The following is a 144,179-nucleotide window of genomic DNA, read 5'->3' on the forward strand; positions in this document are numbered from 1 at the left end:
TTTATTGTGGATAGACCTCTCCCCATCTTAGCTACTGTTGCATCAACAGTTTACAATCCAGGGTTATCCAAGCAGTTTAATCTCTTCAACTTTCTCAATTTCCACATTATTCACTACAAGATGCCCCAAATACAATGCTTTTACTGTAGTTTTGAAAAAATATTTCGGACTCACTTATTTCTTGCTACCCATTCTGAAACTGACTGTAACTCATTGTGTTGCAGTGATTACAATTGCTGTGGTAGCTGACGTGCATAGTGTTGAGTCATCAGCATACATACACACAGGCTTTACTCCTAGCCAGTCTCAGGTCATTAGTAAATATTTTAAAAAGTAAAGGGCCTAAACAGCTGCCCTGCGGAATGCCTGACTCTACCTGGATTATGTTGGAGAGACTCTGAACATAAATGGCAACACCTGCACCAATGGCATTCCTGTCTCTTCTGAAGATGTTGAAACCATATATTGCTACGAATGTATCATCAAAGGTATTATGTAAGGGAGTTTTCAGAGATAGTCAGTATATGAATGTTATCTGTTGCCAGCAAGTTATCGATTTCATGAACCTTGTTTCTTAGGCTACATATGTTCATGTGGGCAATTTTTTGCACTTTTCTGGGAATGTTTTTATTGCTTTACTTGGAGGCTTATCAAAAAGTAGGCATGACAGTGATATTTATGTTTGAGCTCATAGTGCAGGGTGAGCTGCACACAGTGCATTTCCTAATAGGGCAAACCGCCTCAGTGCTAACCATATAACTCAGGTTAGGCACATGATTACTGCATAGAATAGCTGTAGGATTCACAGAGGAGTTAAGAGGGTCATAAATTAAGTTACTTACAGTGCATTCAGAAAGTACTCAGACCCCTTCACTTTTACAGCATTTTGTTACGTTACAGCCTTATTCTAAAATGGATATCATTGTTTTATCCTCATCAATCTACACACAATACCCCATAATGACATCACAATACCCCCATAATGACATCACAATACCCCATAATGACATCACAATACCCCATAATGACAAAGCAAAAACAGATTTTTTGAAATGTTTGTAAATTTATAAAAAAATAAAAACAGAAATACCTTATTTACATAAGTATTCAGACCCTTTTGCAATGAGACCCGAAATTAAAGCTCAAAGTGCATCCTGTTTCTGTTCATCGCCCTTGAGATGTTTCTACAACTTTATTGGAGTCCACCTGTGGTAAATTCAATTGATTGGACATGATTTGTAAAGGCACACACCTGTCTATATAAGGTCCCACAGTTGACAGTGCATGTCAGAGCAAAAACCAAGCCATGAGGTCGAAGGAATTGTCCGTAGAGCTTCGAGGCAGGATTGTGTCAAGGCACAGATCTGGCGAAGGGTACCAAAAAATGTCTGCAGCATTGAAGGTCTCCAAGAGCACAGTGGCCTCCATCATTTTTAAATGGAAGAAGTTTGGAACTGCCAAGACTTTTCCTAGAGCTGTCCGCAAGGCCAAACCGAGCATCGGGGAGAAGGGCTTTGGTCAGGGAGGTGACCAAGAACCTGATGGTCACTCTGACAGAGCTCCACAGTTCCTCTGTGCCGATGGGAGAACCTTCCAGAAGGACAACCATCTCTGCAGCACTCAGGCCTGTATGCTAGAGTGGACAGAACCTTCCAGAAGGACAACCATCTCTGCAGCACTCAGGCCTGTATGCTAGAGTGGACAGAACCTTCCAGAAGGACAACCATGTCTGCAGCACTCAGGCCTGTATGCTAGAGTGGACAGAACCTTCCAGAAGGACAACCATCTCTGCAGCACTCAGGCCTGTATGCTAGAGTGGACAGAACCTTCCAGAAGGACAACCATCTCTGCAGCACTCCACCAATCAGGTCTTTATAGTAGAGTGACCAGATGGAAGTCACTCCTCAGTAAAAGGCACATAGCAGCCTGCTTGGAATTTGCCAAAATATACCTAAAGAATTCTCAGACCATGAAAACAAGATTCTCTTGTCTGATAAATGCCTGAATGCAAAGCGTCATGTCTGCATTAAATCTGCCACCATCCCTACAGTGAAGCATGGTGGTGGCAGCATCATGACGTGGTGATGTTTTTCAGCGGCAAAGACTGGGAGACCAGTTAGGATCGGGGGAAAGATGAACGGAGCAAAGTACAAAGAGTTCCTTGATGAAAACCAGCTCCAGAGCGCTCAGGTCTGGGGCGAAGGTTCATCTTCCAACAGGACAATGACCCGAAGCACACAGCCGAGACAACGCCGGATTGGCTTTAGGACAAGTCTCTGAATGTCCTTGAGTGTCCCAGTCAGAGTTGGGAGCTGGTCCACTGAATCCAATTGAAAACAGCTGTGCAGCAATGATCCCCATCCCACCTGACAGCGCTTGAGAGGATCTGTAGAGACGAATGGGAGAAACGCCCAAAATACAGGTGTATTTTGTATCTAAAAGATGTCAAAGTTATCTATAAAAGTTATGCCAACACAGCTACAGTAGTCTTTTAGCCAGGTGTGTATCGCCAGTAGCTTGCTGAATCTTTCAAAGCTGCGGCACAGTGATGGTACCGGGACTGAAATCATTTGAATCTTTCAGAGCTAGAATCAGTCCTTTAAAATCAATTTTCAGCCCTCCTAATGTTGTTTGACCCCACATGGACTACGACAGCATCAGCCCCGGCAGCTGTTGTAGAACGGCAGGAAGCAGCCGTGTAATATCCTGTACTCGTGCTCCAGGAGAGTACAGGGTTTTTGCCCTGGGAACCAAGATGTTTCTTATTATATAGCTGTCGATGATGACAGCTCGTGAAATGACTTAGGAGGTCCGGACAGTCTTTCGCCTCAAATGGTTTAGAAGACCCCCTCGATGACCGATTGGAGGAGGGGCACGGTGGACCCGAGCCAGCCGTAGAATCCACCGTGGCTGATGAAGGGGCCCGGAGTCTCAGACACCTTTGAGGTCCAATAGGGGCAGCTCTAAAGTACCTGAACCCTAAGTAGAAGCCACCGTAGAGGGAGACAGAACAGAAGGTGAAAGAGCAGCTACAGTGCCTTGCGAAAGTATTCGGCCCCCTTGAGCTTTGTGACCTTTTGACACATTTCAGGCTTCAAACATAAAGATATAAAACTTTATTTTTTTGTGAAGAATCAACAACAAGTGGGACACAATCATGAAGTGGAACGACATTTATTGGATATTTCAAACTTTTTTAACAAATCAAAAACTGAAAAATTGGGCGTGCAAAATTATTCAGCCCCTTTACTTTCAGTGCAGCAAACTCTCTCCAGAAGTTCAGTGAGGATCTCTGAATGATCCAATGTTGACCTAAATGACTAATGATGATAAATACAATCCACCTGTGTGTAATCAAGTCTCTGTATAAATGCACCTGCACTGTGATAGTCTCAGAGGTCCGTTAAAAGCGCAGAGAGCATCATGAAGAACAAGGAACACACCAGGCAGGTCCGAGATACTGTTGTGAAGAAGTTTAAAGCCGGATTTGGATACAAAAAGATTTACCAAGCTTTAAACATCCCAAGGAGCACTGTGCAAGTGATAATATTGAAATGGAAGGAGTATCAGACCACTGCAAATCTACCAAGACCTGGCCGTCCCTCTAAACTTTCAGCTCATACAAGGAGAAGACTGATCAGAGATGCAGCCAAGAGGCCCATGATCACTCTGGATGAACTGCAGAGATCTACAGCTGAGGTGGGAGACTCTGTCCATAGGACAACAATCAGTCGTATATTGCACAAATCTGGCCTTTATGGAAGAGTGGCAAGAAGAAAGCCATTTCTTAAAGATATCCATAAAAGGTGTTGTTTAAAGTTTGCCACAAGCCACCTGGGAGACACACCAAACATGTGGAAGAAGGTGCTCTGGTCAGATGAAACCAAAATTGAACTTTTTGGCAAAAATGCAAAACGTTATGTTTGGCGTAAAAGCAACACAGCTCATCACCCTGAACTCACATCCCCACTGTTAAACATGGTGGTGGCAGCATCATGGTTTGGGCCTACTTTTCTTCAGCAGGGACAGGGAAGATGGTTAAAATTGATGGGAAGATGGATGGAGCCAAATACAGGACCATTCTGGAAGAAAACCTGATTGAGTCTGCAAAAGACCTGAGACTGGAACGGAGATTTGTCTTCCAACAAGACAATGATCCAAAACATAAAGCAAAATCTACAATGGAATGGTTCAAAAATAAACATATCCAGGTGTTAGAATGGCCAAGTCAAAGTCCAGACCTGAATCCAATCGAGAATCTGTGGAAAGAACTGAAAACTGCTGTTCACAAATGCTCTCCATCCAACCTCACTGAGCTCGAGCTGTTTTGCAAGGAGGAATGGGAAAAAATGTCAGTCTCTCGATGTGCAAAACTAATAGAGACATACCCCAAGCGACTTACAGCTGTAATCGCAGCAAAAGGTGGCGCTACAAAGTATTAACTTAAGGGGGCTGAATAATTTTGCACGCCCAAATTTTCAGTTTTTGATTTGTTAAAAAAGTTTGAAATATCCAATAAATGTCGTTCCACTTCATGATTGTGTCCCACTTGTTGTTGATTCTTCACAAAAAAATACAGTTTTATATCTTTATGTTTGAAGCCTGAAATGTGGCAAAAGGTCGCAAAGTTCAAGGGGGCCGAATACTTTCGCAAGGCACTGTACCTCCGGATCCTCTCAACACGGGGAGATCCCAGCAGAGCACTGGCCAGTCAGCTGTGGAGAGATGACACGGTGGCGACACTCCCACCAGGCCAGAGCTGCGTCCAGCTACTGGAGTCAAAGAGAACAAGAAAGTTGCCGGGCGTGCATTCCCCAGTAGCTTGTGTAAATGTGCTCCTTGCTTGCTGAAAGTAGCCACTTCACCTCTGTAGTTGTAGTCACAACAATATTGTGATTGTCAGATCACCAACATATTCAGACCATAATTATACATCTAAATTAACATTATTCCTGTGTTAATATTTCCAAAAAACATATAGATTCTTTAGACACTAAATCCCCTTCATCTGGATTATTTTACTAAATGACAGAAGCCAATCCTTTTATTTGTTTTATTTTTTTTAAGTGCATTTCGTGACTGACTTGCATCATGCCCTGCTCTCAACCTGTGTCAGTACATACATATCATTTCCCCATCAGGATTCCATTGGCACCTGGTGTGTGGTTAAAAGTCACACCAGACTTCTGTGCTACCTAGGCTGCATTTCGACAAGCAGCCCAATTCGGTTTGTTTTTTTTACCTCACTAATTGGTCTTTTGACCAATCAGATCAGCACAGAAAAATATCTCATGTGATTGGTCAAAATAACAATTAGTGGAATACATATCATAATTGGTCCGCCTGTGTGAACGCAGACCTATATATCGAATCTCACCATACCTTCTCTGCTATGCAATCTGGTTTCAGAGCTGGTCATGGGTGCACCTCAGCCACGCTCAAGGTCCTAAACGATATCTTAACCGCCATCGATAAGAAACATTACTGTGCAGCCGTATTCATTGATCTGGCCAAGGCTTTCGACTCTGTCAATCACCATATCCTCATCGGCAGACTCGACACTCTTGGTTTCTCAAATGATTGCCTCGCCTGGTTCACCAACTCCTTCTCTGATAGAGTTCAGTGTGTCAAATCGGAGGGTCTGCTGTCCGGACCTCTGGCAGTCTCTATGGGGGTGCCACAGGGTTCAATTCTTGGACCGACTCTCTTCTCTGTATACATCAATGAGGTCGCTCTTGCTGCTGGTGAGTCCCTGATCCACCTCTACGCAGACGACACCATTCTGTATACTTCCGGCCCTTCTTTGGACACTGTGTTAACAACCCTCCAGGCAAGCTTCAATGCCATACAACTCTCCTTCCGTGGCCTCCAATTGCTCTTAAATACAAGTAAAACTAAATGCATGCTCTTCAACCGATCGCTACCTGCACCTACCCGCCTGTCCAACATCACTACTCTGGACGGCTCTGACTTAGAATACGTGGACAACTACAAATACTTAGGTGTCTGGTTAGACTGTAAACTCTCCTTCCAGACCCATATCAAACATCTCCAATCCAAAGTTAAATCTAGAATTGGCTTCCTATTTCGCAACAAAGCATCCTTCACTCATGCTGCCAAACATACCCTTGTAAAACTGACCATCCTACCGATCCTCGACTTTGGCGATGTCATTTACAAAATAGCCTCCAATACCCTACTCAACAAATTGGATGCAGTCTATCACAGTGCAATCCGTTTTATCACCAAAGCCCCATATACTACCCACCATTGCGACCTGTACGCTCTCGTTGGCTGGCCCTCGCTTCATACTCGTCGCCAAACCCACTGGCTCCATGTCATCTACAAGACCCTGCTAGGTAAAGTCCCCCCTTATCTCAGCTCGCTGGTCACCATAGCATCTCCCACCTGTAGCACGCGCTCCAACAGATATATCTCTCTAGTCACCCCCAAAACCAATTATTTCTTTGGCCGCCTCTCCTTCCAGTTCTCTGCTGCCAATGACTGGAACGAACTACAAAAATCTCTGAAACTGGAAACACTTATCTCCCTCACTAGCTTTAAGCACCAACTGTCAGAGCAGCTCACAGATTACTGCACCTGTACATAGCCCACCTATAATTTAGCCCAAACAACTACCTCTTTCCCAACTGTATTTAATTTTAATTTATTTATTTATTTTGCTCCTTTGCACCCCATTATTTTTATTTCTACTTTGCACATTCTTCCATTGCAAAACTACCATTCCAGTATTTTACTTGATATATTGTATTTACTTTGCCATCATGGCCTTTTTTGCCTTTACCTCCCTTCTCACCTCATTTGCTCACATTGTATATAGACTTGTTTATACTGCATTATTGACTGTATGTTTGTTTTTACTCCATGTGTAACTCTGTGTCGTTTTATCTGTCGAACTGCTTTGCTTTATCTTGGCCAGGTCGCAATTGTAAATGAGAACTTGTTCTCAACTTGCCTACCTGGTTAAATAAAGGTAAAATAAATAAAATAAAATAAATATACATGTGACCAGTGACCCAACAGCGCCCTCTACTGTACAGAACAAGTTAAAACATCCCTAGACAGACAACATACCCAACACATTAAATGACATAGCCAGGCATGCCAAAATGGCTACTACAATGGTAGGCTATAAAATGTGAAAACCATTGCTTGTGGTATATACTACTGGTATAAATAGCTAATATGTAATTTGTAATATATTCAAATCATAAATCCAATCTTTCCCTTTCACAGGACATACTTATTGTCACAACTTCAAAACATTGCTGATTGTAAAAGTGGAGAAGGGATTTATAAGGAACTACTATGACTTATCATTAACGATTAATAAAACACACAAGTGGAAAAAGATTTAATCAGGTTATTTCAACACCGACTCAAAATATTCAATTAATCTCATATCTCGTCATAAGGCCAATGTTTTCATTCATTCCACAGGACTGTACGTAACGGATGTGAAACGGCTAGCTTCTTTCCAGAGGTCAACTACAAGAGTGCGTGACTGCATTTTAGAAACGCAAGTGCAGTGACCATTCTATGACCTAAATGAGCGCGGTGGGGTCTCATGTTGAGCCCCCCTCTGCTAAAAAACATCTCTGCTGAGGAGGCAGGGATTGACAAGACCAACATTGACAATGTGTGTGCCTGTGGGAATCGGTTTTTGTTTTTAGCCCAGAAGATGAGTCCAGCATCTAACTACTGAAAATGAGTGACTTCCTGCTGAATACATTTAAAGGGATTGTCCACTCAAGATGAAAGTTTTGGATTTTCTAGGGCACAAAATAAGTCTACAATCAAGATAAAGTCATGGGAAAAAAGAATATACTTACCCGTTTGTGTCTTCTTCAGATCATTCTTCTGCATTCCCATTGTTGGTAACATTTAGATCAACCCAGCTGAGGCCAAACTGTGGCTCCAGGATGGAAGTACATGCCATGGCCACAAGGTTCCTCTCCCTCACTCTCCTTGGCCATTTTCCTTCTCACAAAAGACTCCTGAGAATCTTTTTAGTAGAGGGGGCACTGACTTCTTGACCCCACCATCTGGAGCAGGTGAGTGTTCAGATCCACCATCTGGAGCAGGTGAGTGTTCAGATCCACCATCTGGAGCAGGTGAGTGTTCAGATCCACCATCTGGAGCAGGTGAGTGTTCAGATCTACCATCTGGAGCAGGTGAGTGTTCAGATCCACCTGAAGCATTTCACTGTAAGTTATACACCTGTTGTATTCTGCGGTGAGAGACATTTCTTCTTCTGTAAGCTCCATTGCCACAGATAACGGTGCAAGAACTCCACTTAACTCTTTCAGTTTTCAGTTTCATTCACGAGGGGTAAAAAAAAAAAACATTCTCGAAGTCCATGCTGCACATTTCTGTGGTCAAGAGCTGTGAGGGTCTGCAGTTGTTTGAACGTGCTATTCCAGCGAGTGGCATTTACTGCCGGAACCTTGATGTATTGGCGACGACTAACGAAAATACCCATTACTTATGTCATTCCATCACTAGCTGTAGGGAGTGAGCAAAACAGGAGAGTCGCTGTCTGGATCTCAAAAGGTCGATGTTCTCCTCGTCATCCCAGGATACATCCTCCCACAGGTTCCCGTCTTCATAGTGCTCCTCATGCTGTGGCAGCTTCACTGTATTGCATTGTAAATGTATTGCATTAGTTGCAATAAACTGTTAAGTCACGCAATGATGAACACATTACATGAGAAGTCAGAACAGATAGTCGATGCGAGAGGCTCTGGTACCACCACCACTGGTCCAGGTGAAGCCCTCCTCTCTTGGATGCAGGGTTTTAAAACAGTCAGTCAGTCAGTTTAAAATCCCTGCAACAACCTTGCCAATAAAACACGACCTATCTACCTTAAAATCCTCTCCTGCCCTGTACACCAAAATATGCTCCGTTTGCTTTCCACCAAATAGCAAAGATAATGTTTTAAAAACATTGGTGGAAATAACCACTTTTGACAGTAACCACAACGACCAAATTCACCTGGTCATCCTGCCACCAATTGGAAATTATAAATAAAATCAGATTAAGAACTAAGTTGGAAGAATAACCTATCAAATAAGTACACATTCTGTGAAATTTGGAGATAATTGTATTGCCAGAAATTATTACCTTACATAAAATATATGTGGTAACACTGCTGCCACAAATGAACTGGAGTACCCTGTAATGGCCACCTGGTGGGACCAGAGATCCATTTAGTTTCTTAAGGTGTGAAGTCTGGGGGGTTGGGAACGTGGTCAGAACACCTGGGCTTGTATCGTTTATTTCTAGGTTAAATACATTTACTGGTATGAACCATTACGAAAGTAAAGATGACAAAGCACAGTAAAGGGAGGGCTTGTGTATTTAGTGCTCTTTCTCGTGAAACTTACATGCAACTCTGCAGTTTTAGAATAGCCACAGGAGGTCAGTCTAAATCCAGAAGTTGAGAAATCCGAGTTGAACAAATCATGGAAATATTGTTGATGAGACACTTCTATGCTATCCATACAGAACTCCTAAAAGCGATTTACCAGCCAACATTTTGAGGGAATCAGGAAGTGTGATTTTACCCGCCAATTTGAGGGAAACAGCAAGTGTAATTTTACCCGCCAATTTGAGGGAAACAGGAAGTGTGATTTTTAGCATATGACAGCAATCACCAACCTGTTGCAATGATAGTACGAGTGAAATGAAGTGATTGCTTCTCACTTTCTTAACAAGGTCGTTGGTTGATTAAATTAGGCCTAGATGTAGTATTTTACACAAACGAAAACATGGAACCAGGTAATGCAGAGATACAGTCACTACTTTACTGTTTAACGGCTACTATCCCACAACTATGAATAGTCACTACTTCTCCTGTTTAAAGGCTATTAATGCTACCTAATATAATGTTACATACCCTACATTATTCATCTCATATGCATACGTATATACTGTACTCTCTATCATCTACTGCATCCTTATGTAATACATGTATCACTAGCCACTTTAACTATGCCACTTGGTTTACATACTCATCTCATATGTATATACTGTACTCGATATCATCTACTGTATCTTGCCTATGCTGCTCTGTACCATCACTCATTCATATATCCTTATGTACATATTCTTTATCCCCTTACACTGTGTATAAGACAGTAGTTTTGAAATTGTTAGTTAGATTACTTGTTGGTTATTACTGCATTGTCGGAACTAGAAGCACAAGCATTTCGCTACACTCGCATTAACATATGCTAACCATGTGTATGTGACCAATAAAATTTGATTTGATATTATCCTACAACTGTAATACATTACTGCTACACTAGACTACATTTTAACACTAGCCTGTGTTTTTTTCTCTTTTAAAGTCCTTCCACTACAATAAAAATACGTGCCTAGCTGAAGCATACACACTCGTTTTATTGTACACTTACAATTTCTAGTTTTTACAAAGATATTTATACACAATTCTTATTTTACTGAGTAAATGATTACAGTAGTTATGCACACGATACAAACAATTCTTTATACAAGTCTTCACATGGTTATTGGTGTTGCATGTTCAAAGTAATGAATGATTACCTAAATAGACGAGTAAAAGGTTAAATGTCAGGTTTATTAACTAAAAGTAAAGCAGAATTGCAGACAGGCACTGAAGTACACTGGTCTCTTTTGTACTACAGGCACAAAATGAACATGTCTCCTTGGCATCAGAACATAAGGTGTTTTTGGTTGGTTATCTTTGTGTTAGCATTCAAGTTACATACAGAAAAATTGTATCCACTTTTAGCACTCAAGCTTTTACAAAACGAAAAGGCAAAAAATAATTTGCATCTGAACACACATTGAATATCATTGAAAACTAACAGATGAACCTTCGTCCCCTGGCTATGGCCCACAGCAAGCATGAGGAGGACGTGTGTCGTGGAATAGATTAACGTTAGACTAACTAACTAACTGATATCTGAGGGGAACACATGAAGAAAAAACTGTTTTGACTTAAAGCTCTTTTATCTTGTATTTTACAAGATAACCAAATATATTCTATAAGAATATCTAATAAATACGTTTGACATGCTGCATTGATATAAAAATATAATCATCGATGACTCCTGGGTTTCAGCTCTTGCCTGTGTATTGGAAATCAATCAAATGCATACCGTTAGTAGATCATGAATGATTAGATGCAGCGTCTGGAGAACGTAACATGCAGGACAATGACAGTTCAGTGTAACATGTTAAACTGAAACATTTCTGCCTTGATAATACCTTTCTGAATATTGATCATGTTAATTAACTACTGAAGCTTTTGTGAGCCATTCGACAGCAGCTCAACTAGTGTCAATGCTACAAGAGAGGAGGAAGAGAGCAAGAGGAGAAAGAGAGGAGGAAGAAATGAGGGAGAGAGCGAGAGGAGAGAGGGAGAGGAGGGAGAAAGGAGGAAGAGAGCGAGAGGAGAGAGAAAGGAGGAAGAGAGCGAGAGGAGAAAGGAGGGAGAGAGGGAAACAGTCAAGGAGACCAATAAGACCAATGATCAGGTAAAAGATCAAATGGGAAACATGGCCAAGAATCCAATGACTTCCTGGGCTTCCTTCTCACACAGATGGTGAAGCTTATTAAGTCAAGTCAAAGCTGGTAGAACTGAGAGACCACTGAACTCCTCATTTAATAAGTGTTTATTTCTAGAGGGTGTCTAATACAGAGCACGCTTTCCTTCTAGTTCCTTCTGAGGTTCACAGCTCACGTTTTCACAAAGAGCTATGTGAAGCGATACGAACGATTAGATGTTCCCGTTAAAAACGCATTAAATACATGAGCATAAAAATAAAACCACGTGAAATCACTGTTGAGAAAAATATATAGCAAACACTGTACTGCAAAGACAAGGACACATAACATCAGCTGCTTTCCACTGTATGTCTCTGTGGGATTGCTTCAATGAGGAGATTCTATGTACTTCCGTTGGCTCCTCAGTGGTGGTGCTTGGGGCCTGTGAGAGCAGGGCTGCACTTCATTCCATAAAGTGGTTTCCTCCCCTTCGTCCTTGTCGACTCTCCTTTACCGATGAGACAAACAACTGGTCAGGTATAAACCAAAAAGACAGGCAGCCCAATTCTCTTTTTTTTTTTCTCCACTAATTGGTCTTTTGACCAATCACATCAGATCTTCAGTGCTGATTGGATTAGACCAATTAGTGATTTTTTTTAAATCAGAATTGGGCTGCCTGTCTAAGCGCATCCTTAGTCGCTGCCATATAACTTTTTTTTATTTTTTATGATCAGTGAGGTGAACGATGGCAGAAGGAAGGGAACAACTTCCTGGAATGAGACACGGCCCGGCTCAGGTCTCCGTCAGGGCTTTCTGACAGTGGTAGAGGAGGGAGTCAGGCAGCTCAGGGACAGGGGAGCGCAGCCACACGGCCAAAGAGTCAGCGTGGACACGACAGTGAAGCAGACATGGCTGACCCTGACCTGGACCCTGAAGCAGCCGGCACGCCACGATGCCCTCCGACCCTAAAGGAAAAAGGAAAAAAAAGAAGGTAAAAAGTCATAAACTTCCATTACTCATTACTTCATGATGAAGAGACATTAACAACAGTGTATGACAGTAAGATGTACAATAACAGTATTATGATAGGCATGAGATTTTCTAAAATGGTCAGGGCTGGGTTAAAACATTAAGATGAGAGCGTGCCACCTGCTGACCTATGATGTCGACAACGTGGAGGTGTAGTTTGCCCTTCAGCGCGTCCAGTGTGGCCGTCAGAGGTTCTTGGTGTTCTGTTGTTACCAGTCGAAGGTTCTGCTTCAAGTCATGAGAGAAAGACAACCACATTTTCCCATAATCCCCTGTGGACACAGTCAACGGCCTGCATAAACACAAACAGGAAGTAGAATGTCAACAGTGTGCACACACAGGAAGTAGTAGTGGCTAACAGAGGCCCCCTAGGCACTAGGGGTAGATCTGAGATGTAAGCAATCTTGCCCTATGATAGGCCAGATGGAATTGTTGCCATAGTGCCTATGAAGTAGGAGCGGGAGTTGCCCTGTGAAGTAGGGGAAGGAGTTGACCTGTGAAGCAAGAGTTGACCTGTGAAGTAGGGGGAGGAGTTGACCTGTGAAGCAAGAGTTGACCTGTGAAGTAGGGGGAGGAGTTGACCTGTGAAGCAGGGGAACGAGTTGACCTGTGAAGTAGGGGGAGGAGTTGACCTGTGAAGTAGGGGGAGGAGTTGACCTGTGAAGCGAGAGTTGACCTGTGAAGTAGGGGACGAGTTGACCTGTGAAGCAGGGGAACGAGTTGACCTGTGAAGTAGGAGTAGGAGTGGACCTGTGAAGTAGAAGTTGACCTGTGAAGTAGGAGTTGACCAGTTAACCCAGGACTAAAAAGTCTCATGTTATTGGTCAGATGCTCCATTAAGTTCTGGGTCCATACGTGTTAAGAGGAGAGATAGAACTAGGATCGGAACCAGAACAAAGTGCTCCGACCTCTCTCTCTTTACAAGTTACGGACAAGTCTATGGGCCCAACTGTCCCCTCCGCTTCAGAAATTCAAAAGATGCCAACACCCGAGAAATCGTGATTTGTCCAAAGCACCGGAACTAATGCTGCTAGTTCTCACGTATCCCTGTCGTTATATTCGAGTCATTTAGCAGATGCTCTTATCCAGAAGGACTAAGAGTAGTGACTGAGCGCTAAAATGGTTTCCCACTTCGCTGTTGCATTATGACAGCTCTACAGTAGCATTCCTGTGCACATAGTCTGCCCATGAGAGGGCAGGATCCAGGGTAACCTGTAAAACCCTTTGTTGTTGCATTATGAGAGCTCTACAGTAGCATTCCTGTGCACATAGTCTGCCCATGAGAGGGCAGGATCCAGGGTAACCTGTAAAACCCTTTGTTGTTGCATTATGACAGCTCTACAGTAGCATTCCTGTGCACATAGTCTGCCCGTGAGAGGTTAGGATCCAGGGTAACCTGTAAAACCATTTTTGTTGCATTATGACAGCTCTACAGTACCAGGTTAGGATCCAGGGTAACCTGTAAAACCCTTTGTTGTTGCATTATGACAGCTCTACAGTACCAGGTTAGGATCCAGGGTAACCTGTAAAACAGTGCTGATAGTTACAGATAGCAGTAGTTTTACCTGAGGAAGTGTTTCAGAGAGAGGCTCAGTGAGAACTGTGCTGCCTGGGGCTGGCCCAGGGGTCTCTGGTAGGACAGTAACCCAGCCAGCTCCACCTGGACTGAGGCTCTCTTCATGACAACAGTGTGCAGACAAACCGACACACTGTGACCCTTAACCTCCTTTAACGGACTACCTGAGATACAGGAGATCTGAGGGGGAAAACAACATGAGTCATCAGTTTGACATGATTTACGGGCTGCAAAAATTCCTGAAACTTTCACAAAAGATCCGTGGTTTTTCTAAATCCCGGTTAGAGGATACCCTGGTATTTCTGTCTTGATTCCGGGATCTTCCAACCGGGATTTCTGAAAAAAACAAGGGAACTTTGTTGTTAAGGCCAGTCTGAAAAATATATACCTCCAGTTCTTTGCAGGTGAGTTGCAGCACCATCTGGTGGAGCGCTGAGTCATTGTTGTTGGAAATGAAGACCAGCAACACTAAGGCATCCTCTTTATACACTCTACAGGCTGACAGAGCCAGGCTGGAGTCCTGGTCCGAGCAGAGGGGGGTGAACTCAGAGCGGGCCAGCCCAGAGAGCTCTGCTGGCAGGTGGGAGGTGAGAGGGAGGTCCCTGGGTCTCTCTAGGGCTGGAGCTGGGTGTAGATCTTGTTGTGTTTGTGGGTCTGTCTGTGTGTGTGTGGGCGGTACAACAGCCACCATGCCATTTCCCCTGATCAGAGAGAGAGGTCCTCCTGCCTCTACTCTCTGCTCCGTCCCCTCTACATGGGGGTTACCATTGCTAGTGGTATGGTCCAGTGTTCTCTGGGAGGTCTGTTGAGGTGTGGTGGTGGTAGCAGCACCCCCCTCTGAGGCCACAGTGGTCGAGTCCAGTAGGTTGCTATGCAGAAGGTTGTCAACGGCAGCACTGCGAGACGAGTGGGAGGAGTCAGAGGAGCCTTCGCTGGCGCCTGATGATGACTCCCCTCTTGGTTTCCTTCTGAAGTGTCGGGGCGCAGTCTCGGCTCGGCCCATCTGTTGGGGAGAGTACCAGCCGATATTTAACAGCACTCGGCAAACATCCGACAGCACTCAGGCAAACATCCGACAGCACTCAGGCAAACATCCGACAGCACTCAGGCAAACATCCGACAGCACTCAGGCAACCATCCGACAGCACTCAGGCAACCATCCGACAGCACTCAGGCAACAAATAAGAATTTGTTCTTAACTGACTTACCTAGTTAAATAAAGGTTCAATAAAACATTACTCCGGCGTGAGCTGATAGCTAAAGCACCTGTATGTTTCTGCTTTGAAGTCTAGGCCAGGTTACTGTAAAGCACTTTGACAACTATTGATGTAAAAGGGTTTAAATAAAGACTTAACTACATTTGATTGATTGGCTGATTGGCAATTCTTAATGAACAACCAAACAGTAGAAGGTAATCTCACCAGACACACAGAGTTGTGGGACCCCAGGCCAACAAAGAGCGACGAGGCCAGCTGCCGTTTCTCCTGGTCAGGCTCAAGTCCAGAGGAGGGTTTCTGGGAGGGTGGGCTCTGAGGGGACAGCAGGGGACTGGGCAGCTCCACTAGGGGGGTTGGGGTCTCACCTGCACTCTGCTGCTGGGCCAGGTACCCGTCCTTCCCCCACACCCTCTTCACCCCCTCCAACTTCAGAGTGGTAGAGCTGAAATAACATTGGGATACTAACCTGGGTCTTCTACAAGATTATATCAAAGAACATGTCATCAGCATGGTTTAAATTCCTCTGACAACCTACGGTAAATGTCGACATTCCTCAAGGCTCTGTTCTTGGACCAATACTGTTCTCATTATACACTGAGTCTAGGGCTGTTGCGGTGACCATTATGACAATCAGGTCATGGTACTCAGGGCTCTACTGTCCCTCCATCAGGTCATAATGGTCTGGTACTCAGGGCTCTACTGTCCCTTCATCAGATCATAATGGCCTGGTACTCAGGGCTCTACTGTCCCTCCATCAGATCATAATGGCCTGGTACTCAGGGCTCTACTGTCCCTCCATCAGGTCCTAATGGCCTGGTACTCAGGGCTCTACTGTCCCTCCATCAGGTCTTAATGGCCTGGTACTCAGGGCTCTACTGTCCCTCCATCAGGTCCTAATGGCCTGGTACTCAGGGCTCTACTGTCCCTCCATCAGGTCTTAATGGCCTGGTACTCAGGGCTCTACTGTCCCTCCATCAGGTCCTAATGGCCTGGTACTCAGGGCTCTACTGTCCCTCCATCAGGTCCTAATGGCCTGGTACTCAGGCCAAAGCGATGCAGTTGGTTCTTTGATTGTGCAGGGCGGTTTACAGAGTTAGCCTACAAATAAAGTGAATTTCTGTACTTGATGTTGAATAGCCGGGTAAAATGAATTGTTTTTAATAATTCATTTGGGTGACACGTTACCTTTAGCTCCAGAATACCTCACCTCCATGCTTTTCCATTTCCTCCTCTCTCCCCTCCATTCCTTTCTAGAGCGCGCAGACGGTCTTGTCAACAGTTTAGTGAGATAAAACGGTTGAGCTTGTTGCGCCGGCGAGAGCATCCTCTTCATAAAAAGGGGGTTGGGTCGTTGAGTGAAATAAGGGTTTTATTCTATTTATTTCTCAGGCTGTTCATATTAAGCACAAGCTCCTCAGTTTTATTTTAGTGAAATGTGTTTTGTTTTGTGAAAACATGTTCTCGAACAGATTTCACTTGGGTTTCTCAAGTTAAGCACGGGGTAGCTGCAGGAATAAGGTTTGAGAGCCCATGGCATACAGAGTTTGGGGCGAAATATCACCTGTCGCGCCAGCGAGAGCATCCTCTTCATAAAAAGGGGTTGGGTCGTGGAGTGAAATAAGGGTTTTATTGTATTTATTTCTCAGGCTGTTCATATTAAGCACATGCTCCACTATAAAACCAAAGTAGCCTACAAAACGGACTGGTGGGAAAGAGCGAGGCCTCCATTCGACTATTCATGTTCATAAAGACGACATTGCTTTTTCCCCCTGTTCCTGTTCCTGTAAATTTCATCAAATGGGCCATTCTAAAAATCGGAACTAATTTTACATACAAGATTAAATTGAGAATAGTCTGACGGGGGTAAATATGACCACTTGATGAGAGAAGAGGGTGTGCAGCCTGAGGTAAGGAAGCTTTTTTTTTTTACTACTTTAACAAATCATCAATATTCTATAGTCAAGAACTGCAACGCTGCTGGGGTTTTTACACGCTCAACAGTTTTCCGTGTGTATCAAGAATGGGTCACCAACCAGAGGACATCCAACTTAACACAACTGTGGGAAGCACTGGAGTCAACATGGGCCACTATCCCAGTGGCTTTCGACATCTTGTAGAATTAATGACCCCGACAAATCGAGGCTGTTCAGAGAGCAAAAGGTGGTGCAACACTATATTAGGAAGGTGGTGTTCCTAATATTTTGTAGACTCAGTGTATATGCTACTTATTGGTTAAAATAACATGGGGTACTAATATAACCCAAAGCCCCGAAGGTGAGTTACTCCGTCTGAGCTACACACTGACAACCAGAGAGACTTGTGTTTTTTGTTTTTGTTGAAGCCAAATTCAGTTGTCTTATTTCATCATCATTAGTGGACACTGTGAGAGGGATGAGAACATACCCTTCTTGGTGAGATAGCTCAGTGCTGTTTCCAGACAGGCCGGAGCTCATGGAGAGCAGAGTAGGAGACCGTCTGTCTGTGATGCTGCAGGACGACAGACTGACCGGCAGGGACAGACCATAGGGCTCCAGGCTCAGAGCTGAGAAAGAGATGGGAAGACACTTTATGTATCCTCAAGAGAAGTCATTTGTCATACAGCAGCCATTGTTACCAGCAGCCATTGTTACCAGCAGCCATTGTTACCAGCAGCCAATGTCACCAGCAGCCATTGGTACCAGCAGCCATTGGTACCAGCAGCCATTGTTTACCAGCAGCCATTGTTACCAGCAGCCATTGTTACCAGCAGCCAATGTTACCAGCAGCCAATGTTAAAAAACAACAGACAATAACAATGAATATGTAGAGGGTTAAATGGACTGGATTTGATGTGTCTGGGTAGTGAAATGTCTTTTGTGTCAAAAAACGAAACAGCATGAAACTATTGATATACACACACACACTCCATTTAGAAGACACTTTTTCCAAAGCGACTTAGTCAGTCAGTCAGCCAGACAGCCAGTCACAGTCAGCCAGCCAGTCACAGTCAGCCAGCCAGCCACAGCCAGACAGTCACAGTCAGCCAGCCACAGCCAGCCAGTCAGCCAGTCACAGTCAGCCACAGCCAGCCAGTCAGCCAGTCACAGTCAGTCACAGCCAGCCAGTCACAGCCAGCCAGCCAGTCACAGCCAGCCAGTCACAGTCAGCCAGCCAGCCAGTCACAGTCAGCCACAGTCACAGTCAGCCAGTCACAGTCAGCCACAGTCAGAGTCAGCCAGCCAGCCAGCCACAGTCAGCCAGCCAGTCAGAGTCAGCCAGCCAGCCAGTCAGTCACAGTCAGCCAGTCACAGTCAGCCAGTCACAGTCAGCCAGTCACAGTCAGCCAGTCACAGTCAGCCAGTCACAGTCAGCCAGTCACAGTCAGCCAGTCACAGTCAGCCAGTCACAGTCAGTCAGCCAGTCACAGTCAGTCACAGTCAGCCAGCCAGCCAGCCAGCCACAGTCAGCCAGCCAGCCAGCCAGCCAGTCACAGTCAGCCAGTCACAGTCAGCCAGTCACAGTCAGCCAGTCACAGTCAGCCAGTCAGTCAGCCAGTCACAGTCAGCCAGTCACAGTCAGCCAGTCACAGTCAGCCAGTCACAGTCAGCCAGTCACAGTCAGCCAGTCACAGTCAGCCAGTCACAGTCAGTCAGCCAGTCACAGTCAGCCAGCCAGCCAGCCACAGTCAGCCAGTCAGTCACAGCCAGCCAGCCACAGTCAGCCATTCACAGCCAGCCAGTCACAGCCAGCCAGTCACAGCCAGCCAGTCGCAGCCAGCCAGTCATTTTACCAACATGTGATCACAGGAAGTAATTATAAAAATTATAAATAATTACAAAAATGTCATAGTAAAAGAACAAAAGTGGAGGATGTGAACTTGTTACCTTTCTCCTGGACCAGGTCCTCCTGCCTCTGATGAGGAGATTTGTAAGGAGCTGCCCCAGCAGCCAACGCATCTGACACATAGCCATCCAGGAAGGACAGGGACGAGTCTACCTGAGGAATGAAACAACACCACAGCCAACTCAGACAGGAAATGATTAGATCAACTTCAAATATTAAAGTAGTTAAATAAAGTTTAAATAAAGAGGATAAACATTTAGTTTTATAGAGCCAATGACGTTCCGTGGAATAGCAGTGCAAGTTTTGCCAATAGATGGCGGTGTACCTCCGGGCTTTCTAGCCTGCCCTCGGCTGGCAGTACCCTGGCTCGGAGCTTTGTATCCTGGCTAAGGATCATCAGTTCCTGGGCCTTTTGCCGGAGCACCGTATTCAGAGACCCAGAGTACCTGCATTTACATCAAATTACAGAGTGACTTAGTCTGTGCATTCATCTAAAGCAGGTCAAAAACACATATCACATTACAAGAATCTTCTGACATCTTCAGAAGATCCACTACTAGCAAAACCAGCTAGAGAGAAGTGTGAGCGTAGGAAATAAGCCTGAAATTCAACCTGGTTTTGTGCTAACATCCCACTCCTACTCTGTGTCATATAGAGGTGGCAGGTGGCCTAGAAATTAGAGCGTTGGGCCAGTAACCAAAAGGTTGCTGGTTCGAATCCCGGAGACGGCAAGGTAAAAAAAAAAACATGCCGATGTGCCCTTGAGCAAGGCACGTGATCCTAATTGCACCTGTAAGTCGCTCTGGATAAGAGCGTCTGCTTAAATGACTAAAATCTCAAAATGTGACACAGAGTGGAATGTTAGCCCAAACAGACTGTGGGACATAAGGAAGACAAGTACCTCTCACATACATCCCTGGCCAGGGCCACAGACACTGGGCTGGAGCACAGCTTGGTCATGGCCCCCAGTACCCAGCTCCTGGTCTCAGTGGAGGTGTGTCTCTGGTCCAGTAGTCTGGCCAGCAGTCTCATCACGCTGCCTGGGTCTGATTCCTCCTCTCTCAGGTAGGAATACTCACCGAGCACCTACAGTAGGGACCAGGGAAAATCACAGAGGTGATCAGGAAGTTACATTTCTGTGGTTTGGATGTTGATATCAGAAAGTAGGAATTAATTATTCGTCAAGAAAAAATGTAAATAAAATGTCTCTTTAAATGTCATCCATTGAAACTGGCAGTATCCAGGACAGGACAGTGAACTGACCCAGCTGATGACCTGTAGGAAGCGTTGGGGCAGCTTGGCCGTCTCCCCCTGTAGTAAGGACACGTAGGAGTCCACAGCAAATAGCCTCAGCTGCCTGTCCTCCACATTATCAACACCTGGAGCAGCAGAGGCAGGCATTAACACATGGAATCAATTACGGAATGTAAACCATGGATGGGGTCAATTCCATTCAATTAAGGCCATTTGGGAAGTAAACTCACATTTTAATTATAATTTTCCTACATTTTTTATGTGAAAAACGTAAATGTCAGTTTGCTTCCTGAATTGAAATGGACAAGACCTCAACCTGACACAAATGGAATTAATGTCAATCACTAGTACCACCTGAAACCACAACGAACCAGGTTCAGCGTGTCCATTGGTTGATTTACCTTCAGCCAGTAGTCTCAGGAAGTTGTTAGGGATGTCCGGCTGCATCACGTCTCCCCCCAGAGAGAACACAGAGTTCATAGTCTGGATGAACCAGACATTGTCTGGGGAATACGTAGAGTGTTTATAGGAACAACAGACCATTGGGATTGGGGCCATGAATAAAAGAGCAGACAACAGAACAGATACAAACTGGCCTCCCGAGTGGCGCAGTGCTTGAGACGTCACTACAGCCTGCGGTTCAATCCCAGGAGGAGGGGGGGGGGGGGGGGGGGGGGGGGGGCGGTGTTCCCTCTAACAAATTGGGGAGGCTGGCTTCCGGGTTAAGTGAAAGGGTGTTAAGAAGCGCAGCTTGAGGGTTATGTTTTTGGATGACGCATGACTCGACCTTCGCCTCTCCCGTGCCCGGGAGATGAAACAAGATCGTAATTGGATCGCAATTGGATATCATGAAATCGGGGAGAAAAATGGGGTAAAATTACACAAAAAAAAGAACAGATACAAAACTGTCTGTCCCATTATCATCATCATCATAGTCTCAGGTCCAGCAGTTCTGGGTTTCTCCAGATCTCACTGATACACTTGTTAGCCAGGCTTGCAATCAACAGAGAGAAACCCAACAGCAATATCATGAGCGCCTTTGATTGTAGCTACTAGCTAGTTCTAAGTAAACCCATTTCCATAGCATGATGTCTCCACGGTCAGTTCCCATGGTCAAGACTCAATAATGAAAGGATATTTTTCAGCTAGTTCTGCTACTTTCCCTACGAGGTCTATAGTGCTGTAGTCGTCACAGGTCAGCCTGAGGAACTCGAGCATCTTCTCGACGATCACTGTAACGTTCTGGGCATTGGTGATGCGGAAGAGTAACTCTAGTGTCTGTTGGAGAGAGGAGGGGAAGGGAGCGGGGGCATATTGATTGACACGTCAAGAAGGGTTGTTCAATTCTGGAAACGTTACCAAAGTTCCCAGGTTTTTTTCCCCCATAAATTCCGGTAGGAGGATTCCAAGTTCACTCACTACTTATTCCGGGAATCCTCCAACTGAGATCTATTGAAAACCTTGGAACTTCGGCAATAACGTTTAGAATTTTGCAACCCCACCTATGAGTACAGTAAATGCCAAAGCCCTGCCACACCATGGCATCTCCTGCCTCACTCACCTCACGCTTAATGATGATGTCAGAGTGGTCCAGACACTATGATGACGGACCTCGCGTTTAAAGATGATGTCAGAATGGTCCAGACATATGATGACTCACCTTGAGCTTAATGATGTCAGAGTGGTCCAGACACTATGATGACTGATCTTGCACTTAATGACTATGTCAGAGTGGTCCAGAAACCATGATGACTCACCTCGCGCTTAATGATGATGTCAGAGTGGTCCAGAAACCATGATGACTCACCTCGCGCTTAATGATGACGTCAGAGTGGTCCAGAAACCATGATGACTCACCTCGCGCTTAATGATGACGTCAGAGTGGTCCAGACACTCTATGATGGTCATCTGGTGAGGCAGGGCCAGGTTAGCATCCTGCTGCACCACGTACGTCAGAGCCTTCAGACCTGAGATCACAAACACAGACACACATTACTCACCATAGGAGTGTCCAGCAGGCAAGTTCTTTCAATTACGTCAATACAACTGAAGTACAAAACAGTTGTGGTTTGTAAACTGGTTTTAATGGATGTCCTATGATCACTATTAACAGCATGTAAAAAAAGGATTAGGCCCGACTTCTGACCACACTGAACATGGTGGGATCTTACCCAGATATTTGAGGTTGATCTTAGGCGATAGGACAAAGTTCCCGATACATTCTGCTGCTTTCTCCAACAGTTGTGACTTTGGATGAACTGTATAGATGGTCTTCACACACTCAAATAAAATGGCTGAAAAATAACAAGGAAGTTAAACCAAAAGAATGGAGGGGTGGTGGGGGGGGGTGCAACAATGTCTGTGCAGATGTGTTCTGACAACTCTCGTAGAGGACACCTTAAGTAATACCGTACCGTAAGTAATGTTGTGATTCATCTCTGCTCTTCTTAATGACTCCTCCAGTACATCATACATCATCTCACTAGTGCTGTAAAAACCCAGAGGAACATCTTAAGTTAGAAAACGGAGTTTCCCTTCTGAGACTACAACAAACTCTCACCTAAATAGACAAGGATTATAGGGCCAGTCTCCCAGACAACAGCTGAACTAAAAAGCTTCATGGAGAGTTCTACTCAATCAGGTGACACCAGAATGTGAGGGGGTCTGGGGGGGATGGACAGAAACATATCTAGAATGATATGATATATTACTGTACCCCTGGTCTTCCTTCCCCAGGTAGGCCAGTATCCTGAGCAGCTGTATTTGAAGCCAGGGAGCAGGAACACTGTGGTAGTTGAAGTCCAGGGGGAGTTTACCTCCAACCACCTGCCTCAGGATGGTCACCATGCTCCCGGTCAGATCCTTATAACTCTCTGGGTTCTCCTGGAGACGTTGGGGAAACAGCAAGTTGCATATAGTCTTATAGGATACCACATTGGCTAGTGTAGTCTGTACTTACGTGCCACAACTAAAAACAAAATGTTTGTGATTTATGTAACCAATGTGAAAATGAATTGGTGGAAAAATTCCACTGTAGCTGGGTGCTACTGTTAGTCTATTTGATGACCCAAGTTTTTAGTTTTTAAATTTAACTAGGCAAGTCAGTTAATAAGAACATGTAAGAACACATTCTTATTTACAAATGACAGCCTACCCCGGCCAAACCCGCTGGGCCAATTGTGCGCGGCCCTATGGGACTCCCAATCACAGCCAGATGTGATACAGCCTGGATTCAAACCAGGGACTGTAGTGATGACCTCTTGCACTGAGATGCAGTGCCTTAGACCGCTACGCCACTCGGGAGCCTAGTTATCTCAAGTGTTTTTTTCCCCAGTGATATGGATGGAAGAAATAATGCCATTATGACAGGATGTACCTTGATGAGCTGTAGGTAGATGTGTAGAGAGGCTGTCATGACTCCGGGGTCTTTGTCACACAGGGCCTTCCTAAACTTGCTGTGGATGTGTTGCACCTGGTTAGGTGCGATCAGATAGAACTTGTACAGAGCCAGGACTGCTTTCCTCCGGATGATCTCCCTGTGAACAGATAAAAGTTGGTCCTAATTGCTCTTAGCCCTGTGAAACAGCACTTAACCTACCGCCTATTTGATTGTAAATATCCTTTGCTATTTATTTAACATTTTTAGATGTGATATGTTTTATGACTACTGGAAGATGTATTGCCTCTCTGAGGACATTAAGTTTCAGAACCCCCCCCCCAAAAAAAAGGGTTCTGAAAAGGGGTCGGAGCGTTGTCATAACACAAGCAACAGCGATGTTGTGGGTTCAATGCCTACAGAGATTACACACCAAACGAATGACCTGCACTAAGTCACATTTGCCCATAAAGTGAGACTGAGCAAAGTATAAGGATCTGTATGTAATATTCAAGTCCTTACTTTGGATGTGTGAGTTTCTCCTCCACCACCGGTAGAATGGCAGGTATCATATCTTTGGGAAACATCTGACTGACGACAGTTAGAGCCATGCACACCTCGATCAGGTTGGTACTCTGCAGATCCTTTCAAAATAACAACACCACCAAGTCTATAAAACAACAACAACAACGTCTTGCAATATTCATTCAACTACTGTATGTGGAAACCCAAGGACAACAAAATCAGGGTTGAAAATGCACCTTTAGGACTGTGTTCACCAGGAGTAGCAGAAACTCATCGGTTTCATTAAGGAACAAGGATACAGCGAGGTAACCTGGAGAAACAGATTAAATCAACAGAACTATTGGACACATTAGGAAAAAAAAAAATTTTGTTTGAATTTCAATCAAATGTGTTACAGTAAAGCTAGGCTTTCTGAATCGTTACCAAATCAAAATGATCATTCCAGGAGAATATATCATACCGATTATTTATATAAATATCATATGAACACATAACGTCCTATGAATATATACAGTACCAGTAAAAGGTTTGGACACACCTACTCATTCAAGGGGCTTTTCTTTATTTTTTTACTATTTTCTACATTGTAGAATAATAGTGAAGACATTAAAACTATGAAATAACACATTTGGAATCATGTAGTAACCCAAAAAAGTGTTAAACAAATCAAAATATATTTTATATTTGAGATTCTTCAAAGTAGCCACCCTTTGCCTTAAACGACAGATTTGCACACTCTTGGCATTCTCTCAACCAGCTTCATGAGGTAGTCACCTGGAATGCATTTCAATTAACACGTGTGCCATTTCCAAAGTTAATTTGTGAAATTTCTTTCCTTTTTAATGCGTTTGAGCCAATCAGTTGTGTGGTGACAAGGTAGGGGTGGTATGCAGAAGATAGCCCTATTTGGTAAACAACCAAGTCCATATTATGACAAGAACAGTTCAAATAAGCAAAGAGAAACAACAGCAGCCAACACGTGCTCAGCATATGTGGGAACTCCTTCAAGACTGTTGGAAAAGCATTTAAGGTGAAGCTGGTTGAGAGAATGCCAAGAGTGTGCAAAGCAGTCATCAAGGCAAAGGGTGGCTACTTTGAAGAATATTAAATATAAAATATATTTAGATTTGTTTAACATTTTTTTGGTTACTACATGATTCCATATGTGTTATTTCATAGTAATGACATCTTCACTATTATTCTACAATGTAGAAAATAGTAAAAATAAAGAAAAACCCTTGAATAAGTCAGCGTGTCCAAACCTTTGACTGGTACTGTATGTCTATGGAACGTACCCATCCTCTGAATGTGTATGGAACGTACCCATCCTCTGAATGTGTATGGAACGTACCCATCCTCTGAATGTGTATGGAACGTACCCATCCTCTGAATGTGTGTGGAACGTACCCATCCTCTGAATGTGTGTGGAACGTACCCATCCTCTGAATGTGTGTGGAACGTACCCATCCTCTGAATGTCTGTGGAACGTACCCATCCTCTGAATGTGTATGGAATGTACCCATCCTCTGAATGTGTGTGTGTGTATGGAACGTACCCATCCTCTGAATGTGTGTATGGAATGTACCCATCCTCTGAATGTGTATGGAATGTACCCATCCTCTGAATTGTGTATGGAATGTACCCATCCTCTGAATTGTGTATGGAACGTACCCATCCTCTGAATGTGTATGGAACGTACCCATCCTCTGAATGTGTGTGGAACGTACCCATCCTCTGAATGTGTGTGGAACGTACCCATCCTCTGAATGTCTGTGGAACGTACCCATCCTCTGAATGTGTATGGAATGTACCCATCCTCTGAATGTGTGTGTGTGTATGGAACGTACCCATCCTCTGAATGTGTGTATGGAATGTACCCATCCTCTGAATGTGTATGGAATGTACCCATCCTCTGAATTGTGTATGGAATGTACCCATCCTCTGAATTGTGTATGGAATGTACCCATCCTCTGAATTGTGTATGGAATGTACCCATCCTCTGAATTGTGTATGGAATGTACCCATCCTCTGAATTGTGTATGGAATGTACCCATCCTCTGAATTGTGTATGGAATGTACCCATCCTCTGAATTGTGTATGGAATGTACCCATCCTCTGAATTGTGTATGGAATGTACCCATCCTCTGAATGTGTATGGAATGTACCCATCCTCTGAATGTGTATGGAATGTACCCATCCTCTGAATGTGTATGAAATGTACCCATCCTCTGAATGTGTATGGAATGTACCCATCCTCTGAATGTGTATGGAATGTACCCATCCTCTGAATGTGTATGGAATGTACCCATCCTCTGAATGTGTATGGAATGTACCCATCCTCTGAATGTGTATGGAATGTACCCATCCTCTGAATGTGTATGGAATGTACCCATCCTCTGAATGTGTATGGAATGTACCCATCCTCTGAATGTGTATGGAATGTACCCATCCTCTGAATGTGTATGGAATGTACCCATCCTCTGAATGTGTATGGAATGTACCCATCCTCTGAATGTGTATGGAATGTACCCATCCTCTGAATGTGTATGGAATGTACCCATCCTCTGAATGTGTATGGAATGTACCCATCCTCTGAATGTGTATGGAATGTACCCATCCTCTGAATGTGTATGGAATGTACCCATCCTCTGAATGTGTATGGAATGTACCCATCCTCTGAATGTGTATGGAATGTACCCATCCTCTGAATGTGTATGGAATGTACCCATCCTCTGAATGTGTATGGAATGTACCCATCCTCTGAATGTGTATGGAATGTACCCATCCTCTGAATGTGTATGGAATGTACCCATCCTCTGAATGTGTATGGAATGTACCCATCCTCTGAATGTGTATGGAATGTACCCATCCTCTGAATGTGTATGGAATGTACCCATCCTCTGAATGTGTATGGAATGTACCCATCCTCTGAATGTGTATGGAATGTACCCATCCTCTGAATGTGTATGGAATGTACCCATCCTCTGAATGTGTATGGAACGTACCCATCCTCTGAATGTGTATGGAACGTACCCATCCTCTGAATGTGTATGGAACGTACCCATCCTATGAATGTCTATGGAACGTACCCATCCTATGAATGTGTATGGAATGTACCCATCCTGTGAATGTGTGTGTGTATGGAACGTACCCATCCTGTGAATGTGTGTGTGTATGGAACGTACCCATCCTATGAATGTGTGTGTATGGAACGTACCCATCCTATGAATGTGTGTGTGTGTATGGAACATACCCATCCTCTGAATGTCTGTGGAACGTACCCATCCTGTGAATGTCTATGGAACGTACCCATCCTGTGAATGTCTATGGAACGTACCCATCCTGTGAATGTGTGTGTGTATGGAACATACCCATCCTATGAATGTGTGTCTCTATGGAACGTACCCACTCTATGAATGTGTGTGTCTATGGAACGTACCCACTCTCTTCTCCAGGACACTGCCCTGCTGGGCCAGCTTGATGGCGTGAATGTAACTGAAGGACGCCTGGTAACCCAGCATCTCACAGTAGATGGCTCTCACCATTATTTCCTTCATCTGACGCTGAAATTACATTATTATACGTCAACGTCACTTCCCGTGGAAACCATTCGACTGAGAAGAATGTCCAAATATTCAACACAGGTGTTAAAATACCGTGTTTTGGTTCCCCTCTGGTAGAATTATTAAGAAAGCCGTTGCCAAGGTAACACACTCCACATATAATACAAGTAAACACATCTATAAATCTGCCTCAGTGATGACAGATTCATGTCGTTAAAAACAAAGTGAGTGTCAGCGTTTTTACGGACACATTGCATTGCCTCTCTCTCTCTCTCTTTGTGTTGCTCTGTGTGAAGGGAAGACGAAGTGAGACTTACCATGGTGGTGTTGGGAGACGAAGTGAGACTTACCATGGTGGTGTTGGGAGACGAAGTGAGACTTACCATGGTGGTGTTGGGAGACGAAGTGAGACTTACCATGGTGGTGTTGGGAGACGAAGTGAGACTTACCATGGTGGTGTTGGGAGACGAAGTGAGACTTACCATGGTGGTGTTGGGAGACGAAGTGAGACTTACCATGGTGGTGTTGGGAGACGAAGTGAGACTTACCATGGTGGTGTTGGGAGACGAAGTGAGACTTACCATGGTGGTGTTGGGAGACGCTACCTGCTCCTTGATAGACTCCAGTTCCTTTTTAATAAGTGTTTCCTCCTCCTGGAAATAAAGACAAGGGGAATGTTTGTATAGGGTTGAGGGTCAGGTGTAGTGGGGCCTGCATAGGCTCTTGTCTTTGTTTGCTCTTTTCCATATTATCTCTGATAAGCTACACAGGAACAGGGCTGAAAAAAATAGCCCATATTAATATATGCATCCGTGTATATCCTGAAGGGTTATATCCTTCCTGTTTGGCCCTGTCCGGGGGTGTCCTCGGATGGGGCCACAGTGTCTCCTGACCCCTCCTGTCTCACCCTCCAGTATTTATGCTGCAGTAGTTTATGTGTCGGGGGGCTAGGGTCAGTTTGTTATATCTGGAGTACTTCTCCTGTCCTATTCGGTGTCCTGTGTGAATTTAAGTGTGCTCTCTCTAATTCTCTCTTTCTCTCAGAGGACCTGAGCCCTAGGACCATGCCTCAGGACTACCTGACATGATGACTCCTTGCTGTCCCCAGTCCACCTGGCCGTGCTGCTGCTCCAGTTTCAACTGTTCTGCCTTATTATTATTGGACCATGCTGGTCATTTATGAACATTTGAACATCTTGGCCATGTTCTGTTATAATCTCCACCCGGCACAGCCAGAAGAGGACTGGCCACCCCACATAGCCTGGTTCCTCTCTAGGTTTCTTCCTAGGTTTTGGCCTAGGAAGAACTACGTGCTTCTACACCTGCATTGCTTGCAGTTTGGGGTTTTAGGCTGGGTTTCTGTACAGCACTTTGAGATATCAGCTGATGTACAAAGGGCTATATAAATACATTTGATTTGATTTAAGAAACTGACTGTTGGAACTGTTAAGGCTCCATGGATTGATGAGGAATTGAAAAACTGTATGGTTGAAAGAGATGTGGCAAAAGGAGTGGCTAATAAGTCTGGCTGCACATTTGACTGGCTGACTTACTGCAAATTCAGAAATGATGTGACAAAAAAATAAACTTTATTATGAAGCCACGATCAATGATATAAAACGATTGATGGAAAAAGACTTGAGTAATTTAAATGAAATTATGGGCAGAAAGACAAATTCAACTCCATCTTTTGTCAAATCAGATGGCTTACTCATCACAAAACCATTTGATGTTGACATTTATTTTAATTATTACTTCATTGGCAAAGTGGGCAAACTTAGGCAGGAAATGCCAACAATGAACAGTGAGCCATTATATTCATACATAAAAAAATATTATGAAAGAAAAGCAGTGCAAGTTAGAATTTAGTCAAGTTAGTGTGAAGTGGAGGTGGAAAATGTATTGTTATCAATCAATAATGACAAACCTCCTGGCATTGACAATTCAGATGGAAAGTTACTGAGGATGGTAGCTGACTCTATTGCCACTCCTACTGAGGATGGTAGCTGACTCTATAGCCACTCCTACTGAGGATGGTAGCTGACTCTATAGCCACTCCTACTGAGGATGGTAGCTGACTCTATAGCCACTCCTACTGAGGATGGTAGCTGACTCTATAGCCACTCCTACTGAGGATGGTAGCTGACTCTATAGCCACTCCTACTGAGGATGGTAGCTGACTCTATAGCCACTCCTACTGAGGATGGTAGCTGACTCTATAGCCACTCCTACTGAGGATGGTAGCTGACTCTATAGCCACTCCTACTGAGGATGGTAGCTGACTCTATAGCCACTCCTACTGAGGATGGTAGCTGACTCTATAGCCACTCCTACTGAGGATGGTAGCTGACTCTATAGCCACTCCTACTGAGGATGGTAGCTGACTCTATAGCCACTCCTACTGAGGATGGTAGCTGACTCTATAGCCACTCCTACTGAGGATGGTAGCTGACTCTATAGCCACTCCTACTGAGGATGGTAGCTGACTCTATAGCCACTCCTACTGAGGATGGTAGCTGACTCTATAGCCACTCCTACTGAGGATGGTAGCTGACTCTATAGCCACTCCTACTGAGGATGGTAGCTGACTCTATAGCCACTCCTACTGAGGATGGTAGCTGACTCTATAGCCACTCCTACTGAGGATGGTAGCTGACTCTATAGCCATTCCTACTGAGGATGGTAGCTGACTCTATAGCCACTCCTACTGAGGATGGTAGCTGACTCTATAGCCACTCCTACTGAGGATGGTAGCTGACTCTATAGCCACTCCTACTGAGGATGGTAGCTGACTCTATAGCCACTCCTACTGAGGATGGTAGCTGACTCTATAGCCACTCCTACTGAGGATGGTAGCTGACTCTATAGCCACTCCTACTGAGGATGGTAGCTGACTCTATAGCCACTCCTACTGAGGATGGTAGCTGACTCTATAGCCACTCCTATCTGTCATATTTTTAATCTGAGCCCAGAGGAAAGTCTTTGTCCTCAGGCCTGGAGGGAATCTAAAGTCATTCCTTTACCCAAGAGTGGTAAAGCTGCAGACCTATCATCTTGCTGCCAGCTCTTTTAAATTTGTATTTTTTATTTGACCTTTATTTAACCAGGCAAGTCAGTTAAGAACAAATTCTTATTTTCAATGACGGCCTAGGAACAGTGGGTTAACTGCCTTTTCAGGGGCAGAACGACAGATTTGTACCATGTCAGCTCGGGGATTTGAACATGAAACCTTTCGGTTACTAGTCCAATGCTCTAACAACTAGGCTACCCTGCCTCCCCTCTTAGCAAACTGTTGGAAAAAATTGTGTGTTGACCAAATACAATGCTATTTCTGTAAACAAATTAATAGATTTTCAGAGAAGGGCACTCAACATGTACTGCACTGGAACAAATTACTGATGATTGGTTGAAAGAAATTGATAAAAAGATTGTGGGAGCTGTACCGATTTCATTGCAGCCTTTGATATTACTGACCATAACCTGTTGTTGAGAAAATGTATGCGTTATGGCTTTTCAACCTCTGCCATATTGTGAATTCAGAGCTTTCTTTAATGGAAGCTTCTCTAAGGTCAAACATGTAAAGTCTGGTGTACCGCAGGGCAGCTCTCTAGGCGTTCTACTCTTTTCTATTTTTCCATTGGCATTAAACAAAGCATGTGTGTCCATGTATGCTGATGATTCAACCACATACGCATCAGCAACCACAGCTAATGAAGTCACTGAAACCCTTAACAAAGAGTTGCATTCTGTTTTGGAATGGGTGGCCAGTAATAAACTGGTCCTGAACATCTCTAAAACTAAGAGCATTGTATTTAGTACAAATCATTCCTTAAGTACTAGACCTCAGCTGAATCTGGTAATGAACGGTGTGGCTGTTTAACAAGTTGAGGAGACTAAATGACCTTAGATTGTAAACTGTCATGATCAAAACATATAGAGTCAATGGTTGTAGAGACGTGGAGAGGTTTGTCTGTAATAAATAAATTCTCTGCTTTTTTGACACCACACTCCACAAAGCAAGTCCTGCAGGTTCTAGTTTTATCTTCTCTTGATTATTGTCCAGTCATATGGTCAAGTGCTGCAACGACGTGTTTGTGTAACTGACTGACACACAACGTGTTTAATATAAATTGTAAAGTATTTTGTCTGCAATGTCTTTTTCGTTGTGTCAGAGCCAAGTATTAGCGTCAGCTAAAGTGGGGATCCTAATAAATCAACATCAATTAGTCTCGCAGTCTCAAGCATACGGCATAGGCTTGACGTTTAATAGAATTTGGGGGATCAGTGGACACAAGTAAATAATTACAGTTTTGTTTCAGAGTGGTTAATTGTGGCTAGACAGGTAGCTGTGGGCACTAGTTAATACACCACCAATTGTAGCGAAAGTGTACAGATAGCTAGCCACCTAATTTGAGCTATGCTACTGCTGTCAGCATCGATGCTGACCATAATGTGTAAGACAACTGGCCAGAGAGCTGGCTAAGGTACTCACATGTTTGGATGTCAATTCGGTGATTCCTTTGATCAGATTCCCTAATTTGGAGGAGGGAGAAAGTTTCCCAGCTCCTGCCTGCGAGTCTAGCGAAAGGAGGCTCGGGAGAGCAGACAGAGTCTTCTCGACAACATCACTCATGGCAACGCTCAACGTAGGCCGCAAACAGCTAGCTTCTTGCTCGTAAAGTACACCTAGTGAATCATTTGCTCATAACACTGATATCGTATTTAAAAAATAATGCACACCTGTTTATCTACAGTTGAAACAAGCATTCTTTTTTTTTTTACGTAACGTTAGCTAGCTCCAGTCGGCCATTGTTTTGATTCAGCAAGTTCCGTTTGGTGATGTCACTTCCGGTCTTTTCTACCAAATTTGATTGGAGTCGACCGAAACGCCAATTACCGCCTACCTTCAGTAAATGGCAAGTTCGAGTGCATCAGTGTGGTCAAGTTTGTGAACATAGTTGTTCACTGCTTTTCAAATTGTGTTGAATTGTGGTGATACATTTTTTTTCGACTTGCATGTCGACTCCATGAACTTACAAAAATCATGTAATCAAAGGTCATAAAAGGTTTTACTGCAGTCACTGCAAATTTGCAGTTGCTCTTAGGGGTGGCAGGTAGCCTGGCGGGGTATGAGCATTGGGCCAGTAACTGAAAGGTTGCTGGATTGAATCCCATAGCTGACAAGGTAAAACATTGTTCCCTGGGCGTTGATGCCATGGATGTCGATTACAGCGACTGAGAAACAGCTTCTATATCCAGGCCATTAGACTGACAGTAGTCCCCACTAGCCAGCCTCGGCCCAGTACCCTACCCTGCACCTTAGTACCCTACCCTGCACTGCTGCCCTATGTACATAGAGTCATTGAACACTGGACACTTTAATAACTTTTACACATTGTTTCACCCACTTTATACAGTGCATTCGGGAAAGTATTCAGACCCCTTGACTGTTTTCACATTTAGCTTTTCTCTAAAAATGGATTAAATAAAACATGTGTCCTCATCAATCTACACACAACACCCCATAAGGACAAAGCAAAAACATTTTTTTTTTTTTTTTTTGCAAATTTCTTAAAAATAAAATAAACAGGAAATTCCTTATTTACATAAATATTCAGACCGTTTGCTATGAGACTCGAAATTGAGCTCAGGTTGCATCCTGTTTCCATTGATCATCCTTGAGATGTTTCTACAACTTGATCGGAGAACACCTGTGGTAAATTCAATGGATTGGACATGATTTGGAAAGGCACCCAACTGTGTATATAAGGTCCCACAGTTGACAGTTCATGTCAGAGACAAAAGAGCCTTGGAAGTAATGGTGGACGCGTTTTGTGCAATTCTCTCGGTGTGAGGACCGTTGGTGAGAATGAGTGGACGATGGTGAAGAAAAATTTAGTAAAAAAAGGGCTAAGATTGGAAATGAACAGCAGTTTATGGTTGGAGTGCGATTCATAGGCAAGGATGTTTGTTTTTTTGGATGACCCGTTTGCAGTCTCGAAGATGGTGAAGGGCGAATTGGGTAAAGTGGAATTGGTCAGAGTGACCAGGAGAGGTATGATGTTGTGTGTCGAAAGCGCAAAAGGAGAAAGCTCTGTGGCTCTACAAAATGTTGACGTATGATGTGGAAAGCTATGATTTTCAGAGTAGGGCACCGGTTAAATGTGTCATCTCTGGTGTCTTGTTGGTCACAGGCTGTGGTTAAATGTGTCATCTCTGGTGTCTCGTTGGACACATAGGCTGTGGTTAAATGTGTCATCTCTGGTGTCTCGTTGGACACAGGCTGTGGTTAAATGTGTCATCTCTGGTGTCTCGTTGGACACAGGCTGTGGTTAAATGTGTCATCTCTGGTGTCGTTGGTCACAGAGGCTGTGTGGTTAAATGTGTCATCTGTGTGGTTTAGGGATATCGTTCCAGGAAAGGTAAATGGTAAATGCACGTCGCTTGAATTGAATGATGGACGGAAAGAAGGAGTGAAGCCTATCGGTTTTACTGTTTGATGAAGTGGTTCTCCTGTCTTATGTAAAACTTGGGTATGTGAGATATGAGGTGAGACCGTATATGTACAGAAGCCGCTGCAGAGTTACAATTGTAAAAAGTTTGGACACGTCGCAAGTGTTTGTCGAAGGAATAAACATGTGGTAGTTGAAGAGTCGGATGAAGCATGTTGCTGTAATGGTGATGGGAATCACGTTCCCGAGTTCCCGGAGTTCCCTGTAAGGATGAAGGAGGTGTAGTAGCTGGGATCAGGGCTATCCAGCAGATCTCCTATGTGGAACACAGGAGGTTGGTGGCAGCTAAATTGGGTAGAACGGGCTCAAGGTAATGACTGGAGCGTCATTAGTGGAATGGTATTAAATGCATCAAACACATGGTTTCCATGGTTTCCATGTGTTTGATACCATTCCATTTGCTTCGATCCAGACATTATTATGAGCCGTCCTCCCTTCCTGTGATATTAGAGGCAGTGAAAATATCTGAAGGAGTAAGTAGAGGGGATGGTGGTAGATGTCCCACAGTCTGCTGTTCAGCTAGTAGGCTCCTGACACACTGACAGTGAAGACACGTGGACTTCACATTTCAGATCAGGCATCTCAATTCTGTGTTTCCTTGGGCGTCCATTTTTATAAATTTAAGAGGTGTTTACAGCGCAAGGGATAAATTGCACTAGTCAAACTATTTTTTTTTAAATCGAAGAAGCTGGACATCATTGTGAAGGCGGCAAGCGGATTTCTGGATCTTCAGGACTTTACAGACAAAATGTTCTAGGGAGTATTGAATGAAGAGGTTCCCTCCTCCCAGGTTCCTGAGCCTGTGTAGGGATCTGAATATACATTTAAATCTGACAGAAGGAGTACTGGTTTTTGTTTTTGTTTGAAATTCAGGGTAGTAGTGTGAATTTGATTATTGTTTCTGGTAATTAGTATGAATTTGTTCATCCAAAACATATTTTGTTTTTGAGATATTTTTTATCATCCCGTACAGTAGGTGGCAATCTTCAAGTCGTTCCACAGATTTTCAATGGGGTTCAAGTCTGGGCATTGGCTGGGCCACTCAAGGACTTACACATTCTTGTTTTGAAGCCATTCCAGCGTTTCTTTGGCTGTATGCTTAGGGTCATTGTCATGTTGGAAAATAAATCTTCACCCCAGTCTAAGGTCGTTTGCACTCTGAAACAGGTTCTCATCAAGGAATTGCCTGTATTTGGCTCCATTCATTGTTCCCTCTATCCTTACCAGTCTCCCAGTCCCAGCTGCTGAAAAGCATCCCCATAGAATGAGGCTGCCACCACCATGCTTCACAATAGGGATGTTGTTAGACGTGTGATGGGTTGTGCCTGCTTTTATCTAAACATAGCGCTAGGCATTAAAGGCCAAAGAGTTACATTTTGGTCTCATCAGATCACAGAATCTTTTGGCTGATGCACTCAGTCTTTCTGCAAACTCCAGTTGTGCTGTCATGTGCCTTTTTCTCAAGTGTGGCTTCCGTCTGGCTACTCTCCCATTAAGCCCAGATTGGTGAATTGCTGTAGAGACTTGTTTTTCTGGCAGGTTCTCCTATTTCAGCCAAGGAACGCTGAAGTTCTGTTAGAGTGATCATTTGGTTCTTGGTCACCTCCCTGACCAAGATCATTCTTGGCCGGTTGCTCAGTTTGATCGGACGGCCAGCTTTAGGCAGAATCTGGTTAGTTCCATATTTCTTCCATTTCCCAAATGATGGAGACCACTGTGCTCTTGGAGACGTTCAACACTCTAGAAATTCCCCAGATATCTGACTCATCACAATTCTATCTTTGAGATCAACAGACAGTTCCTTGGACTTCATGGTATAGTTTCTGCTCTTGACATGAACTTCTTCTTTGTGAATACTTAAGTAAATTAGATTATGTATTTAATTTTCTATATATTTGCAAAAATGTCTAAACATGTTTTCACTTTTTCATAATGGTGTATTGTGTGTAGATGGATGGTGGGTGGGAAAATCTATGTAATCCATTTTGAATTCAGGCTGTAACACAACAACATGTGGAATAAGTCAAAGGGTATGGACACTTTCTGAAGACACTATATATATTTATATTCCGACCTTCTGATATTTCTTAATTTATTTTCTGGATTATGTGTGTATTACTTTTTTTATTGGTAGGTATTACTGCACTGTCAGCGCTAGAAACAAACATTCTGCCTCAACTGATACCATCTGTGTACGTGACCAATCAACTGATACCATCTGTGTACGTGACCAATCAACTGATACCATCTGTGTACGTGACCAATCAACTGATACCATCTGTGTACATGACCAATCAACTGTGATACCATCTGTGTACGTGACCAATCAACTGATACCATCTGTGTACGTGACCAATCAACTGATACCATCTGTGTACGTGACCAATCAACTGATACCATCTGTGTACGTGACCAATCAACTGATACCATCTGTGTACGTGACCAATCAACTGATACCATCTGTGTACGTGACCAATCAACTGATACCATCTGTGTACGTGACCAATCAACTGATACCATCTGTGTATGTGACCAATCAACTGATACCATCTGTGTACGTGACCAATCAACTGATACCATCTGTGTACGTGACCAATCAACTGATACCATCTGTGTATGTGACCAATCAACTGATACCATCTGTGTACGTGACCAATCAACTGATACCATCTGTGTACGTGACCAATCAACTGATACCATCTGTGTACGTGACCAATCAACTGATACCACCTGTGTACGTGACCAATCAACTGATACCATCTGTGTACGTGACCAATAAACTGTGATACCATCTGTGTACGTGACCAATAAACTGTGATCGCCTGCATTGTGAGGCTCTATTGTTTGACCCAGGTGAATGTGACAAAGACGTGACTGAAACAGGAACCAACCTTTCCGCAATTAGTGTATACAGTGGATATGTACAATTGAATGTGATTTGAGGCATTCTCTCTCTCACTACTTGACTGTACAATGTACACACATACACTGCGTGTACAAAACATTATGAACACCTGCTCTTTCCATGACAGAAGACAGACTGACCAGGTGACTCCAGGTGAAAGCTATGATCCCTTATTGATGTCACTTGTTAAATCCACGTGAATCGGTGTATATAAAGGTGAGGAGACCGGTTAAAGAAGGATTTTGAAGCCTTTTGAGACATGGATTGTGTACTGTATATTGTCATTGTGTGATATGGGGGTTGGAGACATTTTTATTTCGACATTATAAAGAAAAACTTTTATAAACTATGGCAACACTGCCATGTTGCACGGAGCCTTACTGTTGGAAAACCACTTCAGTGTCCAACGTTCGGCTGTCCCAAATTCACCTCCGTCGACTTCACTCTGCGACTTGTCAACAGTCGGTTGCTTTCAACTTACCCCTCAAACAAGCACAATATGTATTTTTATTCCAAAGGAAATCCAATGATGGACCTTTAAGCATTTTATGAATAAAGAAACAACTAATGTTGTATTACCTTGGTGTAGTATAGGTGAATAGACAGCATAGAATGCGACAAGCTGACCAATTGAAAAGGTGAACTATTTTACTATTATGGGGCTTTCTGATTTTGCTGTTGTTTACTCGTGTTGTTGTTGTTGTTGTTGCCTGAGGAAAATTTTAATGTGGACAACACATTTTTATTTCAGATATTGTTGTAGGCAGAATTGACTTAACCAAAAGTACCGGGGCTAAGCTCCACCTGCGCTTTGTCTGAGTCGAGGGCGGCCCCTGCATGACAGGCAGTGTTACATTAAAAAGGGTACCTAAGTATGGTTCCCAATCAGAGACAACGATAGACAGCTGTCCCTGATTGAGAACCATACCCCGGCCAAAACATAGAAATAGAAAATCATAGAAACACAAAACATAGAATGCCCACTCCACATCACATCCTGACCTAACCAAATAGAGAAATAAAACGGCTCTCTAAGGTTTAGGGCGTGACAAATACCAAGATACAGTGGGGCAAAAAAGTATTTAGTCAGCCACCAATTGTGCAAGTTCTCCCACTTAAAAAGATGAGAGAGGCCTGTCCTTTTCATCATAGGTACACTTCAAATATGACAGACAAAATGAGAAAAATCATCCAGAAAATCACATTGTAGGATTTTTAATGAATTTATTTGGAAATTATGGTGGAAAAAAAGCATTTGGTCACCTACAAACAATCAAGATTTCTGGCTCTCACAGACCTGTAACTTATTCTTTAAGAGGCTCCTCTGTTCTCCACTCATTACCTGTATTAATGGCACCTGTTTGGACTTGTTATCAGTATAAAAGACACCTGTCCACAACCTCAAACAGTCACACTCCAAACTCCACTATGGCCAAGACCAAAGAGCTGTCAAAGGACAATGATTCCACTTCTAGTTTTTTTCTACAAAACTTAAATTGTCCAATCAATCATGGACATCATTGACATATAGTATGTAAAAACATATTATGCGTTTTTATTTTTGTATTTACTTCAAATCACAGACAAATCCCAAATAAGGGAACTACAACAACATAATTTAAAAAAAACGCAAATTGATATTATTTTGTATATACACTAAACTATAATATAATAATTACACAAAATTATCCAAATACGATCATCAGAACAATTGCATGAACAGGAGTACATAAATCTAAGAATTTAAATAAGTGAGTACCTACTGAATCTGCATATGAGGACTCACAATGGGGAGAAACCATTTCAGTACAAAGACTGTGTGACAAATCACAAAGTGTTGTGTAATCATGTGAACATCCTGTTAGATAGGTGTTATCTCGTGTCTGTCATCGGAACATCATGTTATCTCGTGTCTGTCATCGGAACATCATGTTATCTAGTGTCTGTCATGTGAACATCATGTTAGATAGTGTCTGTCATGTGAACATCATGTTAGCTAGTGTCTGTCATGTGAACATCATGTTAGCTAGTGTCTGTCATGTGAACATCATGTTATCTAGTGTCTGTCATGTGAACATCATGTTAGCTAGTGTCTGTCATCTGAACATCATGTTAGCTAGGCGTTATGTAGTGTCTGTCATGTGAACATCATGTTAGCTAGGTGTTATCTAGTGTCTGTCATCTGAGCATCATGTTATCTAGTGTCTGTCATCTGAGCATCATGTTATCTAGTGTCGGTCATCTGAGCATCATGTTAGTGTAACAGTATAGCTTCTGTCCCTCTCCTCGCCCCAACCTGGGCTCAAACCAGGGACCCTCTGCACATATCAACCACAGTCACTCTCGAAGCATCGTTACCCATCGTGCCACAAAAGCTGCGGCCCTTGCAGAGCAAGGGGAACAACTACTTCTAGGTCTCAGAGCGAGTGATGTCACCGACTGAAACACTATTAGCGCGCACCACCGCTAACTAGCTAGCCATTTCACATCGGCCACATTAGCTAGGTGTTATCTAGTGTCTGTCATGTGAACATCATGTTAGCTAGGTAGTTTATTAGACTACAGATTAAATAAATGAACTTCACTGTCTCGTGAAAGTGCACGGTGATGAGCTTGATGCTATTTTCCAATAAATATCGAGGGTCTTATTCTGGTGACATGTTAAAATATTCTCGCTCTTATCCATAATAATCTCATCCTGTAAACTAGCCTAACCACACTGTATCGCGATCTGAGGAGACACATTTGCTATTTAACGCAAGTTTCATTTGTTGTTGTAACAAAACAAATCAGTAGAGTTGAAAATAAGACGGAAACACATTGAACTGTAGATTTTATTTATTCAGTACATGAAAACTTAAGCTAAAAAGTACATCGTGTGCACTACGTCATCACGCACTAATTTATTTAATTTTTTATCCACAAGTCAAATTTGGCGGAAACCCCCCTGGTGGGGAAAATGGGTATATTTTTTCATGCGGATTTTTAGAATATTCGCATTGAAAAATCTGTCGCCATAGTGACGTCTATGATTGTACTCAAGCAGAGTGGAACATGTCTGTCTCTTATGTACAACTGGCTCGATCTATCTACCACGGAATTCACTTTTCACCGTTTTTTTCCCCTCTTCTGTGTCATTTTCCTCTTCCTTAAGCCCAGATCTAAAATTGAAAAATAGAAATAGAAAATTACTGAAATGTTTTTAAAAAATTGCCAATTATATAAATGATGGACGAAAAGTTATAAATGATGCTGTTCTAATGAAATAGAATGGAGAGGGAACGGGCATCAGTGAAAGACAAGAAGATGAAGAAGAAGAAACTAGGATAAGACAGACAGTAGCAGGTGTTACAGGTTCTAGGTTGGTTAGCATGTTAGTTTTAGCACACTGATTGGAGTCACCTCGTTAGCCAGGATGTGTTTCACCTGTGCTGGCCCAGAGAGTGATCTCGTTAGTCAGGATGAGTTTCACCTGTGCTGGAACCAGCGGGTCGTTAGGACCCGCTGGCCCAGTGCATCAGCTAGAGAGGATATGTTGGTAAAGCTACACCCTCACATTAGCGCTTCCACTTTAGTTAGCCAAAAATAGTTTTGTTTTTTTCCCCTTGTTTGTTTGGCTCCATATTCATTTTACTCCCTATCCTAAATTGGAGTGGGTTACATTCTTTTAGTTTTACCTCTGAGGTAAATGTTGTGAGCATTCATTGTGTGTGTCTCTTATAACCCTCTTATTAGTTGCGTGCCAACTTTCGGTGGGTGTCTTTCAGAACCCCTTTTGAAATCCATTCCTGTTTTGTTTTAGATGTGAAAGTGACTTTCTGTGAATGTGCAACATTTTGTGTGTGGTCCTTTTGGGAAGGTAACCCAGGTGATAACCCCTATCCCTCACCCTGAGAGTGTGGTCCCATGACCCCGAGCAGAAGGCCGTTCCGTCAGGAGACAGACGCAGAGTGCTGACACGGTTCTCGTGTCCAAACAGGATGGACACCCTCGTCCCCTTCAAGACATCCCACACGTTGATGGTGTAGTCGTTGTAGCCACCGAACAGTAGCCGGCCTGGAGAATGAAAAAACATCTTTCAACCAATAGAAACGTAACACATCATTTTTGATGAGAAGGTTCATGTGAAAGGAAGCTATTCTTATTCAACAGCAAATAACATGAATTTAATTTAGTGCAGATCATTATGGGTTTAATTAGTGAAATTGATCAGTGAAATCATATGTTTTATGTGGCGAGTAGAATAAGGGCTTTATTCGCTATGGATTGACTCGATCCCTAAGGGTATTGCGTCTTACCACTGAGAGAGAAGTCAACACTGGAGGCACCAAATATGATGCTCTCTTTGGAATAAATGGCCACTTCTCTGTCTGCCCTCAGGTCATAGAGACGACACTGAAACAAACAATGCTTGTTAATGTTTAGGTTTCTTTTTTTTCCGCAAATGGGGTAAATTATTATTATTATTTTCTTCGAAGAAATGACTTCATGAACTTTGACATAGAAAGGCAACATGTGATCAACATGCGATCAACATGTGATCAACATGTGATCAAGGAGTAAATGATATGGATGATGCCTTACTGTAGCGTCATCGGAGCCTGAGGCAAATGCATCTCCACTGGGGTAGTACCTGATGCCAAGGAAGGAGACAAACGCCAGGTAATATAAGAAACCCAAGCAAACGGGAGGGTAGAGTACTCCTACTTAACATTTAACAAGTGCTATAAGTCGCTTTGAATAAAGTCATATCTTGTGACCTCACCTGACGCTGTTGATGTCTGATTCGTGGGTTTCGAAGGACTGGATGCACTGGCCTGAGCGCATGTCCCATACATTGGCCTTCTTGTCACAGCCCTGCATGAGACACACATAAGAAGATTCTGGATTCACACATTAATGCTGACCTTTTTGAACAGGTCGCCCTCACAAAAGAGGGTTTAACCTCAAGGGCATTTCAGGGTTAAATAAAAGTAGAAAATAATCAACATTATGTAAAATGCAACACAGTCTCTCTGCAGTCTGGACCACACATGCCCCCTAGAGGCAGGGGAGGGAATCTCAAGCCCGCAACTATTTCATCACTATGGTGTCGTTTCATCTGTTTCTGCTTATCATTTAAAATCTATCTCTTGGAATAAAATAACATAAAAATATGAAAGGAATGTTGTATGTTACAGAAGGACTGTATGTTTTTTGTATATATATATTTTTTTAAGTGAAAAGAGGAGGGAGAAAGAAGGCTTATAGGAGCAGTCATGCTGGGGGGGGGGGGGGGGTTTCTCACAATTTCTCATTGTGAGACTAAGTGAAATACTACTAGTTGTCTCCTCACTCCAGAGACGAAGGTGTTGCCGGTCTCAGAAGGAGCTAGGTCGAGACATAGAACATCGGCAGCGTGTCCATGGAAACTCTGTAACAGCTGACCACTCTCCACATCCCATAATGCACAGGTTCCGTCTCCGCTCGACGTCAGGATCTGGAAGACAAGGGGTTCGTCACAAACTGCATCTTGGGATCGCAACACAACACTAACTGCCACTGAGTCATCCATTGAATGTCAATTGAAATTAGACGTACGGTTAGGATTCACCCCATAAATCTACATCCAGGACTGGTTTCCCAAACCCTATATTAGACTAATTTCAGGACTAAAAATAATTGTCACTGCAGATTCTATATTGAATACGTCAGGGAAAACGGCGCCCAGAGAGCAAAGTACAACCACACTACTACCAATAGCAGGGTCAGAGTGAAACCATTGTTCAGATTCAGAATTCAGAATTCTCTGACACGGACCCATAAATAGAAGAGTCTTGGCCGAGGCTAAAGCATGTGACTAACTATATCCAATGGGGAACATTTGACTGTTGTGAATTATTAAACAAGTGTAGAAGTTCTTTCCAAGTACAGTACAGTATGACAGGCTGTGATTTCCCATCATTTATCTGCTATAGGAAAGTCAACTGATTTAGCAGTATTCAAGTAACTCAATGAGTTATGGAAAGGAACGAATACAGAAACCTTGATAAAGACGATAACAAAATATACAAATGTACAACAAATAATCATTACATCAGACGAAGGAAGAAGATGAAGAGGTGTCTTGTCTAACCTGCATGTCTGAGTTGGTGAAGCTACAGGCAGATAAGTAGTTGGTGTGCATGGCGACAGACTTCTTCTTCGCTGCCAGGTTCTCATTCTTGTCCAAGGACAGAGGGTACACAGAGCACTTGTTGTCCAGACCACTGAAATCCAATCAATCGATGAATCAAATTTGTATTTAGAACGTTTAGAACGTTTAGAACGTTTAGAACGTCAACAGTTGTGTGTTACAGTAACCGGGCATAGACCCCAAAGGGGAGGAGAAACACAATGGAGAAACGGAGCGTCTGGGTGGAGTATAGAGACTTACCCACAGGCTACTGCACACCCAGGAGTACAGGGACTTACCCACAGGATACTGCACACCCAGGAGTACAGGGACTTACCCACAGGCTACTGCACACCCAGGAGTACAGGGACTTACCCACAGGCTACTGTACACCCAGGAGTATAGGGACTTACCTACAGGCTACTGCACACCCAGGAGTACAGGGACTTACCCACAGGCTACTGCACACCCAGGAGTACAGGGACTTACCCACAGGCTACTGCACACCCAGGAGTACAGGGACTTACCCACAGGCTACTGTACACCCAGGAGTACAGGGACTTACCCACAGGCTACTGCACACCCAGGAGTACAGGGACTTACCCACAGGCTACTGCACACCCAGGAGTACAGGGACTTACCCACAGGCTACTGCACATCCAGGAGTACAGGGACTTACCCACAGGCTACTGCACATCCAGGAGTACAGGGACTTACCCACAGGCTACTGCACATCCAGGAGTACAGGGACTTACCCACAGGCTACTGCACACCCAGGAGTATAGGGACTTACCCACAGGCTACTGAACATCCAGGAGTATAGGGACTTACCCACAGGCTACTGCACACCCAGGAGTATAGGGACTTACCCACAGGCTACTGAACATCCAGGAGTATAGGGACTTACCCACAGGCTACTGCACACCCAGGAGTATAGAGACTTACCCACAGGCTACTGCACACCCAGAAGTACAGGGACTTACCCACAGGCTACTGCACACCCAGGAGTACAGGGACTTACCCACAGGCTACTGCACACCCAGGAGTATAGGGACTTACCCACAGGCTACTGCACACCCAGGAGTAGAGGGACTTACCCACAGGCTACTGCACATCCAGGAGTATAGGGACTTACCCACAGGCTACTGCACATCCAGGAGTATAGGGACTTACCCACAGGCTACTGCACACCCAGGAGTATAGGGACTTACCCACAGGATACTGCACACCCAGGAGTATAGGGACTTACCCACAGGCTACTGAACATCCAGGAGTATAGGGACCTACCCACAGGCTACTGCACACCCAGGAGTATAGGGACTTACCCACAGGCTACTGCACATCCAGGAGTATAGGGACTTACCCACAGGCTACTGCACACCCAGGAGTATAGGGACTTACCCACAGGCTACTGTACACCCAGGAGTATAGGGACTTACCCACAGGCTACTGCACATCTAGGAGTACAGGGACTTACCCACAGGCTACTGCACACCCAGGAGTATAGGGACTTACCCACAGGCTACTGCACACCCAGGAGTACAGGGACTTACCCACAGGCTACTGCACATCCAGGAGTACAGGGACTTACCCACAGGCTACTGCACATCCAGGAGTATAGGGACTTACCCACAGGCTACTGCACATCCAGAGGGGGCGTAGGCACAGGCCATCACCCAGGTGCACGGCATGGTCACCGCGTGCTCCTAGAAAAGAATTGGCATGTTTGAGGGTATAAGTATTCATCAAGGCAACGAGGCGACGAATTTCTGATCTTGATCACACAATAGTTATTTTGTATGCAAGGTGATTTGATCAGTGATTCTGCACAACTGCAATGTTATCCATCTCAAATACATGAGGGAGACTTCAACACCATGACATCATCAAACTCAGTGGGGAAACTTCCTGCTTACAGAAATAAGCAACCACAACAACAACAACAGAATTCAAATCTGCCAAGGAAATATTGTGTCTTCTTATTCCCAATGTTGGCACGCTTCTAAGGAAGGCTTAAAATAAAACTTGTTATGAAAACCAATGTCTGCGGCCCAGACAGCAACCGATAACAAATGTGCTTCCGGGACTGTGTTTGTTGTGTAATTGTGAGATGCAGGACTCCCTCACAAAAGAGACCTTAGTTTAAATGGGATTCAAAGGTCAAATAAATACAAATATAGTGCACTACTTTTGACTAGGGTCAATAGGGCACTAGTCAAAATGTAGTGCACTATGTAGGGAATAGGGCGCCATTAGGAACGTGCACTAAATATCAGCTCAAAGAACTACAGAAGTCTTACTATTTCTCCAACCAGTCAATTCTATAGCCTTTATTTTTTTATTTATTTAACTAGTCAAGTCAGTTAAGAACAAATTCTTATTTTCAATGACGGCCTAGGAACAGTGGGTTAACTGCCTGTTCAGGGGCAGTACGACAGATTTGTACCTTGTCAGCTCGGGGGATTTGAACTTGCAACCTTCCGGTTACTAGTCCATCAGCTCTAACCACTAGGCTACCCTGCCGTCCCAGGCTACCCTGCCGTACTGTTTATGGAGGGAGAAGAAAGATTCCCTACCTTGTTAGTGGTGAAGGCATCCCATACAATCACTTTCCCATCCTGAAGATAAGTTAAGAGGGAAAAACATTAGAAGTAGCACACAGGCGTAAGATTCTCTACATTTCCAACAAAATATGGCATTCATTTGATAACCACTGAAAGCAGTGCATATTAGCTGAACCCCCCCCCCCCCCCCCCACACACACAGTTTTTATTTATTTTTATATTTCAGCGCTATGGACCATAAGTATATCAAGGGTGACGACTGGCATGAATGCATCTGTTTAGGAGGAACCTCAAATTCCCCGATGACAAGCTTTACAATCCATTTCAGCACCATGGACAGTGACCGCCTGGAATGACGACTGGCATGAATGCATCTGTTTAGGAGGAACCTCAAATTCCCCGATGACAAGCTTTTACAATCCATTTCAGAACCATGGACAGTGACCACCTGGAGTGACGACTGCATGAACACATTTGTTTAGGACTTCAGGAAAATTGTCCAATAATCCAACACTCACCTGTGATGAGCTGACGATCCTCCTCTTGTCCTTACACCAGTCCATGCAGAGAACTTTGTTGCCATGTCCCTTCAGAGTACGCCGGGTCTTCATGATAAACTGGCCCAGTCCATCCACTTTCTCTGCCACCTGGTGTACTGTTGTAGGGACCAAGATCCTATGTTACTGTACTGTAGTAGGGACCAAGATCCTATGTTACTGTACTGTAGTAGGGACCAAGATCCTAGGTTAGTGTACTGTAGTAGGGACCAAGATCCTACGTTAGTGTACTGTAGTAGGGACCAAGATCCTACGGTAGTGTACTGTTGTAGGGACCAAGATCCTACGTTAGTGTACTGTAGTAGGGAGTAGGGACCAAGATCCTAGGTTAGTGTACTGTAGTAGGGACCAAGATCCTAGGTTAGTGTACTGTAGTAGGGACCAAGATCCTACGTTAGTGTACTGTAGTAGGGACCAAGATCCTAGGTTAGTGTACTGTAGTAGGGACCAAGATCCTACGTTAGTGTACTGTAGTAGGGACCAAGATCCTACGTTAGTGTACTGTAGTAGGGACCAAGATCCTAGGTTAGTGTACTGTTGTAGGGAGTAGGGACCAAGATCCTACGTTAGTGTACTGTTGTAGGGACCAAGATCCTACGTTAGTGTACTGTAGTAGGGACCAAGATCCTACGTTAGTGTACTGTTGTAGAGACCAAGATCCTATGTTAGTGTACTGTAGTAGGGAGTAGGGACCAAGATCCTAGGTTAGTGTACTGTAGTAGGGACCAAGATCCTAGGTTAGTGTACTGTTGTAGGGAGTAGGGACCATGATCCTACGTTAAAGTGGTAAATTCTGGACCAATATCCGACATTGGGGCATTGTTGTAGGGGATCAATCTAATGTTGCAGGGGATCAATCAAATGTTGTAGGGGATCAATCTAATGTTGCAGGGGATCAATCAAATGTTGTAGGGATCAATCTAATGTTGCAAGGGATCAATCAAATGTTGTAGGGATCAATCTAATGTTGCAGGGGATCAATCAAATGTTGTAGGGATCAATCTAACTAATCTAGAGTGGTAAATTATAGGGGACTAGCATTAGCTATCGTTAGTGTACTGTTGTTATAGGGACGAAAATCCCGACGTTTGCCTGTGGTTACCATAATCCATCTCACCGTGTTGGGGATGAACGTGCAGTAAACGGTTAGAGATGTTACATTAATCTCTCTGATCTCAACCAGATCGACCAGCCAAGCATAAATCACGGATGAATATGAATAATGGTACAAACCGCCATCTGGGCTAGGCTATAATAAAACGGTGCTTTTGAGTGTCAATGGAAAATACAAGGAGAAATCTCAACCACAGCCTAGGCTATATGTGTAATTTCAGATGGAAATAGACACATAGTCATTCTATGCATCTTGTCATCTGAACAAATCCGACAAGTACAAAAAATTAAACATGGACGAGCAAATGGCTACAAATAAACCATTTACAAATTATGCAAAAAATAATGCATTTTCTTCAAATGACCGATTCAATGCACTGTCGCCTAATAATAGCAATATGACAAATTCACAATATATATCTATTATATATATATATATATATTCTAATATTATGGTCGTGTTTACATGTGTCATGCAATCCTATTTGGAAGGCAGATTATGTTTTCATTCGCGGGGCCTTCCCTTCCCATCTCCTCTCTCATTTTCAGCACCACTCACGTTCGACATCGTGCAGTTTCGCTCTTTCGTCCTCCAGCTTCGTTTTCAACGTATCCGATTCTGCTTTTAGGTTAGTGAGAGTCTCATTCGGTTGAACCTCCTGTGTAGCCATTTCAGGGTTTATGGAAAATCTCATATATTCCCGTTGTCAGAGCAGCGTCGGGGCGGCAAAAAGGCTCTTTGCAAACTGAAGGCTCGCAGCTGATTCAGCTGTCATGACGTCAGATAAAAGATGATCTCTCAGTTTTCCAGTAGGGAAGCTGCCTCTATTAGGGAAGCTGCCTCTATTAGGGACGCTGCCTCTATTAGGGACGCTGCCTCCAGTAGGGAAGCTGCCTCCAGTAGGGAAGCTGCCTCTAGTAGTAGGGAAGCTGCCTCTAGTAGGGAAGCTGCCTCTAGTAGTAGGGAAGCTGCCTCTAGTAGTAGGGAAGCTGCCTCTAGTAGGGAAGCTGCCTCTAGTAGTAGGGAAGCTGCCTCTAGTAGGGAAGCTGCCTCTAGTAGTAAGGAAGCTGCCTCTAGTACAGAAGCTGCCACTGGCAGTGGTGCTAGATCCTCCACTGCTCCAATAGCTACGATACATGTATTAAACAGCCATGACCATTAATGTTGTGAATGAAGTAACAAACAAAAAAAGAAGTTTGGACTAAACCTGGTGCTACTGTATCAGAAAGAGGTTTGGACTAAACCTGGTCCTACTGTATCAAATAGACATTTGGACTAACCCTGGTCCTACTGTATCAGAAAGAGGTTTGGACTAACCCTGGTCCTACTGTATCAAAGAGAGGTTTGGACTAACCCTGGTCCTACTGTATCAAAGAGAGGTTTGGACTAACCCTGGTCCTACTGTATCAAAGAGAGGTATGGACCAACCCTGATCCTACTGTATCAGAAAGAGAGGTTTGGACTAACCCTGGTCCTACTGTATCAAAGAGAGGTTTGGACCAACCCTGGTCCTACTGTATCAGAAAGAGAGGTTTGGACCAACCCTGGTCCTACTGTATCAAAGAGAGACTTGGACTAACCCTGGTCCTACTGTATCAAAGAGAGGTTTGGACCAGCCCTGGTCCTACTGTATCAAAGAGAGGTTTGGACTAACCCTGGTTCTACTGTATCAAAGAGAGGTTTGGACCAACCCTGGTCCTACTGTATCAGAAAGAGAGTTTTGGACTAACCCTGGTCCTACTGTATCAAAGGGGTTTGGACTAACCCTGGTCCTACTGTATCAAAGAGAGGTTTGTACCAACCCTGGTCCTACTGTATCAAAGGGAGGTTTGGACAAACCCTGGTCCTACTGTATCAAAGAGAGCTTTGTACCAACACTGGTCCTACTGTATCAGAAAGAGGTTTGGACTAACCCTGGTCCTACTGTATCAGAAAGAGGTTTGGACTAACCCTGGTCCTACTGTATCAGAAAGAGGTTTGGACTAACCCTGGTCCTACTGTATCAGAAAGAGGTTTGGACCAACCCTGGTCCTACTGTATCAGAAAGAGGTTTGGACTAACCCTGGTCCTACTGTATCAAAGAGAGGTTTGGACTAACCCTGGTTCTACTGTATCAGAAAGAGGTTTGTACTAACCCTGGTCCTACTGTATCAGAAAGAGGTTTGTAATAACCCTGGTCCTACTGTATCAGAAAGAGGTTTGTACTAACCCTGGTCCTACTGTATCAGAAAGAGGTTTGGACTAACCCTGGTCCTACTGTATCAGAAAGAGGTTTGGACTAACCCTGGTCCTACTGTATCAGAAAGAGGTTTGGACCAACCCTGGTCCTACTGTATCAGAAAGAGGTTTGGACTAACCCTGGTCCTACTGTATCAGAAAGAGGTTTGGACTAACCCTGGTCCTACTGTATCAGAAAGAGGTTTGTACTAACCCTGGTCCTACTGTATCAGAAAGAGGTTGGACTAACCCTGGTCCTACTGTATCAGAAAGAGGTTTGGACTAACCCTGGTCCTACTGTATCAGAAAGAGGTTTGGACCAACCCTGGTCCTACTGTATCAGAAAGAGGTTTGGACTAACCCTGGTCCTACTGTATCAGAAAGAGGTTTGTACTAACCCTGGTCCTACTGTATCAGAAAGAGGTTTGGACTAACCCTGGTCCTACTGTATCAGAAAGAGGTTTGGACTAACCCTGGTCCTACTGTATCAGAAAGAGGTTTGGACCAACCCTGGTCCTACTGTATCAGAAAGAGGTTTGTACTAACCCTGGTCCTACTGTATCAGAAAGAGGTTTGTACTAACCCTGGTCCTACTGTATCAGAAAGAGGTTTGGACTAACCCTGGTCCTACTGTATCAGAAAGAGGTTTGGACTAACCCTGGTCCTACTGTATCAGAAAGAGGTTTGGACTAACCCTGGTCCTACTGTATCAGAAAGAGGTTGGACTAACCCTGGTCCTACTGTATCAGAAAGAGGTTTGGACTAACCCTGGTCCTACTGTATCAGAAAGAGGTTTGGACCAACCCTGGTCCTACTGTATCAGAAAGAGGTTTGGACTAACCCTGGTCCTACTGTATCAGAAAGAGGTTTGGACTAACCCTGGTCCTACTGTATCAGAAAGAGGTTTGTACTAACCCTGGTCCTACTGTATCAGAAAGAGGTTTGGACTAACCCTGGTCCTACTGTATCAGAAAGAGGTTTGTACTAACCCTGGTCCTACTGTATCAGAAAGAGGTTTGTACTAACCCTGGTCCTACTGTATCAGAAAGAGGTTTGGACTAACCCTGGTCCTACTGTATCAGAAAGAGGTTTGTACTAACCCTGGTCCTACTGTATCAGAAAGAGGTTTGTACTAACCCTGGTCCTACTGTATCAGAAAGAGGTTTGTACTAACCCTGGTCCTACTGTATCATTTGCAGATCTAAAGTGCTCCTGTATAATACATTTGCAGTTGTGTAAAAAAAAAAATCCTTACAAATAGAATCATTATCAACTAATACAATATTTTATTCATTTAATTAATTTTAGGCACATTTTATACTTTAAATATGAAATACTTATATGTGGCATAAACCCCCCCCCCCCCCAAAAAAAGTATCTTAAAAACAAAAAACAAGCCATGTTTTATTTACTGTGCATGATACTCAATAACATTGAGTGGTCACATTCTCAATTTACACAAACAATATTTTAAAAAACGACACAGTTCACATTCGTCATCGAGAAAGTAAGGTTTCTCGTTATACTACCAAGCTTTAGAATATCACTCCGCAACAGCATCTGCATTTTTGCTGTACATCGGACATTCGTCAGGAGTCATCTTAATATTTCTATCAAACTGTATTTGGATCCATAATTACTGTGATGATTGTAAAAGGTTGGTTTTTAGAGCAGCGTCCCTGGAGCCACCGTGCTTCTACATCTGCATTGCTTTTGCTGTTTGGGGGTTTTAGGCTGGGTTTCTGTACAGCACTTTGTGACATCGGCTGATGTAAAAAGAGCTTCATAAATACATTTGATTGATTGACTGATTGGTTAGGAGTGCCTTGCTCAAGGACACAATGGCAGTCGGAACCACCTGAGACTCCAGTAGAAAGCGGCAACTTCCTCTTCTGACAGCTTTTCCCCTGTCATCACTGGGATTAAAAACCAGCCACCTTTAGGTTACTGGACCGCTTCTCTAGTCAGGGGTCAGAGGTTAGGTCCTGGTGAGGAAGCCCAGTCTGAGGCTGGATGGTATCTGCAGTAGCTCCAGGGCCTGAGATTCACGGGGTGAATGGGTCAGGGGTTAGAGGTTAGATCCTGGTGAGGAAGCCCAGTCTGAGGCTGGATGGTATCTGCAGTAGCTCCAGGGCCTGAGAGGACAGGGTGAAGGGGTCAGGGGTTAGAGGTTAGGTCCTGGTGAGGAAGCCCAGTCTGAGGCAGGATGGTATCTGTAGTAGCTCCAGGGCCTGAGATTCACGGGGTGAATGGGTCAGGGGTTAGAGGTTAGATCCTGGTGAGGAAGCCCAGTCTGAGACTGGATGGTATCTGCAGTAGCTCCAGGGCCTGAGAGGACAGGGTGAAGGGGTCAGGGGTTAGAGGTTAGATCCTGGTGAGGAAGCCCAGTCTGAGGCTGGATGGTATCTGTAGTAGCTCCAGGGCCTGAGATTCACGGGGTGAATGGGTCAGAGGTTAGAGGTTAGATCCTGGTGAGGAAGCCCAGTCTGAGGCTGGATGGTATCTGCAGTAGCTCCAGGGCCTGAGAGGACAGGGTGAAGGGGTCAGGGTTTAGAGGTTAGATCCTGGTGAGGAAGCCCAGTCTGAGGCTGGATGGTATCTGTAGTAGCTCCAGGGCCTGAGATTCACGGGGTGAATGGGTCAGGGGTTAGAGGTTAGATCCTGGTGAGGAAGCCCAGTCTGAGGCTGGATGGTATCCGCAGTAGCTCCAGGCCCTGAGATTCACGGGGTGAATGGGTCAGGGGTCAGGGGTTAGAAGTTAGATCCTGGTGAGGAAGCCCAGTCTGAGGCTGGATGGTATCTGCTGTAGCTCCAGGGCCTGAGAGGACAGGGTGAAGGGGTCAGAGGTCAGGGGTTAGAGGTTAGATCCTGGTGAGGAAGCCCAGTCTGAGGCTGGATGGTATCTGCAGTAGCTCCAGGGCCTGAGATTCACGGGGTGAATGGGTCAGAGGTCAGGGGTTAGATCCTGGTGAGGAAGCCCAGTCTGAGGCTGGATGGTATCTCCAGTAGCTCCAGGGCCTGAGAGGACGGGGTGAAGGGGAAGGTGACTTGGAAACGATACTGGGTATCCAGCATCAGCTGGGAGGATCCCCCCTCACGGTCTTGGAGCAAGCCCTGGGGACAAGGGAAATAAATTACTTTCATAGATGTAGTTCATGGAGACGTTGTGATTAAAATGATATCATTTCTAGTAATTCAAATGTAATAATAATTCAAACGGTATAAAAAGCAGGTGCTCCTGATCCTTGTCATAGGATCGAGATTTACCTGAATTTTGCGGACGAACGATGGTGCCACCCTTTTCTCAAAATCATCATTGGGCGTGTAAGAGTTCAAAATCTTGACAATCTAGAACAGGGCGGTAAACAAGATTCATTTAAACATGCTTTCGATTACATTTCAGCAGATGCTCTTATCCAGAGCGACTTACAGGAGCAATTAGGGTTACGTGCCTTGCTCAAGGGCACATCGGCAGATTTTTTGGCACAACGCACGTCACCGCTAGGCTACCTGCCGCTTCAGTACCTGTACAGGGCTGAGTTCTGAGCATTGCTCTGTGATGTCTTTGATGTCGTCATCAGTGGTCTTGTTGACCTGCAGCAGCCAGGCAGCCTGACACAGAGGCTTCAGAGTAGCCATGGTACCCTGTACTAGGTCCTTCTCCTTTAGCCACGCCTCCAGGTGACTGATGTTACACCTGGAAAACACAGACAGGTAACTGATGTTACACCTGGAAAACACAGACAGGTAACTGATGTTACACCTGGAAAACACAGACAGGTAACTGAAACGTTGTTATTACGTTACCGAACACACAGACAGGTAACTGAAACGTTGTTATTACGTTACCGAACACACAGACAGGTAACTGAAACGTTGTTATTACGTTACCGAACACACAGACAGGTAACTGAAACGTTGTTATTACGTTACCTAACACACAGACAGGTTACTGAAACGTTGTTATTATGTTACCTAACACACAGACAGGTAACTGAAACGTTGTTATTACGTTACCTAACACATATTGTAGGAACTTTCACTGTTTGATGAGTAGAATTTAGCTTTCCATCTCTCCCTTCCTGGTTCTCTCTCCCTCTCTGATTCTCTCTCCCTCTCCGGTTCTCTCTCCCTCTCTGGTTCTCTCTCCCTCTCCGGTTCTCTCTTCCTCTCTGGTTCTCTCTCCCTCTCTGGTTCTCTCTTCCTTCCTTGTTCTCTCTTCTTCTCCGGTTCTCTCTTCTTCTCCGGTTCTCTCTTCTTCTCGGGTTCTCTCTTCCTCCCTGGTTCTCTCTTCCTTACTGGTTCTCTCTTTCCTTCCTCTCTTCTTGTTCAACACACACCCACACACACTCTGTCCCCTACCTGATCTGCATGCCCTTCCTACAGGAGCACATGTCTTTGCGTAGCAGGATGTTGTTGAGTGTGTCCGCACCCACCAGGAAGAAGGTCTGTTTCACAGCCTGTTGGACAACACACATACACACAGTTAGATGAGTTTAATATAAACTGGAAATGACACAGGTCCAAGAATCCCTGTGAAACACCACAATTGATCCCAAGAGGGAGTTTACTCCTTTCTTTTCCACATACACACACACAGACACACACACACACACACACACACACACACACACACACACACACACACACACACACACACACACACACACTGACCCCCCCACCCCTACTTGTCTGACCCCCATCACCACTAGTCTGAACCCCCCCCCCACCTACCTCTGACCCCCCCCCCCCTTTCCCCACCTGTCTGACCCCATCCCCATCTGACCTTCGACCCCCGTTCTGACCCCCCCTACCTGTCTGACCAGCCCCTCCTCCATGCCGTGCTGACTCATAGTGCTGTGGTACAGACTGAGCTGCTGGATGAGAGAGTAGATGGTGCAGACCTCCTGGTCCTCATAGATGCTGCTGGAACGCTTACGGAAACCTGTAGGCTTCATACTAGAGACGTCCTGGAGACTCTCGTGCTCCAGCATACAGGGAACTGGAGGAAAACAGAGACGCGTAAAACACTAGAACAGGAACAGGTACGAATAGACGAAACACTTCATTTATTACCTTTAAATATAATCATCTTGAGGATAGAAATAATTTATTGTAAACAGATATTTAATGGATTGGAAAGTGACTACACATCAATGTACATCATATCAATGTATATCATGTTATCTTATGAGAGAAAACCTTACCGATCATAGGTATAAGAGTCTTCTCCATAACAGATATAAACTGGTGGTAGATACGGATGGCCAGATCACTGAAGATCAGTCTGTGTTCAGACAAGTTGTTATCTTATGAGAGTAACCTACCGATCATAGGTATAAGAGTCTTCTCCATAACAGATATAAACTGGTGGTAGATACGGATGGCCAGATCACTGAAGATCAGTCTGTGTTCAGACAAGTTGTTATCTTATGAGAGTAACCTACCGATCATAGGTATAAGAGTCTTCTCCATAACAGATATAAACTGGTGGTAGATACGGATGGCCAGATCACTGAAGATCAGTCTGTGTTCAGACAAGTTGTTATCTTATGAGAGTAACCTACCGATCATAGGTATAAGAGTCTTCTCCATAACAGATATAAACTGGTGGTAGATACGGATGGCCAGATCACTGAAGATCAGTCTGTGTTCAGACAAGTTGTTATCTTATGAGAGTAACCTACCGATCATAGGTATAAGAGTCTTCTCCATAACAGATATAAACTGGTGGTAGATACAGATGGCCAGATCACTGAAGATCTGTCTGTGTTCAGACAAGTTGTTATCTTATGAGAGTAACCTACCGATCATAGGTATAAGAGTCTTCTCCATAACAGATATAAACTGGTGGTAGATACGGATGGCCAGATCACTGAAGATCTGTCTGTGTTCAGACAAGTTGTTATCTTATGAGAGTAACCTACCGATCATAGGTATAAGAGTCTTCTCCATAACAGATATAAACTGGTGGTAGATACGGATGGCCAGATCACTGAAGATCTGTCTGTGTTCAGACAAGTCAAAGTTCTGCAAGCAGTTTTTCTTCTGACGCGGAGAGTTCTGTTTCATAAACTCCTACGACAGAATGTACAAAGAAGAAATAACATCAGTTACAGAATGGGAAGATGGAGAAGAAGAATGTATATATTTACTTCATAGGGGCGGCAGCATAGCCTAGTGGTTAGAGTGTAGAGGCGGCAGCGTAGCCTAGTGGTTAGAGTGTAGAGGCGGCAGGGTAGGCTAGTGGTTAGAGTGTAGAGGCGGCAGCGTAGCCTAGTGGTTAGAGTGTAGAGGTGGCAGGGTAGCCTAGTGGTTAGAGTGTAGAGGTGGCAGGGTAGCCTAGTGGTTAGAGTGTTGGACTTGTAACCAAAACGGTTGCAAGATAGAATCCCCCGAGCTGACAAGGTAAAAATCTGTCGTTCTGCCCCCTGAACAAGGCCGTTAACCCACTGTTCCCCGGTAGGCCGTCGTTGAAAATAAGATCTCTGTGGATGGTGATGGTGTGATGCTAGAAACAACCATCCCACCTCTTCTCCACTGTACTGCTTCAGGCAGCTGAGAATGTGATACGTGTTGGACAGCCAGAACGATAGCAACTCAAAGTCTTCTCGGTGATCCTGAGACAGGTAACAAATAACAACAACAACAAAACTATTAACAACCACAATAACGTTGAGAGTGTGAGCGCTGAGAGAATGAGCATGTCATTATAAACAAGGTCAATCATTCCTCCAAGGGAGGAAGAAGAACAAGAAAAATAACAAGAAGAAGAACAAGTAGAAAAAGAAGAACAAGATAAATAACAAGAAGAAGAACAAGTAGAAAAATAACAAGAAGAAGAACAAGTAGAAGAAGAAGAACAAGAAAAAGAACAAGAAGAAGAACAAGAACAAGTAGAAGAAGAAGAACAAGAAAAATAACAAGAAGAAGAACAAGTAGAAAAAGAACAAGAAGAAGAACAAGTAGAAAAAGAACAAGAAGAAGAACAAGTAGAAAAAGAAGAAGAAGAAGAACAAGTAGAAAAAGAAGAAGAAGAAGAACAAGTAGCAAAAGAAGAAGAAGAAGAACAAGTAGAAAAAGAAGAACAAGAAAAAGAACAAGAAGAAGAAACTCCGTTAGTATTTGTAGAGATTTCAAGATGTCAGCACAGACAGTAGGATTGTCAAAACACTGCCACAGCTTACCGTGATGACCTTTTTAACCCCACAGATGATGGCGTTCATGAGAGACTTGAGCTTGGCTCCATCGTTAAGGTAGTCAGCGTGACGGACACACATGAAGAGAAGCTGAGCAGCCATGTTGGGGATCATGTTAACCCCTCTGGGCTTCAGGTCTGACAGGAGAGTAGAGGTCAGTTACAAACATGAGCCAGTTTAATGGACACATATGAAGAGAAACTGGGCAGCCATGTTGGGGATCATGTTAACCCCTCTGGGCTTCAGGTCTGACAGGAGAGTAGAGGTCAGTTACAAACATGAGCCAGTTTAATGGACACACATGAAGAGAAACTGGGCAGCCATGTTGGGGATCATGTTAACCCCTCTGGGCTTCAGGTCTGACAGGAGAGTAGAGGTCAGTTACAAACATGAGCCAGTTTAATGGACACACATGAAGAGAAACTGGGCAGCCATGTTGGGGATCATGTTAACCAGTACTCCTCTGGGCTTCAGGTCTGACACGAGGATAGGACAGTGCCATGTTCATTAGAACACAACGGAAAAAACGTTTTACAACAGAAAATTAACATTTGTGTTTTTTATTAGACAAGTCCAGATAGCCCCTCCCTGTTTCAGTCTTTCTTCCATTTGGTGCCTAATGAGCATAACCCAGCTTAGACATGAGCCAAACATCTGGAAGGGAAAGGAGGAAACCGAGTCAGTTGTACAACTGAATGCATTCAACCGAAATGTGTCTTCCGTATTTAACCCAACCCCTCTGAATCAGAGAGATGTGGGTTGGGGGGGGGGGGGGGGGGGGGGGGGGGGGGGGGGGGGGGGGGGGCTGCACACTATCGTCGAGAGAGCTAGTTGTTTGGTCATCGAAGTTCTATTTTCTTAGGCCATGTAGGCTTGTGTGGTCATGTGACAGCAATACAAACCGTGTCAACTCCAACAGTAAAAACACCAGCACTAATAACTCCAACAACCACAGTTGTACCCAGAATGACGTATTGAATGAGCTTGGCTTCATCCTCCCTCTTGTATTCCAACATGCCAAGGTATTCGTTGGTAATAGTGGGCGCTGGTGTTTGATTGGCTGAGGACGATAACACATGAAATGAAATACAGGAAATGAGTGGAGAGCTGAGAATCAACTGTGATAAAATGTAGATGACTTGTTGCAATCATGTTACCTTCCTCGGATGTTTGAAGGCTCTTGATTTGGTTTCGCAGCTTCCTTATCAACCTGTCCTTCATGTCGAGCTGCTCTTCAAAGTCCTGGAATAACATTTAAGTATCATAAGGAGCGAATTGCAAGTGAATTACACGCACACACATTGGGGCACACCCCCCCCCCCCCCCCCCCCCCCCCCCCCCCCCCACGCACACACACACTCACCATGTTCTCTGCAGTGAGTCGTGATGCCTCCTGACTGAATCTGGCCTTGGCCTCGTTCTCTGTGTTCTTCTGCTTCCTGAGCACCTCCTCCATCTCCACCTTCTCCCTCTCCATCTCCACCTTCTCCCTCTTCACCTCCTCCTTCTCTCTCTTCACCTCCTCCTTCTCTCTCTCCACTTCCTCCTTTCTCTCTCCACCTCCTCCTTCTCCCTCTCCACCTCCTCCTTCTCCCGCTCCACTTCCTCCTTCTCCCTCTCCACCTTCTCCTTCTCCCTCCCCACTTCCTCCTTCTCCCTCTCCACCTCCTCCTTCTCTGTCTTCACTTCCTCCTTCTCTGTCTTCACCTCCTCCTTCTCCCTCTCCACCTCCTCCGTCTTCACTTCCTCCTTCTCTGTCTTCACCTCCTCCTTCTCCCTCTCCACCTCCTCCTTCTCCGTCTTCACCTTCTCCCTCTTCACCTCCTCCTTCTCCCTCTTCACCTCCTCCTTCTCCCTCTCCTCCTCCTTCTCTGTCTTCACCTCCTCCTTCTCCCTCTCCACCTCCTCTCTCTCCACCTTCTCCTTCTCCCTCCCCACTTCCTCCTTCTCCCTCTCCACCTTCTCCTTCTCCCTCCCCACTTCCTCCTTCTCCCTCTCCACCTCCTCCTTCTCTGTCTTCACCTCCACCTTCTCCCTCTCCACCTCCTCCTTCTCCCTCTCCACCTCCTCCTTCTCCCTCTCCACCTCCTCCTTCTCTGTCTTCACCACCTCCTTCTCCCTCTCCACCTCCTCCTTCTCTCTCTCCATCTCCTCCTTCTCCCTCTTCACCTCCTCCTGCTCCCTCTCCACTTCCTGCTTCTCCCTCTCCACTTCCTCCTTCTCCCTCTCCACTTCCTCCTTCTCCCTCTCCACCTCCTCCTTCTCCCTCTCCACTTCCTGCTTCTCCCTCTCCACCTCCTCCTTCTCCCTCTCCACCTCCTCCTTCTCCCTCTCCACCTCCTCCTTCTCCCTCTCCACCTCCTCCTTCTCCCTCTCCACTTCCTGCTTCTCTCTCTCCACTTCCTTATTCTCCCTCTCTACCTCCTCAGCATGCTCCTCCAACAGCCTGAACCCAACACAGAGGTTAGATGTCAAGTATCCGGTTAGATTATCAATGACAGCTTTGATTGTGGTCGTTTGTGGCTAAGCTGATAACAGCCTGGTGCTAGCAATGTCACGATTGTGGATTTAATTCTTACAGGGATCACAAACATACTGAAGATGTATGCATTCACTTTAATGTAAGTCACTTTGGATAAAAAGCATCTGCCAAATGACATATTGTTATATGATTTCAGGGCTTGAGGATACCTGCTTTGGGAGCCTCCCTCTTCAACATTCATCTGAAAGCTCTTTTGAAATCTCCTCAATTTCTTCTAATAAAAGAAGGAGATAAATAACTGGAATTGACTGACTAACAATGTGATCGAGTCCAAACGTCTAGATCTAAGTATTGGTATTTTTGGGGCTATTTTATTAGGATCCCCATTAGCTGTTGCAAAAGTAGCAGCTACTCTTCCTGGGGTCCACACAGAACATGAAACCTAATACAGAACTACATAATACAGAACATCATTAGACAAGACCAGCTCAAGGACAGAACTACATACATTTAAAGTGATGGTGTCTACTGTACCTACTGTACTGTATCTACTGTACTGTACCTAGTGTACTGTATCTACTGTACTGTATCTACTGTACTGTACCTACTGTACCTACTGTACTGTACCTACTGTACTGCACCTACTGTACTGTACCTACTGTACCTACTGTACCTACTGTACTGCACCTACTGTACCTACTGTATCTACTGTACTGTACCTACTGTACCTATTGTACCTACTGTATCTACTGTACCTACTGTACCTACTGTACTGTACCTACTGTACTGTACCTACTGTACTGTATCTACTGTACTGTATCTACTGTACTGTACCTACTGTACTGTACCTACTGTACTGTACCTACTGTACTGTACCTACTGTATCTACTGTACTGTACCTACTCTACTGTATCTACTGTACTGTACCTACTGTACTGTACCTACTGTACTGTACCTACTGTACTGTATCTACTGTACCTACTGTACTGTATCTACTGTACCTACTGTACTGTATCTACTGTACCTACTGTACTGTATCTACTGTACCTACTGTACTGTATCTACTGTACCTACTGTACTGTACCTACTGTACTGTACTGTACCTACTGTACTGTATCTACTGTACCTACTGTACTGTATCTACTGTCCCTACTGTACTGTACCTACTGTACTGTATCTACTGTACCTACTGTACTGTATCTACTGTACCTACTGTACTGTACCTACTGTATCTACTGTACCTACTGTACTGTATCTACTGTCCCTACTGTACTGTACCTACTGTTACTGTATCTACTGTACCTACTGTACTGTATCTACTGTACCTACTGTACTGTATCTACTGTACCTACTGTACTGTACCTACTGTACTGTATCTACTGTACCTACTGTACTGTATATACTGTACCTACTGTACTGTATCTACTGTCCCTACTGTACTGTACCTACTGTACTGTATCTACTGTACCTACTGTACTGTATATACTGTACCTACTGTACTGTATCTACTGTCCCTACTGTACTGTACCTACTGTACTGTATCTACTGTACCTACTGTACTATATCTACTGTACCTACTGTACTGTACCTGCTGTACTGTATCTACTGTACCTACTGTACTGTATCTACTGTACCCACTGTACTGTACCTACTGTACTGTACCTACTGTACTGTATCTACTGTACCTACTGTACTGTACCTACTGTACCTACTGTACTGTACCTACTGTACCTACTGTACTGTACCTACTGTACTGTATCTACTGTACCTACTGTACTGTATCTACTGTACCCACTGTACTGTACCTACTGTACTGTATCTACTGTACTGTATCTACTGTACTGTACCTACTGTACTGTATCTACTGTACTGTATCTACTGTACCTACTGTACTGTATCTACTGTACCTACTGTACTGTACCTACTGTACTGTATCTACTGTACCTACTGTACTGTATCTACTGTACCTACTGTACTGTATCTACTGTACCTACTGTACTGTATCTACTGTACCTACTGTACTGTATCTACTGTACCTACTGTACTGTATCTACTGTACTGTATCTACTGTACCTACTGTACTGTATCTACTGTACCTACTGTACTGTATCTACTGTATCCACTGTACTGTATCTACTTTACCTACTGTACTGTATCTACTGTACTGTATCTACTGTACTGTATCTACTGTACTGTATCTACTGTAACCTACTGTACTGTATCTACTGTACCTACTGTACTGTATCTACTGTACCTACTGTACTGTATCTACTGTACCTACTGTACTGTATCTACTGTACCTACTGTACTGTATCTACTGTACCTACTGTACTGTATCTACTGTACCTACTGTACTGTATCTACTGTACCTACTGTACTGTATCTACTGTACCTACTGTACTGTATCTACTGTATCCACTGTACTGTATCTACTGTACCTACTGTACTGTATCTACTGTACCTACTGTACTGTATCTACTGTACCTACTGTACTGTATCTACTGTACCTACTGTACTGTATCTACTGTACCTACTGTACCTACTGTACTGTATCTACTGTACTGTACCTACTGTACTGTATCTACTGTACTGTACCTACTGTACTGTACCTACTGTACTGTATCTACTGTACCTACTGTACTGTATCTACTGTACCTACTGTACTGTATCTACTGTACCTACTGTACTGTATCTACTGTACCTACTGTACTGTATCTACTGTACTGTACTGTATCTACTGTACCTACTGTACTGTATCTACTGTACTGTACTGTACCTACTGTACTGTACCTACTGTACCTACTGTACTGTACCTACTGTACCTACTGTACTGTATCTACTGTACCTACTGTACTGTATCTACTGTACCTACTGTACTGTATCTACTGTACCTACTGTACTGTATCTACTGTACTGTATCTAGTGTACTGTATCTACTCTACTGTACCTACTGTACTGTATCTACTGTACCTACTGTACTGTATCTACTGTGCCTACTGTACTGTATCTACTGTGCCTACTGTACTGTATCTACTGTACCTATTGTACTGTATCTACTGTACCTACTGTACTGTATCTACTGTATCCACTGTACTGTACCTACTGTACCTACTGTACTGTATCTACTGTACCTACTGTACTGTACCTGCTGTACTGTATCTACTGTACCTACTGTACTGTATCTACTGTACCCACTGTACTGTACCTACTGTACTGTATCTACTGTACCTACTGTACTGTACCTACTGTACCTACTGTACTGTACCTACTGTACCTACTGTACTGTACCTACTGTACTGTATCTACTGTACCTACTGTACTGTATCTACTGTACCCACTGTACTGTACCTACTGTACTGTATCTACTGTACTGTATCTACTGTACTGTACCTACTGTACTGTATCTACTGTACTGTATCTACTGTACCTACTGTACTGTATCTACTGTACCTACTGTACTGTACCTACTGTACTGTATCTACTGTACCTACTGTACTGTATCTACTGTACCTACTGTACTGTATCTACTGTACCTACTGTACTGTATCTACTGTACCTACTGTACTGTATCTACTGTACTGTATCTACTGTACCTACTGTACTGTATCTACTGTACCTACTGTACTGTATCTACTGTATCCACTGTACTGTATCTACTTTATCTACTGTACTGTATCTACTGTACTGTATCTACTGTACTGTATCTACTGTACTGTATCTACTGTACCTACTGTACTGTATCTACTGTACCTACTGTACTGTATCTACTGTACCTACTGTACTGTATCTACTGTACCTACTGTACTGTATCTACTGTACCTACTGTACTGTATCTACTGTACCTACTGTACTGTATCTACTGTACCTACTGTACTGTATCTACTGTATCCTACTGTACTGTATCTACTGTACCTACTGTACTGTATCTACTGTACCTACTGTACTGTATCTACTGTACCTACTGTACTGTATCTACTGTACCTACTGTACTGTATCTACTGTACTGTAGCTACTGTACCTACTGTAATGTATCTACTGTACCTACTGTACTGTATCTACTGTACCTACTGTACCTACTGTACTGTACCTACTGTACCTACTGTACTGTATCTACTGTACTGTACCTACTGTACTGTATCTACTGTACTGTACCTACTGTACTGTATCTACTGTACCTACTGTACTGTATCTACTGTACCTACTGTACTGTATCTACTGTACCTACTGTACTGTATCTACTGTACCTACTGTACTGTATCTACTGTACTGTACCTACTGTACTGTACCTACTGTACGTAACCTACTGTACCTACTGTACTGTATCTACTGTACCTACTGTACTGTATCTACTGTACCTACTGTACTGTATCTACTGTACCTACTGTACTGTATCTACTGTACCTACTGTACTGTATCTACTGTACTGTATCTAGTGTACTGTATCTACTCTACTGTACCTACTGTACTGTATCTACTGTACCTACTGTACTGTATCTACTGTGCCTACTGTACTGTATCTACTGTACCTATTGTACTGTATCTACTGTACCTACTGTACTGTATCTACTGTATCCACTGTACTGTACCTACTGTACCCACTGTACTGTATCTACTGTACCTACTGTACTGTATCTACTGTACCTACTGTACTGTATCTACTGTACCCACTGTACTGTATCTACTGTACCTACTGTACTGTATCTACTGTACCTACTGTACTGTATCTACTGTACCTACTGTACTGTACCTACTGTACCTACTGTACTGTACCTACTGTACCTACTGTACTGTACCTACTGTACCTACTGTACTGTACCTACTGTATCCACTGTACTGTACCTACTGTACCCACTGTACTGTATCTACTGTACCTACTGTACTGTATCTACTGTACTGTATCTACTGTACCTACTGTACTGTATCTACTGTACCTACTGTACTGTGTCTACTGTACCTACTGTACTGTATCTACTGTATCCACTGTACTGTATCTACTGTAACCTACTGTACTGTATCTACTGTACCTACTGTACTGTATCTACTGTACCTACTGTACTGTATCTACTGCACCTACTGTACTGTATCTACTGTACCTACTGTACTGTATCTACTGTATCCACTGTACTGTACCTACTGTACCCACTGTACTGTATCTACTGTACCTACTGTACTGTATCTACTGTACCTACTGTACTGTGTCTACTGTACCTACTGTACTGTATCTACTGTATCCACTGTACTGTATCTACTGTATCCACTGTACTGTACCTACTGTACTGTATCTACTGTACCTACTGTACTGTATCTACTGTACCCACTGTACTGTATCTACTGTACCCACTGTACTGTATCTACTGTACCCACTGTACTGTACCTACTGTACCCACTGTACTGTACCTACTGTACCCACTGTACTGTACCTACTGTACTGTATCTACAGTACCTACTGTACTGTATCTACTGTACCTACTGTACTGTATCTACTGTACCTACTGTACTGTATCTACTGTACCTACTGTACTGTATCTACTGTATCCACTGTACTGTACCTACTGTACCCACTGTACTGTACCTACTGTACCTACTGTACTGTATCTACTGTACCCACTGTACTGTATCTACTGTACCCACTGTACTGTATCCACTGTACTGTATCTACTGTACCCACTGTACTGTATCTACTGTACCTACTGTACTGTATCTACTGTACTGTATCTACTGTACCTACTGTACTGTATCTACTGTACCTACTGTACTGTATCTACTGTACCTACTGTACTGTATCTACACTACCTACTGTACCTACTGTATCTACCGTACTGTATCTACTGTACTGTATCTACCGTACTGTATCTACTGTACGTACTGTATCTACCGTACTGTATCTACTGTATCTACCGTACTGTACCTACTGTACTGTACCTACTGTACTGTATCTACTGTACCTACTGTACTGTATCTACTGTACCTACTGTACTGTATCTACTGTACCTACTGTACTGTATCTACTGTACCTACTGTACTGTATCTACTGTACTGTATCTAGTGTACTGTATCTACTCTACTGTACCTACTGTACTGTATCTACTCTACTGTACCTACTGTACTGTATCTACTGTGCCTACTGTACTGTATCTACTGTACCTATTGTACTGTATCTACTGTACCTACTGTACTGTATCTACTGTATCCACTGTACTGTACCTACTGTACCCACTGTACTGTATCTACTGTACCTACTGTACTGTATCTACTGTACCTACTGTACTGTATCTACTGTACCCACTGTACTGTATCTACTGTACCTACTGTACTGTATCTACTGTACCTACTGTACTGTATCTACTGTACCTACTGTACTGTACCTACTGTACCTACTGTACTGTACCTACTGTACCTACTGTACTGTACCTACTGTACCTACTGTACTGTACCTACTGTATCCACTGTACTGTACCTACTGTACCCACTGTACTGTATCTACTGTACCTACTGTACTGTATCTACTGTACTGTATCTACTGTACCTACTGTACTGTATCTACTGTACCTACTGTACTGTGTCTACTGTACCTACTGTACTGTATCTACTGTATCCACTGTACTGTATCTACTGTACCTACTGTACTGTATCTACTGTACCTACTGTACTGTATCTACTGTACCTACTGTACTGTATCTACTGTACCTACTGTACTGTATCTACTGTACCCACTGTACTGTATCTACTGTACCTACTGTACTGTATCTACTGTACCTACTGTACTGTATCTACTGTACCTACTGTACTGTATCTACTGTATCCACTGTACTGTACCTACTGTACCCACTGTACTGTATCTACTGTACCTACTGTACTGTATCTACTGTACCTACTGTACTGTGTCTACTGTACCTACTGTACTGTATCTACTGTATCCACTGTACTGTATCTACTGTATCCACTGTACTGTACCTACTGTACTGTATCTACTGTACCTACTGTACTGTATCTACTGTACCCACTGTACTGTATCTACTGTACCCACTGTACTGTATCTACTGTACCCACTGTACTGTACCTACTGTACCCACTGTACTGTACCTACTGTACCCACTGTACTGTACCTACTGTACTGTATCTACAGTACCTACTGTACTGTATCTACTGTACCTACTGTACTGTATCTACTGTACCTACTGTACTGTATCTACTGTACCTACTGTACTGTATCTACTGTATCCACTGTACTGTACCTACTGTACCCACTGTACTGTACCTACTGTACCTACTGTACTGTATCTACTGTACCCACTGTACTGTATCTACTGTACCCACTGTACTGTATCCACTGTACTGTATCTACTGTACCCACTGTACTGTATCTACTGTACCTACTGTACTGTATCTACTGTACTGTATCTACTGTACCTACTGTACTGTATCTACTGTACCTACTGTACTGTATCTACTGTACCTACTGTACTGTATCTACACTACCTACTGTACCTACTGTATCTACCGTACTGTATCTACTGTACTGTATCTACCGTACTGTATCTACTGTACGTACTGTATCTACCGTACTGTATCTACTGTATCTACCGTACTGTACCTACTGTACTGTATCTACTGTACCTACTGTACTGTATCTACTGTATCCACTGTACTGTATCTACTGTACCTACTGTACTGTATCTACTGTATCCACTGTACTGTATCTACTGTACTGTATCTACTGTATCCACTGTACTGTATCTACTGTACCTACTGTACTGTATCTACTGTATCCACTGTACTGTATCTACTGTACTGTACCTACTGTACTGTATCTACTGTACCTACTGTACTGTATCCACTGTAATGTATCTACCATACTGTATCTACTGTACTGTATCTACTGTACCTACTGTACTGTACCTACCGTACTGTACCTACTGTATCTACCGTACTGTATCCACTGTATCTACCGTACTGTATCCACTGTACTGTATCTACTGTATCTACCGTACTGTATCTACTGTACTGTACCTACTGTACTGTATCTACTGTATCTACCGTAATGTATCTACTGTATCTACTGTACTGTATCTACCGTACTGTATCTACAGTATCTACTGTACTGTATCTACAGTATCTACTGTACTGTACCTACTGTACTGTATCTACCGTACTGTATCTACTGTATCTACCGTACTGTATCTACTGTACCTACTGTACGTACTGTATCTACCGTACTGTATCTACTGTATCTACCGTACTGTATCTACTGTATCTACCGTACTGTATCTACTGTATCTACCGTACTGTATCTACTGTACTGTATCTACTGTACGTACTGTATCTACCGTACTGTACCTACTGTACGTACTGTATCTACTGTATCTACCGTACTGTATCTACTGTACTGTATCTACTGTATCTACTGTACTGTATCTACTGTACTGTATCTACTGTATCTACTGTACCTACTGTATCTACCATACTGTACCTACCGTACTGTATCTACCGTACTGTATCTACTGTATCTACCGTACTGTATCTACTGTATCTACTGTACCTACTGTATCTACCATACTGTATCTACCGTACTGTATCTACCGTACTGTATCTACCGTACTGTATCTACTGTATCTACTGTACGTACTGTATCTACTGTACGTACTGTATCTACTGTATCTACTGTACGTACTGTATATACTGTATCTACTGTACTGTATATACCGTACTGTATCTACTGTACTGTATCTACTGTACAAACTGTATGTACTGTATCTACTGTATCTACCGTACTGTATCTACTGTATCTACCGTACTGTATCTACTGTACCTACTGTACGTACTGTATCTACTGTATCTACCGTACTGTATCTACTGTATCTACTGTACTGTATCTACCGTACTGTATCTACTGTACTGTATCTACTGTACCTACTGTACGTACTGTATCTACTGTACTGTACGTACTGTATCTACTGTATCTACCGTACTGTACCTACTGTACGGTATCTACTGTACGTACTGTACCTACCATACTGTACCTACCGTACTGTATCTACCGTACTGTATCTACTGTACTGTATCTACTGTACTGTATCTACTGTACCTACTGTACGTACTGTATCTACTGTATCTACCGTACTGTATCTACTGTATCTACCGTACTGTACCTACTGTACGTACTGTATCTACTGTACCTACTGTACGTACTGTACCTACCATACTGTACCTACCGTACTGTATCTACTGTACGGTATCTACTGTATCTACCGTACTGTATCTACTGTACTGTATCTACTGTATCTACCGTACTGTACCTACTGTACGTACTGTATCTACCGTACTGTACCTACTGTACGTACTGTATCTACTGTATCTACCGTACTGTACCTACTGTACGTACTGTATCTACTGTACTGTATCTACTGTATCTACTGTACTGTATCTACTGTACCTACTGTACGTACTGTACCTACCATACTGTACCTACCGTACTGTACCTACTGTATGTACTGTATCTACTGTACCTACTGTATGTACTGTATCTACTGTACCTACTGTATGTACTGTATCTACTGTATCTACCGTACTGTATCTACTGTATCTACCGTACTGTATCTACTGTATCTACCGTACTGTATCTACTGTATCTACCGTACTGTATCTACTGTACTGTATCTACTGTACCTACTGTACGTACTGCATCTACTGTACTGTATCTACTGTACTGTATCTACTGTACCTACTGTACGTACTGCATCTACTGTACTGTATCTACTGTACCTACTGTACCTACTGTATCTACCGTACTGTACGTACTGTATCTACTGTATCTACCGTACTGTACCTACTGTACGTACTGTATCTACTGTATCTACCGTACTGTACCTACTGTACGTACTGTATCTACTGTATCTACTGTACGTACTGTATCTACTGTACTGTATCTACTGTACCTACTGTACGTACTGTATCTACCATACTGTACGTACTGTATCTACTGTATCTACCGTACTGTATATACCGTACTGTATCTACTGTACTGTATCTACTGTACCTACTGTATGTACTGTATCTACTGTATCTACCGTACTGTATCTACTGTATCTACCGTACTGTATCTACTGTACTGTATCTACTGTACTGTATCTACCGTACTGTATCTACTGTATCTACTGTACTGTATCTACTGTACTATATCTACTGTATCTACTGTATCTACTGTACTGTATCTACTGTACTGTATCTACTGTATCTACTGTACTGTATCTACTGGTCATCTTTCTGGCCTGCACCTCCAGTTGAACTTCCAGCTCCTGTTTATGTCATTGTACCTCTGACAGCTGCTTCTTCAGCTCAGGTATGACCATGTTTTCAGTGTTGAGCCTGGCCACCTCTTGACTGTTGCTGTCGTTGACAGACGTTTCTCCCGGAACAGTTTCTGCAGCTGATTGTTTTGGTTCTGCAGGTGTTCCACCTTGAACGTCAGCGCCTCCATCTGACTTTCATAACCCTCCTTCTGTTCCTGCTGGTGTCTCTCCAGCACTCTGCCGGCAGAGGAAACGATCAACCGTATTCACTAGCCTGGATTTTGAACAATCATGGCCGAAGTGTGAATAAGGTCTGTTATTCACACGGACACAAAACAGTCAGCTGGATCCTTATGTAACAGTATAACTTTAGACCGTCCCCTCGCCCATACCCGGGCGCGAACCAGGGACACTCTGCACACATCACAACAGTCACCCACGAAGCATCGTTACCCATCGCTCCACAAAAGCCACGGCCCTTGCAGAGCAAGGGGAACTACTACTTCAAGGTCTCAGAGCAAGTGACGTCACCGATTGAAACGCTATTTAGTGCGCACCGCTAACTAAGCTAGCCGTTTGACATCCGCTACACTTACAGTGATAATAAGAATGTGTGTGACACTTAGCAGACGTTTTTATCCAAAGATACTTCTAGTACAGTGAGTACATTTGGGAGAATTTAACCCACAAACGTTACACTGCTAGCATCACACTCTTACCGACTGAATCACACAGGACCATTATTGGTCAGCATCTTTTAGTTCAGTGTTTCCAGTACCTCCAAAATAACATATTTTTGTTGTAAACCCAGCTAAGCACACCTGATTCTACTTGTCTGGGGGCTACACCAAAAATGTGTGCTGTTGGAGGTACTGGAGGACCGGAGTTGGGGATACTGGAGGACCCAGGTTGGGTTTTTGGGGGACTGGGGTTGGGCTGTTGGGGGTACTGTAGGACCAGGGTTGGGCTGTTGGTGGGACTGGAGGACTGGAGTTGGGCTGTTGGGGGTACTGGAGAACGGGGGTTGGCTGTTGGGGGGACTGGAGGACTGGGGTTGGGCTGTTGGTGGGACTGGAGGACTGGAGTTGGGCTGTTGGGGGGACTGGAGGACTGGGGTTGGGCTGTTGGGGATACTGGATGACTGGGGTTGGGCTGTTGGGGGGACTGGAGGACTGGGGTTGGGCTGTTGGTGGGACTGGAGGACTGGAGTTGGGCTGTTGGGGGGACTGGAGGACTGGGGTTGGGCTGTTGGGGATACTGGATGACTGGGGTTGGGCTGTTGGGGGGACTGGAGGACTGAGGTTGGGCTGTTGGGGGGACTGGAGGACTGGGGATGGGCTGTTGGGGATACTGGATGACTGGGGTTGGGCTGTTGGGGGGACTGGAGGACTGGGGTTGGGCTGTTGGGGGGACTGGAGGACTGGGGATGGGCTGTTGGGGATACTGGATGACTGGGGTTGGGCTGTTGGGGGGACTGGAGGACTGGGGTTGGGCTGTTGGGGGGACTGGAGGACTGGGGTTGGGCTGTTGGGGGGACTGGAGGACTGGGGTTGGGCTGTTGGGGGGACTGGAGGACTGGGGTTGGGCTGTTGGGGGGACTGGAGGACTGGGGATGGGCTGTTGGGGGGACTGGAGGACTGGGGTTGGGCTGTTGGTGGGACTGGAGGATTGGGGTTGGGCTGTTGGTGGGACTGGAGGATTGGGGTTGGGCTGTTGGTGGGACTGGAGGATTGGGGTTGGGCTGTTGGGGGGACTGGAGGACCGGAGTTGGGCTGTTGGGGGTACTGGAGGACCGGAGTTGGGCTGTTGGGGGGACTGGAGGACCGGAGTTGGGCTGTTGGGGGGACTGGAGGACCGGAGTTGGGCTGTTGGGGGGACTGGAGGACCGGAGTTGGGCTGTTGGTGGGACTGGAGGATTGGGGTTGGGCTGTTGGGGGGACTGGAGGACCGGAGTTGGGAAACACTGCCTTAGTTAGCTAAACAAGTAGCATACTTTAGTCAGTAAATGTACAGGTGTTGTCTCAAACCTGCAACACAGGGCATACTGCGGGTGCCTTTAGTCAGTAAATGTACAGGTGTTGTCTCAAACCTGCAAGCTTTCTGCAGTCCATCAAATGCAGTCGACAAATTCCCAACTTCATAGATCTGGTCTGGACTGTCGGAGGTCAACCTTTCAACGGAAACATGTGTAATGCTTAAAGGCTAAAGTGAACTTTTCTTCTCACAAATTTTAGGAAATGCATAATGCCATTAGACTACCTGGAAATGACCTCCTCTTCAACCATGCCACAAAGAAGTTGTCTTGTGATCACACTCATCTTGGCTGTACAGAGAGAGCCACAAACAATCATGTATGAGAAGTGACAACAAAATCATCTGGATTTGTAAAGCATTCATCAATCCACATAAAGACACTGTTGGCATGAATAGAAAAATACCCATAACACAATACATTACAGAGAGTTTTTTTTTTAAGCAATAAGGTCTGAAGAGGTGTGGTATATGGCCAATATACCACGGCTAAGGGCTGTTCTTAAGCATGACGCAATGCGGAGTGCCTGGATACAGCCCTATATTAGCCATATATCACAAACCCTCGAGGTGCCTTATTGCTATTATAAACTGGTTACCAATGTAATTAGAGCAGGAAAAATAAATGTTTAGTCATACCCGTGGTATACAGTCTGATATACCTTGGCTGTCAGACAATCAGCATTCGGGGCTGGAACCACCCAGTTTAATAATAGAATATAGAAAGTTACCTCTGGCCTGTTCTGACTGATTCTTCATCTTCCTGCCCAGATCATCTCTCTGGGTCTGCAGGTTGTGAAGATCTTTACGTAACTCGGGTATCACCTGGAAAGAGAAACACAGTTGCTACCTAAAAAAAAGGCCATCTTCAAAATAAGAATGGATTCTAAGCCTCTGCTCACCAATATTAGATCCTTTTCTTAAGAACTATAATTTGTAAGAAGATGAATGCCTTCAGTGTATAGTCAGTCCATTAACCATTCACCCTGCGGCCTCACCTTTACCTGCTTGGTGAGCTGTATGACCTTTGAACCCTCACCTTGACGATGCTTTTACGCTCAGCCCTCACTCTCAACATTGATGGTTGATTCATTAAACCAAAACATGGTTGTTAAAAACCCTTGGTGTTACCTTTGACCCCGGCCTAACTGTTGACAACCACATTAAAAAAAACATATTCAAAACAGCATTCTTCCATCTCAGAATTACACACTTCATCTCTCAGCCAGATGCCGAAAAACTGGTCCATGCATTTGTCTCATCTAGGCTAGACTACTGTAATGCCCTGCTGTCTAGCTGCTCAGTCTCTACTATCATCTAGGCTAGACTACTGTAATCCCCTCCTCTCCAACTGCTCAGTCTCTACTATCATCTAGGCTAGACTACTGTCATGCCCTGCTGTTCTGCTGCACAGTCTCTACTATCATCTAGGCTAGACTACTGTAATCCCCTCCTCTCCAACTGCTCAGTCTCTACTATCATCTAGGCTAGACTACTGTCATGCCCTGCTGTTCTGCTGCACAGTCTCTACTATCATCTAGGCTAGACTACTGTCATGCCCTGCTGTTCAGCTGCTCAGTGTCTACTATCATCTAGGCTAGACTACTGTAATGCCCTCCTCTCCAGCTGCTCAGTCTCTACTATCAACTAGGCAAGACTACTGTAATGCCCTCCAGTCCAGAACACAAGATGGCACACAAGATGGCGCCGATCGAGATGGCAGCTTCGCTTCCTTAGGAAACTGTGCAGTATTTGGTTTTTTTTAAGTATTATTTCTTACATCGTTAGCCCAGAAAACCTTAAGTGTTATTACATACAGCCGCAAAGAACTATTGGATATCAGAGAGATGTCAACTTACCAGCACAACCAGCACTACGACCAGTAATACGACTTTCCCAAAGCAGATCCTTTGTCTGCACCTCCCAGTGCATTTGAACTGATTCCAGAGGCCGACCCCGTAGGGGGAGATGCTGCCGGAGCGGTTTTCTAGTGAGGTTTCGGAGGCGCGCACACCACCCACCACTTCCGAGTATATTACTCGCTAATGTTCAGTCCCTAGTTAACAAAGTCGACTAAATTAGGGCAAGAGTTGCTTTCCAAAGAGATATCCAGGATTGTAACATATTCTGTTTCACGGAGACATGGCTAGTCAACAGCACCAATGTAACAGCTTTGCTTCTGTCCCTCTCCTCGTCCCTACCTGGGCTCGAACCAGGGACCCTCTGCACATATAAACAACTGCCTCCCACAAAGCATCGCTACCCATCGCTCAACAAAATCCGCGGCCCTTGCAGAGCAAGAGGAACAACTACTTCAAGGTCTCAGAGCGAGTGACGTCACCGATTGAAACGCTATTACTGAACACCCCGCTAACTAGCTATCCATTTGACACCGGTTACACGGGGGTGTATGCTTTATGATTAACGACTCACGGTGTAATTGTAACAACATACAAGAACTCAAGTCCTTTTGTTCACCTGACCAAGAATTCCTCACAATCAAATGCTGACCGTATTATCTCCCAAGAGAACTCTCCTCGGTTATCGTCACAGCCGTGTATATCCTCCAGCAAGCGGATACCAAGACGGCCATCAAGAAACTTCACTGGGCTCTATGCAAACTGGAAACCATATATCCTGAGGCTGTATTTATTGTAGCTGGGGAATTTAACAAAGCTAATCTGAGAACAAGGCTACCTAAATTCGATCAGCATATCGATTGCAGTATACGAGAGAGTAACACACTCGACCACTGCTACTCTAACTTCCGTGATGCATTCAAGGTCCTCCCCAGGCCTCCTTTTGGCAAATCTGACCATGACTCCATCTTGTTGCTCCCCTCCTATAGGCAGAAACTAAAACAGGAAGGTCTATCTAATGCTGGTCTGACCAATCGGATTCCACGCTTCAAGATTGATTCGATCACGTGGACTGGGATATGTTCCGGGTAGCCTCAGACAATAACATTGACCTATAAAGTACGCTAACTCGGTGAGCAAGTGTATAGGAAGTGTATAGGAGATGTTGTACCCACTGTGACTACTAAAACCTTCCTTAACCGTGGATTGATGGCAGCATTCGCACAAAACTGAAAGCACGTACCACCGCATTTAATCATGGCATGGCGACTGGAAACATGACTGTACACAAACAGTGTAGTTATTCCCTCCGTACGGCAATCAAACAAGCAAAGCGTCAGTATAGAGACACAGTGGAGTTGCAATTCAACGGCTCAAACATGAGACGTATGTGGCAGGGTCTACAGTCAATCACGGATTACAAAAAGAAAACCAGCCCCGTCCCGGACATCGACGTCTTGCTCCCAGACAAATTAAATAACTTCTTTGCGCGCTTTGAGGACAATACAATGCCACCGACACAGCCCGCTACCAAAGACTGTTAGCTCTCCTTCTCTGTGGCCGACGCGAGTAAAACATTTAAAACGTGTTAACCCTTGCAGGGCTGCCAGCCCAGACGGCATCCCCAGCCGCGTCCTCAGAGCATGCGCAGACCAGCTGGCTGGTGTGTTTACGGACATATTCAATCAACCCCTATCCCAGTCTGCTGTTCCCACATGCTTCAAGATGGCCACCATTGTTCCTGTTCCCAAGAAAGCTAAGGTAACTGAACTAAATGACTATCACACCGTAGCACTCACTTATGTCATCATGAAGTGCTTTGAGAGACTAGTCAAGGATCATATCACCTCCATCCAACCTGTTACACTAGACCCACTCCAATTTGCTTACCGCCCCAATAGGTCCACAGATGATTCAATCGCAATCACACTGCCCTATCCCATCTGGACAAGAGGAATACCTATGTAAGAATGCTGTTCATTGACTACAGCTCAGCATTCAACACCATAGTAGCCTCCAAACTCATCATTAAGCTTGAGACCCTGGGTCTTGACCCCGGACTTGGTCCTGGACTTCCTGATGGGTCGCCCCCAGGTGCTGAAGGTAGGAAACAACATCTCCACTCCGCTGATCCTCAACACTGGGGCCCTACAAGGGTTCATTCTCAGCCCTCTCCTGTACTCCCTGTTCACCCACAACTGCATGGCCATGCACGCCTCCAACTCAATCATCAAGTTTGCAGATGACACTGCTTGATTACCAACAACAACGAGACAGCCTAAAGGGAAGAGGTGAGGGCCCTTGGAGTGTGGTGTCAAGATAATAACCTCTCACTCAATGTCAGCAAAACAAAAGAGATGATCGTGTACTTCAGGAAACAGCAAAGGGAACACCCCCTTATCCACATCGATGGGACAGCAGAGGGAACACCCCCTATCCACATCGATTGGACAGCAGCGGAGAAGGTGGAACGTTTTAAGTTCCTCGTGTACATATCACAGACAAACTGAAATAGTCCACGCACACAGACAGTGTGTCTTCAACCTCACGATGCTGAAAAAATGTGGTTTGTCACCAAAAACCCTCACTAACTTTTACAGGTGCAAAATTGAAAGCATCCTGTCGGGCTGTATCACCGCCTGGTAGGGCAACTGCACTGCCCACAACAACAGGGCTCTTCAGAGGGTGGTGTGGTCTGCACAATGCATCACCGGGGGCAAATTACCTGCACTCTAGGACACCTACAACACCCAATGTCACAGGAAGGCAAAAAGATCATCAAGGACAACAAACAACCACCCGAGCCACTACCTGTTCACCCCGCTTCCATCCAGAAGGCAGGGTAGCCTAGTGGTTAGAGCGTTGGACTAGTAACCGGAAGGTTGCATGTTCAAACTCCCGAGCTGACAAGGTACAAATCTGTCGTTCTGCCCCTGAACAGGCAGTTAACCCACTGTTCCTAGGCCGTCATTGAAAATAAGAATTTGTTCTTAACTGACTTGCCTGGTTAAATAAAGGTAACATATATATATATATTTTTTTTAAAGGCGAGGTCAGTACAGGTGCATCAAAGCTGGGACAGAGAGATTGAAAAACAGCTTCTATTTCAAGGCCATCAGATTGTTAAACAGCCACCACTAGCACAGAGAGGCGGCTGCCTACTTACACACTTGATATCATTGGCCACTTTAATAAATGGAACACTAGTCACTTTAATAACGGCACTTTAAGAATGTTTACATATCTCACATTTCTCATCCATATGTATATACTGTATACTGCATCCTTCACTATCTATTCTTTACTATCTATTGCATCTTAGCCGCTCTGCCACTGCACTTTCATATATTTTATATTTATATATTCTCATCCCATTCCTTTACTAGATTGTGTGTATTAGGTTTTGTTGTGGAATTTGTTAAATATTTGGTTTTGTTGTGGAATTGTTAGATATTACCTGTTAAATTGTCATGCCCTGACCATAGAGAGCCTTTGTTTTTCTATGGTATAGTTGGTCAGGGTGTGACTGGGGGGTTTTCTAGTTATTATTTTCTATGTGGAGTTCTAGTTTCGTTTTTCTATGTTGGTGGTTGGTATGATCCCCAATTAGAGGCAGCTGGCTATCGTTGTCTCTAATTGGGGATCATATTTAAGTAGCATTTTTTCCACTTGTGTTTGTGGGATATTGTTTTGAGTTAGTGTATGTTACACCTCTTTGTTACGGTTCATTGTTTGTTTCTTTCTTTCTTTCTTTCTTTGTTGTTTTTTGCGTTTCTAGTAAATAATATGTGGAAACCATATTGAGCTGCAGCTTGGTCCGGTAATTATTACGACGAATGTGACATAAATACTGCTGGACTGTCGAATCTAGAAGCATAAGCATTTCGCTACACTCACAATAACATCTGCTAACCATGTGTATGTGACCAATAAAATTGGATTTGATTTAGCTGCTCAGTCTCTACTATTAGAAGCCTACATCTTGTACAGAACACTGCAGCTGGAATTGTAACCAACACAAGGCATGATCACATCACTCCAGCTTTATGCACTACACTGGCTGTCTGTAAAGTATCGGTCTGAGGCCTCCCGGGTGGCGCAGTGGTTAAGGTTGCTGTACTGCAGCGCCAGCTGTGCCATCAGAGACCCTGGGTTCGCGCCCAGGCTCTGTCGTAATCGGCCGCGACCAGGAGGTTGGGCGACGCACAATTGGCCTAGCGTTGTCCGGGTTAGGGAGGGCTTGGTCGGTAGGAATGTCCTTGTCTCATCGTACACCAGCGACTCCTGTGGCGGGCCGGGCACAGTGCACGCTAACCAAGGTTGCCAGGTGCACGGTGTTTCCTCCGACACATTGGTGCGGCTGGCTTCCGGGTTGGATGCGCGCTGTGTTAAGAAGCAGTGCGGTTGAGTTGTGTATTGGAGGACGCATGACTTTCAACCTTCGTCTCTCCCGAGCCCGTACGGGAGTTGTAGCGATGAGACAAGATAGTAGCTACTACAACAATTGGACACTATGAAATTGGGGAGAGAAAGGGAGTAAAATTCAAAAACAAAAAAGTATTGGTCTGATTTTTTACATCTTACTTTTAAGGCACTGCATGGCCATGCCCTTCCTTGTCTGACAGACATGCCCGTGAGGGCGCTCCGCTCCCAAGGAGCCGGTCTGCTTACGGTTCCGGAACCAAGGCGGGCAGCATTCTCTATTAAAACACCTCAGTTATGGAACAGCCCTGTCAGGTAGGAAGGACAGACTCCATAGGAGGTTTTTAAATCACTTATAGTCGGGATTTTAATAAGTGATTGTTTCAATTTCTATATTTTGTCATCGTTGTTTTAATGTCAGTGTGTTGTGATTCTAAATGCACTTTAAATCAAATTTGATTTGATTTGAACCTTTACCCTCACCTTGACATGCTTGGAAAGCTGCACGACCTTTGAACCCTCACCGTGATGTGCTTGGAAAGCTGCACGACCTTTGAACCCTCACCGTGGCGTGCTTGGTAAGCTGCATGACCTTTGAACCCTCACCTTGACATGCTTGGTAAACTGCATGACCTTTGAACCCTTACCTTGACATGCATGGTAAGCTGTATGACCTTTGAACCCTCACCTTGACGTGCTTGGAAAGCTGTATGACCTTTGAACCCTCACCGTGACGTGCTTGGAAAGCTGTATGACCTTTGAACCCTCACCTTGACGTGCTTGGTAAACTGTATGACCTTTGAACCCTCACCGTGACGTGCTTGGTAAACTGTATGACCTATTGTGACGACCCTCCCACTCTGTCTGCCGTATTCTGTCTTTGTTCTTGTCTCCTTATTAGGATGCCGGTGGGCGGAGTTGGGAGGGTCGTCAGCTACATGGGAAACACCTGGGCCGCTGTGTCATAGAATAAACACACCACTTCCTCATTCATGGAGGAGACTATCTCCATGCAGACACCTTTATAGATTTTGTTGTGTATATTGGTGGCCTTTTGGTTGTTTGCTTTGGCACCTTTCAACACCCTGCATTATCACATTCATGCATGCCAAAACACTCACTTACACTACTGATTACACACACCATTGTATATTGTACTTTGTTTACTTTATTTAATAAATATATGTTTTGTTACTCCTTATATCTCCACGTTGTCTCCCTTTTGTTACGGGCTTTGAACCCGTGAAACCTATGAAGCCTCACCTTGACATGATTGTAAGCTTTATGACCTATGAACCGTCATCGTGACGTGCTTGGTAAGCTGTATGACCTATGAACCCTCACCTTAACATGCTTGGTGAGCTGTACGACCTATGAACCGTCATCGTGACGTGCTTGGTAAGCTGTATGACCTATGAACCCTCACCTTAACATGCTTGGTGAGCTGTACGACCTATGAAGCGTCATCGTGACGTGCTTGGTAAGCTGTATGACCTATGAACCCTCACCTTGACGTGCCTGGTGAGCTGTATGACCTATGAACCCTCACCTTGACGTGCCTGGTGAGCTGTATGACCTATGAACCCTCACCTTGACGTGCCTGGTGAGCTGTATGACCTGGTCCTGTAGATCAGTGTTAACCTGCGCCTCCTCCTCTGTCTGTCTCTGTAGGCCAACTATCTCCTCCTTCAGCCTCCTGTTTTCCTTCCTCAGAACCTCCACCTCCTTCTTATGGTCCTCCTTCTGCAGGTCAAGGTTGTTCTCTGCAATCCTGAGAAACAAAACTAGATCAATCTTGTGCCCATTTCACACTATTGTGCCAACCTCAACCATACTGGACTGGTGCTGACCTGAACCATACTGTACTGGACCTGAACCACACTGGACCTGAACCACACTGGACTGGACCTGAACCTCACTGGACTGGTACTGACCTGAACCATACTGTACTGGACCTGAACCATACTGTACTGGACCTGAACCATACTGTACTGGACCTGAACCATACCGTACTGGTGCTGACCTGAACCATACTGTACTGGACCTGAACCACACTGGACTGGACCTGAACCACACTGGACTGGTACTGACCTGAACCATACTGTACTGGACCATACTGTACTGGACCTGAACCATACTGTACTGGTGCTGACCTGAACCATACTGTACTGGACCTGACCTGAACCATACTGTGCTGGACCTGAACCATACTGTACTGGTGCTGACCTGAACCATACTGTACTGGTGCTGACCTGAACCATACTGTACTGGACCTGAACCACACTGGACTGGTGCTGACCTAAACCATACTGTACTGGACCTGAACCACACTGGACTGGACCTGAACCATACTGGACTGGTGCTGACCTGAACCATACTGTACTGGACCTGAACCACACTGGACTGGACCTGAACCATACTGGACTGGTGCGGACCTGAACCATACTGTACTGGACCTGAACCACACTGGACTGGTGCTGACCTGAACCATACTGTACTGGACCTGAACCACACTGGACTGGACCTGAACCATACTGGACTGGTGCTGACCTGAACCATACTGTACTGGACCTGAACCACACTGGACTGGACCTGAACCATACTGTACTGGTGCTGACCTGAACCATACTGTACTGGACCTGAACCACACTGGACTGGTGCGGACCTGAACCATACTGGTGCTGACCTGAACCATACTGTACTGGACCTGAACCACACTGGACTTGTGCGGACCTGAACCATACTGTACTGGACCTGAACCATACTGTACTGGACCTGAACCACACTGGACTGGTGCTGACCTGAACCATACTGGACTGGTGCTGACCTGAACCATACTGGACTGGTGCTGACCTGAACCATACTGTACTGGACCTGAACCACACTGGACTGGTGCTGACCTGAACCATACTGGACTGGTGCTGACCTGAACCATACTGAACTTGAACCACACTGGACTGGTGCTGACCTGAACCATACTGTACTGGACCTGAACCACACTGGACTGGTGCTGACCTGAACCATACTGGACTGGTGCTGACCTGAACCATACTGTACTGCTGCTGACTGGACTGGCTCAGATATTCCCCCTTCACATTGTTCTGACCAGAACTGGTCCTGCTACTATGGTGGATGTGTAACCAGGTCAGGCCAGTACAGCTTGGCTTGGTTTAGCTCGGCTCGGCCCAGAAGTCTGAAAAAAGGTATAGGTACATGAAGCAACTCTTACTTCCTCAATCTTTCTTCTCGTTCCAAATCTTCTTTCAGAGTTGTCTTGATTTGATCAAATCTGTCTGGAAGTGAAAGAAGTGAATCAGAGCGTAAATGATTGACCATATACTGTATGTCAGTGCAATCCTGATCTAAACCACAGACCACACTTTTATGAGGTTTAAAAAGAGGATAGAACAAACTGAGCCATCATGTCCTTTCTAAACAATCTGAGCCATCATGTCCTTTCTAAACAATCTGAGCCATCATGTCCTTTCTAAACAATCTGAGCCATCATGTCCTCTCTAAACATTCTGAGCCATCATGTCCTCTAAACAAGCTGAGCCATCATATGTCTGCTCTAAACAAGCTGAGCCATCATGTCCTCTCTAAACAATCTGAGCCATCATGTCCTTTCTAAACAATCTGAGCCATCATGTCCTCTAAACAAGCTGAGTCATCATGTCCTCTCTAATCAATCGGAGTCATCATGTCCTCTCTAAACAAGCTGAGTCATCATGTCCTCTCTAAACAAGCTGAGTCATCATGTCCTCTCTAAACAAGCTGAGTCATCATGTCCTCTCTAAACAAACTGAGCCATCATGTCCTCTCTAAACAAACTGCCATCATGTCCTCTCTAAACAAACTGCCATCATGTCCTCTCTAAACATTCTGAGCCATCATGTCCTCTAAACAAGCTGAGCCATCATGTCCTCTCTAAACAATCTGAGCCATCATGTCCTCTCTAAACAATCTGAGCCATCAAGTCCTCTCTAAACAATCTGAGCCATCATGTCCTCTCTAAACAATCTGAGCCATCATGTCCTCTCTAAACAATCTGAGCCATCATGTCCTCTCTAAACAATCTGAGCCATCATGTCCTCTCTAAACAATCTGAGCCATCATGTCCTCTCTAAACAATCTGAGCCATCATGTCCTCTCTAAACAATCTGAGCCATCATGTCCTCTCTAAACAAGCTGAGCCATCATGTCCTCTCTAAACAAGCTGAGCCATCATGTCCTCTCTAAACAAGCTGAGCCATCATGCCCTCTCTAAACAATCTGAGCCATCATGTCCTCTCTAAACAATCTGAGCCATCATGCCCTCTCTAAACAATCTGAGCCATCATGTCCTCTCTCTAAACAATCTGAGCCATCATGTCCTCTCTAAACAATCTGAGCCATCATGTCCTCTCTAAACAATCTGAGCCATCATGTCCTCCCTCTTACCTTTCATCTCTGTTGTTGAATCTGCACACTTCTTTTCCAAGTTCTGCCTTTCAACGATTAATTTGTCTTTTTCCTCTTGAAGCTGAGCTATCGTCTTCATGGCATCCTCCTTGCTCTTCTTCTCTCGCTCCTCTAGCGAAGCCTTCTCAGTGGCTGATTTCCCCAGCTGGGCCTCCAGACAGCGCAGCTTGTCTAGACCTTGGGCGTGAGCACCGGCCAGACCTGTCAGCCTCTCCAACAGCCCACGGTTCTCTTTGGCCTGGGGAGACATACAGCAGGGCATCAATCAACCATAGGTCATAGGTCAGTACTGAGTCATGAGGGTCATACATACAGCAGGGCATCAACCAAACATAGGTCAGTACTGAGTCATGAGGGTCATACATACAGCAGGGCATCAACCAAACATAGGTCAGTACTGAGTCATGAGGGTCATACATACAGCAGGGCATCAACCAACCATAGGTCAGTACTGAGTCATGAGGGTCATACATACAGCAGGGCATCAACCAACCATAGGTCAGTACTGAGTCATGAGGGTCATACATACAGCAGGGCATCAACCAACCATAGGTCAGTACTGAGTCATGAGGGTCATACATACAGCAGGGCATCAACCAACCATAGGTCAGTACTGGGTCATGAGGGTCATACATACAGCAGGGCATCAACCAACCATAGGTCAGTACTGGGTCATGAGGGTCATACATACAGCAGGGCATCAACCAACCATAGGTCAGTACTGGGTCATGAGGGTCATACATACAGCAGGGCATCAACCAACCATAGGTCAGTACTGGGTCATGAGGGTCATACATACATGATGGGTCATACATACATGATGGGTCATACATACATGATGGGTCATACATACATGATGGGTCATGCATACATGATGGGTCATACATACATGATGGGTCATACATACATGATGGGTCATGCATACATGATGGGTCATGCATACATGATGGGTCATGCATACATGATGGGTCATACATACATGATGGGTCATACATACATGATGGGTCATACATACATGATGGGTCATACATACATGATGGGTCATACATACATGATGGGTCATACATACATGATGGGTCATACATACATGATGGGTCATGTTCATAAGGGCACGCAAGAGAAAACGTTAAAAAAATAATAAAAAATGAGTGTTTCTGATTGGACTAGTACAGATAAGTACCTCTATGTTTGTTTCACACCGTTTCAAAGCATTTTCTTCTTTTTGTACCTACAGAACACAACCCTGGTCTGTGGGGGGACGTTCAGTCAGTACCAGTGTCAGGGGACATTTTTACCTGATCTTCCAGTTTCTTCCCGAGCTTCTGGCACCTGTAGGAGAGCTGTACGTTGTGTACCAGGCGGCGCAGGCTCTGGAAGCGTCTCCTGGCGAGCCACGCCCGGGCATACTTCTGTAAGATCAACGCTTTCTGCACCTCCACCATCTGAGAGGTGTTCCACGCGCAAATACACAGATGGCTCACATACAACACTCAACAAATGTTTGTAGATTGAAACAGCAATATAAAAATCAATTGAGATGAAGGCACAATACCTTTTTGTAGCGTTTCCTGGCGATCCAGCCTCTAGTGAAGGCTTGGATGATGATAGAGGAGGAATGGACCATTCTATAGATCTGTCGGGTCAGATAACTTCTCCAGTACCTCTGAATGACCACAGAAGCCCAGCCCTGCTTCAACACTGCAGCCGTCACCGTTTTACTGGTGAGACACAGAGAGACGATCGAGATCATTTCTATACTGATCCCAAAATTACCCAAGTGCTATAGGCATGATATGAAGCCGAACCTGTTTCTGTAGAGGAGGAAGATGGAGAGGAGGAAGAGGGGAGAAAGACAAAGTAAAAAAAGAACCACAACCACAACAACAACTACAGTCTATGCATAACAGCATGTGATAACTAAGGTGATGTAGTAGTACCTGCTGTAGTAGTACCTGCTGTAGTAATACCTGCTGTAGTAGTACCTGTTGTAGTAGTACCTGTCGTAGTAGTACCTGCTGTAGTAGTACCTGCTGTAGTAGTACCTGCTGTAGTAGTACCTGTTGTAGTAGTACCTGCTGTAGTAGTACCTGTTGTAGTAGTACCTGTCTGCTGTAGTAGTACCTGCCTGCTGTAGTAGTACCTGTCTGCTGTAGTAGTACCTGCTGTAGTAGTACCTGCTGTAGTAGTACCTGTCTGTTGTAGTAGTACCTGTCTGTTGTAGTAGTACCTGTCTGCTGTAGTAGTACCTGTCTGCTGTAGTAGTACCTGCTGTAGTAGTACCGGTCTGCTGTAGTAGTACCTGCTGTAGTAGTACCTGTTGTAGTAGTACCTGTCTGCTGTAGTAGTACCTGTCTGCTGTAGTACCTGCTGTTGTAGTAGTACCTGTCTGCTGTAGTAGTATCTGCTGTAGTAGTATTACCTGTCTGCTGTAGTACCTGTCTGCTGTAGTAGTACCTGTCTGCTGTAGTACCTGCTGTTGTAGTAGTACCTGTCTGCTGTAGTACCTGCTGTTGTAGTAGTACCTGTCTGCTGTAGTAGTACCTGCTGTTGTAGTAGTACCTGTCTGCTGTAGTAGTACCGCACCTGTCTGCTGTAGTAGTACCTGTCTGTTGTAGTAGTACCTGTCTGTTGTAGTAGTACCTGTCTGTTGTAGTAGTACCTGCTGTTGTAGTAGTACCTGTTGTAGTAGTACCTGACTGTTGTAGTAGTACCTTCTGTAGTAGTACCTGTTGTAGTAGTACCTGTCTGTTGTAGTAGTACCTGTCTGCTGTAGTACCGTACCTGTCTGCTGTAGTAGTACCTGCTGTAGTAATACCTGTTGTAGTAGTACCGTACCTGCCTGCTGTAGTAGTACCTGTCTGTTGTAGTACCTGTCTGCTGTAGTAGTACCTGCTGTTGTAGTACCTGCTGTTGTAGTACCTGTCTGCTGTAGTAGTACCTGCTATAGTTGTACCTGCTGTAGTAGTACCGTACCTGTCTGCATTAGAAGTACCTGTTGTAGTAGTGCCTGCTGTAGTAGTACCGTACCTGTCTGCTGTAGTAGTACCTGTTGTAGTAGTACCTGTCTGCTGTAGTAGTACCTGTAGTAGTACCGTACCTGTCTGTTGTAGTAGTACCTGCTGTAGTAGTACCTGTTGTAGTAGTACCTGTCTGCTGTAGTAGTACCTGTCTGCTGTAGTAGTACCTGTCTGTTGTAGTAGTAGCTGTCTGTTGTAGTAGTACCTGCTGTTGTAGTAGTACCTGTCTGCTGTAGTAGTACCTGTCTGCTGTAGTAGTACCTGCTGTAGTAGTACCGTACCTGTCTGTTGTAGTAGTACCTGCTGTAGTAGTACCTGTTGTAGTAGTACCTGTCTGTTGTAGTGGTACCTGTCTGCTGTAGTAGTACCGTACCTGCCTGCTGTAGTAGTACCTGTCTGTTGTAGTAGTACCTGCCTGCTGTAGTAGTACCTGCCTGCTGTAGTAGTACCTGTCTGTTGTAGTAGTACCTGTTGTAGTAGTACCTGCTATAGTAGTACCTGCTGTAGTAGTAGTACCTGCTGTTGTAGTAGTACCTGTTGTGGTAGTACCTGCTGTTGTAGTAGTACCTGTTGTGGTAGTACCTGTCTGCTGTAGTAGTACCTGTTGTAGTAGTACCTGCTGTAGTAGTACCTGTCTGCTGTAGTAGTACCTGTCTGTTGTAGCACCTGTCTGTTGTAGTAGTACCTGCTGTAGTAGTACCGTACCTGCCTGCTGTAGTAGTACCTGCTGTTGTAGTAGTACCTGCTGTTGTAGTAGTACCTGCTGTTGTAGTAGTACCTGTCTGCTGTTGTAGTACCTGCCTGTTGTAGTAGTACCTGTTGTAGTAGTACCTGTCTGCTGTTGTAGTACCTGCCTGCTGTAGTAGTACCTGCTGTAGTAGATGTACATTCCCACTCACCATATCTGCCGCTGTCCACGGACGTACTGTTGGAGGACGATAGCCGCCTCCCTCATGCGAAGGAACTTCCTCCTGTGGCTCCACCCCCTCACGTGCTTCTGGATGGTCAGACATGCCTTTCGGAGACGGTCCAATCGAAGCTTCTCCAGGTAGGCCACCTGACCCGCTCGGAAGAAAATCTTGGTCCGGCCAAACTTGTTCTGATCTGAGTCCTGGAGGGTAAGTGGGGGACATCAGACAAGAGCCCATATCAGTACAGATCAACCTGGTTATAAACACCACAGATCACCCTAGTTATAAACACCACAGATCAACCTGGTTATAAACACCACAGATCAACCTAGTTATAAACACCACAGATCAACCTAGTTATAAAAACCACAGATCAACCTGGTTATAAACACCACAGATCAACCTGGTTATAAACACCACAGATCAACCTAGTTATAAACACCACAGATCAACCTGGTTATAAACACCAACATCATCAAATTCAGCGCAACACCCCTAGAGGAGTTTAAGTGCCTTACTTAGCCCATAAACATTCCCATTGCCGGTTCATTCAATCCCCACCAGATGTTCCCCTGTCGGACTGGGATTTGAACCAACTACACACCGGCTAACACCCTCACCTGAATTAGCCTCTGCAGCACTGTCTTACAGGCCAGTTTCTTGTGGTTGAGGCCCAGCTCCTCTTGACTCATCAGTACACTGTACCGGCTGTAGAACTCTATGTATGTCCACCTGACAATCAAAAACAGTAAGTGAATAAAAAGGTTTAGATTGATGGGACGATTTCCTGGACACGGATAAAAGCCCAGTCCCGGATTCTATAAAACATACAACAGTCCAGGAATTATTCATCTGTATCCGGGAAACTGGCCCGTAGAGTTGTGTTATTGTTGAAGTAGAGTTGTGTTATTGTTGAAGTAGAGTTGTGTTATTGTTGAAGTAGAGTTGTGTTATTGTTGAAGTAGAGTTGTGTTATTGTTGAAGTAGAGTTGTGTTATTGTTGAAGTAGAGTTGTGTTATTGTTGAAGTAGAGTTGTGTTATTGTTGAAGTAGAGTTGTGTTATTGTTGAAGTAGAGTTGTGTTATTGTTGAAGTATGGAAGTGTGGATGCTGGTCAGGAACACCTGGAAGGGTAGCTCTGAGCACTGATGTGAATGGTCTCCAGGACTCCACACGCCCTCAGCTGCTGGACCACCCGCTTGGAGTCATACCTGACGAGACATAATGACCCACTCAGGGTTATTAATATGGCTGAATGCATAACTAATATCCAGGTCCTCGGCTGCTTAGAGTCATAGCTGACGAGACATAATGACCCACTCAGGGTTATTAATATGGCTGAATGCATAACTAATATCCAGGTCCTCGGCTGCTTAGAGTCATAGCTGACGAGACATAATGACCCACTCAGGGTTATTAATGTGGCTGAATGCATAACTAATATCCAGGTCCTCGGCTGCTTAGAGTCATAGCTGACGAGACATAATGACCCACTCAGGGTTATTAATGTGGCTGAATGCATAACTAATATCCAGGTCCTCGGCTGCTTAGAGTCATAGCTGACGAGACATAATGACCCACTCAGGGTTATTAATGTGGCTGAATGCATAACTAATATCCAGGTCCAGGATTACACAGAACGAAACCGTAATATCCTTTAAGGCCCAGGTTACACATTTAGCAAGATATCCTGGTTGATTACTGTCGAGGAAATTGCAAGATCATGTTATAATGCTTGTATTGTACTATAATGGTTGTTTAATTTGACAGAATAGAGTATTCTGTTAACTATTGTGTGTGTGTGTGTGTGTGTGTGTGTTCTACTGAGGGGGGCCTCTATGAGAACACCGACAGAGAAGATTTACGATGTCTTTGGGTAATAAAGCCTAAAGAGCACTCCAGAGAACATGAGCTAATGGTTCTGTTCTATACTGTACCAGGGTGAGACGGTTCCAATTTGGAGTAGGAGGAACCAGACACTGGTCTTTACAATGAAAACTGTTGACACAGCAGTAACTGTCTGCTATGTTTTATAGATACCTTTCATACAAATCTTAACCTTGTGACCATTCTATATATCTGTTGTTCGTCATAAAGGTTGAGAGGGGTGTATCTTGGCTATAAAAGATCTTTGTACTTTTGTGTTGTCACTTTCAATGGTTCATTAGAAATGGCGCATCATTGAAAGTCAAATTGCTTTTGCAAAGCTCTTATTATAAAAAATGTAGTTTACGAGAGAGAGAGAGAGAGAGAGAGAGAGGGGATAGGAAAGACAGGGAGAGAGAGAGAGGGTAGGAAAGACAGGGAGGGAGAGAGATAGAGGGTAGGAAAGACAGAGGGAGGGAGAGAGAGAGAGAGGATAGGAAAGACAGGGAGAGGGATAGAGAGGGTAGGAAAGACAGGGAGGGAGAGAGATAGAGGGTAGGAAAGACGGAGGGAGAGAGAGAGAGAGAGAGGATAGGAAAGACAGGGAGAGGGATAGAGAGGGTAGGAAAGACAGGGAGGGAGAGAGATAGAGGGTAGGAAAGACAGGGAGGGAGAGAGGGTAGGAAAGACAGGGAGGGAGAGAGATAGAGGGTAGGAAAGACAGAGGGAGGGAGAGAGAGAGAGAGGATAGGAAAGACAGGGAGAGAGATGAGAGGGTAGGAAAGACAGGGAGGGAGAGAGATAGAGGGTAGGAAAGACGGAGGGAGAGAGAGAGAGAGAGGGTAGGAAAGACAGGGAGGGAGAGAGAGAGAGAGGGTAGGAAAGACAGGGAGAGAGAGAGAGAGGATACACAAAACATAACACACTATACAGACCCTGTTATACATGCCATTACTACAAAACCCCTGTTGAAGACTAACACCGAAACGTATTTTAACAATATATTGTTTAAGCGAACTTCCATTGTCCCACTACCGAGGGTTGCTAAATATATTTTAATCTTCATACATACGATTGGGGTTCAGTCACTAAAATAGTATCTAATCACTAATCCCTTAACTATCCACCTCTTAGCTATGTTCCTCTTAGCTATGTAAACATGGTTGGTCACCTACCTTCTCTCCCACAGTGGTCCTGTGGTTTTTATTGGCTGGTTTCACCCGAGGCCGTGCAGGCCTCACTTTGATGCCTTTAGTGCCCAACCCATCTGGCTCCACCTCCAGGAAGAAGTTGGCCAGGAGAGGAAACTGATAAGGTTCCGGAGGAAGAGGAGGAGTCAAACATAACAACCCAATATGGGTCAATCAAGGGAAAAGGAGAAAGTAGGATTTATTTTCATCGTTATTCATATACACAGTGGCAAGAAAAAGTATGTGAACCATTTGGAAATACCTGGATTTCTGCATAAATTGGTCATAACATTTGATCTGATCTTCATCTAAGTCACAACAATAGACAAACACAGTGTGCTTAAACTAATAGCACACCAATTATTGTATTTTTCTTGTCTATATTGAATACATCATTAAAACATTCACAGTGTATGTTGGGAAAAGTATGTGAACCCCCTAGGCTAATGACTTCTCCAAAAGCTAATTGGAGTCAGGAGTCGGCTAACCTGGAGTCCAATCAATGAGACGAGATTGGAGATGTTGGTTAGAGCTGCCCTGCCCTATAAAAAAAACACTCCCAACATTTAAGTTTGCAATTCACAAGAAGCATTGCCTGATGTGAACCATGCCTCGAACAAAAGAGATCACAGAAGACCTAAGATTAAGAATTGTTGACTTGTATAAAGCTGGAAAGGTTTACAAAAGTATCTCTAAAAGCCTTGATGGTCATCAGTCCACAGTAAGACAAATTGTCTACAAATTGAGAAAGTTCAGCACTGTTGCTACTCTCCCTAGGAGTGGCCGTCCTGCAAAGATGACTGCAAGAGCACAGTGCAGAATGCTCAATGAGGTTAAGAAGAATGCTAGAGTGTCAGCTAAAGACTTACAGAAATCTCTGGAAGATGCTAACATCTCTGTTGACGAGTCTACAATACCTAAAACACTAAACAAGAATGGTGTTCATGGGAAGAAGCCACTGCTGTCCAAAAAAACATAGCTGTACGTCTGAAATTCACAAAAGAGCACCTGGATGTTCCACAGCTATACTGGCAAAATATTCTGTGGACAGATGAAACTACAGTTGAGTTGTTTGGAAGGAACACACAACACTATGTGTGGAGACAAAAAGGCACAACACACCAAGATCAACCTCATCCCAACTGTAAAGTATGGTGGAGGGAGCATCATGGTTTGGGGCTGCTTTGCTGCCTCGGGGCCTGGACAGCTTGCTATCATCATCAGAAAAATGAATTCCCAGGTTTATCAAGACATTTTGCAGGAGAAAGTAAGGCTATCTGTCCACCAATTGAAGCTCAATAGAAGTTGGGTGATGCAACAGAACAACGACCCAAAACACAGAAGTAAATCAACAACAGAATTGGTATTTATTTTACCTTTATTTAACTAGGCAAGTCATTTGAGAACAAATTCTTATTTTCAATGATGGTCTATGAACATTGGGTTAACTGCCTGTTCAGGGGCAGAACAACAGATTTCTACCATGTCAGCTCGGGGATTTGAACTTGCAACCTTTTGGTTACTAGTCCAACGCTCTAACCACTAGAAAATACGCCTTCTGGAGTGGCCCAGTCAGAGTCCTGACCTCAACCCGATTGAGATGCTGTGGCATGACCTCAAGAAAGCAGTTTACACCAGACATCCCAAGAACATTGCTGAACTGAAACAGTTTTGTAAAGAGGAATGGTCCAAAATTCCTCCTGACCACAACTACAGAAAACATTTGGTTGAGGTTATTTGCTGCCAAAGGAGGGTCAACCAGTCATTAAATTCAAGTGTTCACATACTTTTCCCCACCCTGCACTGTGAATGTTAACACGATGTGTACAATAAAGACATGAAAACATATAATTGTTTGTGTGTTATTAGTTTAAGCAGACTGTGTGTGTCTATTGTTGTGACTTAGATGAAGATCAAATCAAATTGTATGAAAAAAATGTAATTCCAAAGGATTCACATACATTTTCTTGCCAATGTATGTACATGTACTAAACAACTATATAAATGTACTAAGTATACAACAGTGAGTTAATAAACACTATATGAATGGAACAGCAGACAATACCTTACTGGTTCTCATGGTATCCACCAGCTCTTCATACAATGTGTCTCTGTTCTTCTCTAGAAAACCCCGGCATTGATATTCTACCTGTAACGGCACAAAACAGATTTCAAAACAAAGCCACATATTGTGTGTTGGTGAACAGGTTACTAGACTGTTCAAATCAGTTATTAGAAAATATATATATTTTTTTTTACAAATCCCTGAAAATATAACTATGAACTATTAAAAAAAAACATTATACATTGGGTTCCATTGAATTCCATTGAAATGTGGTCATTTCGGAAAAATAAAACTGAAAATACAATTGCTTCCTGAAATGACTGAATTGAAATGGAATTCAGTCCAACCCTGCTGAGTTCCACAGTAACGCAAAGGTGCCTGTGAAGGGGGTGTACCACAGTAAAACTCAAAAGGTGCCTGTGAAGGTACCACAGTAAAACTCAAAGGTGCCTGTGAAGGTACCACAGTAAAACTCAAAGGTGCCTGTGACTGTGATTGTACCACAGTAAAACTCAAAAGGTGCCTGTGACTGTGAAGGTACCACAGTAAAACTCAAAGGTGCCTGTGAAGGTACCACAGTAAAACTCAAAGGTGCCTGTGACTGTGATTGTACCTTGTCAGCAAAATGTTGAATGATGAAGGCCTTGTTGGACATCCTGGGCTTCTCAAACAGAGGGTTGTCAACCAGGTAGTTATACAGCTTCTGAAGCCAGTTCTGATCTGTACCCTGGGGGAACTGGAGAGCAATGTTTAGGTTTTGGGTTAGGCGCTAGGGTTAGATTTATGGTTAGGGTTAGGAGCTAGGAGCTAGGTTTAGGTTTTGGGTTAGGAGCTAGGGTTAGATTTATGGTTAGGGTTAGGAGCTAGGGTTAGGTTTAGGATTAGGAGCTAAGTCTAGGGTTAGGTTTAGGGTTAGGAGCTAGGGTTGGGTTTAGGGTTAGAGGTTAGGGAAAATAGGGTTTTGTGTGACTGAATTGACTGAATGACTGAATTGTGTGTCCCCACAAGGTTAGCTGCACAAGACTGTGTGTGTGTGTGTGTGTGTGTGTGTGTGTGTGTGTGTGTGTGTGTGTGTGTGTGTGTGTGTGTGTGTGTGTGTGTGTGTGTGTGTGTGTGTGTGTGTGTGTGTGCATGCGTGCGTGCGTGAAACACCCACCACCTTGTATATAATCCATTTTACATCCCCACTGTCCTGTCATACAAAAACACATCCTTGTTATATACATCATTAGTCTCACCAGACATTCTTCATCCAGCAGGTCCAGGATTCCCATCTTCGCTTCAATCAGGTCAATGACCGGCTGGTTATCATAGAAGTCTATCAGAGTCCAGGGAATATCCTCTTTCATGTACTCGTCCTGCTCCAGCTTGAACACGTGCTGAGGAAACATAAAAAATAAAAAAAATGTAATCATAATTATTTCAACCGTACTGCTGTTTTTGTTGTGATAGTGTGTAAGATTCCAATGTATTTAGTACCTGAAGGCAAATATGGGTATTATTGGTGAGGTTACATACCTAGTTGGACTTGGTGAGGTTACATACCTAGTTGGACTTGGTGAGGTTACATGCCATGTTGGACTTGGTGAGGTTACATACCATGTTGGACTTGGTGAGGTTACATACCTAGTTGGACTTGGTGAGGTTACATACCTAGTTGGACTTGGTGAGGTTACATACCTAGTTGGACTTGGTGAGGTTACATACCTAGTTGGACTTGGTGAGGTTACATACCTAGTTGGACTTGGTGAGGTTACATAGCAAGTTGGACTTGGACTTGGTGAGGTTACATACCTAGTTGGACTTGGTGAGGTTACATACCTAGTTGGACTTGGACTTGGTGAGGTTACATACCTAGTTGGACTTGGTGAGGTTACATACCTAGTTGGAATTGGACTTGGTGAGGTTACATAGCAAGTTGGACTTGGACTTAGTGAGGTTACATTCCAAGTTGGACTTGGTGAGGTTACATACCTAGTTGGACTTGGTGAGGTTACATACCTAGTTGGACTTGGACTTGGTGAGGTTACATACCAAGTTGGACTTGGTGAGGTTACATACCAAGTTGGACTTGGTGAGGTTACATAGCAAGTTGGAATTGGACTTAGTGAGGTTACATACCAAGTTGGACTTGGTGAGGTTACATACCAAGTTGGACTTGGACTTGGTGAGGTTACATACCTAGTTGGACTTGGTGAGGTTACATACCAAGTTGGACTTGGACTTGGTGAGGTTACATACCTAGTTGGACTTGGTGAGGTTACATACCTACTTGGACTTGGTGAGGTTACATACCCAGTTGGACTTGGTGAGGTTACATACCCAGTTGGACTTGGTGAGGTTACATACTTAGTTGGACTTGGTGAGGTTACATACCTAGTTGGACTTGGTGAGGTTACATACCAAGTTGGACTTGGTGAGGTTACATACCTAGTTGGACATGGTGAGGTTACATACCTAGTTGGACTTGGCGAGGTTACATACTTAGTTGGACTTGGTGAGGTTACATACCTAGTTGGACTTGGTGAGGTTACATACCAAGTTGGACTTGGTGAGGTTACATACCTAGTTGGACTTGGTGAGGTTACATACCTACTTGAACTTGGTGAGGTTACATACCTAGTTGGACTTGGTGAGGTTACATACCAAGTTGGACTTGGTGAGGTTACATACCTAGTTGGACTTGGTGAGGTTACATACCTAGTTGGACTTGGTGAGGTCACATACCTAGTTGGACATGGTGAGGTTACATACCTAGTTGGACTTGGTGAGGTTACATACCTAGTTGGACTTGGTGAGGTTACATACCTAGTTGGACTTGGTGAGGTTACATACCTAGTTGGACTTGGTGAGGTTACATACCTAGTTGGACTTGGTGAGGTTACATACCTAGTTGGACTTGGTGAGGTTACATACCTAGTTGGACTTGGTGAGGTTACATACCTAGTTGGACTTGGTGAGGTTACATACCTAGTTGGACTTGGTGAGGTTACATACCTAGTTGGACTTGGTGAGGTTACATACCTAGTTGGACTTGGTGAGGTTACATACCTAGTTGGACTTGGTGAGGTTACATACCTAGTTAGACTTGGTGAGGTTACATACCTAGTTGGACTTGGTGAGGTTACATACCTAGTTGGACTTGGTGAGGTTACATACCTAGTTGGACTTGGTGAGGTTACATACCTAGTTGGACTTGGTGAGGTTACATACCTACTTGGACTTGGTGAGGTTACATACCTAGTTGGACTTGGTGAGGTTACATACCTAGTTGGACTTGGTGAGGTTACATACCTAGTTGGACTTGGTGAGGTTAGATACCTACTTGGACTTGGTGAGGTTACATACCTAGTTGGACTTGGTGAGGTTACATACCTAGTTGGACTTGGTGAGGTTACATACCTACTTGGACTTGGTGAGGTTACATACCTACTTGGACTTGGTGAGGTTACATACCTACTTGGACTTGGTGAGGTTACATACCTACTTGGACTTGGTGAGGTTACATACCTAGTTGGACTTGGTGAGGTTACATACCAAGTTGAATTGTTGCTGAAGCTTCTCATTGGCATAGTTGATGCAAAACTGTTCAAAACTGTTGATTTCAAATGTTTCGAACCTGAGAGGGGAATAAATAGCCAAAAAGAACAGACATGTTTTTTTTCTTCCATGTTTAATATATTTTTGAAGAAGTTTTTACTTGTATAGTTGAATATACAAACAACTAAACAACTGAAATCTACAGTAATGTCATGAATCTAAATTACCCATAGATGTCCAGTACTCCTATGAAGGAGTGCTGTTTCCCTGGCACCTGCAGGGCTGCATTGATCTTCTGGATGACGCAGTCGAACAGGTGGGCATAGATCTGCTTGGCGAGGGCATCTCTGGAGTTCACAGCGCGTTCACTGGGCACCGCCTTCACCACCGTCTCAGCCACCATGGCTATCCTGCGATGACACAGCCAACGGGTAACACCATCAGGACTGACCCCGAGAAGGTCACAGAAAGCAGCTAGGTGTTGATCACTGGACTGGAGGGAGGGAGGGAGACACCATTGTAAATACAACCCATATTTATGTTTATTTATTTTCCCTTTTGTACTTTAACTATTTGCACATTGTTCCAACACTGTATATAGACATAATATGACATTTGAAATGTCATTTTTTGAGTGTAATGTTTACTGTTAATTTGCAGGGTAGCCTAGTGGTTAGAGCGTTGGACTAGTAACCGGAAGGTTGCAAGTTCAAACCCCCGAGCTGACAAGGTACTAATGTCGTTCTGCCCCTGAACAGGCAGTTAACCCACTGTTCCTAGGCCGTCATTGAAAATAAGAATTTGTTCTTAACTGACTGCCTGGTTAAATAAAGGTAAAATTAAAATAAAAAAAATATTGTTTATTTCACTTTTGCTTATTATCTACATCACTTGCTTAGGCAATGTTAACATATGTTACCCATGCCAATAAAGCCCTTAAATTGAATTGAAATTGAATTGAAAGAGAGAGAGAGAGAGAGAGAGAGAGAGAGAGAGAGAGAGAGAGAGGCGGGGGGGAGAAAGAGAGGGAAAGAGGGTGGGAGAGAGAGAGAGAGAGAGAGAGAGAAAGGGGGGAGAGAGAGAGAGAGAGAGAAAGGGGGGAGAGAGAGAGAGAGAGAGAGAGAGAGAGAGAGAGAGGGGGGGGGGGGGAAGAGGGAAAGAGGGAAAGACGGAAAGAGGGAGAGAGAGAGAGAGAGAGAGAGATCTGACTACTGCTTACACTAACTGATGATCTGTCTGATCCGACGTTTCTGATCTCCACATTCCCCAGGTGTAGAATCCCAGCCAGCACCTTGAACACATCCGACTGGAAGTCCTCCGTTAACCCTACAGGGAGGACAGAGGACAGGGAGACAGAGGACAGGGAGGACATCACTAGAAGTCCTCCGTTAACCCTACAGGGAGGACAGAGGACAGGGGGATGAGACTGTGTCCTGCAGACGTACCTACATAAGGACATCACTGGAAGTCCTCCGTTAACCCTACAATAGGACAGCGAGTGAGACAGTATCCTGCATACGTACCTACCTACATAAGGACATAACACATTCATAAGCAGTACATAAGGATTCGATAAAACACTTGTGTAGCAACCACATGTTATGAATGTGTCCGTATGTAGCAACCACATGTTATGAATGTGTCCGTATGTAGGACTTCAATATAATTGTATTGTTTATTCTTATCTTTTACTATGTCCTATTGTTGTTTCATTATCGAGAGGGAACCTACAAGTCAGCATTTCATTGGATTGTGTCCACCATGTGTATCCTGTACATACAGTGGTGTAAAGTAGTACTTCAGTAAAAATACTTTAAAGTACTACTTAAGTTTTTGAGGTATCTGTACTTTACTTTACTATGTATATTTGTTTTAAACTTTTACTTCACTACATTCCTAAAGAAAATACTGTACTTTTTACTCCGTACATTTTCGCTGACACCCCAAAAGTACTCGTTACATTTTGAATGCTTAGCAGGACAGGAAAATGGTCCAATTCACACACTTATCAAGAGAACATACCTGGTCATCCCTACTGCCTCTGATCTGGCGGAATCACTAAACAGAGAACATCCCTGGTCATCCCTACTGCCTCTGATCTGGAGGACTCACTAAACAGAGAACATCCCTGGTCATCCCTACTGCCTCTGATCTGGCGGACTCACTAAACAGAGAACATCCCTGGTCATCCCTACTGCCTCTGATCTGGCGGAATCACTAAACAGAGAACATCCCTGGTCATCCCTACTGCCTCTGATCTGGCGGACTCACTAAACAGAGAACATCCCTGGTCATCCCTACTGCCTCTGATCTGGAGGACTCACTAAACAGAGAACATCCCTAGTCATCCCTACTGCCTCTGATCTGGCAGACTCACTAAACAGAGAACATACCTGGTCATCCCTACTGCCTCTGATCTGGCGGACTCACTAAACAGAGAACATCCCTAGTCATCCCTACTGCCTCTGATCTGGCGGACTCACTAAACAGAGAACATCCCTAGTCATCCCTACTGCCTCTGATCTGGCAGACTCACTAAACAAAGAACATCCCTGGTCGTCCCTACTGCCTCTGATCTGGCGGACTCACTAAACAGAGAACATCCCTAGTCGTCCCTACTGCCTCTGATCTGGCGGACTCACTAAACAGAGAACATCCCTAGTCATCAGTACTGCCTCTGATCTGGCAGACTCACTAAACAGAGAACATCCCTAGTCATCCCTACTGCCTCTGATCTGGCGGACTCACTAAACAGAGAACATCCCTGGTCATCCCTACTGCCTCTGATCTGGAGGACTCACTAAACAGAGAACATCCCTAGTCATCCCTACTGCCTCTGATCTGGCAGACTCACTAAACAGAGAACATACCTGGTCATCCCTACTGCCTCTGATCTGGCGGACTCACTAAACAGAGAACATCCCTAGTCATCCCTACTGCCTCTGATCTGGCGGACTCACTAAACAGAGAACATCCCTAGTCATCCCTACTGCCTCTGATCTGGCAGACTCACTAAACAAAGAACATCCCTGGTCGTCCCTACTGCCTCTGATCTGGCGGACTCACTAAACAGAGAACATCCCTAGTCGTCCCTACTGCCTCTGATCTGGCGGACTCACTAAACAGAGAACATCCCTAGTCATCAGTACTGCCTCTGATCTGGCAGACTCACTAAACAGAGAACATCCCTAGTCATCCCTACTGCCTCTGATCTGGCGGACTCACTAAACAGAGAACATCCCTAGTCATCCCTACTGCCTCTGATCTGGCGGACTCACTAAACAGAGAACATCCCTAGTCGTCCCTACTGCCTCTGATCTGGCAGACTCACTAAACAGAGAACATCCCTAGTCATCCCTACTGCCTCTGATCTGGCAGACTCACTAAACAGAGAACATACCTGGTCATCCCTACTGTCTCTGATCTGGCAGACTCACTAAACAGAGAACATCCCTAGTCATCCCTACTGCCTCTGATCTGGCGGACTCACTAAACAGAGAACATCCCTAGTCATCCCTACTGCCTCTGATCTGGCGGACTCACTAAACAGAGAACATCCCTAGTCATCCCTACTGCCTCTGATCTGGCAGACTCACTAAACAGAGAACATACCTGGTCATCCCTACTGTCTCTGATCTGGCAGACTCACTAAACAGAGAACATCCCTAGTCATCCCTACTGCCTCTGATCTGGCAGACTCACGAAACACAAATGCTTTTTTTATAGATTATGTCTGAGTGTTGGAGCATGCCCCTGGCTGTCTGTAAATGTAAATAAGACATTCTGCTGTCTGGTTTGTTTATTAATAAGGAATTTGAAATTATTTATACTTTTGCTTTTACCTTTGATACTTAAGTATATTTTAGCAAATGCATTATCTTTTGATACTTAAATATATTTCAAACCAAATACTTTTAGACTTTTACTCAAATACTATATTTAACTGAGTGACTTTTACTTTTAGTACATTTCTATTAACGTATCTTAACTTTTACTTTTACTCAATTGGGTACTTTTTCCACCACTGTGTATACATACTGTACGTCTAATAAAATAAAACACAGCAGTATGTTGACCTAAAGAGTGATGAACAAAGTGATGACTCTTACCCAACAGCGAGAAGGTCCTGCGTGTCTCTTCCATGTCCTTCCTGTCGTCCACCCCCTCGATACCCGTCTCCCCGCCCATGCAGGTGTACCTGAACTCATCTGCACTCACTAGACACACACAATAAGAATTTGTCCTTAACTGACTCGCCTGGTTCAATAAAGATTAAATAAATAAGATGATAACATTCGTGGACTATTTGTGGTTGTGTGATGCGCCTATCGTGCTAATACAATAAAAGTGGACTGTTCCTTCCTTCTCCAGGCACTACACAGGTCTAACCCTCAATTAGAAAACAATGGTTAAACGAAACTCACACAATCTCAGGCTCTTGAACTCAGACTGCTCTGCACAGGCACACATCTGGTAGAAGATGTGGTAGTTTCTCTCGTTCTCTGACTGAAAAGTAAAATGTAGTATTACTGTATGATGGCCTGGTCCCAGATCTGTTCGTGTTGTCTTGACAACTCCTATTGTCGTTGTCGTGGCAAGGAGATGGCAAGACAACACAAACAGATCTGGAATCTAGAATGATTCAACCATGACCCAACTATACGGTAGCTAACAACACGCCCTACGTTATAGACCACATATAATCAAGAGAATCAAGTATGTGACATATGACCTGGGAAACCACTCTAGATTTCTCCATGAGATACGTCCGCATGTTGGCACCGATGATCTGATATCTCCTGTCGAAGCTGATCTCTGTGTACTTCCCAAAGCGACTGCTGTTGTCGTTCCTGGTCGTCTTGGCATTTCCAATAGCCTGACAACAACAACAACAAAAAACACAGGTCACATACGTAGTTGAATGATAATCAACACACATTGTAGACTAAGACTTATGGGAAGTACGGTAGCTGATGAGGCCAATCTGTACCTCGTACACTCTGTGGCTCACTGGACATGATCTGTCCGATAGTCACGCTAGAACTGTGAGCCTTTCCTTTTCTTTATCGACAGATTATCAAATCCACAGATGACCTAAAAATGACTTATTGACATACTGTGAGGTTACATGTAAAAGTGGACTCACTGCTAGGATTCGTGGATTCCAATAAACATACCTCAGTTATTGGATTGGATGCCAGAACTTTGTCTTCCACGTGTGTTTTGCTGCTAGACTTGCTGACCATAGCGAAGTACCTCATGACATACCTAGCAGACACGGTCTTCCCCGCTCCAGACTCACCACTCACTATAACAGACTGGTTCTTATTGTTCCTGAGAAAGAAAAATGTATGTATCTGAGCAGGAATGTATAGAATAGTCACACTCGTTGCTTCTCATTCGCGTAACTTTGGACAGTTGATCTCATTTTAAGGAGAAGTTCTATTGACAGATAGGCCCAAAGGGCTGAAATGTATGACGGTAAGATAGATTGGGGGGGGGGGGGGGGCTCAGGGATTGAGCCGCTGTCTCCAGGAGCATGGCGTTGGTCCAGGGGACGGCATCACTACCACAAAACCAGCCCCCCCCCGGGGACAGTCTGCCTCATTCTTACCTGGCCATCTGTTTGTAAGCCTCCTCTGCCACAGCGAATATGTGAGGATCCATAGCTCCCATGTTCTGTCCAGAGTACGCCTGAAGGACTGCATCTCCATAGATGTGAAGCTGCTTGTATGGGTTAACAGCCACCAGGATGATTCCTGAAAAGGAGTGAAGGAAACCATCAGGACACACAGTACAGTCAGAGTTATCGTACTTGCTTTCACATAGTATGCTTCTAATATACAATATAACCTGTTGTATTCGGCTCATGTGACAAATACAATTTGATTTGACAGAATATAATAGAATATAACAAAATAGAATATAATAGTATAGAATAGAATATGATAAAATACAATAGAATACAATAGAATATAATACAATAGAATAGCATAGAATAGAATATAAGAGAATATAATACAATAGAATACAACAGAATATAAGATAATACAATAGAATACTATACAACAGAATATAAGATAAGATAATACAATAGAATACTATACAACAGAATAGAATTCAATAGAATACAAAAGGATGCAATACAATATAACACAATAGGATACAACAGAATATAATACAATATAATACAAGAGAATATAATATACTACAATAGAATAGAACAGAATACAAGATAAGATAATACAATAGAATAGAATACAATAGGATACAACAGAATAGAATACAATAGAATACAATAGAATAGAATTCAATAGAATAGAATTCAATAGAATACAACAGAATAGAATACAATAGAATAGAATTCAATGGAATACAATAGAATACAATACAATAGAACGCAATATATGATAGAATAGAATACAACAGAATATAATAGAATATAAGATAATATAATAGCATAAAATAAAATACAATAGAATACAAATCAAAATCAAATCAAATGTATTTATATAGCCCTTCGTACATCAGCTGATATCTCAAAGTGCTGTACAGAAACCCAGCCTAAAACCCCAAACAGCAAGCAATGCAGGTGTAGAAGCACGATGGCTAGGAAAAACTCCCTAGAAAGGCCAAAACCTAGGAAGAAACCTAGAGAGGAACCAGGCTATGTGGGGTGGCCAATCCTCTTCTGGCTGTGCCGGGTGGAGATTATAACAGAACATGGCCAAGATGTTCAAGTGTTCATAAATGACCAACATGGTCAAGTAATAATAATCACAGTAGTTGTCGAGGGTGCAACAAGTCAGCACCTCAAGAGTAAATGTCAGTTGGCTTTTCATAGTCGATCATTGAGAGTATCTCTACCGCTCCTGCTGTCTCTAGAGAGTTACAATACAATATAATAGAATACAATAAAATATAATACCATATAACACAATAAAATAGAATACAATACAATAGCTGTATACTATTTTTCACGACTCGGCATGGACATTTTACACAAACGCCAAACCACAACTCATCACCCAGACATGACATTTCCAGTTTCGTGTCTACGTTCAGTAAAGACAGCAGACGAACAGTAAAACAAGATGTCCCATTAGACAGCTGGGGAAACATTTCCTTTTTAGTACCACAGTAGCTGTAGATAATGTTGGACTCCACGAAGCGCACTTTGAGATTGTGTAGTACGGCAGGCTCGTGGAGATAGCTGAGAGCTGTCAGATCATTCTCTCCCACCAGGATATCGGGGTTGCGGAGGTGAGGGAGCTGAGGACTGGATTTGTCCAGGGGGTACACCATCTCCTACAGAGGAAAAAAACAGTGTGATACTGGCGATGTAAAGGCTCTATGGACAGTTTCCCAGACATAGACTAAGCCTGGTCCTGGACTAAAAGAAAATATGTTGAACTGCAGACTTTTAGGCCTTTCACAATTCCTATTCTTGTCACTGACAGATAGAAGATGAGTGAAAGTAATGAGTTCAGAGATAAATAAAAAATTCTCCCAATAAATTAATTATAATGCAAGAGTATATCGCCATTCTGACTGATACTGCACATACAGTACAGTGCAGACAGAGAACTGTATAGTTTATAGTTTATAGTCTCTGTGTTCAGTACTTACAGTGCAGACAGATAACTGTATAGTTTATAGTCTCTGTGTTCAGTACATACAGTGCAGACAGAGAACTGTATAGTCTCTGTGTTCAGTACTTACAGTGCAGACAGATAACTGTATAGTCTATAGTTTATAGTCTCTGTGTTCAGTACTTACAGTGCAGACAGAGAACTGTATAGTCTATAGTTTATAGTCTCTGTGTTCAGTACATACAGTGCAGACAGAGAACTGTATAGTCTCTGTGTTCAGTACTTACAGTGCAGACAGATAACTGTATAGTCTATAGTTTATAGTCTCTGCATTCAGTACTTACAGTGCAGACAGAGAACTGTATAGTCTATAGTTTATAGTCTCTGCATTCAGTACTTACAGTGCAGACAGAGAACTGTATAGTCTCTGTGTTCAGTACTTACAGTGCAGACAGAGAACTGTATAGTTTATAGTCTCTGCGTTCAGTACTTACAGTGCAGACAGAGAACTGTATAGTCTATAGTTTATAGTCTCTGTGTTCAGTACTTACAGTGCAGACAGAGAACTGTATAGTTTATAGTCTCTGCGTTCAGTACTTACAGTGCAGACAGAGAACTGTATAGTCTATAGTTTATAGTCTCTGTGTTCAGTACTTACAGTGCCATCGTCAAGCTGCAGTTCTAAAGCCTCATCTCCAGGTTTGAAGTCTCTCAGAATCTCTGCTGACTTCCAGACATGCTCTGCATCCGGTATCCACACTCTGTTGTACTGAAGGAGCAAATTAATGAATGCATGAATTTGTATTTCTATGTCTTGTCACATTTATGTCACCCCTTTCATTTGCTAAAGACAGTTACAGTAGCCATTCCCTTTCATTTGCTAAAGACAGTTACAGTAGCCATTCCCTTTCATTTACTAAAGACAGTTACAGTAGCCATTCCCTTTCATTTACTAAAGACAGTTACAGTAGCCATTCCCTTTCATTTGCTAAAGACAGTTACAGTAGCCATTCCCTTTCATTTGCTAAAGACAGTTACAGTAGCCATTCCCTTTCATTTACTAAAGACAGTTACAGTAGCCATTCCCTTTCATTTACTAAAGACAGTTACAGTAGCCATTCCCTTTCATTTGCTAAAGACAGTTACAGTAGCCATTCCCTTTCATTTACTAAAGACAGTTACAGTAGCCATTCCCTTTCATTTACTAAAGACAGTTACAGTAGCCATTCCCTTTCATTTACTAAAGACAGTTACAGTAGCCATTCCCTTTCATTTACTAAAGACAGTTACAGTAGCTATTCCCTTTCATTTGATAAAGACAGTTACAGTAGCCATTCCCTTTCATTTGCTAAAGACAGTTACAGTAGCCATTCCCTTTCATTTGCTAAAGACAGTTACAGTAGCCATTCCCTTTCATTTACTAAAGACAGTTACAGTAGCCATTCCCTTTCATTTGCTAAAGACAGTTACAGTAGCCATTCCCTTTCATTTACTAAAGACAGTTACAGTAACCTACACACGGGCTACTTTATATAACACCATCTGTGTCATGTATTAGTTGTAATGCATTTGCAATGTATTATTTTCAAAGATGTCCAACAAAGAGAAGTCTGAAGCTAATAATAATAATTCTCCCAAGGTTGACGTGACGTCATCATTACAGTGTGTACCGTACCATACGTCAATTGTAAAGGAATTCATGCGGGTTTAATTAATTGTCATCGTGAAGAATTAAAAAATGCTGGCCATTCATTCGTTCATTCAGACGCTCAACCGAAAGCAGAATACAGTGTAAAAATGAATCTGTCACCATTTTGAGCAGGTGTGTCAACAAAGCGATGGAGATTCTGTAGGAAGATTGAATGAGTTAAAAACGTTATCACTTTTTCCCCCTATAATTTCCTCACCTTCGTATAGAGTTCCGACAAAGCCATGGTAACGCATAACAATCCGTGCTTTTAGACTACAACATATTTATTTACAGTCAAGGACGAATCGATACTTGTACATCCCCTTATTATCAACATGAGGTTCCTTATGTCCGCAACATATTGAAGCCCAGCTGTTGCGCCAGTGCAGAACGATTTGTGAAAGTAGACAACTTCCCCAGGTGTTTGTCTTCACCGGTGAGGTGGACTTTGTCTTCCTCGTCCCGCCCATCAATCTTATGACAGCAGCTTTACAGGCGTGTTCATTTGAACAAGGACTCAAGACGATAATATAAACAGGATACATTATACCTCCGCAAGCTTTAAATTGTGAGGATGATTCTACGGCGCATGCGCCTTGCGTTTACTCAGGGCATGGGATACAGACGCAAATGTAGCCTATATTTCTCCCAAACTTTTTCATAGTACGTGGTCGTGTGATATTAATCCATCACGCGTGTCTCATGCTCCAATTTTAAAAAGTTGGTCTCAGTATTTATAGCACATTTATTTAAATTGTATTTCCAAATACCTTTCACCATATTTTATTCCAACACAATATAAAGGTGCATGAGAAAGCACTGTTTGTGGTGACGTGTCATTTTTAAAAACCTTTAAGTCAGTTAAAGAACAAACTCTTATTTTCAATGACGGTCTGGGAACAGTGCTGCCTTGATCAGGGCTGAAGGACAGATTTGTACGTTGTCAGCTCAGGGATTCGATCTTATAACCTTCCGGTTATTAGTCCAACGCTCTAACCACGAGGCTACCTGCCGTATGGTCACCAAACAAACACTTCTGAAGAGTCCCGTAGAGCAAAATGGAGAACACCCATCGTGTTCGTAAGAGTCTCCCCTTTCTATAGAGTGGTCATATTAGTTAGTAGGCCAAACCATTCGGATGATACAGACGTTTTCATGAGAAGACCGATTTTCTTATTTTTTTAGGGGGGGGGGGGGGTCAAAAAAGTTTAAACTAGACATTTATTTCCCTTTATAGTTTATTTGTCAAAGCATGACCATCATCACATACTAATTATTTTCCAACGGTTGCTTTTTTTGTGTCAGCAATTAGACATTGACCTAGTTACCCCCTAGTACCCTAAAATTGTCAGCAAGACGCATCAATTCATGTAGGCCTAATCAATAGCTAAACGCCATTATTATTTTCGTTTTTTTTTCTTCCATTCAACAAATGACGCATGTATACATGCAGTTTGGATGCTGGAATTGTTTTGGAGTAGACGAACATGCACAGGTAGTCTACTTTTTGAAGTGATTTGGATGACAATCCTATTACAATATCATAACTGGTTGTGTTAATTAAAATGTCATAATTTTTTTACCGTTTAAATTTCGTCTTATTATTAGGCCCATAAAAAATGAAGTGCACGCGACAGCACCGAACATCGTGGTGTAATTCAAACTCTTGCTTGCTAATGTCTGTATAAACCCTTTATAGGCTACTTGCTCAGCCCACAAATGACTGCAGGGACTGAAAAGGGACACACACAGGTACAGACACACGCACACTCATGCTAACACACGCACTCTACACACACGTACACGTGGATTTTGCGTTGTAAATATGTGGTAGTAGCACACACATTTTTTGTTATTGTATATAACTGCCTGAATGTTGCTGGACCCCAGGAATTGGGTTCCTTAATAAATACAAAAATTACAAAGATAAAATCACCTGCTATTGTAGATATTCTACCGACCCTGGGTTTATAAGCGCGGATATCGACTCTGCCGCATGAGCATGCTTTTGCGGCACAGTCGATAGCGCGCAGGACTTAGGGCTAGGTTGAGGGTTCGAGACCTGCTCCCTGCTGTTTCATTATGGTGTCAGAAGTGACCGGACCTTGCATTCACGACAGTGCGTGTGTCTGCTCCCTTGTTGTTTCATTACAATATACACGCATCATTCGCTTTCCTCTCACTCTCTCTGACTCACTCACATAATACGGGAAGCTAAAAAAAAGAAGGCTTTTACAATCTATGTGTTGTGATAATTACGTTGTTTGCTCTAGAACCTGTTAGTTCATATGCCTTGACAACGTGAAATATAGGCCTAAAGGCTGAGACAATAAGAAGAATAAATTCGACTACACCTTTGTATCAACACAAAACTGCCCAGTGAAGTTCCATGAGCCACTGCGTGGTCAAAGTGTAGCACATGGGGAGGCAAGTGGTAGGACGCTTGACTTCCTACCACTCGGCAGAGGTTGCGAGTTCACCGCAAGTATATGGCACAAATCCGCAAGCAGCGTGACATCCTTTACACAAGCAAGTTAATGTTTCCGACAATTTCGGACTACTAAACAACTATTGATTTAGAACCACAGGGAGTTAGCGCAAGTCACAAAGAAAGCGGTGCCTCCACTATTCCAGCACCATTTTAACTTCAACATTTAGTCTAACCAACTATCCTTAGATACATTGACAACTAAAATGCTCGCTGGCTTCCGGTGGATTTAATGCTATGGGCGACAACAGTGTCGTACTGTTTTTGACCAGACAGAATTAGATAGATGGGCTACACATACTGAGACAGAGGGAGACGCTGTTTCGTTCGTGCGGATGCTTTCCCCGGTGAGTAGTCTGACGGAGTAGTCTGACAAAAAGAGTATTCTAACGGATATGGGTAATTTTCTGGATACGATTATGATCAGAGTATTTTTTTGTAATTATCCGTGATCGGGAAAAATATATATATTTTCGGGTACCAGCAAGCGTCTCTCATGTCACTCACAGTTTATAAACCATACTGTCCTGTCTTTGAGTGAGTCGTTTGTGCGGTCTACATAACTCAATTCGCTAGTTTGCCTGTCTGTAAAGAAAAGGGCGGGCTGTACGTTGATCCTGTTTCTCTGATTGGATAGAGAGAAGCTAAAGTTCTTTCCATTCTCTTTCATAATTTCACCTGATCACGTTTCCTTACATGTTTTCGGTCTGATAATTTACTGTAGGTAGATAGCTACTAGCTTGTTAGCATCGTCTGACACCATTCGCATGCTTCGCAGTGTCAGTGCCCTGAGGTGTCTGCTGGAGTCAGACTATTGGATTGTCATGTCAATCAAAAATATTCCTAATTTTCACCATCTACAAATTAATATGTAAGCCAAAAACAACCAGTGGCGATTTTAGCATGTAAATCTTGGTGGGGCAAACCCGACAAAAAATTAGGAGATGCATGCCAAGAATGCCACTGCACAATACTAAACAATACATGAATTGCACTATAACGGTGACAAACGGTGCCCTCAAACTGATAGGGCCTACATAAAGCTGTCCCAACAGCAGAGTCCCAACACCTTACCACTGCTACACCTGGTTATCAGCAGAGCCTTATCGTCGGGCAGTGAAAGAGTTCAGTCAGCTTCATTTACAGCCTTTAAAAAAAACAGCTGATATGGCTGCCTTGCTTAGTCAAAATGTGGTTTCTACTGACAATTGAGATGTACAAACTATGGCATAAGGGGACGACAAGCAGATAAGAGGCAATCTGTAATTTCGATTAAGACATTAATGAGCGAGCTAGGACGGATGTAGTCAATATAACTACTTGTTCAGCACTTTTTAAAATGTACAGCGACAGAATTCAGAACATGGGCCGTTCTTACAGTATTTCCCCTGTACACCAAGTCAGAACCGTAGGATAAATAAAGTGGGCATATAAGCAAACAATGAAAGCTCTGACAATATTCAATGATTACATTTCTCTAAAACAGGTTATAGGATACATGTGCACCACCAAGTCAGAACAGTAGACGAAATTAAGAGGGGAAAATAGACTAAATTATTAGGGTGATGCACGTGGCTACTAACAGCTTACTACACAACATACACAAAGTATTACTTTCTTTACTAGAGTATACATATCTCCCTGGCATATTACATCATTTATGCAGTATCATACAAGACATTTTTGGACTCACCTTGTGCTGTGCTCACTTGAACAGGAAGGTGGCGCGGCGGTCCTTCATGAGCAAACTTTGACATCAAAGTCTGTCATTCTCTGGATTTATGGTGCTTTCAAGACAACTGGGAAGTCTGAAAAAAACTGATGAAGTGATCCATGATGATGACTGCTAGCTTAGATTTTGAAAGTACGATGATCAGTTCAATCAAAGCTACTGTAGATAAAACGTAATTTGACGTCATTTTATGTGGCGAATGACCTTGAGCCTTCTTGGATGGGCACTTCTAATGTAACTTTATTGCAGCATCCAAGGGGCTTGAATGTTCGATCTCTACCCTTAGATTTGGCGGTGACGCAGTGTCCCCCATGAGTGACAGAACACTGAGCCAATCACAGCGTAACTAGAGAACATTACCAACCCCTACACTATAAATATTTTCCACTGGCTGCACCACCACCACAGAAAACACTGAGCTGGACTGAAACACCACCTTACCTTACTCAAGAAAGCAAAAAAATACACCATTTTTGTATGCGGCTTTATTAAACTCAATGATTCATTTAAAAAAAATGTTTATTTTAAATTTTATTGTTTGCAAACTGATGGGGACATTTATTAATGCCAAGATAACATGCTAAACAGGTGGGGATCTGCCCTGAATGACAGGTCGCCACTGAAAACAACTATATTTTGGTAGTGATGTTGTCAAAAAAATATGGCCCAGATTTGTCAAGTAGATAAAATAAATAATTCCTTTTGGACTATGAAGATCCATGACATTTGAACAGTTCAGTTTAGAAAAACAGCCAACAATGTGGGTTACCGGATGAATCAACATGCATAATCAAAAGAATGAGGCTTGTCGTAAAAATTGCAAATAAGTAAAAATGGCAAATAAAACATTTGGGAAAAAAGGCAAAGTCCAGACAAAGCTATTGTGCAAAACTAGTTTATTTACAAAACAAACAAAAAAAATGGCATAACGTGACAGTCAATGCACATGCACACCCTTCAGATCAACATTTCATTTAAGTGAGTTGCTTTGACGATTAAACCTAAATGACTTGAGTATCAGATAGTGGCAGGCAGGCATTCCTGTGCTAGGTTCAGAGGTCATATGAGAAGGGCATCTTATTCCCTATGTAGTGCACTACTTTTGACCAGGGCCTATATATATATATATATATATTATAGGGAGCCATTTTAGACACAAGCCGAGATTCTCTCACTGGAGTGAATGGACAAATATTGCCCAAGAGTAAACTACGGCTCATAACTGTTAAGAGATGCATTGAATTTTATTTTATTTCACTAGGCAAGTCAGTTAAGAACAAATTCTTATTTACAATGATGGCCTACCCTGGCCAAAAATCAAACCCGGACGACACCGGGCCAATTGTGCACCGCACTATGGGACTGCGAATCACGGCCGGTTGTGATACAGCCTGGATTCGAACCAGGGTGTCTGCACTGCCTTAGACCGCTACACCACTCGGGAGCCCCATATATACACATTATACATTCATAATATACAACAGCAGCCTTTTAAGGACTATAGACGAGCCAATGCTGCAAATATTCATTGGAACATGACTAGCTAGCTAACAACAGCTACTGCGTGACACAGGCTATTTTCAATCAACGTATCAGAACAAAGAACATAGCTTTGGAACATTGGAGAGGAAGAGGGCATGGCCTGATGGTCCCAGATCCGTTTGTGTTGGCTTGGCCCATAAGAGCTGGCACTGGCAAGACAGCGTAAACAGATGTGTGACTGGGCTAGGAAGGCAGGGGTGGGATTAGAATTGTAATTAGAAGGATAAAAATCAGATTGTTCTACATTATTACCTCATAATTGAAAATGTCGAATGGAATATATAGAAGACAAAACATGTCTAAAATATTGACTTTGTCCTCTCAGATACATGGTGATAGGCTATATACGGTTTCAATCAGTCACCACAGTAGATATATAGGCCCTCTGGAGTACACTTTGCAAAAATATATTTCAACTTCTCATTTAATACCACTATCCGAGGACAGTGATCCTCCGGCAGCAATTTTCCTCAAGATTCTTTCTGCTTGATTTTCATTTTATGAAGTAGTTCAGAAAGTATTTCAGACTACTTACCTTCTTCTGCATTTTGTTAAAGCCTTATTCTAAAATGGATTAAATAGTCCCCCCCTGATCAATCTACACACAATACCCAAGAAAGACAAAGCAAAAATAGGTTTTTAGAAATGTATATAAGCATTCAGACCCTTTACTCAGTACCTTGTTGAAGCACCTTTTGCAGCTGACTACAGCCTTGAGTCTTCTTGGGTATGACGCTACAAGCTTGGCACACGTGTATCTGGGGAGTTTCTCCCATTCTTCTCTGCAGATCCTCTCAAGCTCTGTCAGGTTGGATTGGGAGCGTCACGACACAGCTATTTTCAGGTCTCTCCAGAGATGTTCAATTGGGTTCAAGTCCAGGCTCTGACATTCAGAGACTTGTCCCGAAGCCACTCCTGCGTTGTATTGGCTGTGTGCTTAGTGTAGTTGTCCTGTTGGAAGATAAACATTCGCCCCAGTCCGAAGTACTGATCGCTCTGGAGCAGGTTTTCATCAAGGATCTCTCTATACTTTGCTCCGTTCATCTTTCCCTCGGTCTGGCTAGTCTCCCAGTCCCTTCCGCTGAAAAACATCCCCACACCAGACGTGATGCTTGGCATTCCATCCCAAAGAGTTCAATCTTGGTTTCATCAGACCAGAGAATCTTGTTTCTGATGGTCTGTCAGTCTTTAGGCAAACTCCAAGCAGGCTTTCATGTGCCTTTTACTGAGGAGTGGCTTCTGTCTGGCCCCTCTACCATAGAGGCCCGATTGATGGAGTGCTGCAGAGATGGTTGTCCTTTTGGAAGGTTCCCTCATCTCCACGAGGAACTCTGGAGCTCTGTCAGAGTGACTATCGGGTTCTTGGTCACCTCCCTGACCAAAGCACTTCTCCCCCGATTGCTCAGTTTGGCCAGGTGGCCCTAGGTATTTTATTTAACTAGGCAAGTCAGATAAGAACAAATACTTAATTACAATGACGGCCTACCCCGGCCAAACCCGGACGACGCTGGGCCAATTGTGCGCCGCCCTATGGGACTCCCAATCACGGCCAGATGATTCAGCCTGGATTCGAACCAGGGACTGTAGTGACACCTCTTGCATGGAGATGCTGCGTCACACGGGTTCCAAACTTCTTCAATTGAAGAATAATGGAGGCCACTCTGTTCTTGGGGCCCTTCAATGCTGCAGAAATGGTTTGGTACCTTTCCCCAGATCCGTGCAGCGACACAATCCTGTCTTGGAGCTCTCCAGAAAATTGTTTCAACCTCATGGCATGGTTTTGCTCTGACATGCACTTTCAACTGTGGGACATTATATAGACAGGTGTGTGCCTTTCCAAATCATGTCCAATCAATTGAATTTACAACAGATGGACTCCAATCAAGTTGTAGAAACATCTCAAGGATGATCAATGGAAACAGGATGCACCTGAACCTAACTTATGTAAATAAGGTATTTCGGTAATTTTTTATAAATTTGCAAAAGTTCTATAAACTCATTTCCCCTTGTCATTATGGGGTATTGTGATGTCATTATGGGGTATTGTGATGTCATTATGGGGTATTGTGTGTAGATTGATGAGGACTAGTTAAAATCCATGTTAGAATAAAGCTGTAACGTAACAAAATGTGGGAAAGGGGAAGGGGTCTGAATACTTCCTGAATGCACTGTATGTAGAAGGTGCAGGAATGAAAGAAAGGGGCCAGAAGACAGAGGCCTAGTAGAAGTAATTGGCTCCCTAACCCTTACCAATGGCCACACCCCTATCCTTGGCTCCCTACCCCTTCCCCTTGGTTCTCTATCCCGTGGCTCTACCCCATAGCTCCCTACCCCTCTGCCCCATGGCTCCCTGTCCCTTCCTCTTGGTTCTCTACCCCTCTTCCCCTTGCCCCCCCCTACCTCTTCAATGTTTGAACAAATGTGAGGAATATGGAGGAAGGGCCAGCAAAATATGCATGCATTGAAGGGTTAGTGCCAAGTGGTAGACATAGGGAACTAATTGAGACCGGCTCAGAGAGAGAACAAGAGCGAGTGATGGAATGGTAACAGAACAAAACAGTTCCAAGGTTCCTAGTTCCATGGTTCCTAGTTCCATGGTTCCTAGTTCCATGGTTCCATCAACCCACTCAGCCAGCCAGTTTGCTAGCCACGATAGAGGGCTTCCTCTGGGGGATGTCCTGGGGTGTGGGGATGTGGTCCCCGGTTATCTCTGCCTTCTCAGCCGGTGTCACTGCAGGGAGCTGCTGCTTGTTCTTCACCTTAGCCTTGGCCATGTTGTAGTCCCCAGAGTCAAAGAACTTTTGCTGTAGAGACACAAAACAAAAAACACAGATTAGTTATGGTACAGGTCTAAGGATGTGAACCTTTAAAAAACAAAATTGGGATTGTTAACGATTAGAAAAATTCAGTAACCAACATTTTTTTTATATAACCAAAATTAAATTCACAGTGCAGTTATCACAACACTACCACTAACAGGTCCAGATCATCATAAAGGGAAACATTTAGATTAAACACCTAATGCAACCATGCTGTAACATTAGTAGGAGAAGGTATGCATCTTTAAAATGATTTGCCCCGGATGTAAAGCGCTCTGCGAGTCATTGTCGTTAACAATGACTGCCAGCAGTGCGATAGGGGACGGAGAAACATCACAGTGCTGACTACAGTTGATATCATTGTCAAATGGATGTCTGCTTCAATGCCCTGATAGCAGACAGTGCCTTCGCAAACTAAATCAGACCCTTCGACTTATTCCACATTTTGTTACGTTACCACCTTATTCTAAAATTGATTAAATTGTCCCCCCCCCCCCCCAATCAATCTACACACAACACCCCAAAATGACAAAGCAAAAACTGGTTTTTAGAAATGCTTGCAAATGTAAAAAAATAAATATCACATTTACATAAGCATTCAGACGCTATATTCAGTACTTTGTTGAAGCACCTTTTGACAGCGATTACAGCCTTGAGTCTTCTTGGGTATTTTGGGGGAGTTTCTTCCATTCTTCTCTGCAGATCCTCTCAAGCTCTGTCAGGTTGGATGGGAAGCATCGCTGCACAGCTATTTTCAGGTCTCTCCTGACTTGTTCGATTAGGTTCAAGTCATCTTTCCCCTCGATCCTGACTAGTCTCCCAGTCCATGCGGCTGAAAAACATCCCCTCAGCATGATGCTGCCACCACCATGCTTCACCGTAGGGAAGGTGCCAGGTTTCCTCCAGACGTGACACTTGGCATTCAGGCCAAAGAGTTCAATCTTGGTTTCATCAGACCAGAGAATCTTGTTTATCATGGCCGGTGTCCTTTAGGTGCCTTTTGGCAAACTCCAAGCAGGCTTCCATGGGCCTTTTACTGAGGAGCGGCTTCCGCCTGGCCACTAACATAAAGGCCTGATTGGTAGAGTGCTGCAGAGATGATTGTCCTTCTGGAAGGTTCTCCCATCGCCATAGAGGAACTCTGGCGCTCTGTCAGAGTCACCATCGGGTTCTTGGTCACCTCCCTGACCAAGGCCCTTCTCCCCCGATTGCTCAGTTTGGCCGGGCAGCCAGATCTAGGAAGAGTCTTGGTGGTTCCAAACTTCTTCCATTTAAGAATGAATGATGCCACTGTGCTCTCGGGACCTTCAATGCTGCAGAAATGTTTTGGTACCCTTCCTCAGCTCCTGTCTCGGAGCTCTACGGATAAATTCCTTTGACCTCATGGCTTGATTCTTGCTTTGTCATGCACGGTCAACTGTGGGACCTTATATAGACAGGTGTCATGTCCAATCAATTGAATTTACCACAGGTGGACTTCAATCAAGTTGTAGAAACATTTCAAGGACGATGAATGGAAACAGGATGCAACCTGAGCTCAATTTAGAGTCTCATAGCAAAGGGTCTGAATACTTATGTAAATAAGGTATCTTTATTTTTATATACACTTGCCAATTATTATTTTTTAACTGTTTTTACTTTGTCATTATGGGATAGTGTGTAGATGGATTAAATAAATAAAGTTCTCAAATGTTAGAATAAGGCTGTAACGTTACAAAATGTGGTAAAGGTTTAATACTTGCTGAATGAACTGTATGTAGAGCGACTACAAGATGCCATGCATTAAAAATGCGAAGGCCCGGATGGAGAAATTGTACAATGGACAAAGTACGAGCCCTCACACAATACGTGGCGTTAACAACAGATTGTTGGACATCTATGAACACGCTGTCATACATCACTGTGACAATACACCACCCCCCCTCTCCCACTTATTGACTAAGTTTGTTTATGTGTAACTGTTGTTGTTTGTGTCGCACTGCTTTGCTTTATCTTGGCCAGGTCGCAGTTGTTAATGAGAGCTTGTTCTCAGCTGGCCTACCTGGTTAAACAAAAGGTTAAATAAAAACTCAAGCGGAACGTTCCGGTGGTCAGGTACATCGTTGGTCTGACCAATCAGAATTCACACTCAAAAGACTGCTTTGATCACATGGTCTGGAATATGTTCCGGGTCGCCTCTGGAGATACTCCGGCTGTCACCGGAGTAATAAAAAATAAAACATAGATCGCAGCCTTGTAGGAAAACACAGACAGATGCTGCTTATAAACAGGGCAAGGTTACCGGGGACAATTGTTTGGTTAAACAGTACGAATATGACCTACGCAGATCAATCAAGATGGCGAAACACAAGTATAGGGACAAAGTGGATGAGCAATTCAGTGGGTCGGACACAAGGCAGTATGTAGCAGGGGCTCTTAAGAAAGAAAGTCAGTCACATCGCGGTCACCAACTCCACCATACCAGAGTAGCTTAAAACCTTATAGGACACACCTCACGATTCGAGCACAATGACCCTGAGCTGCTGAGGAGAGCACACGATGACAACATGGGTTACACACTTCCGGGCGCTACTGAGGACATATGTCACTCTAACGTGTTAACCCTTGCAGGGCTGCTGGCCCAGACAGCATCCCTAGTCGTGCTTGTTACGTTCCCCAGATTATGTGTTGTAGTTTGTGTATTTGCATGTGTTTATTTCAGGAAATGGCTTCCTGAAATCCCTCAAGCAGCTGATTGGTCAACTCCAGGGCTAATTGGAGAGCTGACCCCGCCCCCTCGTCAAGACGCAGCTGTCTCCAATTACCCATTCCTTCTGAAGCTATATAAAAGCCAGTGTTCTGTTCAGGAGGGAGATCTTTTTGGAGAGAGATTTTCTGGGAGGTCATTGCAGACATTTTGCTGGGAGTTCGATTTTGCTGGGAGTTCGATTTTGCTGGGAGTTCGATTTTGCTGGGAGTTCGATTTTGCTGGGAGTTGGTATGTTTTGTGAGTTTGTTGCTCAGATAGAGCTTATTTGATGTCCTTTGTTTCTTAGTTTGTTTTTTGAAATGGTTTAATATTCTGTTTCATTTGTTCCCAGGGGGAAAGGGAAAGGGGAAGGCACCTTGGGAGTTTTTAGGCAAGAGGCCCGCGGGCATACATATACCCGTAGTATATTCACTGTCTAGGCACACTAGGTAAGACCTGGGCGGACCACCCTCTGTATTTTGGTTAGGGCACCAGGTGGTGCTAAATTAGGTAAGTAGTGGGTAGGCAGGTAAGATAGGAGAGGGGGGGGCTTTGAGATTTACTTTCTTTGCTTTGGTTCCATCCAGCCCCTTTTCCCCATATTACCGTGTAAAGGAATAAAGTCCTTGTAAACGGTACCACATTCTGCCTGTTGTCATCCTTACTCGCACCTACAGTCCATACCTCTTTCACTTCACGGAGAGTTTAGTTGTAGCAGGGTGTTGCGTTCCCTCTTCATAGAGGCGTCCGTAACAGTGCTCTAAGAGCATGAGCAGACCAGCTGGCTGTTGTGTTGTCAGACATTTTTTAATCGCTCCCTAGCTCAGGCCTCTATACCCACCTGCTTCAAGATGTCTGCTATCGTCCCTGTGCCCAAGGAAGAAAACTGAACTGAATGACTAACGACCAGTAGAACTCACTTCCATTATCTGGAAGTGCTTCGAGAGGCTCATCAAAGACCATATCACCTCCTCCCTCCCCGACACTCACAACCCTCTCCATATCACCTCCTCACTCGACCCTCTCCATATCACCTCCTCACTCGACCCTCTCCATATCACCTCCTCACTCGACCCTCTCCATATCACCTCCTCACTCGACCCTCTCCATATCACCTCCTCACTCGACCCTCTCCATATCACCTCCTCACTCGACCCTCTCCATATCACCTCCTCACTCGACCCTCTCCATATCACCTCCTCACTCGACCCTCTCCATATCACCTCCTCACTCGATCCTCTCCATATCACCTCCTCACTCGACCCTCTCCATATCACCTCCTCCCTCCCCGACCCTCTCCAATTTGCCTACCGCCCTGACAGTTCCACGGACAACGCAATCACCATTGCACTGCACGCTGCAGTCACCCACCTGGACAAAAGGAATGCATGTGTGAGGATGCTGTTCATGGACTACAGCTCAGCCTGCAATACCATAGTGTCCTATAAGCTCATTACAAAGCTCACGGCCCAGGGTCTTTAACTCCTCCCTATGCAACTGGGTCCTGGACTTCCTGACAGGCCACCCCCCAGGTGGTGAAGGTAGGCAACGTTATCTCCTCGGCACAGAATCTCAACACGGAGGCCCCACAAGGGTGCGTCCTCAGTTCCCCCCTGTATACTCACGACTGCGTGGCCTCCCACGGTTCCAATTCCATCATCAAGTTCGCTGATGACACGACAGAAGTAGGCCTGATTACAAACGACGACGAGACGTCCTACAGGGAGGAGGTAGGCACTCTGACAGCGTGGTGGCAGGTAAACAACTTCTCCCTCAACGTTAGCGAAATGATGGACAGGAGCAATTAGGATTAAGTGCCTTGCTCAAGGGGCACAGACAGATGTGTCACCTAGTCTAAATACACAGACACCGTGGTACAGATGGCACAACAGAGACTCTTCAAGCTCAGGATGCTGAAGACATTCAGCCTGTCCCCGAGGGCCCTCGGTGTTCTATAGGAGCACCATTCCGAGAGCCTACTGTCAGGCTGCATCACAGCCTGGTACAGCAACTCCTCCGTCGCGGACCGCAGGGCGCTTCAGAGGGTGATACGTGCAGCCGAACGCACCGTTGGGTGCACACTGCCTGCCCTACAGGACACCTACATCACCAGGTGTTACAGGAATGCCAAGAAGATCATCAGGGACCCCAACCACGCCCCGTTCTCCCCGCTTCTATGGTCATCTCCCCCTCAACAGTCTTTACTCTGCCTGCTGCTCAGTCTAGTCACCCCCCCCCCTCCCCTCAACAGTCTTTACTCTGCCTGCTGCTCCGTCTATAGTCATCACCCCCCCCCCCCCCCCCCCCCCCCCCTCAACAGTCTTTACCCTGCCTGCTGCTCCATCTATGGTCATCACCCCCTCAACAGTCTTTACTCTACCTGCTGCTCCGTTTATAGCCACCCCCCCCTCAACAGTCTTTACTCTGCCTGCTGCTCCATCTATGGTCATCACCCCCTCAACAGTCTTTACTCTGCCTGCTGCTCCATCTATGGTCATCACCCCCTCAACAGTCTTTACTCTGCCTGCTGCTCCATGCTGCTCTCCAAGGTGGCATAGCAGTTCAGACGTCTTTTGTCCTCGTCTTGTCGTGTCCTGTATATATATATATATATATATTTACAACTTTTTCACATACATTTTATTTTTATTTTCCATCAACTCATCTTCAAAACACTCTCCTGCAACCCGCCTCACCAATGTATATTTATAAAAAAGTATTATTTACCTCAGATCTGTAATCCTCCAAGAAGCTAGCCTGAAACTAGCCAGAAGCTAGTTCAGAAGCTAGTTAGCTCCTTTACTGGCAAATCGTTAGTATTCAGCTAACCACGGTTTGTGGTCATCAGCTATCCTTTAGCTCGAAAATCTATCGCCAGTTCTGTACGGCGCAGCGCGGCTCGGAACGGAACATACCGGACCAATTTTTCTCTCCATGTCCCTGGATTTCGACTGCTCTCTGGACACTCATACCCGGATCTCACAGCTAGCTAGCTGCTATCCGTGTGACTATCGGCCTTCGTCGATTCCGGCGCAAACATCAATTATTCCGGAGCTAGCAAGCTCCGTCAATCACTCCTGAGTTCCATCAATCACACCTGGGCTGCAGTCACCTATCCGGACCCGTTTTACTGCCTTCGCGGAGACCCACCGGGCCTTCACAACTGGACTGCCGACGTTATCTACCCGAAGGAGTTATTCGGCTGGCTCCTCCGTCGCGACGTTACCTGAACGCCCATCTGCGGCCTGCTAACCATTAGCTGTCTTACCGGCTGCTATCTGAATAGACAATCGGACAATCTTTTATTTTATTATTATTATGTTTTCTTCTTGGGCCTCTATAACTATATCTATTGTTTTTATTTTTGTTGTTGTGTGATTTGGATTAATCCCCTCTACCACACGGAACCCCACTAATCTACTGACGGAACGCAAGAGGTGGCTAACAACAGACCTCCATCCTATGCTAGCTTGCTACCGATGCCCTGGCTAGCTGTCTAAATCACCAACCAACCTCTCCACTCACCGGACCCTTTTGATCACTCGACTAAGCATGCCTCTCCTTAATGTCAATATGTCTTGTCCATTTCTGTTCTGGTTAGTGTTTATTGGCTTATTTCACTGTAGAGCCTCTAGTCCTGCTCACTATACCTTATCCAACCTATTAGTTCCACCACCCACACATGCAATGACATCTCCTGGTTTCAACGATGTTTCTAGAGACAATATCTCTCTCTTCATCACTCAATACCTAGGTTTACCTCCACTGTATTCACATCCTACCATACATTTGTCTGTACATTATACCTTGATGCTATTTTATCGCCCCCAGAAACCTCCTTTTACTCTGTTCCAGACGTTCTAGACGACCAATTCTCATAGCTTTTAGCCGTACCCTTATTCTACTCCTCCTATGTTCCTCTGGCGATGTAGAGGTGAATCCAGGCCCTGCAGTGCCTAGCTCCACTCCTATTCCCCAGGCGCTCTCTTTTGACGACTTCTGTAACCGTAATAGCCTTGGTTTCATGCATGTTAACATTAGAAGCCTCCTCCCTAAGTTTGTTCTATTCACTGCTTTAGCACACTCTGCCAACCCGGATGTTCTAGCTGTGTCTGAATCCTGGCTTAGGAAGACCACCAAAAACTCAGACATTTTAATTCCAAACTACAACATTTTCAGACAAGATAGAACTGCCAAAGGGGGCGGTGTTGCAATCTACTGCAAAGATAGCCTGCAGAGTTCTGTCCTACTATCCAGGTCTGTACCCAAACAATTTGAACTTCTACTTTTAAAAATACACCTCTCTAAAAACAAGTCTCTCACCGTTGCCGCCTGCTATAGACCACCCTCTGCCCCCAGCTGTGCTCTGGACACCATATGTGAACTGATTGCCCCCCATCTATCTTCAGAGTTCGTGCTGCTAGGCGACCTAAACTGGAACATGCTTAACACCCCAGCCATCCTACAATCTAAACTTGATGCCCTCAATCTCACACAAATAATCAATGAACCTACCAGGTACCACCCCAAAACCTTAAACACGGGCACCCTCATAGATATCATCCTAACCAACTTCCCCTCTAAATACACCTCTGCTGTCTTCAACCAAGATCTCAGCGATCACTGCCTCATTGCCTGCATCCGTAATGGGTCAGCGGTCAAACGACCTCCACTCATCACTGTAAAACGCTCCCTGAAACACTTCTGCGAGCAGGCCTTTCTAAACGACCTGGCCGGGGTATCTGTGTATATCAATGATGTTGCTCTTGCTGCGGGCGATTCCCTGATCCACCTCTACGCAGACGACACCATTCTATATACTTTCGGCCCGTCTTTGGACACTGTGCTATCTAACCTCCAAACAAGCTTCAATGCCATACAACACTTCTTCCGTGGCCTCCAACTGCTCTTAAACGCTAGTAAAACCAAATGCATGCTTTTCAACCGGTCGCTGCCTGCACCTGCATGCCCGACTAGCATCACCACCCTGGATGGTTCCGACCTAGAATATGTGGACGTCTATAAGTACCTAGGTGTCTGGCTAGACTGCAAACTCTCCTTCCAGACTCATATCAAACATCTCCAATCGAAAATCAAATCAAGAGTCGGCTTTCTATTCCGCAACAAAGCCTCCTTCACTCAAGCCGCCAAGCTTACCCTAGTAAAACTGACTATCCTACCGATCCTCGACTTCGGCGATGTCATCTACAAAATGGCTTCCAACACTCTACTCAGCAAACTGGATGCAGTCTATCACAGTGCCATCCGTTTTGTCACTAAAGCACCTTATACCACCCACCACTGCGACTTGTATGCTCTAGTCGGCTGGCCCTCGCTACATATTCGTCGCCAGACCCACTGGCTCCAGGTCATCTACAAGTCTATGCTAGGTAAAGCTCCGCCTTATCTCAGCTCACTGGTCACGATGGCAACACCCATCCGTAGCACGCGCTCCAGCAGGTGTATCTCACTGATCATCCCTAAAGCCAACACCTCATTTGGCCGCCTTTCGTTCCAGTACTCTGCTGCCTGTGACTGGAACGAATTGCAAAAATCGCTGAAGTTGGAGACTTATCTCCCTCACCAACTTCAAACATCAGCTATCTGAGCAGCTAACCGATCGCTGCAGCTGTACATAGTCTATTGGTAAATATTTGCCTACCTCCTCATGCCTTTTGCACACATTGTATATAGACCCCCCTTTGTTTTCTACTGTGTTATTGACTTGTTAATTGTTTACTCCATGTGTAACTCTTTGTTGTATGCTCACACTGCTATGCTTTATCTTGGCCAGCTCGCAGTTGCAAATGAGAACTTGTTCTCAACTAGCCTACCTGGTTAAATAAAGGTGTTCTCAACTAGCCTACCTGGTTAAATAAAGGTGAAAAAAAATAAATAAAAAATAAATAAAAATAAAAATAAAAAATAATCCTGGAAGGGTTCTCCCCAGACCTGACTGCCCTTAACCAACACAAAAACATCCTAAGGCGCTCTGCATTAGCATCGAACAGCCCCCGTGATATGCAACTGTTCAGGGAAGCTAGAAATCATTATACACAGGCAGTTAGAAAAGCCAAGGCTAGCTTCCTGCAACACTAACTCAAAAAAGTTCTGGGACACTGTAAAGTCCATGGAGAATAAGAACACCTCCTCCCAGCTGCCCACTGCACTGAAGATAGGAAACACTGTCACCACTGATAAATCCACCATAATTGAGAATTTCAATAAGCATTTTTCTACGGCTGGCCATGCTTTCCACCTGGCTACTCCTACCCCGGACAACAGCACTGCACCCCCAACAGCAACTCGCCCAAGCCTTCCCCATTTCTCCTTCTCCCAAATCCATTCAGCTGATGTTCTGAAAGAGCTGCAAAATCTGGACCCCTACAAATCAGCCGGGCTAGACAATCTGGACCCTTTCTTTCTAAAAATTATCTGCCGAAATTGTTGCCACCCCTATTACTAGCCTGTTCAACCTCTCTTTCGTGTCGTCTGAGATTCCCAAAGATTGGAAAGCAGCTGCGGTCATCCCCCTCTTCAAAGGGGGGGACACTCTTGACCCAAACTGCTACAGACCTATATCTATCCTACCGTGCCTTTCTAAAGGTCTTCGAAAGCAAAGTCAACAAACAGATTACCGACCATTTCGAATCTCACCATACCTTCTCTGCAATCTGGTTTCAGAGCTGGTCATGGGTGCACCTCAGCCACGCTCAAGGTCCTAAACGATATCTTAACCGCCATCGATAAGAAACATTACTGTGCAGCCGTATTCATTGATCTGGCCAAGGCTTTCGACTCTGTCAATCACCATATCCTCATCGGCAGACTCGACAGCCTTGGTTTCTCAAATGATTGCCTCGCCTGGTTCACCAACTACTTCTCTGATAGAGTTCAGTGTGTCAAATCGGAGGGTCTGCTGTCCGGACCTCTGGCAGTCTCTATGGGGGTGCCACAGGGTTCAATTCTTGGACCGACTCTCTTCTCTGTATACATCAATGAGGTCGCTCTTGCTGCTGGTGAGTCCCTGATCCACCTCTACGCAGACGACACCATTCTGTATACTTCCGGCCCTTCTTTGGACACTGTGTTAACAACCCTCCAGGCAAGCTTCAATGCCATACAACTCTCCTTCCGTGGCCTCCAATTGCTCTTAAATACAAGTAAAACTAAATGCATGCTCTTCAACCGATCGCTACCTGCACCTACCCGCCTGTCCAACATCACTACTCTGGACGGCTCTGACTTAGAATACGTGGACAACTACAAATACTTAGGTGTCTGGTTAGACTGTAAACTCTCCTTCCAGACCCATATCAAACATCTCCAATCCAAAGTTAAATCTAGAATTGGCTTCCTATTTCGCAACAAAGCATCCTTCACTCATGCTGCCAAACATACCCTTGTAAAACTGACCATCCTACCAATCCTCGACTTTGGCGATGTCATTTACAAAATAGCCTCCAATACCCTACTCAACAAATTGGATGCAGTCTATCACAGTGCAATCCGTTTTATCACCAAAGCCCCATATACTACCCACCATTGCGACCTGTACGCTCTCGTTGGCTGGCCCTCGCTTCATACTCGTCGCCAAACCCACTGGCTCCATGTCATCTACAAGACCCTGCTAGGTAAAGTCCCCCCTTATCTCAGCTCGCTGGTCACCATAGCATCTCCCACCTGTAGCACACGCTCCAGCAGGTATATCTCTCTAGTCACCCCCAAAACCAAATTCTTTCTTTGGCCGCCTCTCCTTCCAGTTCTCTGCTGCCAATGACTGGAACGAACTACAAAAAATCTCTGAAACTGGAAACACTTATCTCCCTCACTAGCTTTAAGCACCAACTGTCAGAGCAGCTCACAGATTACTGCACCTGTACATAGCCCACCTATAATTTAGCCCAAACAACTACCTCTTTCCCAACTGTATTTAATTTAAATTTATTTATTTATTTTGCTCCTTTGCACCCCATTATTTTTTATTTCTACTTTGCACATTCTTCCATTGCAAAACTACCATTCCAGTATTTTACTTGCTATATTGTATTTACTTTGCCATCATGGCCTTTTTTGCCTTTACCTCCCTTCTCACCTCATTTGCTCACATTGTATATAGACTTGTTTATACTGCATTATTGACTGTATGTTTGTTTTTACTCCATGTGTAACTCTGTGTCGTTTTATCTGTCGAACTGCTTTGCTTTATCTTGGCCAGGTCGCAATTGTAAATGAGAACTTGTTCTCAACTTGCCTACCTGGTTAAATAAAGGTAAAATAAAAGTAAATAAATAAAATCTATGGTCATCACCCCCTCAACAGTCTTTACTCTGCCTGCTGCTCCGTCTATGGTCACCCCCCCCCCCCCCCCTCAACAGTCTTTACTCTGCCTCCACCCCAATGGACATGTATTCATCACTGCTACAGTTGTTATGATGCAGACAGTGTTATTTCTATTGTTTAGTTGTTTTTTTTAAATGACCATTTTAGTTATTTTAATTTAATGCTGCATGTTGGAGCTCAGAGCCTACAAGTATTTTCATTTAACTAGGCAAGTCAGTTTAAAACAAATTCTTATTTACAATGAGGGCCAACCCCGGTCAAACCCGGACGAGGCTGGGCCAATTGTGCGCCGCCCTAAGGGACTCCCAATCACGGTCGGTTGTGAGACAGTCTGGATTCGAACCAGGGTGCCTGTAGTGACACCTCTAGCACTGAGATAAAAATCCTTAGACCACTGCGCCACTCTCGGGAGCCCAATGTACCCTGCAATCACACGTGCAACCCTGTACATGTGACTATTAAACAATGAATCGCTCTGAAGAAGGGAAGAAAAAAAAAACATACCCCTTTCTGAAGGCGTTTCCGGAGCAGGTCAGAGCCCCCAGGTTTGGCTCCAAGATGAGGGTACCTGGCCTTCAGTTTCACCTCCTCTGCCTTCTCTGGAGTGATGACATTATCATCAATCTCCTGTGTTGGCGGAAGAACACACAGAACATACAAACACGCATGGAGAGACATGTTATGATGTAACATTAGGTCAGGCAGCAATATAGTTTTATCAATCTCGTGGTTGACAAGTCATGGTTAGTTTAACTACTAGCTATGATTCTCAGAGAAACGGATGTCCTTTGGTTTGATTATCTAATGGTTGGGGTTAGTTTACTAGCAAGCAGCACACAACGTTAGCCTTCTGCGTAGCAGCAGTGTGGCAACAAAAAAAGTAGCTTAGCGGCCAGCATGAACGCACGTAGACAAAACAATATGGACAATATATAGTTAGCTAGCTGGTTAGCTAACATACAGAGCAAACTAGCGGTAAATCGAGAAAGACTTGTGTTGGTAGTTAACTTTAACGCAATATAACTAATCTTGATAACTAAAATAATGATTGTGCACGGCGATGACACATTTGAAATACACTAACCAAGTTGCTAGCTAATTAAAATGGTGCTTAGACATCCATATTTGACCATTACCATGGCTAGCAAGCTACTGGCAATGTAGCATTAGCCTAGCTTGCTAGCATCATAATAATTCAAATCTGACCTGCTGTTCCTTGTGGGTTGCCTCATCGCTGGAGGGCATTCTACCTTCAATCTCCTCGGACATGGCAACAAACAAAAAAAAGTATGTAAATTACAGGTTTTCTACTAAACTGACGCTAGGTTAAACTTTCACACCAACAAAACTGCAGTGCAGACACAGCACATATATATGGCTAGCCCATACAACAATGGCCGTATGTTTGAACTGGGTCGCACCACTCTCTAAAGTCGCTCCCTCACTTTTTCCCCCTCTGTGTTGCAGCAGATTGTACGTCGATTGAACGTGGTAAAACACGAGACGGTGGGGGAAGCTCCGGGGTCGTTGGAATATATAACCATTGAACCCTTTCTTCTTCAAAGTAATCCCCAAAACGTATGTTTATAGTGAGCAACACATAATTATATGCGCAGTATTTATGTTAAATGTATTTGAAATATATATATAGAGTCCCTGTCAAAAGTTTGGACTCATTCAAGGTGTTTCCTTTATTTTCACAGTTTTTTACATTGTAGAATAATAGTGAAGATGTCAAAACTATGAAATAACACATACGGAATCATGTAGTAACCAAAAAAGTGTTCAACAAATCAAAATATATTTTATATTTGAGATTCTTCAAAGTAGCCACTGGTTGCATTGCACACTCTTAGCATTCTCTCAACCAGCTTCATGAGGTAGTCACCTGGAATGCATTTCAATTAACAGGTGTGCCTTGTTAAAAGTTAATTTGTGGAATGTACTTTCTTCTTAATGAGCCAATCAGATGTGTTGTGACAAGGTATGGGTGGTATAAAGAAGATAGGCCTATTTGGTAAAAGACCAAGTCCATATTATGGCAAGAACAGCTCAAATAAGCAAAGAGAAACGACAGTCCACCATTACTTTAAGACATTCAATGCGGAAAATGTAAAGAACTTTGAAAGTGTCTTCAAGTGCTGTCGCAAAAACCATCAAGCACTATGATGAAACTGGCTCTCATGAGGACCGCCACAGGAAAGGAAGACCCAGAGTTACCTCTGCTGCAGAGGACATTGTTCATTAGAGTTACCAGCCTGAGAAATCAGTACTTAACTGACCCTCAGATTGCACCTCACAGAGTTCAAGTAACAGACACATCTCAACATCAACTGTTCAGAGGAGACTGTGTGAATCAGGCCTTCATGGTCAAATTGCTGCAAAGAAACCACTACTAAAGGACACCAATAATAAGAAGATACTTGCTTGAGCCAAGAAACACGAGCAATGGACATTAGACCCTTGGAAATCTGTCCTTTGGTCTGATGAGTCCAAATTGGAGATTTTTGGCTCAAACCGCCATGTTTTTGTGAGACGCAGAGTAGATCGAACTGATGATCTCGGAATGTGTTTCCCACCGTGACGCATGGAGGAGGTGTGATGGTGTGGGGGGGGGGGGGGCTTTTCTGGTGACACTGTCAGTGATTTAATTTAGAATTCAAGGTACACTCAACCAGCATAGCTACCTCAGCATTCTGCAGCGAAACACCATCTGGTTTGCGCTTAGTGGGACTATCATGTTTATCAACAGGACAATGACCCAAAACACACCTCCAGACCATTGCATTTTTGTTCAAAATGTTGTATCAAGACTGCCCAAATGTGCCTAATTTGTTAATTAACAACTTTTCATGTTCAAAATTGTGCACTCTCCTCAAACAATAGCATGGCATTATTTCACTGTAATAGCTACTGTAAATTGGACAGTGCAGTTAGATTAACAAGAATTTAAACTTTCTGCCAATATCAGATATGTCTATGTCCTGGGAAATGTTCTTGTAACGTACAACCTCATGCTAATCGCATTAGCCTACGTTAGCTCACCCATCCCATGGACAGGACACCAATCCCGAAGAAGATTTATTTAACAATTCACCGATTACCTATCTGCTGAAATTTGAATTGAACATTTGTTTACACTGCAAATCATTTTTCCACAAAAAAATAGGGCAACTATGGGCTTTGGTCAAAAGTAGTGCACCCTATTCCCCATTGGCCCTGGTCAAAAGTAGTGCACCCTATCCCCCATTGACCCTGGTCAAAAGTAGTGCACTACATCTGGAATAGGGTGCTATTTGGGATGGAGCCTTACATCCACATATCAATCAATGCTGTATACTGTGTTTTTTTTAATTTTCACATTGAGGTGAATCAATGTCCTCATTATATCTCATCCACATCAACTGAGAATTACAAAACACAACAGCACCAGACTGGAATAGTTTTTCAGGAACAGTTTTATTCAAATGATGAGACAATCTTGAGAGGACCAAACAGTTTGGCTTGTGCATTGTAACACAGAAACACCTTTGTTTTAACAATTGAGAGAAAACAATACAAAATGATATGGTAAATATGCATTACAAAAGCAGGAAATTATGACAAAAAATGAGCCAAATAATAAAAATAAGCAACACTTTCCAAATGTTCAATTGGTGTCCTGCAATGGCAACAGGCAACAGGCTCACTGACTAACCTGCCACTGGCACAGGCTTTGAGAACACAGACAGAGGGAAAATTGCCAAATCTTTTCTTATAACCATCTATAAAAAATATGTGTCAACACTCAATAAAATTATCCTAAAAGAACAAAACAATAACAAATGTTTTAAAAGTCCCAAAGTTAACTTTGAAGTTCTTTAAGGTGAAATCTCTTGAACAACAATCATATCGACAACTAAACGGAACAATTTTTTGACCTCTCAAGCTACTCTAAAAAAAGATTGAACTTGGCAACGCAAAGAATCGACTATAAAATGCCCTTTCCAGTGAATCAAAATCCTAGAAACATATCACATTATGCAAATACTGTATTATGCATCCATGATCTAGATAGAAGGCATCTGATAGCACCCCACTGGGCACATACGTCAGTTCAATGTCTAGTTTTGAATTACATCTGGTTGAGTTGTCAACTAACATGATTTCAACATGAAATCAACAAACCAAAAAATTTTGCCATGTCATTGGACTTAGGTTAAAAAGCTGAAAAAATATGAAATTCTCTTTACAGTGATGACTTTTTTTCAAATCCAATCCGTTTTTCACGTTGATTCAATGTTATCACATTGCATTTTTTGTTGTTGAAATGACGTGGAAACAACATTGATTGAATCAGTTTTTGCTCAGTGGGACATCTGTATCACTGCTGCGTTTAGTATCAGTGATTTAGATAGAATGCAAACGGAGAACAATCGTCTGAAAGACAAAGAGTTAAAGCTTTCAACCAGATATAAAACTCATCTTGAAATGTACAATAAGAAATGCATTCAACTCAAAGAGGAATAGACATACACTCTTAGGAAAAAGGGTTCCACAAGGGTTCTTTGGCTGTCCTCTGGCTTTGGCTGTCCTTTGGCTGTCCTCCAAAAAGGTTAACCCTTTTTGGGTTCCAGGTAGAACCTTTTTGGGTTCCAGGTAGAACCCTTTTGTTTGGGTTCCAGGTAGAACCCTTTTGAGTTCTGTGTAGAACTCTGTGGAAACGGTTGTACATGGAACGCATGATTTTGGCATAGTCTGTATGCCTATTGCATGTAGAATTTGTTGTTGTTGTTGCTTTTGAGGTTTTGTTTACTTATAGGCGAACAACTCTTTCTTTGGATCTCTATATCTACGACCATCTGCAAAGCCCTTTTCCACGTTATAAGGCCATTTCTTTGGATCTCTATATCTACGACCATCTGCAAAGCCCTTTTCCACGTTATAAGGCCATTTCTTTGGATCTCTATATCTACGACCATCTGCAAAGCCCTTTTCCATGTTATAAGGCCATTTTAAAGCTTTTAAGGTCGGGTGCACTGGAAATGCCAGTTGAATGTTTATTTTTGGTTACTTTATCTTACTCAAATAGAGAAGGATGATATCTAATGCACTTAAATAGTAGAACTCTACTGAAAAGACTCATCATTCAAAACTTAAAAGCTTTTCCAACCTTGTAAAAAAACAACTAATAATTAAAAAAGGAATTTTCACAAATCTTCAAAACAAATTAAGACTAAATAATTCCTGCAGGATATTAATGCAGGTAAGAAGAAATTGCTTTTAAATGTTTTCAACTTCATTCCCTGAGTTATGGGGAAATATTGCACAATATACTGTTAAGATGAGGTAGTACTATATACAGTACTGCACAATATACTGTTAAGATGAGGTAGTACTATATACAGTACTGCACAATATACCGTTAAGATGAGGTAGCACTATATACAAATCAGAGTCACTGAGGTAGACAATCAGCAATGAGGGGTCACCAACTACACCCTCTACTTCAGAGGAAGAAATAAATCTGTATTAACATATTAGAAAATGTATCACAAAAGCAAAACATTTTTGTTTACATTCTTTTGAACATTCATTTTTGGTGTGAGATTTGGTTTAGAACAGACATTAAGGACTCATTTCCCCCTGGACACAGATTAAGCCGGGTCCTGTACAAAGAAGCCACTTTGAATGGAGAATATCACTCAACATGCTTTTCAGGATACCATAACATACCTATCACCAATCCAGGACAAGGCTGGATCTGTGTTGAAAAAAAAACAGCCCTAAAGACCGAACAGACACACAGACGAAAACCAGACAGACTGAAAATGAGCTGAAAATGAAACAGGAACACAACAACATTCATTTAGACCTGAAGAAAACCCCTGTTTCCTCCTCAATCTTCAACTTCCTGATCCCTCTTCATAACTCCTCGTATGTTCCATGCCCAAGGACCTGTTTTCAGGAGGCCAAGAAGGATGGGGAAGTGGGCAGCTTCAGCTGTAGATAAGTCACATTCAGGCTGGGTAGTCTTATCGTCAGGAGGAGCCTGCTGATTGGACGGTGGCCTGGACAGGATAAGTAACTTCCTCAGCCGAGAGGGAACAGGGACGACCACTGGACAGTGTCATGATCAGGCCGGTGGAGATGATGGTGATGATGGTAAGGGTTGGGCTTGGTGTCGTCACCTCAGATTCCACTTTAAAACCAGGATTTCCTTCTTCCTCCGCTTCTAAAACACTCTTCATCCTCTGGAGTTGAGCTGTCATCCAACTCTGACCCGAAGGACGGATGGCTGGAATTACGGCCCGAACGTATCTGTGGACGGGTTACTCATTCTCACTCTCGTGACCGGAGTCTCCTGTCTCGTGGCTTCCTTCGCTGGTCTCAGTGGTCCCAGAGCTGCTTCCCCGACTGCTACCCATGGAGCGCTGTAAGCCCCCTAGTGGTCCAAACAGGATCTGCAGGCTGGAAGGCTGGAGGGGAAGAGCGTCTACCTTTTCCTCGTAACACAGCACGGTCTTCCCTACCTCGTACAGACACACTCTGTTCTCAGCCTAGAGATAGAGGAGAGGAGGAGATTTTTTAAATATTTGTTTGTTTGTCATTGTATAACAATACTCCACTCTAAACTATACCGAACCAAAATATAAACACAACATGTAAAGTGTTGGTTCTATGTTTCACGAGCTGAAATAAAAGATCCCAGAAATGTTCCATACACACAAGCTTATTTCTCTCAAATGTTGTGCACAAATTTGTTTACATCCCTGTTACTGAGCATTTCTCCTTTACCAAGATAATCCATCCACCTGACAGATGTGGCATATCAAGAAGCTGAATAAACAGCATGATCATTACACAGGTGCACCTTGTGCTGGGGGACAATAAAAGGCCACTCTTAATATGTTCAGTTTGTCACACAACACAATGCCACAGATGTCTAAAGTTTTGAGGGAGCATGCAATTGGCATGCTGACTGCAGGAATGTCCACCAGAGCTGTTGCCAGAGAATGAATTTCTCTACCATAAACTGCCTCCAACGTCATTTTAGAGAATTTGGCAGCCGCAGACCAAGTGTAAGCACGCCAGCCCAGGACCTCCACATCCTATGGGATCGTCTGAGACCAGCCACCCTTGACAGCTGATGAAACTGATGAGTATTTCTGTCTGTAATAAAGCCCTTTTGTGAGGAAAAACTAATTCTGATTGGCTATGCCCTCCCAGGCCCACCCATGCCCAGTCATGTGAAATCCATAGATTAGGGCCTAATGAATTTATTTCAATTGACTGATTTCCTCATATGAACTATAACTCAGTAAAATTGTTGAAACAGTTGCATGTTGCATTTATTTATTTTTATTTTGGATCAGTATTGATGTTGAGGATAGGCTCTCTAATAGCATCAAGTTCCCGTCTGAAGATTTTACCTGGCTTGTATTTGTATTACGTCTCTCCCTCTTGAAGAATTGCCATCTCTTACCGCGGTTGCTGCCATTGACTGGACCTGTTCTACTAATCACCAGGTTAGAACCACCCTGAAACAGAGATATTACAAACAGATAGAGAGGTCTGTTGCTGGTTGCTAAAAAGACATTGACAACCAGCATAAAACCTTATCATGGCATCATAAAGGTTGTCATAGTGATGTCTTAAATACATTCTCATACCACTCGTGGCCTGTGTCTGTGGAGCCATGTCTCACCTTGGCATCAATGAAGTGTTGTGCCATCACAGGCATCAGGGCCTCTATGTTGTCAGCCTGGTGGTCATTGGCCAGGGCCAAACCAGCATGTGGACCATGGGGTCTCTCACCGTTCACTACGTCCATGATCTTACAGATGGACGATTTCCTATTGGAGTAAAGCGTGGAAGTTAGTGGACAATATGAAATAATCTATTTGAAGAGAGGTCTTTCAAAAATGGCTGATGGAGTAAATGGAATATGAGAAGATGATTACTATAAAAGAAGAAGATGATTACCATAAAAGAAGAAGATGATTACCATAAAAGAAGATTACAATAAATGAAGAAGATTACAATAAATGAAGAAGATTAGTATAGATATGTACCTGGATCTGCCTTTGTTGATGAGGATGAGAGCACAGATGGCGATACAAGCCAGAGTGATGCAGACCCCCACCATGAGGCCTGTCATGGACTTCTGGTCCATGTGGTACTGGCCATCAGAGAACACTGGAGGAGACAAGCAACAGGCATACTGTTACACAGGATAAATCATCTGGGCAAGTACTATAGGCTACTGGAACTATACAGCTGTTAGCTATACACCACTAACAGATCTAGGACCAGCCTATTAGCATTGAGACAAGACAAAATTATCATTTGTTCGTTGCTATTATTGTACTGGTTCAGTTATTATGTCTCCAACAGCAGTATTATCAACATTCAAATATCTCCCCAGTCCAACAACACTCCAAGGGAAAGGGGGATGCCTAGTCAGTTGTTCAATTGAATGCATTTAAACCGAAATGTGTCTTCCGGACTTAACCCAACCCCTCTGAAACACAGAGGTGCGGGGAGCTGCCTTAATCGATGTCATCGGCGCCCGGGGAGCAGTTGTTGTTGGGGGTTAATCTCCCTTGATCCACCTTGCCGGCTGGGGGAATCGAACCTGCAACCTTTCATTTACTGGTCCAACGCTCTGAACTGCTAGGCTACCTGCTGCCCATGTAAGCATAGTAACCTGAAGTGTCTGAGGAGGATCCGCTGTCTGAATGCCTGGGGCTCTTCCCTCTGTGTCTAGGCCCGGGCCCCAGGGCCAGCTCCACAGTGGTAGAGAAGGGCCCGTCTCCCATCAGGTTGGAGGCAGATATCTTCACCAGGTAGACGTTACCAGGCTCCAGACGCTCCAGCAGGACCATGGTGTTACTTCCTGTAGGGGGAAAGACAGGACTGGTGTTACTTCCTGTAGGGGGAAAGACAGGACTGGTGTTACTTCCTGTAGGGAGAAAGACAGGACTGGTGTTACTTCCTGTAGGGGGAAAGACAGGACTGGTGTTACTTCCTGTAGGGGGAAAGACAGGACTGGTGTTACTTCCTGTAGGGGGAAAGACAGGACTGGTGTTAGAGAGTGCTGAATAGGATGAGGAAACGTTCCGTGTTGATTTAGTCTGTTCTTTTTACATCGTCTTTTCCAGCACGGTTACAGTAACCACGGTGGATGTGTAACCAGGGCAACCCATTTCAGCTCAGCTATGTCAAAAAGGGTTTAAGAGATGAGAGGTCAAAATCTAGCTGTCCATACTCACACTCCCCCTGCAGTATTTGCCAGTGTCCATACTCACCCTCCCTCTGCAGTGTTTGCTAGTGTCCATACTCACACTCCCTCTGCAGTATTTGCCAGTGTCCATACTCACCCTCCCTCTGCAGTGTTTGCCAGTGTCCATACTCACCATCCCTCTACAGTGTTTGCTAGTGCCCATACTCACCCTCCCTCTGCAGTATTTGCCAGTGTCCATACTCCCCCTCCCTCTACAGTGTTTGCCAGTGTCCATACTCACCCTCCCTCTACAGTGTTTGCCAGTGTCCATACTCACCCTCCCTCTACAGTGTTTGCCAGTGTCCATACTCACCCTCCCTCTACAGTGTTTGCCAGTGTCCATACTCACCCTACCTCTACAGTATTTGCCAGTGTCCATACTCACCCTCCCTCTGCAGTATTTGCCAGTGTCCATACTCACCATCCCTCTACAGTGTTTGCTAGTGCCCATACTCACCCTCCCTCTACAGTGTTTGCCAGTGTCCATACTCACCATCCCTCTACAGTGTTTGCTAGTGCCCATACTCACCCTCCCTCTGCAGTATTTGCCAGTGTCCGGCCAGCCAGGCCCTCTGTGAGGCGTACAGGATGGTGTAGTGCGTCACTGCCAGGTTGTTCTCCTCTGGTTCCCTCCAGGAAACCAGGGCTGTGCCGTCCTCAATCAGACACCCTCACATCTTCAGGTGGACGACTGGGCGCTGATGAACAGAAGAGGGTCATTTTGAGTCTCTTTAGTTTAAAAGTATCTTGGTCCGTCATCTAGTATGGTCGGCTTTGATAGGTGAGTGTTGTTGTGTGCAGAGGGGTCCTTGGTTGGAGCTCAGCTTGGGGTAGACTGGGAAGGAAGCTACTGTTGATGTCAAATTTTTTTTTTTAAAGACTTCTTCATGATCTATAGATAGAGGGCCCTTGTTACTCTGGTTACCTTGGTTACCCCTGGGGAGATGATAGTCAGAGAAAGATCAGAAGATGGTTTTTGTTCACCTGCAGGAAGGGTCCTCTGGTGGACAACAGAACTCCAGGGACTGGACAGCTGGTCGGCATGGAGACGCACCACTAACTCATAGCGTGTGTTGGGTTCCAGACCCTGTATCACCACATTCTGATTGGTACTGACGAGGACAATCATGACAGGTTCAAACCAACAACTGTGTCAAAAACAAATCTTGATTTTCAGTCTCTTAGAAACGAAGTGTAGAACTAAATTACCACATGTAATATAAATGTCCAATGATATGAAAAATGGATAATAGCATAGTAGTAGTAAAGTAATAATCTTTCTATTAAAGTAGCAGTAAAATATTCTTCTACCTCAACAGACCACAGTATACAGGTATAAACATCTTGAACTTGAGCAGTTCTGTTGCATGAACTCACGTCTGTATGTAGCGTATGGCTGATACGTTCATCAGGCCCACAGGTGTACAGCGAGCTGTGTAGCTAACAACCTTCCTAGAGGCGAAGGCAGGACGGCTCCAACGCAGGTACACCGCCGACGAGCTGTTAGCCAACGCTCTCACATGGTCCGGGGCTGGAGGCTGAGCCACCGGGTGATCTCTGATTGCTACAAGACACACAGACGCACACATTTTTTAGTCACAACTAGAAAGGGTACATTTCCTGAAGAAAATGTGTGTGCTTGCTTCAAATCTAATCAAATTTTATTTGTCACATACACATGGTTAGCAGATGTTAATGCGAGTGTAGTGAAATGCTTGTGCTTCTAGTTCTGACAATGCAGTAATAACCAACAAGTAATCTAACCTTCAGCTGCCTAGACGTATTTTTTTTATGGTAGTGGGAGATGTGTTAGAGGCCAATGTAGATATTCAGGATGAACAGAAGCTGAAACAGATCAATAGTAAGAATTGATCTGATTTCTTTGTGTACTTACATACACATCCTGGGGTGCTGAGAGTCTGGTCGGCCTGGTAACCATCTCCTACAAGGCTTAATGCCAACAGTTTCACCTGGTACTTCTGCCTTGGGTCTGGAAATCAATCAATTGTAGATTAATAAATAATATAAGTGTAAATAAATGTTCTGTTTATTATCAACTGACCACCATAATAGCTTAAAACAACTGGGCTAACAAAATGCTGAGATGTCCACTATCAGTCACAATCAATCAATCAATCAAATGTATTTATAAAGCCCTTCTTGCATCAACTGATGTCACAAAGTGCTGCACAGAAACCCAGCCTAAAACCCCAAACAGCAAGCAATGCAGGTGTAGAAGCACCTATTGGAGGAGTAGATTACATCTATCATCCTATTGGAGGAGTAGATTACATCTATCATCCTATTGGAGGAGTAGATTACATCTCACAGTCCAGTGTTCCAATTTGTAAACAAGGCTGCATGGGATTTCTCTTAATGCGACTCTGTGCAGCCAATAGCAATGTCCGCTTTAGGTATAATGGAGGGAGCCGCTTGTGGATTTGACAGCTCTAATGCAGTTTCACCTCCGACCTCTATGCGGATATCGGCTAAAGCAGATCTGATTTCAAGTTTCCCTTTTCAGTTAAAGGACTAGTCTCCAACAGATTAGGATGACAGTTAAGCGCTGGAGGGTAATGTTAATGCCTTGGTTTCTGATGTCTGTACCCTATTCACACAGAGAGGCTCCCCCGTGTGCCCCTTGACCCCAGTCTATCTTTCATATCTTGTCACAGAGAAGAGAGGAGACGGCTTTAGAATGAACCCACAGTCTGCCTGTCGACCTTCAGAAACAGAGGAGTTTCTACTGAACCCCGTAACAGACAGTGCTGACTGTCTCTCTTCATCCAAAAATACATGATCTACTGAAACATGGAGTCCTCGTGCTCTGCTAGATGAACTAGTGGTGACTTTCATCCATGCTGCTACTGCAAAGTCAACTCTTTACAGAGGAGAACATGGCCACTAGGCGGTGCTATACGGTGCTATACCATATAAACAGTAGAAACAGCAGCTGTGAAGATGCCAGCTGAAAGAGGGGGGGGGGGGTGAAATTAGGTCTTTCTAGGACTGTTTTGTTTATAGAACTATTTTAACTAGGTGTATAGGACTATTTTAACTAGGTGTATAGAACTATTTTAACTAGGTGTATAGAACTATTTTAACTAGGTATATAGAACTATTTTAACTAGGTGTATAGAACTATTTTAACTAGGTGTATAGAACTATTTTAACTAGGTGTATAGAACTATTTTAACTAGGTGTATAGAACTATTTTAACTAGGTGTATAGAACTATTTTAACTAGGTGTATAGAACTATTTTAACTAGGTGTATAGAACTATTTTAACTAGGTGTATAGGACTATTTTAACTAGGTGTATAGGACTATTTTAACTAGGTGTATAGAACTATTTTAACTAGGTGTATAGAACTATTTTAACTAGGTGTATAGGACTATTTTAACTAGGTGTATAGAACTATTTTAACTAGGTGTATAGGACTATTTTAACTAGGTGTATAGGACTATTTTAACTAGGTGTATAGGACTATTTTAACTAGGTGTATAGGACTATTTTAACTAGGTGTATAGGACTATTTTAACTAGTTGTATAGAACTATTTTAACTAGTTGTATAGGACTGTTTTGTTTATAGAACTATTTTAACTAGGTGTATAGGACTATTTTAACTAGGTGTATAGAACTATTTTAACTAGGTGTATAGGACTATTTTAACTAGGTGTATAGAACTATTTTAACTAGGTGTATAGCACTATTTTAACTAGGTGTATAGGACTATTTTAACTAGGTGTATAGAACTATTTTAACTAGGTGTATAGAACTATTTTAACTAGTTGTATAGGGCTGTTTTGTTTATAGAACTATTTTAACTAGGTGTATAGAACTATTTTAACTAGTTGTATATAACCACCATGGCTGGGGACAGTTCCATTTCAATTAATTAATTTCAGGAAGTAAACTCAAATTTCAGTTGTTTTCTCATTGAAAAGCATTGATGAAAATTGGGATTGGAATTTATGTTTACTTTCTGACCCAACCTTTGCTAACCACATGAGTAGGATTCTGCAACAAATCAATTCAGAAAAATTATTGGTAGGAAATAGACAAAATACCAATCAAGGTTTATATAGTTACAACAAGTTAGTACCCTTTGGCTTAAAAACTTTATTTTTTATTTTTTTAATCTTTATTTAACTAGGCAAGTCAGTTAAGAACTCATTCTTATTTTCAATGACGGCCTAGGAACAGTGGGTTAACTGCCAGTTCAGGGGCAGAACGACAGATTTGTACCTTGTCAGCTCGGGGATTTGAACTTGCAACCTTTCGGTTACTAGTCCAACACCCTTAACCACTAGGCTACCATGCCGCCCCTGTGCAATTTAATTTAGCGTCTTTCACTTTGAAACCCACCAACGTCGTGGCCACTACCTCGTAAATAACGCTGTATTTAAGGGAGCATTAAGGATTCGTTTCAGGTCTCTTGGTGTGAAAGGTTAGGTTCTGGGTATTGACCATTGGAGAGGGGTGGAGGGAGGTGGTGTGTCCAGGTCCGTTGTGTGCTGGTAGGGAATGGTGGCCAGGGGCTCGGCTGGGGAAGGGGGGCCAGGGGGCTCGGTTGGGGCTGGGGGGGGCCAGGGGGCTCGGTTGGGGCAGGGGGGGGCCAGGGGGCTCGGTTGGGGCAGGGGGGGGCCAGGGGGCTCGGCTGGGGCAGGGGGAGCATTCAGCTGCTGGGATCCAGAGCCCCTGGGACCGGGGGGGAGGGGTGACTAGGGTCAGGGGTCACAGAAGGAATCTGGGCTTCAGGATTGTGGGAGAGGAGAGGAGAAGAGAAGAAGAGGAGAAAAGGGGAGGAGTGGATGGAGAGGAGAGGAGTGGAGAAAGGAGGAGTGGATGGAGAGGAGAGGAGTGGAGAAAGGATGAAGAGGATGAAGAGGAGAAAAGAGAGGAGTGGATGGAGAGAAGAGGATAGAGAGGAGAGGGGTGGAGAGAAGGGCCCCTTGGTTTCAACTCCTCAGTAACTTCTGTTCCACCTGGCTGCCCCCTCCACCCTTCTACCTAACCTCCTCCTGGCTGCCCCCTCCACCCTTCTACCTACCCTCCACCTGGCTGCCCCCTCCACCCTTCTACCCTCCACCTGGCTGCCTCTCCTCCTGGCTGCCCCCTCCACCCTTCTACCTACTCTCCTCCTGGCTGCCCCCTCCACCCTTCTACCTACTCTCCTCCTGGCTGCCCCTCCACCCTTCTACCTACCCTCCACCTGGCTTCCCCCCCACCCTTCTACCTACCCTCCACCTGGCTGCCCCCTCCACCCTTCTATCTACCCTCCACCTGGCTGTCCCTCCACCCTTCTGTCTACCCTCCACCTGGCTGCCCCTCCACCCTTCTGTCTACCCTCCACCTGGCTGCCCCTCCACCTGGCTGTCCCTCCACCCTTCTGTCTACCCTCCACCTGGCTGCCCCTCCACCCTTCTATCTACCCTCCACCTGGCTGTCCCTCCACCCTTCTGTCTACCCTCCTCCTGGCTGCCCCTCCACCTGGCTGTCCCTCTACCCTTCCGTCTACCTTTCTACTTGCAGACATATAGGCTAGGCCTGGAGGAAGGCCGAGACACAAGTAAGAATAGAATGCAGACAGTTGCCCAGTATGTAATCTTAACTCATCATATAACGTTTGATTCCTATAACGTTTCTGTCACGCCCTGACCTTAGAGAGACGTTGTATTTCTCTATTTGGTTAGGTCAGGGTGTGATGTGATGTGGGCATTCTATGTTTTGTTTTTCTATGATTTTGTATTTCTATGTTTGGTCGGGTATGGTTCTCAATCAGGGACAGCTGTCTATCGTTGTCTCTGATTGGGAACCATACTTAGGCAGCCCTTTTCCCACCCGTCTTTGTGGGAAGTTGACTTTGTTTGTGGCACATAGCCCTTAAGCTTCACGGTTGTTTTTGTATTGTATATTGTTTTTGTCGGCGTCATCCTAATAAATAGGAATATGTACGCTCACGACGCTGCGCTTTGGTCCTCTTCATTCCACGGCCGTGACAGTTTCATTCCTAAAACGTTTTATTCATGTTTTTTATTTAAAAAATAATTATTTCACCTTTATTTAACCAGGTAGGCTAGTTGAGAACACCTTTATTTAACCAGGTAGGCTAGTTGAGAACACCTTTATTTAACCAGGTAGGCTAGTTGAGAACACCTTTATTTAACCAGGTAGGCTAGTTGAGAACACCTTTATTTAACCAGGTAGGCTAGTTGAGAACACCTTTATTTAACCAGGTAGGCTAGTTGAGAACACCTTTATTTAACCAGGTAGGCTAGTTGAGAACAAGTTCTCATTTACAACTGCGACTTGGCCAAGATAAAGCAAAGCAGTTCGACACACACAACAACACAGAGTTACACATAGAATAAACAAACATACAGTCAATAATACAGTAGAAAAAGTCTATATCGATGTGTGCAAATGAGGTAGGATAACGGAGGTAAGGCAATAAATATAATTACAATATAGCAATTAAACACTGGAGTAATAGATGTGCAGAAGATGTGTGCAAGTAGTGATTCATATAATGTTTGATTCATATAACCTTTGATTCCTTCTAGATAAATCTTTTGATTTAGAAGAAATTGGAATTAAAAGCCTAGATCAAGATCTAAATCAGTCTAGAGACTATCAATCAAATCAATCTAATCTCTATCGGTCTAGAGACTATCAATCTAATCTCTATCGGTCTAGAGACTATCAATCAAATCTATCTGATCCAATGGACTCCTCTGCATCTGTTGGGCACTATTTACATGGACAACACAGACAGCAGGCCATCACTATTTACATGGACAACACAGACAGCAGGCCATCACTATTTACATGGACAACACAGAAAGCATGCAATCACTATTTGGACAACACAGACAGCATGCCATTGTGTAATGGGGGGGAGGGCAGACATGGCGATTCTCTTATCCAAGTCCAATGTCTCACGACCATAGGTCATAGGTCTGTCCAGCTCTGGCCAATCCCAGGGGGCTGTGGGGTGTGGTGGTAACATCCCCCTGCCCAGCTGTAGAGGGGGGTGCTAGTCAGGGTTACGGGTGGAGTGGAGGGGGTTGGTGTCCAGGGTGTCATAGGGCAGCTCTGGCCCAGCGTCCCTGCAGCTATAGCACAATAGCCAGTGATAATGTATGCAGGCCAGGGATGAGATCCATGGGAAACAGTGGTGGGAAGAACATCTGGGCCCTGACCTCTAATCTCTTGGAGGCTTTGCTGCTCACACAACACTGGGGAGGGGATGGAGAGCCACTGAGGAGGGGACTAGCCTGGTCTCAGATCTGTTGGTGTTGTCTTCTCATTGTGATCATTGTGATACCAAATGTGATAATGACCATAGGAGTTGGTAAGAAAGCACAAACAGATCTGGGACCAGGCTATGGATGGAGAGGGATTGGGGGAGGAACTTGGGACTGGACAGGGGGCTGGGGAGTTGAGGGAGGTCTGTTTAGAAGAGCCCATATTGATCGGGGATGGACGAGAGAAATGGAAAGGGGACACTAAAAGATGTCACTACATATTGAAAAATATCTGATTCTCCCCTTTATATCCTGTTGATGTCCAAAAAGCCACTCAAAACTCTACCTCTGCCAATATGGGCTCTTCTAAACAGACCTCCCTCGACTCCCCAGCCCCCTCTGCCTCTGCCCGCCTCTACCCACCTCTACCCACCTCTACCCACCTCTACCCACCTCTACCCACCTCTGCCTCTACCCACCTCTGCCTCTACCCACCTCTGCCTCTACCCACCTCTGCCTCTACCCACCTCTGCCTCTACCCACCTCTGCCTCTACCCAAACTATACCTATATCTAATCATCACTTACTCAGACCACTGATGGTGTATTCTGTGTCCTCAGGCTGGAGCTGGATGGAGGGCTGTTCTGGTTGACCCTCCTCATGGTAACAGAGCCGGTAACCCTGGACGACCACGGAGCCTGGAGATGCCTGCCATCGAACCAAGATGGAGGTGCAGTTGAGAGGCTCCAGTTGCTGCAGCAGTGGGGCAGGTGGCACTGTGGGGACACAGGAAGGAGAACAGGTATGAAGAGGATGATGGACACAGGAAGGAGAACAGGTATGAAGAGGATGATGAAGGACACAGGAAGGAAAACAGGTATGAAGAGGATGATGAAGGACACAGGAAGGAGAACAGGTATGAAGAGGATGATGAAGGACACAGGAAGGAGAACAGGTATGAAGAGGATGAAGAAAAATCTGTTGATGCGCCCTTAAGCAAGGCACTTAACCCCTAATTGCTTCTGTAAATCACTCTGAAGAATAGAGTCTGTTCAAATGCATTAGAAATTAATCTTAAATTGTGTCATTTTGGAGTCACGTTTCTGAAAACTTTGACATGCTGTTTGATGCTGGTTTAGGGTGAGGGTTAGGCTGTGATGTTAGTTAGCTTTGATGCTGGTTTAGGGTGAGGGTGTGATGTTAGTTACCTTTGATGCTGGAGGTTTTGGGTGAGGGCTAGGATGTTATGTTAGTTACCTTTGATGCTAGAGGTTTTGGATGTGATGTTAGTTAGCTTTGATGCTGGAGGTTTTGGGTGAGGGTTAGGATGTTATGTTAGTTAGCTTTGATGCTGGAGGTTTTGGATGTGATGTTAGTTAGCTTTGATGCTGGAGGTTTTGGGTGAGGGTTAGGATGTGATGTTAGTTAGCTTTGATGCTGGAGGTTTTGGATGTGATGTTAGTTAGCTTTGATGCTGGAGGTTTTGGATGTGATGTTAGTTAGCTTTGATGCTGGAGGTTTTGGATGTGATGTTAGTTAGCTTTTATGCTGGAGGTTTTGGATGTGATGTTAGTTAGCTTTGATGCTGGAGGTTTTGGGTGAGGGTTAGGATGTGATGTTAGTTACCTTTGATGCTGGAGGTTTTGGGAGTGCGGTGGGATGTCCAGGAGGAGGGTTCACACCACCCCACCCTGGTGGCTGCAGAGATCCGGAGCAGGTAGACGGTATCAGGCTGAAGGTCTCCCAGGAGGTACTGGGTGTTGTTTTGGGCCAGCTCCACAGACAGAACCGTGGCGTCTGCAGCTGTACGGTAGGACAGACGATAGGCCCAGATGTGCCCACGGGACAATTTGGTTGGTAGAGGCTGCCACAAAACCTGGATGTCTGTAGGGCTGTGGCTGGTCAGGCTGAGCTCTGGGGTACGCAGGGGCACTGGAGAAGACATTCAACCGTGTTTGAATGGATCAGTTCGAGACAAGTCGAGTGCGCAGAATCTTTAACCTTAATCCCAATATTGAGCAGTTATTTGGGATGATTTGTAGATCAGTGATTCTGCACAGTCCGAATGCAATGTAGTTAAACTTAAAACACGCACAATCATTCACACTGTCAAATCAAGTGATGAAGTGAGTTACAGAAAGGAGCAGTTGATAATCCCTGTTATCAGCTCAATTCCATTCCATTCTATTCATTGGCATGACAACAGTCTACTTGACAACAGTCTACTTGACAACAGTCTACTTGACAACAGTCTACTTGACAACAGTCTACATGACAACAGTCTACATGACAACAGTCTACTTGACAACAGTCTACATGACAACAGTCTACATGACAACAGTCTACATGACAACAGTCTGCTTGTATGTCCTTACTCACCGTCCTCCAGAGTGTGTTGACAGACTTGGTCAGACATACGGCTAGCTCCCATCGGCATATAGGCCACCATGTAGAAAGAGTAGTTCCAGGCTGGCTCCAGGTCATCTATAATGTAGCTGGTCGTGTCGTTGCCAATCACCACCTGGTATTCCTCATTGTTTAGTCCTGGAATGGATAGGGGAGAAAGAGTAGTCCTGGAATGGATAGGGGAGAAAGAGTAGTCCTGGAATGGATAGGGGAGAAATCACCCCGTCTCTACCCCTCCTCCATCACCCCGTCTCTACCCCTCCTCCATCACCCCGTCTCTACCCCTCCTCCATCACCCCGTCTTTACCCCTCCTCCATCACCCCGTCTTTACCCCTCCCCCCCACACCCCGTCTATACCCCTCCTCCATCACCCCATCTCTACCCCTCCATCACCCCGTCTTTACCCCTCCCCCCACACCCCGTCTCTACCCCTCCTCCATCACCCCATCTCTACCCCTCCTCCATCACCCCGTCTCTACCCCTCCTCCATCACCCCGTCTCTACCCCTCCTCCATCACCCCGTCTCTACCCCTCCTCCATCACCCCGTCTCTACCCCTCCTCCATCACCCCGTCTTTACCCCTCCTCCATCACCCTGTCTACTCCTCCTCCATCACCCTGTCTACTCCTCCTCCATCACCCCGTCTTTACCCCTCCTCCATCACCCAGTCTTTACCCCTCCTCCATCACCCCGTCTTTACCCCTCCATCACCCTGTCTACTCCTCCTCCATCACCCCGTCTTTACCCCTCCTCCACCACCCCGTCTCTACCCCTCCTCCATCACCCCGTCTCTACCCCTCCTCCATCACCCCGTCTCTACCCCTCCTCCATCACCCCGTCTCTACCCCTCCTCCATCACCCCGTCTCTACCCCTCCTCCATCACCCCGTCTCTACCCCTCCTCCATCAACCCGTCTCTACCCCTCCTCCATCACCCCGTCTCTACCCCTCCTCCATCACCCCGTCTCTACCCCTCCTCCATCACCCCGTCTTTACCCCTCCCCCCCACACCCCGTCTCTACCCCTCCTCCATCACCCCATCTCTACCCCTC

The 144,179-nt window shown here is 44.1% G+C and overlaps 5 protein-coding genes across 6 annotated transcripts in view; all 5 read right to left on the reverse strand.

The window, feature by feature from the left end:
* Positions 1-10,406: 10,406 nt before the first annotated feature.
* On the reverse strand, positions 10,407-32,757 carry ap4e1 (adaptor related protein complex 4 subunit epsilon 1). Of its 2 annotated transcripts, none has more exons than XM_020492187.2 (22): positions 32,409-32,757; positions 28,498-28,569; positions 27,793-27,916; positions 24,590-24,663; positions 24,351-24,472; positions 23,829-23,988; positions 23,169-23,335; positions 22,867-22,940; positions 22,624-22,746; positions 22,310-22,419; positions 21,591-21,730; positions 20,854-20,966; positions 20,462-20,577; positions 20,100-20,284; positions 19,524-19,644; positions 19,240-19,351; positions 17,780-17,918; positions 15,581-15,818; positions 14,548-15,162; positions 14,149-14,339; positions 12,712-12,875; positions 10,407-12,519 (listed from the first exon to the last, which is right to left on the reverse strand). In XM_020492187.2, exons 1-22 carry the CDS (start codon positions 32,547-32,549, stop codon positions 12,347-12,349), a joined length of 3,474 nt encoding a protein of 1,157 aa, XP_020347776.2. In that variant the 5' UTR covers positions 32,550-32,757; the 3' UTR covers positions 10,407-12,346. The 2 variants fall into 2 exon arrangements, with proteins under 2 accessions (XP_020347776.2, XP_031688835.1); XM_031832975.1 differs by having other exon boundaries at positions 28,300-28,569; positions 32,409-32,734.
* A 7,396-nt stretch (positions 32,758-40,153) lies between these two features.
* gnb5a (guanine nucleotide binding protein (G protein), beta 5a) lies at positions 40,154-48,821 on the reverse strand. The gene is made up of 11 exons (XM_031832976.1): positions 48,281-48,821; positions 46,570-46,706; positions 46,064-46,105; positions 45,117-45,193; positions 43,449-43,581; positions 42,669-42,812; positions 42,099-42,190; positions 41,918-41,966; positions 41,632-41,728; positions 41,223-41,389; positions 40,154-40,494 (listed from the first exon to the last, which is right to left on the reverse strand). The coding sequence occupies exons 1-11, from the start codon at positions 48,414-48,416 to the stop codon at positions 40,483-40,485; spliced, it is 1,086 nt and encodes a 361-aa protein (XP_031688836.1). The 5' UTR covers positions 48,417-48,821; the 3' UTR covers positions 40,154-40,482.
* A 2,384-nt stretch (positions 48,822-51,205) lies between these two features.
* Positions 51,206-104,797, reverse strand: LOC109898189 (unconventional myosin-Vc-like). Its single transcript, XM_031832837.1, is given in 40 exon segments — positions 51,206-53,053; positions 53,207-53,287; positions 53,465-53,636; positions 54,302-54,399; positions 54,754-54,941; positions 55,867-56,017; positions 56,470-56,559; positions 57,127-57,275; positions 58,100-58,198; positions 58,296-58,380; positions 58,502-58,663; positions 59,718-59,767; positions 69,956-70,146; positions 71,999-72,079; positions 72,169-72,232; positions 72,672-72,765; positions 79,812-79,992; positions 81,451-81,514; positions 82,662-82,920; positions 83,978-84,124; positions 84,235-84,400; positions 86,599-86,810; positions 87,231-87,342; positions 87,735-87,821; positions 89,652-89,675; positions 89,677-89,783; positions 91,732-91,815; positions 92,345-92,467; positions 92,970-93,110; positions 95,269-95,350; positions 95,499-95,764; positions 96,491-96,597; positions 99,381-99,488; positions 99,696-99,777; positions 100,004-100,147; positions 100,449-100,605; positions 100,886-101,030; positions 102,408-102,579; positions 103,522-103,632; positions 104,771-104,797. Coding segments are annotated over 40 exon segments (5,019 nt in total). The 3' UTR covers positions 51,206-52,897.
* Positions 104,798-109,652: 4,855 nt separating this feature from the next.
* On the reverse strand, positions 109,653-125,684 carry LOC109897679 (cAMP-regulated phosphoprotein 19-like). The gene is made up of 3 exons (XM_020492188.2): positions 125,412-125,684; positions 124,710-124,832; positions 109,653-113,119 (listed from the first exon to the last, which is right to left on the reverse strand). Exons 1-3 carry the CDS (start codon positions 125,472-125,474, stop codon positions 112,943-112,945), a joined length of 363 nt encoding a protein of 120 aa, XP_020347777.1. The 5' UTR covers positions 125,475-125,684; the 3' UTR covers positions 109,653-112,942.
* Positions 125,685-127,658: 1,974 nt separating this feature from the next.
* Positions 127,659-144,179, reverse strand: part of LOC109897680 (protogenin B-like) — a 31,745-nt gene continuing 15,224 nt past the window's right edge. The window contains 13 exon segments of the mRNA XM_031832978.1: positions 127,659-130,744; positions 131,618-131,725; positions 131,893-132,040; positions 132,260-132,383; positions 132,895-133,083; positions 134,000-134,136; positions 134,138-134,168; positions 134,455-134,582; positions 134,848-135,034; positions 135,365-135,460; positions 141,309-141,497; positions 142,348-142,653; positions 143,101-143,265. Coding sequence (XP_031688838.1) covers positions 130,517-130,744; positions 131,618-131,725; positions 131,893-132,040; positions 132,260-132,383; positions 132,895-133,083; positions 134,000-134,136; positions 134,138-134,168; positions 134,455-134,582; positions 134,848-135,034; positions 135,365-135,460; positions 141,309-141,497; positions 142,348-142,653; positions 143,101-143,265 — 2,036 coding nt within the window. The 3' untranslated portion in view covers positions 127,659-130,516.

The sequence above is a fragment of the Oncorhynchus kisutch genome, linkage group LG10, assembly GCF_002021735.2.
Source record: "Oncorhynchus kisutch isolate 150728-3 linkage group LG10, Okis_V2, whole genome shotgun sequence".
Taxonomy (NCBI): Eukaryota; Metazoa; Chordata; class Actinopteri; order Salmoniformes; family Salmonidae; genus Oncorhynchus; species Oncorhynchus kisutch.

Bases quoted from the DNA above. Each gene is read 5' to 3' on its own strand.
- ap4e1 (XM_031832975.1), bottom strand. From the start codon at position 32,549: ATGAGTGATGTTGTCGAGAAGACTCTGTCTGCTCTCCCGAGCCTCCTT. The intron at 20,578-20,853 runs GTAAATCAACCA...CTGCTGCTCCAG, and splicing joins CCTGAGACTACTGGCTGAAG to GTGTTGATAATGTGGAGGAC. The intron at 19,645-20,099 runs GTACTTGTCTTC...ATGTAAATGCAG, and splicing joins GCCAGGGATGTATGTGAGAG to GTACTCTGGGTCTCTGAATA.
- gnb5a (XM_031832976.1), bottom strand. From the start codon at position 48,416: ATGAGATTTTCCATAAACCCTGAAATGGCTACACAGGAGGTTCAACCG. The intron at 45,194-46,063 runs GTAGGGAATCTT...ATTCTTTTCTAG, and splicing joins ATGCCTTCACCACTAACAAG to GAGCACGCGGTGACCATGCC. The intron at 41,967-42,098 runs GTGAGGTCACAA...CCTTGGCATCAG, and splicing joins TCAGACATCAACAGCGTCAG to GTACTACCCCAGTGGAGATG.
- LOC109897679 (XM_020492188.2), bottom strand. From the start codon at position 125,474: ATGTCCGAGGAGATTGAAGGTAGAATGCCCTCCAGCGATGAGGCAACC. The intron at 124,833-125,411 runs GTCAGATTTGAA...CCGCCAACACAG, and splicing joins CAACCCACAAGGAACAGCAG to GAGATTGATGATAATGTCAT. The intron at 113,120-124,709 runs GTATGTTTTTTT...GTGTCTCTACAG, and splicing joins GGAAACGCCTTCAGAAAGGG to CAAAAGTTCTTTGACTCTGG.